A 144,179-nucleotide genomic window follows, 5' to 3' on the forward strand; every position below is an offset into this window, starting at 1 on the left:
CCAAAGGAACGTAGTTATTAGAATAAACACATTAAAAAATAGCTCAATATACTTCAATTTGAACTCAAAGACTCTTGGTTCATTTAACTCTTGGTAGGGTTTAGTGACTGTCCTTCACTGGCGGTCCTGGTTCCCAAGAGCATCAGAAACCTACACTGGATCGCTGTCTTTAAGGGAGAAGAGGAGCCCAGGGAGCCTGGTCCCGGGCGGCTCGCGGCGCCCGGGCGAGCCCGGGACTGAGTCAGCGCCGGGGCCGAGTAGAAGTTCGGCGGGAGGCGCAGGGCGGGGCTTCCTCCCGCCGACTCCGAACCCGGCTCTACTTTCCCGAGTCCACGTCTCTTCCTTTGGACAGGCGTGTTTCTTCAGGTCGGGACCAGTCGACGTGACAGCCACACAGCTTTCAGAAGGGAGCTTCGGCCTCGCCGCGAGGATCTCCCCGGGCCGGGGCAGTCCGGCCCAGCTCGGAGAAGCCCCTCGCGGGCGGAAGCGCGCGGCTCCTCGGCGCCGAGGCCCCCGAACGCCTCGCTTCTGGGCGCCCACCGCGCGGCGCCGAGCGCAGCATCCCCGACATGGAGACCGGCTCGGACTCAGGTCAGAGGCCCGCGCGTCCGCTCCGCGCCGGGGCCCTGCAGGCTGCGCCGGCGCGGCGGGGCGGCTAGGCCAGGCCGCCCGTGCAGGCCGCCGCGTGCCGGGTCCGCGCGGGGAGCGCTCACGGGCCGGCTCCGGCGCGCGGGGCGGGCGGCGGCAGGTGGGCAGGACGAGCCGCGAGCGAGCGAGCGAGGGCGGGCGGGCGCGCGACGGGCCCGGCGGGGGGGCCGCTGGGAGGATGGCTCAGCTCTTTCTAAATATAAAACCGGCGTGAGTCGGGCGAGCGCGGGGCGAGCCGCAGAGCCGCCGCGCGGGCCGGGCGCACCCGGACTCGGCGGGCTGACGGCGGCGGCTCCGCAGCGGCGCGAGGGTGCGAGAGCGCCTGGGACGCGACCTCGCGGGGGACGGCGAGAGCGACGCGTGCCGCGGAGAGGACGCAGGCAGCGGCGGCGGGCGGGCCTCGTGGGCGCCGCGCGGCCCACGCCGAACGCCCCGAGCCGGCTCCGGGCTCCTGCCGCTCCGCGAGCAGCGAGCCCCCCGCGCCGCCCGTCCGCGCCCTCCCCCTCCAGCCCCTCCCTCCCGCCGCGGCGCAACATGGCTGCGGCCGCCGCCTCCGCCTCCCAGGACGAGCTGAGTAAGTGCCATGGCGAGCCTGCGGCCGCGAGCGGGGCCGGCGCTGCGCGGGGCCGGAGGGCGCGGGCCGGGAGGGCTGGGGCGCGCTGCCGCCCGCGGGGCGCCGGGTCGGGTGGGCGGGCGGCGGCGGCCCTGGCGTGCGGTGGGCTGGGGCGCTCGGGCCTGGCGGGCGGGGTGCCGGACGCCGCCGCCGGCGTTTGTAGGCCTCAGGTTTGCACCGTCACGTTGCGAAATTGAAACCGGAGCCTCAGGCGGAACCACCTCTGTCCGCGAGCGCCCCGGCTCAGGGGTGGGGGCAGCCCAGCCCCCTGCCCCGGTGCCTGGGCTGGCGGAGCGGCCCGAGCCCCAGGGTGGCGGGTCGTGTCAGCCCGTCCCGTCTGACCCCGCGGTGCCCCCCCCCCATTCCTACTGTTGGGCGAGTTTTGGAAATAGAGCTTTCAGGGAGGGGGAGAAAGGTGCCTTTCTGTGACACCCCAGAAATCGGCGGAGAGGCCGAGAACAGGCGGTGACCCTCAGGTGGAGCAGGAAGGCAGAGCAGAGCGCGTCGCGGCGCTAGCCGCAGGAGAAACCACGGGGTGACAGCGCTTTCAGAAAGGAGAGCCAGTGCACACTCGACCTTAAACGTTGCAGTTCTCCAGGGGACGGCGATCCACGTTTGGGGACAGCGGTGGTCACCCTGAATTTCAGGCCGCCACGCCCGCCGCCCGGGTTCGCCTCGATGCTTTATGGGAAGTGTAGTCCCAGGGCGTCGCAGGCCCACGCTGGGGTAAAAAAAAAAAAAAAAAAAGAAAAAGAATTTTCCTAGGACGTGTAAGATAATTTCTGATTGCGTTTGGGATGGTTAGATATATGCTTTGGGTTTAGTTTTTCTGTTTGTTTCCTTATTGCCGCCCTTTAGTGTACAACAAACAAGAGAGGTGTAATTTAGGGATGCATGTGAGTTTTACATGGAATGAAGCATGGGTGAGGTGTCCCAAGCTTTGTGAAGTTTCTGTTGTCATAGCCCCCCCTGGATTTTCCATATGAAAGTAGTTATAACTATAACTTCTGGTCCTTTGGTGCTTGGCAGTTTAAAGGTACTTTTATGTGCATGATCTCACTTTTGCCCTCATAACAACCTTATGAAGCATGTGGGTAGGAATTATCCTTGTTTTAAAGAAGAGGTTTAGAGAGATTAAGTTCCTTGCTGTTTTAACATGAAACTGGTGTAGCAGGAGTAATGTTTGCTCATTTTGAAGCTGAAATAAGCAGTTGGTGTGACCCTGGGCAGGATGGAGGGTCTGAGAAGACAAGATCTCATGATTAGACATAGATCATGGGCTGATAGCCTCTGAGTCAATTGCTTGTCTGTTAGTTCTAAGCTGGAGTACTACCAGGCCTTCTCTGGAGTTTAGTTCCCTGAGTTTTTCTTCCTTTTTTTTTTTGTTGTTGTTGTGGTCAAATACACGTAACATAAAATTGACCATCATAACCTTTTTTTTTTAGTATACAGTTCAGTAATATTAAATACATTCATGTTGCTTGTGCAGTCATCACCACCATCCAGAACTCTTTTTATCTTGCAAAACTGAAACTCCATATACATTAAAGCCCGAGTCCCTTATTTCCACCTCTTCTCATCCTGTGGCAACCAACATTCTACTTTTTGTCTCTCTGCCTTTGACTACCCTATGTATCTCAGGTAAGTGGAGTCATATAGGATTTGTCTTTTTGTGACTGGCTAATTTTACTTAGCATAAAATCCTCAAGGTTCACCCATGTTGTAGCATGTGACAGGATTTTCTTCCATTTTAAGGCTGAATGATATTCCATTGTGTGTGTGTATGTGTGTGTGTGTGTGTGTATCTATCTATCTATCTATCTATCAATCACATTTTCTCATTCATTTCATCCGTCAATGGAAAAACTTGGATTGCTTGTGTGTTTTAGCTATTGTGAATAATGTTCCTGTGAATATAGGTATACAGATATCTCTTTGAGATCCTGCTTTCAATTCTTTTGGGTATTTATCCAAAAGTGGGATTGTTGGGTCATATGGTAATTCTATTTTTAATTTTTTGAGGCTCCATCATACTGTTTACCATAGTGGCTGTACCATTTTATGTTCCCACCATCAGTACACAAGGGTTCCAGTTTTTCCATGACCTTACAACATGTTATTTTTTGTATTATTATTATTTTTTAATCTTCATTCGAGGATATTTTTCCATTTACCTTCAGATAGAGTGTGAGGGAGGGGTAGAGAGAGAGAGAGAGAGAAAGAGAGAGAAACACCTATATGAGAGAGGCACATCAATTGGTTGCCTTCCCCATGACCCTGGCCAGTGTGGGGGACTGAACCACAACTGAGGTGCGTGCTTTTCACCGAAATCAAACCTCTGACTCTCTGGTCCGAGGGCTGATGCTCTAACTGCTAAGCCAAACCGGCAAGGGCTCTGTGTTTTAAAAAATCCTCACCCGAGAATATATCTTTTCATTAATTTTTTTAGAGCAAGAGAGAAACACCAATGTGTGAGAGAAATGATCAGTTGCCTCCGGTACGTGCCCTGATTGGGAATGGAACCCACCACCTAGGTATGTGCCCTGATTAGGAATTGAACCTGAGACATTCCAGCGCACAGGACAATGCTCCAACCAACTGAGCCACATTGTCCAGGGCAGGTCTTCTGTCTGTGTGTATTTTTTTTTTTAATATGTTTTTATTGATTTTTTTAGAGAGAGAAGAAGGGAGAGAGAGAGAGAAACATCCATGTGAAAGAGATATATTGACTGGCTGCCTCCTGCATACTCCCCACCAGGGATGGATACTACAGCCTGGGCATGTGTCTTGACTGGGCATCGAACCAGGACCTCTCAGTCTATGGGACTGATGTTCAATCCCCTGAGCCACAGTAGCCGGGCAGGTCTCTGTATTTTTTATAGTAGCCACCCCAGTGGGTATGAGGTGGTCTGACATTAAAATTTGTTATATTGCATGATATCTGAGTTCCTGTTGTACCACTAAACACATTAAAGACTAAACTACCAGTTGGAATGGGGAACAAAACTAGAGGAAGAAATGGATATCACTTATTTGTACTGTATTTGTACTTTAGATACCTGTTAAAGTGCTGATAGTACTTCTGGTTAAGGAATTTTTTGGCTTTAGCAGCTATTGGAAAAGCTAGGAACAAATAGTTTCAAACCTTGCTTTTCCAGTGTTTTGTTAGGCCAATTATCAATCATTGAACACAGGTATCTGTTGACTTGATTTCTGTATTCAGGAAAGATTAAACATTTGGCATTTGGCACCTTAGAATAATTTAACTTGAAGTTACATACATATGTATTGTCTAAGAAGTTTCAAATAAACCACTTTTAGTTTAAGAAGGGCTATAATAAAAGGGTAGATGGCTGGCACAAAGGTGCTTTTTAAAAATTCTGCCATAAAAAAGGAGCTAAGTATTTGAATATTTACTGGCTATTATTTCTTCTGACTAGTAGATGATAATATTTACTTACTTATTTTTAATTCTCACCAGAGGATTTTTTCCATTGATTTTTTTTTTTTTTTTTTAAGATACAGTGGGAGGGAGGGAAGGAGAGAGAAGGAGAGAGAGAGAGTGACAGACAGACATCTATTGGTTGCCCCCACTTCACAAGACCCTAACCAGGGCTGGGGATCGAACCACACCAGAGGTATGTGCCCTTGACTGGAATCGAACCTGCGACTCTTTGGTCCGAGGGCTGATGGTCTAACTGCTGAGCCAAACTGGCCAGGTCCATCTTAACCATTTTTTTTTTTAATCCTTATCCGAGGACATTTTTGCGTTTATCTTCAGATAGAGCAGGAGGAAGAGAGGGGAGAAGAGAGAGAGAGAGAGAGAGAAACGTTGATGTGAGAGAGACACATCGACAGGTCACCACGCACATGACCCGAACCGGGGACAAACTGCAACCAAGGTACATGCCCTTAGTGGGAACTGAACCTGGGACTCTGGTCTGCGGGCCGATGTTCTAACCACTGAGCAAAACTGGCCAGGGCCATCTTAACCATTTTTAATTGTACAGTTCAGTGGCATTATGTGTTGAATCTACTTTTTTTTGGTGCATTTCGATGTAAATTGGAGGCATCAGTATACTTCTCCCTAAATATTTCAGCACTAACATTGTTTTAAGTGCTTTGTATATATTCTTTCATTTGTCAAAATAATCCTAAGAGGTAGGTAAAATTATCGCTGTTTTATGGAATGGAGAACAGGGTTTTCGGGTTCCCAAGCTCCCACAGCTAGTAAGTGACAGAGTTGGATTCCAGGTGTCCCAGACTCTAATGTGTACTCATAACCAGCATTTAGGCCGAATTACCTCTGTGCCACAGTTAGAGTGTTCATGCTGATAAAAAGATCAAGTCAGATGCTTTGCTAAATTCTCTGCAAAGTGTTACTTTGATTCAGCTATTTCACCACTGTTTAACATTGCTCTGGGGTAGAAAAGAAACATCAAAGAATTACACTGTTGAAAAGAAAGAGGAGGAATACATGTAAATAGATACAAGTATCAAAATGTATGATTATATGATATAGATCATTCTAAAGTAGTATTATCATCTGTAGTTCCCAGGTCTGTTGTTTAGAGATGTACACCTGGTAACAAACACTGTTTCCATAGATTCAAATCAATATTTTTAACCTTTACATTTGAAGTGATATACATGTCATAAGTTTAAATTAATTCTGTCCCTGCTTTCAAATATATTTGCCACCACACTTTGTAGGAGCTCCTGAGAAGCAGAATTGACTGTTAGGATTGTCTTATTTTATTTCATTTTATTTTTTGGAGTAGTGTCATTGATGTATGAGGGCAAAAGGTAAGCAGGATAACCCTGAGTTGGGATTTGTTAGAATTTGTTTTCACAAATACTTTGTAATTGTCACTTTGAGTCAGGTATTGTAATAGAGTAATAGTAAAGCTGATGTTTTTTGACGGCTTAACCATGTGTTCCAATCACTTTGTGCATAAGAACTGATTGAACCCTCACATCAGTGTTCCCTGTGCATTTGGTACGGTTCTTGTCTCAGTGGTGGAGCGTCCCCTTACGACAGAGTGCCGCTTGAACTCAGATTCTCTGATTCCAACGTTTGTTAGTTCGCCTCTCCCACTGTACTTACTCTCTCTGAAAGGGAAAACATACAGTTTATAACAAGATCAACATGGCTCTTCCCCGCTCCCATATCTTGCTAGTTTCTGGAAGAAATCTCCTGGAGTATATAAAGTGTGGCAATATTCTGATGTATAGTGAATAGAAGAACATATTAGATTTTGATACCAAAATAAACAGAACAATTAGTTCTGACTGTTAAAGGCAGTTCTGAAATCTAGTTTGTGAATTACTTAAGGTCAGTTTGTAGTTGTCTTTTTTTTTTTTTTAACCCTCACCCGAGGACATTTCTCCATTTTTTGTTCAGATAGAGTGGGAGGGAGGGAGAGAAAGAGAGAGAGAGAGAGAAACATTGATGTGAAAGGGACACATTGAGTGGCGGCCTCCCACAGGACCCAACCAGGGCCGGGGACAAACTGCAACTGAGGTATGTGCCCTTAGCGAGAACTGAACTCGGGTCTCTTTGGATCGCAGGCCGACGCTCTAACCACTGAGCCAAACTTGCCAGGGCTGTAGTTTTTATATAACTGTTTGGAATGAAATGAAATTCAGTGCAAGGCATGTGGGCTAGTTTTTAATACTATCCTCTGTCAGTTAATGGAAAAGTTAACACTGTAGTTATATTTTAGCACTGGGTAGGGAGATTTCTGACAGAGAAGAAAGCATTTGAGACTTTTCACCTGGTCAGTTGTTTAGTGGTTTCATATTCTGCGCTTTATAATTATAAGGCATCCCTGGTATCTGATCTTCACTGGAATAAAGACAACCCATGGAGAGTAGCAACCTGTAATCTTAAAGCACACTGATATTATTTAATTTGACCATTTGACATAGCCATGGGAAACTTCAATTGCAAAAGTTTATCAGATAATCAACATGTCAGATACTTTCTCAGAGAGTCTCTGCTTAGTGCCAGGAATCCTAGTGGCTTTTAGAGGATGAGATGTGGAAAGCTGTGTAGGTGAATGGGATTCTGTGGGCATACTGAGATGGTTGCTTTAATGACAACCATTCTTGCAACTGAACTGATATTTGGCAAAAGCTAAAGCAAGCCTGTATAATTTAAATTTTGGTTACTTAACCAAAGAGGAATGTTAAAATGGAAAATAAAATGTCTTTTTTTTCCTTTTAAACCAACTTCATTCTAATTTTTCACTTCCATCCTGTTCTGTAAAGGCCATTGTCTATGAGAATAGTTGGCATTGGGGCATTTGACCTTGTTCAGAAGATAGATGTTAAAATTGTAGGCACTGCCAGTGTGCTCAGATGGTCTGATACAAGCTGCCCATCTCTAGTTTCAGGCCTGGCTAGTCTCTGCCTTGATACTTGCCATCTTATATGGCTTGTCTTCCCCTCACATTGATCATTTGAATAAGCTGACTTTAAAATTGAGTGTTGAACTTATGATCCTGTCCTCAGGGCTGAGAATTCAATATAGAGACAGATTTATATGTAAATATAAAGAACTATGCCCAGCTGGTGTGGCTCAGTGGATTGAGCATCCTCCCATGGACTGAGAGGTTCCAGTTTGATTCCTGGTCAGGGCACGTGCCTGGGTTGCAGGCTTGATCCCCAGTGGGGGGTGTGCAGGAGGCAGCCGATCAATGTTTCTCACATTGATGTTTCTTCCTTTTTTTTTTTAAATCGTCACCTGAGGACATTTTTGCATTTTATCTTCAGATAGAGCAGGAGGGAGAGAGGAAGGAAGAGAGAGAGAGAAACATCGATGTGAGAGCAACACATCGAGTGGTTGCCACCCACAGAACCCCAACCGGGCCGGGGACAAACTGCAACTGAGGTACGTACCCTTAGTGGGAACCGAATCTGGGACTCTCTGGTCTGCAGGCCGACGCTCTAACCGCTGAGCCAAACTGGCCAGGGCTCACATTGATGTTTCTCTCTCTCTCTCCCTTCTCTTTCTAAAAAATAATAAAAGTATTATAAATAACTAATATGAAGTATGACATGAAAAATGCCTAACAGTTTTTTGAAAAACGTCAAAACATGAGACTAGCATTCCAGCCTAAGGGAACAGTAGCTTGAGCTAAGACAGAGGTTGGAAAATAATGTGTATTTTCGGAGGAAGTTTGAGTAAATCTGATATGCTGGACTGGGGGTGCTATGGCTACATGAAGTAATGGGGAAGGAGATAAGATTTGGAGTTTGAGACTTGGCCCTTTCTGTCTTTTACAATTTGGGAGCTTGGGCAAATTACCTTACCTTTGTAAATCTCAGTTTCTTTATCGTAAAACTGGGATAATAAGAAATACTCATAGGTGTTAGGATTAATGTATGTGAAAATGTACTGTATAAACAATTAAACTCTGTATAAATTATTATTTTTTTTGGTTGGGGGCAGTAGGAGATGAACCAGGGAAGATAGATTGAGACCAGCCTGTATAGGAATGCCAACACAACTAGTTGGACTTTGTTCTGTAGACAGTGGAGAACCATCAAAGGCTTTTCAGCAGGGGAGTAACATGAGTAGATTTGTTTTATGAGGATAACAGGTGGCAGTGGTGTAACATTGATTACAATGGTCCAGAGACTGAGAGCAGCAAGGCTAATTAGGAGTGGCCAGGGAAAAGAAGTTTAGGGTCTGAATTGGCAATGAGGTATATAATCCAAAATCTCTAAAATAGACAGAAATTGCCCAGCCTGTGTGGCTCAGTGGTTGAGCATTGACCCATGCACCAAGAGGTCGCCCATTCGATTCCCAGTTAGGACACATGCCCAGGTTGTGGGCCAAATCCCCAGTGGGGGGCATGCAGGAGGCGGCCAATCGATGTTCTCTCATCGATGTTTCTATCTCTCTCTCTCTTCCTCTGTCTCTCTCTAAAATCAATAAAGAAAAAAATTGTTAATATTGGCAGAAATTATTGACTAAATAGATGAGGTTATTCAGGAGAGGAAGGAGTTAGAGATAATTCCAAGAATTTACCTGACAGATGAAAAGGATGGAGAGTGTGGTCTCTAGACAGAATCCTGACTCTGCCATTGTTTAGTTAATGTCCTAAACAAGGGACCTAACCCCTGGATCTTCGTTTTCTCATCTGTCAAAAAGGATAACAACAAAACCTATTTTATAGAGGGTTGTTATAAGAATGGGAAGAGATAACGCATGCTAAGAACCTGGCACAGGGCTAGGCACATGAATTGTAGGTGTGTGAGAACTTTAGTTCTGAAACTTGTTGGGGGCGGGGGGAGTGAGGATGATGGTGGAATCACAGGAATGGATAGATTGTCCAGAGGACAGCTGTCGGGGTCATGCATTCGTAGGGGTGAGAAGAAGACAGAAGAACCAGGCATGGGGATTAGGAATGCTGAGAGAGGGCCAAGGTTCCCAGGGTTATGACTGTTAACCATTTACATTCTCAGTTAAAATGTGCTAAGAACAGGTGTGCCTACCTACTGATATTCTTCTTATAAAACTTGTATATTTCAGATACTTTCTTTTAATTTTAATGCAAGGTTTTATTTGTTTAAAATCCATATGATAAAATATGTTGTATTAGTATTAGAGTTTTTTAGTCTTCAGTGAATAATTAACAGTGCTTTTTTTTTTAATCCTCACCCGAAGATATTTTTCCATTTATCTTCAGATAGAGTGGGAAGTGGGAGTGGGGAGGGGGATGGGGAGAGAGGGGGGGGTAGAGAGAGAGAGAGAGAGAAAGAAACATCGATGTGAGAGACACATCGATTAGTTACCTCCCGCACGACCCAACCAGGACCAAGGACCAAACCGCAACCCAGGTACGTGCCCTTGACTGGAATCAGATCTGTAACTCTGGTCTGCAGGCTGATGCTCTAACCACTGAGCAAAACCGGCCAGGGCACCAGTGTTTTTTTTTGAAATATTAGCATATTCTATACAGTAAATATTATTTATGAGCATATTTCTTCTTTTCCCAATTTGGTAATCAGTATAACATCCCCCCCCACCCCATTCTGAATGCGTGAAGTAGGGCATCAATTAGGATATCTTAGCATAGAAATGAAAAGTGCTTTTTAAAAAAGTGGTATCACCTGGGGTGTGGCTCAGTGGATTGAGTGTTGTCTCATGGACTGTGAAGTCCTGGTTCGATTCCCGATCAGGGCTCATGCCCAAGTTATGGATTAGATCCCCAATAGGGGGTGTGCAGGAGGCAGGTGATCGATGTTTCTTTCTCATATCGATGTTTCTCTCTCTCCCTTCCTCTCTCTCTCTCTCAAAAAAAAAAAAAATCAATAAAACATACTAAAATTTTCTTTTTTCTAAAAACAATTGTATCTATGGTTCTGGCCGAGTAGCTCAGTTGGTTAGAGCATCGTCCCGATATGCCCAGGTTGTGGGTTCAGTCCCCAGTCAGGGCATGCACAAGAATCAACAAATGGATTCATAAATAAGTGGAACAACAAATCAATGTTTCTCTCTTTCTCCCTTCCTCTCTCTCTAAAATCAATAAATAAAATCAAAATAATAAAATAAAAGGTAGCTGTGGGTATATATCTTTTAATTGTCCACTGTCCCCCTCCCCTGTGTTCTAAATACTAGATTCTTTATACAATTGCATATGTACGAGTGGGTGAACATACCATTGGTGATCCAGAGGATTTTTGCCAAGACTGGATAAACCATGTATCATATTGATTGTAGAGGTTAGTAGGTTTAGTTCCTTAGGATGTATGTGTTTTTTTTGTAGTAGCATTTAAAAATGCATTGGTTACCAAGCACCAGATTCCCCTCTAGATTTTCATGGGCTCTTCTAGCAATCCTGAGAGAATGAGTTCAGTTCATGATGGTATGTATAGACCTGAAGCCTCTGTTCTCTGTCATCACAAACATAAATTCAGAAAGTTAGCAAGAAAAAGAAAAAGATAAAACTTCAAATGTTACTTAGCAGTGTGCACAAGGAAGAGACTATGAGTGTTAAGTTTACAAATAGTATTGTCTGCCACAAGCACAAAAAATGGTTTTACTTGCTCCAGGAATGTCATCGTGAAGTTAATTGTTTTGTTTGTGAAAAGAGGTTTGGAGAGAGGCATCATTCTGGTAATTGGATAGTCCTAATTCTGCCATTTTGACTTGCACTGGGATGGAAAAACCACTTGATTCTACGTTCTGAGACTGAACAAGAATATGGTGTCAGTTTCACTCTTGGATGATATTCGATGGTCCTTTGATTGAAACTCTGTAAGTTCAGATTGTAATTCTCAGATATCACGAGATCAATATCCTATGAGTACCTGGGATATTATAGCTTCAATCCAAAGGTGCATTTTGTTGCTATCTTCTAATTTAACTATTGGGTTCCTCCTTCCCAAGTGCATTCTGTTTTCAGTATGTATATTGCCTATGGGGATGTATGATGCCTTAGTTCATTTAGGTGGAATTTTGAGGGATGGATTGAATGGAATATTTTATAAACCAAAGTTCAGCTTTGGAACAACTTTTGCTGTTTTACATATCTTCATTTCATTGCAGAGAATGGAAAATTGGGAGAAATTGTTTAGAACTGTTTAGAAGATAAATGAGGATATTGTTTATTCACTGTTAGATTCTTTCTTAAAGCTATTAGGTCTATAATAGATGTATTAATGTGTCATTATGATATGGTGAAGGCAAACAGGTCAAACCACAAATGTTGGAATTTAAAGGGTATCTAAAATAAAGAACACTCTACAGCAGCAGTTCTCAACCTGTTGGTTGCGACCCCTTTGGGGGTTGAATGACCCTTTCACAGGGGTCCCCTAAGACATAACAGTAGCAAAATTACAGTTATGAAGTAGCAACGAAAATAATTTTATGGTTGGGGGTCACTACAACATGAGGAACTGTGTTAAAGGGTTGCGGCATTAGGAAGGTTGACAACCACTGCTCTACAGTTGACACATCAAAATGAGCATTGTTTTAAGTAATTAGCTACTTTGGGTGGGTGGATCTTAACTATCATATACTTGACTTTTATGCAGTCTGAATTCTTGCATGGTGTATGTTATCTCCTCTAAGCCAGCTTTCATAAGCTAGTCTCTCTGCTTATCAGTTTACTAACACTGATTTCTAACTGGGAATTTGCCAGCTACTGTCTCTGGGGGGAAAGGGCCTCCTTGGGTTGTGTTTGTGGACCTCATTACATTTAGGGTACAGATGCGGGCTGATGTCTCCTCACTTGGCTCAACCCTGCCAAGCTAGCTCTAATGTTAAAGGATAGTAAGAGGTTAGGAAAATTCCAAGACAAGCTGAATAGGGGAACTAAGACAGATAGTTAAACAGCCACCTAGTAAATCCTATCTTCCCTAAACCAAGGACACAAGAGTAAATGGGCCCTGGCCAGTTTGGCTCAGCAGTTAGAGCATTAGCTTGTGATCAAGGGCACGGACCTGGATTGCAGAGTAGATCCCCAGCCCCAGTCAGGTCATGCAGGAGGCAATCAATCGATGTGTCTCTCTCTGTCTCCCCCCTCCCTCCCATTCTCTCTTAAAAAAAAAAAAAAAAAAAAAAATCAATGAAAAAATATCCTCAGGTAAGGATTAACCAAAAAAATCTGTATCTATATCTATAGATAGATATAAAATAATTATAATGCACAATAATATATAGAAAATTGTTTAAAAAAAAAGAGTAAATGGTTTGCACTTCTCCCCAACCAGAGAGTAAATAGCTTAAATCACCCTACTCAGGGAAGATAGGATTTGCCAGCTAGAGCTTCCTTATTCTTCATAGTTTTAGCCTCAAATCATAATTACAGAGTATTGTCAAAGTTCAGAGGTATTTATGCTTTCCTTATCACATCTAATTTTTGTGCATTTTCTATAATTTAGTGTGCTTATGCTTTTCTTACCTCTAGGCTCTAATTTCTGGAAATGGTGTTTTGGTTCCACCCAGGTCAGCCTGGACATAAAACCCCCTGTTTCACTGGTATGCACACACACAATCTCCTTTTCCAAGCATTTCAGGAATCTAGTTAACTCTTGACGATGTGGTGAGTCATGGGGCAAGGCCTTACTGTGGAGCCTTGATTTTCCTCCCTTTCACCGGGCCTGTCCTCCCTGCATCTCCTTTTTCTTTCTTCTCTCCTCTTCTCTGCAATAACTGCTGCACCCTCCTGATTTGGAGCAGAACAGTTCTGCGACACAGTTGGCCCTTTTGGAATTTCTCTCCTCCTACTCTTTTTCCTCATCTCTTCTTTCTCTAAAAAATAAAATAAAATCCCAAGCACTTGACATAGTAATAAAAAACATACAGTCCCTTTTCAAAGCATTTCTGATGTCAGGTGTTATAAATTGTGTCAACAGAAGAAACTTTCAAACCAGTAGAGAATTTTTGTGAGTTAATTTGAGTCAAACTGACAACAACTGCCTGGAAGCAAAATCTCCAGGGATTGAGAAATAAGAAACAAAGATCATTGGCCAGAATGAGCATGGCCTCTGTAAGCCTGCAAAAATTTAGGAGTATGTAATCCCCTAAACAAATAAATTCTCTCTCTTGGCTTGTGGGGTTCTCTCATTTCTTCTTCCTTGCATTTGCTGGTGTTTCCTCCATCGCCATATGGCCCTGCAAACTCCATGTCCAGTGGCCTGATGGACTGCAGCAGGGAACACACACTAAAAGCTAGCTCGATGCTATGTTGGACTATGCAGACATGGAACAGAACTCTGGACACTGGCTCTGATTCTAGCCCTATTGAAGCCATAGCTACACTTCTTCCTTGGTGGGACAAGGGGTAATGGGACGTTGCAAATTCAGGGGTTTAATTCCACGAAATAAAAATTACTTGTTTTCGCCCTGGCCGGTTTGGCTCAGCGGTTAGAGCGTCCACCTGCGGTCCGGAGAGACCCGGGTTCGGTTCCCGCTAAGGGCATGTACTTCGGTTGCAGTTTGTCCCCGGCCCTGGTTGGTTGTGCGGGTGGCAGCCACTCGATATGTCCCTTTCACATTGATGTTTCCCTCTCTCTTCCTCTCTCTCCCTCCCACTCTATCTGTACAAAAAATGGAAAAATGTCCTTGGGCGAGGATAAAAAAAAAAAAAATTACTTGTTTTCCCATGCTAGTCTCAGAACATTATTTTCCTTGGGATATTGTAAAAATTCCATTCTAATGAGCAGTAGAGGGGGACAAGGACCTCTCCCCACCGGTTGCACACTGACACATCACAGTCACCCAAAGTTCATAGTTTATATTATGGTTCACTCTGGGTGTTGTATATTCTATTTGTTTGGACAAACGTATCGTGACATACATCTAACATTATATCTTATGGATTGTTTTCACTGCCCTAAAAATCCTCTGTGCTCCTGCTAGTCATACCTCCCTCCTCCCAAACCCTTGCAACAACCGGTCTTTTAACTGTCTCCATAGTTACGCCTTTTCCAGAATGTCAGAGTTGGAAGCATACAGTATGTATAGCCTTTACAGGTTGGCTTCTTTCACTTAATATGCCTTTAAGGTTCTTCCATTTTTAAAAAAAACATGTTTTATTGATTTTTTAGGGAAAGAGGGAGAGACAGAAACATCGATCTCCTGCACGCCCCCTACTGGGGATCGAGCCCGAAACCTGGGCATGTGCCCTGACGGAATCCAACCAAGCAGAACCTCTCAGTTCATGGGATGATGCTCAGTCTACTGAGCCACACCGGTCAAGCAGTAGTGTGATCTTTTTTCACCTATTATATTCAGCTAATATTGATTACTTACAGTCTTTGTAAGATTGATTACACAGTGTAGGAGTGGGTACAGGGAAATCGGTAGTTACATATTCAGTCTTCCCTCGCCACTTCGTGCTTCGACTTTCACGAGGGATGACTATATAAATAAAGAATCCTACTTCGTGGAAATTCATTTATTGCAGTAGAGTCTGGAACTGATTAACTGCGATAAATGAAGGCCAACTGTACTGCTGACTGGTGGTATAAATTAGCACAACCTTTTTGGGGAGAATTTTCCCAAAATTTACTGAACTTGATGATATGCCTGCCCTTTGACTCAGCAGTTCCATTTTAGGGTTTTAGCTTATAGAAACATGCAAGCGCATAGACACATGAATAAAGGTGCTCTTTGAAGCAGTTTTACTATAAAACTGGTGGTAACACAAGTAGGTTAGTTAAATAAATTATATTACTTTCTAGACAAAGTTACCATATAGCCATGATCAATTAGATCTTTATGAAGTGCTGTGGAAAAATATTTAAGATTTACTATGTATCCAAACATTGTTTTAGTGTAATTCATTTGGTATTAAAACCTAACCCAAATGGATATCAACTTCTTTATAATCTTTGATGATCCCACTTAATTTGAGCATCTTTATGTTTTATTGCAAAAATATGAATGTATTTGATTACAGGTACTGCCCTGTAAAAAAATCTGAAATGATCTAAGACACATATTGCTCCAAGGGTTTTCGATAAAGGTTTCGTGTTAACTAAAAACAAAACAAAACTGTAAAACAGTATGTGTAATATTCTAGTTTTAAGGTGACAGTAATGTTTGTGTATGAATAGGAAAAATAATAGTTCAGAACATAGTCCCCACGTTTAACAGTGATTATCTGAGGATATGGCAATGCCTTTAATGTTCTCAGAAGTGAAATTAATTTGGTACAAGTTTGATTAAGATAACATAATTGTGGAGAGGATGGAACTTGCTCCTGACTCTAAAGCACTATTTGTGATGACCCAGACAATCTCAGTTCCGACAAGTAAAAACTGAGCTTTTGTGAACTTGAGTTGTAGGTTCCTTTTGTGTTTTCAGAAGTTTTGGTTTCTGAGTAGGCACTTTTGGGGATCTAGGTCTAATTTCGATTGCCATTTTGAAGAGGCTGTGTTTCCAGGCTCGAGGGTGAAGGCATAGGCTACAAATTCTTCCTATTGCCTCTAATAACAGGATTTAGGGACCATACTGTTGCTAAATGTCTGCTCTTTATTTTGCTAACCTTTGACAGGCTGAAAAGTTTAGCAGTTGATTATATCTGCATTTATTTACATTTTTTTAATCATAAAGTTTGAACATCATTGATTATCTTTTATTTCAAGTATCGAACCCTGGGCAGTTTGGCTCAGCGGTTAGAGTGTCAGCCTGGGGACCAAAGAGTCGCAGGTTCATTTCTGGTCAAGGGCACGTAACTCAGTTGTGATTCAGTCCTGGCCTTGGAAGGGGTCGTACGGGAGGCAACCAGTCTATGTGTCTCTTTCGAATCAATGTTCCCACCCCCCTTCCCATTCTGTCTGAAAATGAACGGGAAAATATCCTGGGGTGATGATTAAAAAATAAAAAAATAAATATAGATATGTTTCCAAAAATGAAACAACCGAGACATTGATCCTCCTCAAAGGGTGTAGAGGGCTTTGACTCTTCCTCAGGTGCTCTCAGGTCTGTTTTAGATGGACCCCGCGTGGTGTGGTGCCCTTTCTGGCATTCCCACATTCCTGTCATATATTGCATTTAGAATGTTACGTTTTTCTTTCTTTTGAGGGAGAGTAGAAAATGTTAGGGACTGCACTGGGGCTACATAGGAAGTACCCAAAGGATTTTATGAAAAATGAAAGGGATTAGGTATCACTGGGATTTTTAAGCCTTCGGCCCAGATTCTCTAGATCAGTTTGTTACGAAGAATTTAACTTTCTGCCTTCTTCCACAGAACAGTTTCTCTCCAGTTTCTGTAGGTAAAATCTGAAGACAGTCCTTGCTGCCTACGATCCATAAGGCACTATGGCGGAGCCTCCTTACCTGTACCTTTTACAAATATTATGGATTGAATTCACTGTTCCATTTGGTCTGGCAATCTCACAGAGTTAGCCTGCCTGCCTTTCCTCCCTTTCTTCCTTTATTATTAATTCTAAAAGCTAAATTTGAGATTGTATTTGGATTTTACCATTTCCCCCCCATAACTGTTCTCTTCCTGTTCTAGGATACAGTCCAGGGCATTTAACTGTCATGTCTCCACAATCTTCTCTGGTCTGTGACAGTTCCTTAGTTTTTCATTATTTTTTATGATCTTGAAAGTGTTAAGCAGTACTGACCGGTACTTGTAGAATATCTCCCAGTTTAGGTTTTTCTGTTGTTTTACTCATGATTAGGTGGGGCTTAATGGGTTTTGGAAAGAGTGCCACAGAAGTGAAATACACTTCTTGTCATATCATATCAGGAATCACAATATCCACATGACATCACTGACCATAGCTTTCATCACTTGTTTAAGAGAGTACTTCTCAGGTTTCTCCACTGTAAAGTTAGTGTTTTCCTCTTTCCCTATTCTGTTCTTTGAAAGCAAGTCACTAAATCTAGGCTACCCCAAAGGAACAGGTAGAGGCAGGAATTCTATCTGCTATAGAGGGAAGTATCTACATATATTACTTGGAATTCTATAATAAGGATTTGTCTCTTTTCCACAATGTATTTAATCATTTACTTTTCTATCAGTATGGACTCAGATTGTATTTAATACTTTGGGTTATAACCCAACACTGTGTTATTTGTTTTGTTCTTCAAATTGTTCCAGTTTTGGCCATAATGGAGCACTTTCAGGGTGACTCCTGTATCCCTTTGATGTATTATTCCAGGCCCCACTTTCTTTCTGGCACTACAAGATGCTTCAGAATCACTATGTTTTTTGTATTTTTACCTCTCTGTCTCAGGCCTTGAATCAGCCATTTTTTCTTTTCTTTTCTTTTTTTTTTAATCCTCACCCAAGGACATTTTTGCATTCATCTTCAGATAGAGCGGGAGGGAGAAAGGGAGGAAGAGAGAGAGAAACATCTCTCTGGACCATGGGCTGACGCTCAACCACCGGCCAGGGTGAATCAGCTGTTTTTTCAAGGAACCAGGTTCCTTTACTTGGGGAATGATATTTATTTATTTATTTATTTATTTATTTATTTATTTATTTATTTATTTGTTAATCCTCACCCAAGGATATTTTTCCATTAATTTTTAGATAGAGTAGAAGGGAGGGACTGGGGAGAGAGAGACAGAAACATATTGATGTGAGAGAGACACATTGATTGGCTGCCTCCCGCATGACCTCAACTGGGGCTTGGGATCGAACCTGCAACCCAAGTTATGTGCCCTTGACTGGGAATCAAACCTGTGACCCCTTGGTCCAAGGGCCGACTCTAACCACTGAGCCAAACCATCCAGGGCTGGAGAATGGTATTTAAAAACCAAGATTTGGGTGTTAGATGTGCTCATTGCTACTGGGGTATCATTGCTTCAGGAGGTATATGTACTTTAAAAAAAATTACAATGGAAAATTCAAGGATACACAAAGTACAGATGCTTACTATCAACACAGCTTGAACAGTTATTAATTAATGACCAATCTTGGTTTTGGTTATATGGTCCCACTCCATTTCTCATCCCAGCAGCCCTGATTATTATTTTTTATGAGGACCTGAATGGGGCATGACTTTATTTATGTTTAAAAAAATAAAACTTGCATATATTTAAGGTCTACAACATGATGTTATTGCTATAGATATACATAGTGAAATGATTACTGTGGTCAAGCTAATTAACATATCTTCTTACATAACCTATTTTTTATTTTATTTTTTTATTTTTTATTTATTTTTTATCCTCACCCGAGGATATTTTTCCATTTTTTGTACAGATAGAGTGGGAGGGAGAGAGAGGAAGTGAGAGAGAGAGAGAAACATCGACGTGAAGGGACACATCGAGTGACTGCCACCCGCACGACCAACCAGGGCCAGGGACAAACTGCAACCGAAGTACGTGCTCTTAGTGGGAACCGAACCCGGGTCTCTCCGGACCGCAGGCCGACGCTCTAACCGCTGAGCCAAACTGGCCAGGGCTTAACCTATTTTTTTTAATAATGAGAACATCTGAAATTTCTCTTAGCAAATTCCCAATACATCCCTGATTATTTGATGTAACCCCAGTAATTGTGTGACTTCACCTGTAGATATTTCAGCCTTCATCTCTGAGAAATAAGGACTCTTTTATTTATTTATTTTTTATCCTCACCCGAGGACATTTTTCCATTTTTTGGTTCAGGTTGAGTGGGAGGGAGAGAGAGGAACAGAGAGAGAGAGAAACATCGATGTGAAAGGAACACATCGAGTGGCTGCCACCCACACAACCGACCAGGGCCGGGGACAAACTGCAACCGAGGTACGCGCCCTTAGCGGGAACCGAACCTGGGTCTCTCCAGACCACAGACCGACGCTCTAACCGCTGAGCCAAACCGGCCAGGGCTAAGGACTCTTTTAAATAAAGTTTTAAAGTATAATAGATATAGTAGAATGTGTGAAAATGTAGAGATTGATGGGTTTTTACAAATGTAGAGAACTGTGAAAACCATCTAGATCCAGATATAGGACAATTTCCTGCCTCCTAGAACACTCCTTAATCACCACTGATATTTTTTTCTAAACCTTTAAAAAAACTAACACAACCACAATACCATATAGCACCTAAAAATGAACAATAATTTTAAAATCAAATATCCAGTCATTTGCAATAGGTCGGCTCCCCTCCCATCTTTCCCTTCCTCCCCTCCCCTGCAATGTATTGGTTGATGGTAGTTTATCACAGTCTGGGGTTTTGCTGAGACATCCCCATGGTGTTGCTTAACATGTTTTTCTCATGGAGGCTTTCTTGGTGGAAATGATCTCTCACATTCTGGTTATGCAGCCCGATACAGTAATGGGCAGTGATTCTGTCTTTGAAGAAACTTCATCAATAAGATGTTATCACTGGTCAGCAGGTGCAGTGCTGGGCAGCCAACTAATATAGATGGCCCTCTGCCCATGTCTGGGGGTGGGGGTGGTGAGACCAGCCAGGGCATGGGAGGACGAAGAAAAAGTGTCTCAAAAGCAGATTAAGGAAGTTTTTGTCAGTAACCACAATGGAACCAGCATTCTGGAAGTTACCCTGGGCTTGTGCTTGCCTGTACTCTGTATCCTGTGCAGAGGACACCTGCTCATTCTCACGGCACTTGTGTTCTTCACATACCCGGAGAACTGGATTGTCCATTAACATTTTTTTTGATAGGTCGCCGGTCTTCATTTATCTTCCTTGAGCACCTTACTGTAATTATCTCTGGGGCAGGGCTATTCTATCATATATACTGCCAGAGAACTTGCTATGCCAGAACGCCTGTCCAAAAAATCCTGGAAAAATTAAAAAAAAAGTCTAGAATCCGAATACATTCCAACCATCTCTTTTTTCTGTGTAATTAACAGTGCATTTACTGCTGTTGCTGTTTTGGCTATGGACTTCCCACTTTTTCCCAGATTTGCCAAAACAGCTCTGTGGAACAGGAGCAATAGATTTTGGAGTAGGAGGCTTTGTTTTTGGGACTGCAATGGTTTGTCTAGAGATAGAAGAAAATGTATGGAAGGGTTCAGATTTGATTATTTTATGAAATGATTGTACTCTGGCCATTAGTTTTCTTAGGAATAGGACAACTAATCATTATAAAATCTATAGGCTATCAGGAACATTTAACTGAGTATAGAGTTAGTTCACTGGAACTTTTTTTTAACCTGAATCGTTGTGAAATTGATTAACATCACTGCTTTCTATTTTCTCCCCAAATAAATCCTGGATTCTGATTGTCAACATTACTACTATATTATACCAGCTAGCCCTGACTTTACCCCATTGGAAAGATTAATTTTGTATGATGCTGATGGCAGTGGCACAAGGTTGGTTTATTGAATGCCACCCGAGAAGGAATAATGTCTACCTTAGGATGTGGCATTACACATGGCTGGTATGCAAACAGGGTCATAGGTGCTTAAAAAAAGATCACATGTCAAAGACTAGATAAAAGTAGCATGTTGTATTCTACCCACAGCTGTTAGCCTTTTTATATCTCTTTACAAAGTTCAGGTATAAATGTAAAAGTAGCCAGTTTAGCCTTTTGTATTTGGGTAGTTGCTTCCAGCCTAATTCTTAGTAGCTTATTACTGGGTGATACAATTTTTTTTTTTTAATCCTCACCTGAAGACATTTTTTTTTTAGTTCAGATAGAGTGGGAGGGAGAGAGAGAAACATCAATGTGAAAGGGACACATCGAGTGGTTGCCACCCACACGACCCAACCAGGTCCAGAGACAAACTGCAACTGAGGTACATGCCCTTAGCGGGAACCGAACCTGGGTCTCTCTGGACCACAGGCCAACGCTCTAACCGCTGTGCCAAACCGGCCAGGGCTGGGTGATATAATTTTGACAAATTTTAATTCAAGGGGTTCTAGTACTGTGTTCTTGGAAACTTACCCAGTTTCCTGCTACAAATAAAAAACATTCAGAATCTTTAGTCTCTGAAGCTGAAAGAAAGAAACCCAGTCTTTGTTTAATCACAGCTGTCAACAGAAATTTGTTGATTTTTTTTCTTGCTGTCAAATATAACAACTGGCCTAATCAACCTGTTGATAGATACATTGCACAGCAGTACCTTCCAGGCCTTATTTGTGCTCAATCTCTGTATTTTTACCAACTGTTTAATTATATATATGCTACACTTGCAAGATAAGACTAAAATTTTGGAGATCAGTATGGGTTGGATGTGTGTGTTTGAGCTATTAATGAGGACAAATACATATTAAATGTGAAGAAAATGGGCTTTTGGCTGTCCAGTGTTAATATAACTATATTTTATTATACAATTAAGATTTTCACTCCTTCTCTATAACAGTAGTGAGGCTTAATATTTCAAAGTGTATCTGCACTATATAAAACAAAGCAATGCAAAAGAAATAAAACCTTGAGACTTGTTAGAATATTCAATTTCAGGATTTTATTTATTAAAAGTTTTTTCTTTATTAAATTTTAGAAAGAGAGGAAGGGAGTGGGAGAGAGAGGTAGAAACATCGATGAGAGAGAACATCGATTGGCCGCCTCCTGCATGCCCTCTACTGGGGATTTGGCCCACAACCTGGGCATGTGCCCTGACCGGGAGTTGAACTGTTGACCTCTTGGTACACGGTTGATGCTCAACCACTGAGCCACACCTGCCGGGCTATATTTCAGGATTTTAAAGAAACTGTTGTGTTTATAGCTGTGATACTGGAAGATAGGAGGGTGGGGAGGACGGTTTTTACTTTCTTATATCATTTTATAACACTCTTTATTTTTTATTGTATGTATTTTATAATATTCACATTAAAACATAGTGTGAATTGTGAGAAAAAAATGGTGTTATCATTCAATATATATTGTCCCTATATCTGATTAAAGTTCTGCCTTCCTCTGCTAGATAGGTCAAGAAGATTTCTTTAAAAATTTTGTAATTTTTTATTTATTAAATTTTGTAATTTTTAACTGCCCTGGCCAGTTTGGCTCAGAGGTTAGAGCATTGGCCTGTGGTCCAGAGAGACCTAGGTTCGGTTTCTGCTAAGGGCATGTACCTCGGTTGCAGTTTGTCCCCGGCCCTGGTTGGGTCGTGAGGGTGGCAGCCACTCGATGTGTCCCTTTTACGTTGATGATTCTCTCTCTCTCTTTCTCCCACTCTGTCTGAACAGAAAATGGAAAAATCCCCTGGGGTGAGGATAAAAAAAAAAAAAAAATTTGTATCCTGCCCAGTCAGTGTGGCTCAGTGGTTGAGCGTTGACCCATGCACCAAGAAGTTACCTGTTTGGTTCCCGGTCAGGGCACGCGCCTACGTGTGAGCCCGATTCCCAGTGAGGGGACATGCAGGAGGCAGCCAGTCGATGTTCTCTCTCATCGATGTTTCTATTTCTCTCTAACATCAATAAAGAAAAATTATTAAAAAAAAATTGTATCCTTTCTAGTATCAAAATCCTTTAGGAAAATAGGATAACTTTGTATGTAGGAAAGAATTTTGTTATTCGTGGCTCCCCCCCCCCAGATGTTAAGTGACTGGGACAGTTGTAAGACAGTATGATTAGTTAGTAACCCTTTCTAGTGTTGTTCCACAGCTGTGTCAAAATCATCTGCATATAAAGCTAGCAATGGTTAAAGTTCTGACCAAAGTATCTGCAGTCCAATAAGAGGATTAAGCCATGAAAACAATTGGTCTTGGTTGTGTTTGATTTGCTTAATTCTCCTTTTTTTTTTCTTTTTATATTATAGATCAGCTTGAACGGGTCTTTTTGCGACTTGGCCATGCTGAAACAGATGAACAATTACAGAATATTATATCTAAATTTCTTCCTCCTGTTTTGCTCAAGCTGTCTAGCACTCAAGAAGGAGTACGCAAGAAGGTAAGCATGTTGGGACAGTTGGCAACGGAATTAAATGGTGAATAAATGGATATATATTATGAAGTCAATTTTCTGTTCCCATTATTGAAATCTAGGTTCCTGATTCTAATTATGGCCTTTCAAAATGGAGAAAAAGTCTAGGACCAGCTTACATGATTTAAAAGTAGCTTTTGTATATTTAGCATCATAGCATAGTGTGTTGCATTCATTGTTCACAGGTTCTGGGGGACTTTGATTAACCAAAGGACATTGTAAAAATAAATTCACTAGTAAAATTCTGGCTCATGGAGCCCTGGTTGATGTGGCTCACTTGGTGGTTGGAGCATCATCCTGTATACCAAAAGATTGCAGATTCAATTCCCTGTCAGGGCACGTACCCAGGTTGCGGGTTCGAGCCCCGGTTGGGTGCATGCGGGATGTGGCTGGTCAGTGTTTCTCTCTCACATCAATGTTTCTCTGTCTCTCTTTCTCTCTTGCCCTCCCTCCTTCCTCTCTCTCCTTCTCTGTCCCTCCTTCCCCCCCTTTCTCTTTCTCAAATCAATAAAAAGAAAAAAATAATAAAGCTAATAAAACTGCTATTGTAAAAAATTCTGGTGCATGGATTCTTGGCGGAAATTGTATACTCTCTTTCAGGGATGTGAGGTTTACACTTTTACTTTTTTTTTTATATCTTCACCCGAGGACATTTTTGCATTTATCTTCAGATGGGGGGGGGGGCATTGATGTGAGAGAGACACATCAACTGGCTGCCACCCACACAGGGCTGGGGACAAACTGCAACCAAGGTATGTGCCCTTAGCGGAAACTGAACCCGGGGCTCTGGTCTGCGGGCTGATGCTCTAACTGTTGAGCCATACTGGCCAGGGCTTTACTCTACTTTTAATTAATTAATTTTTTTTACTCCTTACATGAGAATATTTCTCCTTTTTTTTTTTTTTTGAGAGAGAGTGGAAGAGAAGGTGGTAGAGAAAGAGACATCAGTGTGAGAGAGACACATTGATTGGTTGCCGCCTGTATGACCCCTACTGGGGCTAGGGATTGACTGGTACATGCCCTCGACCAGAGTCGAACTCACGATGCTTCGGTCCTTGGGCCGACGCTCTAACCGCTGAGCCAAACCAGCCAGGGCAAAATTTACTTTCTTAAAGAGAACAAAGTAGCCACTGTTTATAACAATAAGTACTATCTGAGAAATGAATTTGTTTTGTATTTCTCAGATAAGTAATGACTGAAAAATGAATTGTGATCAGTAATTTTAGTTCAAATCTCTTTGTATTTTAGGTAATGGAACTGTTGGTCCATTTGAATAAGCGTATAAAAAGCCGCCCCAAAATACAACTCCCAATAGAGACACTGTTGGTTCAATACCAGGACCCTGCTGCAGTTTCCTTTGTCACAGTGAGTGTTATTTTGGAATATTTTCTGACTTACTGTAGTTTTCTTTCATAACATGTATTAGATGTCATCAATATATTGGCAATTTAGAATTTTATAGTAGACTATTTCTAAATGAAGCACGAGGTGTTTTTGTTTTTTAAATGGCACACTGTTTTACCACTGAGTACTGATCCAGTCTATTACCATTAAGGAAGTGGCAGGAATGTGGTCATGCATGGGCATTTACATTGGGCAAAGGAACTTTGGTGAAATGTACTTGCCAGATATTTTGATCTATAAAAGAATGATTTGATTTTTAGTAAAGGATTATGTGAGAGCAGTCTGAATAGACAGAAGAGAAGGGTTATGTAGCATAGGCATGAATAAAGGATAGATAATAGAAGAAGAAAAAAGGGTAAAATGGCAAGAAGGGGTAGGAAGGCTGAGTTTTAAAATCATTTGTGTTTCTGATATGTATATATATATATATATATATAATATTTTCAGAGAGGTACCCTTTAAAAATTGGATTAAATTGAGACTGGTAAGAAATATTTCTCTTGTTTTCTTCATGAAAATTAAATATAAAAAATATATGTTGTGTGGTGACAGGTAATTTTTTCCCCCTGGTCCTTATAGTTTCAAGCATTGAGGCAGAATCAGTTAGGTCTAATCTAACATCTGAATTTCAGATCTTTGGAGCCTCCTACTGGTCCAGACATCTTATCTGTGTCTGCTCTGCACATACAGGTGCTCCTTTCTTTAAGCACATAGGAACATTGTATGCCAGTAACTTCACCAAATAGATTGGCTTTAAAGGAAAGGGATGAAGGGATTAAGAAGTACAAATCAGCAGTTACAAAATAGTCACAGAGATGTAAAGTACAGCATAGAGAATATAGTCCATAATATTGCAATAACTATGTATGGTGCTAGGTGAGTACTTGAAATATTAGGGGGACCACTTTGTAAGGTATATGATTGTCTAACCACTGTGCTGTACACCTGAAACTAACACAAAATTATCTTGTTTTTTTCGATGTTAAATCAACTTTGTGTTTTTTATTGATGGGTGGCAACTTTATACTCTTAGGTATCACTAAACTGTGTACAATTAGAGATGCAACATTATAGAAGAGCAGGCAGCAGAATTAAACAGAGCAGACTTAAGATCAATCTTCATTATTTTGCCCATAAAATAATCTTGACTATAACCTATAATTGAAAAATAACATTAAAAAGGAAAGAAAGGGATAACCTTATGAAGTTGGTTCTAAAGTGAATAATACTTCAAAAAAAGCAGACCAGCTGGGAAAGAGCAGCCCACGATTTAACATGTGGTTTCCTCTTAGCTTGAAAGGATTAATGTAACAAACCGGGAGATCTGATGCTAATGTGTAGTATGTAGGTTTAGATAGGTCAAATGATTACTTAGTTTTTTTCAGTGAAAGTAATTGCATGCATGAGTACTCTCCCCCCAGCTTTATTGAGGTATAATTAACAAATAAAATTGTATATATTTAAAATATACAACGTGATGATTTGATATATGTATTCAAGTGTGCTTTGGGTTAGGTGTTGCTCCCTCACATGAAGCCCATCTTAAAGCAAGCATTTTGAATAAGTGGGGCTGGAATTCATCCTGAAATATAATAGTTGAGCTATAATACACATATGATAGCATATGGAAGGAGGATACAATTTCTTTGTTATAACTCCTTAAGTTATCAGTCATATGTTTATGTTGAAATCCTAGAGTGTTTCCTTCACATTCACTTGCTCTTCTCTCATTGCCTTAGAATTTCACTATAATTTATGTTAAGATGGGCTATCCTCGCCTACCAGTGGAAAAACAGTGCGAACTGGCCCCTACTCTTCTTACCGCCATGGAAGGGAAGCCTCAGCCACAGCAGGACAGGTAAGTCTTCCTTAAGTACATGATTTCCCACCTGCAGGTCGACAGTTGCCATTCAAAAATAGGTCCACACCTTGGTTTCACTTGAGTTCTTTCAGCTGACATCTAATTGAATTTTCTGTGGTACTTCAGCTCACCATTATTGTTTTGTTAATAGTTATAAAATTTCATAATGTGAGGATATTGAAAAATATGCAGAACTAATAATATTTTTCTCAATAGAAATGCATTTTTTTTCAATGATTTTTGAAGCAACTAATTTTCTGTGATTGCAAAAACGAGTTATAAAATGCTTGTCATCAAAACATGAAAATGCTTTTCATGTCTATGTTGGAAGATACAAAATTTGAGAGCAGTTTTCTTAAGAAACAGATCACTTGTTTATATTAATATGGGAATTGGAGAGGTGAAAAGGTTTAGACAAACGGTTTGTTTCTAGGCTTAGCCCAGAGTTCTATATTGTGGCCGTGTATATTGAGATCATCACAGAGAAGTTGTGGAGGAAAGATAGAGTTAAATAATGTTTTCAGCTCACCTTTTTAGAATATATACATTTGTATAAAGAGTCGTAATACAGTTATTTACATGTAAAATGAGTAAACATTAGCAAGCACTGTTTGAAATGGTTTTCATGGTTTTTTTTGTTTTTGTTTTTATAATGTTTTTTGCTTTATTGATTTTAGAGAGAGGGGAAGGGAGAAGGAGAGAGAGATAGAAACATTGATGAGAGAGAACATCGATTGGCCACCTCCTACATGCCCCTCACTGGGGATCAGGCCCACAACCTGGGCATGTGCCCTGACTGGGAATCGAACCGGCGACCTCTTGGTGCATGGGTCTACGCTCAGCCACTGAACCACACCAGCCAGGCTGTTTTCATGTATTTTAAGAATAACAATAGCAGAAAGTTTTGTGAAAGAAGGAATTATTGAAGCTGTGTTACTTAAATTCACACAGTGGAAATTTTAATATATTTCAAATATTGACCTGATTGATTTTTAATTTCTTTAGCTTTAGAATAACTTTATTTTAATTAACTATGGAAAGGAAAAAAAAATTATTGAAAGGACATGAACTTTACCTAAGGTTTAATATAAAATCTCTTGTGCTGACAGATATATTAACACTGAGCTTATATTATGTACATTTCTTTCTGGTGCTTCTGGTGATGAGCCAGATGGGCTAAATGCAATTATCACTCAGTAGACTGAAGTTTCAATAAGAAGGAAATCTAGGCCAGTCCTTACATTAGGACTTTGTATGTTAATGGTATTGAAAATGAGTGGCCCTTGCTACATTTGTCACTTTTTGTTATGTGATTTTTGTTTTGTCTATTGTTTCATGTATAAAAACCATGTTTTTTAAGTAGTTGCAATAAATGTAATTGTTTTTTCAGCTTAATGCATCTTTTAATACCAACCCTTTTTCACATGAAATACCCTGTTGAATCATCAAAATCAGCTTCTCCGTTTAATCTTGCTGAGAAACCAAAGACTGTGCAGCTGCTTTTGGACTTCATGCTAGATGTCCTTCTGATGCCTTATGGGTAAGTTAAAGAAATGAAAACAGAACAAATCAACCTTGTTCGCGACTGGAATTAAATACTGTTTTAAATGATTCACCTTTCACTTGAAAATGGATGAGTCTGAACTCTAGCCCTACTGCTTGTTGACCTTATAGGTGTGGAGTTGCTGTTGTGATTTCAGCCTCAACCTGTCCGAGCTGAAATCAGTCTTTTTCCATAAAAATAGTTCCTTTTCTTTACTTCCTATGATGATTCTGTGATGCTTCGTTAGCCATATAGGCATACAATTATAAATTGTCACCAGCTTTACTCTTCCTGTTGCTACAGTGTCAGTTCCACATACCTCCTCCCCCTCCTTGATGTCTCCTGGAATCATTCCCACTTGCAGCCATCTCGCATTGGCTCTTTTCAACTGTTGTCACCACTTTCTCACCAGGTACTCTTCTTTAAAACTCTCTACACTGCCATAGAGTTTCCTGATTTTTAATAATTTATTTTAATTTTTTCTTTATTGATTTTAGAGAGAGAGGAAGGGAGAGAGAAATAGAAACATCTATGAGAGAGAATATCAGTTGGTTGCCTCCTGCGTGCCCCCCACTGGGGATTTGGCCCACAACCTGGGCATGTGCCCTGATTAGGAATTGAACCAACAACCTCTTGGCGCATGGGTCGATGCTCAAATACCAAGCCACACCAGCCGGGCAGTTTCCTGATTTTTAAAACACATATCTCATCAGGTCACACCTTAAAATCTTTGGGCTATTGTTTTTCAGTCATACATGAACTCATGTATTTATGCACTCTCTCTTTTTTTTAATCCTTATCCAAGGATATGTTTTTATTGATTTTAGAGGTAGAAGAAGGGAGAGGGAGAGAGAAACATTATGTGAGAAACATTGATCAATTAATTGCCTCGTGTACATGCCCCCATGGGAAATCAAACCTGCAACCTTTTGGTGTATGGGACAATCCTCCAACCAACTATACAACCTGGCCAAGGCCTTATGCTTTCTGATGTGTCTTTGACATTCTGTGTTCTAAGAGAATACAGTTCTTTGCTTAGAATGCTCCTCCATCAAAAAATGAAGAAAGGAAGAAAGAAATGCTGAAAGAAACAGCAGTATCTCAAAGTAGCTTAGATGTCAACTATGTATTACTAATCACCCATCTTTAGTTATTGCTACTTTGTGTTTTTATTGCATTGTTGACATGTCCATTTTCCCTAAGAGATTAGGAGCTCCTTGAAGTCAAGAGTGCTTTTTATTTAGCTCTGGTTCCTGGCCTAGTGACCTGATTGTGATCTGCTCCCAGCCTACTTATTTTCTAAGTTATCCTGCTGCCAGATAGTCTCAAATACTGGTTTTATTATGTTTCTTTCCTGATCAAAACTACAATATACACTATAAGCTTTGCATGTGGGGCTCCATATCCTCTGTTCCTCAATTTAGACACAAGAGTTAATGTTGTACCACTTCTTTTCTTTCCAGTTTGCTTTCCTCCTACTCCTCTAGTTTGGTGGCTTTATTTTCTGGACCTTCAGACACTGCCTCTAACCTGTACCTGTCACTTACACTACCTCTGTCATCTCATTTCTTATGTCATCTGATAACGTCATATTGTGACGTATGTTGTGTTATTTTCTCAACTTGCTCCAGACAGCAGAGGCTCAATTTTATCCCTCTTGGTGTTCCTCTGTCTTGTAGTTAGGGTGATGTTTTATACAGTGTTAACTGTTCAGTAATTAATTAGTGATTGATTTATTTACTGCCACCAGTCTTACTATAATGTAGAAATAAATGAAAACTTCCTATTATACTTGTTAAGTCAGGAGCCAGCCAGATTTGGCAGGTGATGATGGCTTTGGAAAATATACTTTGAAATCCAAATTTAACTTAGTCACATAATGTACCGAAGCCAGTGATTCCTCACATTTTTCCTACCAGTGAAAGTTTGCCTCGTTTGTATAAAAATAAACTGATTCCTTAAAAGGTTTTTTTTTTTTTTTTTTTTTAAATGAATTTAGGAATTGAATGAATATGGTATATGAGTAGTGTGGTATAATTTACTATGCCATGAGGATCTGAGTGTTTTCTTTAGCTTTTATTATAATGGTTATTTTATTTTAATATCCAGTCTTATGATTTGTCAGGATATACTTTTAGAGTTTGAAGGAACTTGAATTAATATTAATTATATATATATATATTTTTCCCCATAAGTACAGTTTTCCTAGATCTTAAATCTTTTTATTTATTTTTTTATTTCTTTATTGCTTTTTAGAGAGAGAGGAAGGGAGAGGGAGAGAGAGATAGAAACATTGATGAGAGAGAACATTGGCCGCTTCCTGCATGCCCGCCACTGGGGATCGGGCCCACAATCTGGGCATGTGCCCTGACTGGGAATTGAACCTGCGATCTCTTGGTGCATGGGTTGATGCTCAACCACTGAGTCACTATGGCCGGGCTGACTTAATATTTATGTAGAAATTTTCATTTTGTACATGAGGCATACCAATTTGACTGGATCAAAATGAATTTATCAGAAATCTTATTTTTAATCTATTTAAGCTAAACATGAAATAGGATGAGAAATTAAATAATAGTTGTGAAGGGTTTTGAACATACAATGGGAAAAGCTAATTCTTTTTTTCTCTTTGAACTTTTCGATTTTTTTCATTTTGGGAACATGTGCTTGTGTGTAAGTGGTTGTATTAAGTTTTGTAATGCAGGGATATAAGGAGTTCATGGAGAATTGAAGGTGAATTGCAACTTAACAGAAATAGAAATGACTGTGAAAATATTCTCTGTTTTGAGTATAGAACAATAGTATTATTTTTTTTTTTCCATCCTCACCTGAGGACATTTTTGCATTTATCTTCAGATAGAGCGGGAGGGAGAGAGGGAGGAAGAGAGAGAGAGAAACATCGACGTAAGAGAGACACATCCAGTGGTTGCCAGCCCACATGATCCCAACCAGGGCGAGGGATAAACTGCAACCGAGGTTGTGCCCTTAGCGGGAACCGAACCCGGGACTCTCGGTCTGCAGGCCGACGCTCTAACCGCTGAACCAAGCTGGCCAGGGCTAGAACAATAGTATTTTTACACCCCCCTCCCCCCGCCCCAGTCAACAAACATTTCTCTGTATCTATCAACTAAAAACTCAAAATGCTGCGGGTCTGTAGTGGCTCTTAGAACAACAGTTTATGGATTCAAAGTGAACAAAACATTTATACTTAATGTTGGTGACTATTATAGTTCATTTGTAACAAAGTTGCACAGATGTACTTTTATGGTTAACTTGCTGAAGATGTAGCATGTTTTTAAATACCTTTAAATTTTTTCTTTATGACGAAATTTTACTTTTAAATGTTTATTCTTCTAGAAAAATTCTGTGTGAGGAAAGTATATAATTGAATGTGTTATATATGCATGTTTATATATGTGTTTTAATAGAGAGGGGTTTAATTTCTATTTCCTTTCCAGATATGTGTTAAATGAATCCCAGAGTCGCCAAAATTCATCTTCAGCACAGGGTTCTTCTTCAAATAGTGGGGGAAGTTCTGGAATACCACAGCCTCCCCCAGGAATGAGTTTTTATGCAGCTAAACGAGTTATTGGTGATAACCCGTGGACACCCGAACAGTTGGAACAGGTATCACCCACTGCTTATTCATAACCCAACTTAACCCTATACGTGTGCCCCTGTGAAGTCCATGAAAGCATGTGTACCGTAATTCTAGTGTAATCAGGCTCTCTAATGAAACATATTGGAAAGGAGCGTTGATGTAATGTGTTCTCGTTGTCATGTCAGTGGTTACAGCCCCCGGGAAAGGGAGGAGTGGGAATGTGCTTCAGTGTTTCTAATGTTGCTCACATAGTTCGCGTGTGGAATACAGCCCACTTACAAGTAGAGTATACTTAACTTATTTTAGTTCTTAATTATGGGTTTAATAATTATTTAGCTGCTTTGGTGCAGTTAGAATACAATTTATCTCACATTATTCAGTATTGTTAGGGCTGTATATTTTGTGTAAAGTGAGGAACCTGTAACTCACAAGTGACAATATGGGGGAAAGCATGACTCCCTTTTATATTTCTTCCTGGGAATTTAAAAAATGGCATTAAGAATTTTATTCTGGATTTAAACAGGACACAGATGTTCTCTGAGCAGCTTTTTAAAAAGACTGGTGCTCTACAGAGAAGGTGCCTCACTGTGTCTGTGTCATCAGGCACCTCAGGGAAGAACAGATGAGATCAGTATGTAATTATTTTGGAATTCAAGCAACCTGGGTTCGTCTTCCAATCCTTCCTTTATCTCTCCATGACAGTCTAAGTGATTTGATCCTTTTCTTTTTTTGGGATGTGAGTGACCACTGGTCAAAACAGTGTTCCAAAGAGAGGGGAAAAGACAAGCGGGACATTCTTGCCACTCACAAATGTATGGAATGATTTGTTCAGTGAGGGCTATATTCAATTAGATTTACTTCTTCCTGTTTTATAGATTTTTTCTTTTTGTTCTCTTTAAGCCATGATGTAAGAAAGAAAGGTAAATAGTAACAGAAGCTACTCTTTATTGAGTGTGAGCTATGTGACGGGTACTATACTGATGAGTACTTCGAATTCATCATCTCATTTAATCCTCACAGCAACCCATTGAGGTATAGAAATTGTTACTTCCATTTAGTGAAAGGTTGTGAGATTCACCGTGGTCTCACTTCTAGTTCTAGGCTTTGAATCTAGGTCTGTCTGAGGGCCAAAGCTGTAAGTGCTGGAGAACAGTTGTTAACATTAAATTGTAGTCTGATGTTGGTCGTTATTTGTCATTTCTAAGGGTCTCTATGCCTTTTGTCATTTTCATAATCTAGTGCTGAAAGGAACAGTTTAGCTTCAAGTATGAAAGCTGTTTTCAATATTTAAATGTCTTGTTTTACATTTTTCCTTCAAGATAAACAGTTTTTATTTTGATAAAGTTAATGATAATGTAAATATTCAATTATTCCAGAACATTATAAAGAGAAATTAAAAATTACCTGGATTCCTGCCACCCTACTTTCTCATTCACCTATAGCCTGCTCTGTATGTGTGTATAAACAAATACAGTTTTACACAATACATTTTTACATATCATGTAATACATTACTTGTAGTTCACTTTTTTCTTTAACTATATATCAAGTTTTTAAAAAATGTCACTCCTTTTAATGTCTGTATACAATTTAATTATATGTAAACTACATAGTCTCCTATCGATAGACATTAGTATTGTTTTCAGTTTTCTTTGAACATATTTTTGTGTATTTGCCTTTTATAATTGTCCTTTAAAAAAATTTTTTTTTCTTTATTGATTTTTAGAGAGAGATGAAGGAAAGAGGGAGAGAGAGATAGAAACATCGATGAGAGAGAACATCGGTCGGCCGCCTCCTGCATGCCCCCCACTGGGGATTTGGCCCATAACCTGGGCATCTGCCCTGACTGGGAATTGAACCAGCGACCTCCTGGTGCATAGGTCAAAGCTCAACCACTGAGCCATACCGGCTGGGCTGTTCTTTTTTTTCAAAATTGGTCACCTTAATTCAAACTCTTTTATTTTACTTAATTAATTTATTTTTGTTACAACTATTTCTCCTTTTCTCCTCATTGAATATAATTGTCCTTTTTAATGGCTTAAATAAAAGTTTGAGTCTTCTTTATTGTAGCTCTTGTTACAAGTAAGTTGTGTTGAACAGGAGGAGGGAAAGCAGGCATTTTTATGATGTTTGTATACTTTTTTTTTTTAGTTAATCTTCACCTGAGGATATTATTTTCATTGCTTTTTAGAGACAGTGAAAGGGAGGGAGGGAGAGAGAGAAAGAGAGAAACATTGATGTGAGAGAGTCGCATCAATTGGTTGGTTGCTTCTTGCACGACCCTGACCAGGGCTGGGGATCAAATCTACAACCCAAGTACATGCCCTTGACCATGGGCCAATGCTCCACACACTGAGCCAAACCAGCCAGGGCTGTATACCTTTTTTAAAAAAATGTTTTCATTGATTTTTTTAGAGAGAGAGGAAGGGAGAGAGAGATAGAAGCATCGATGTGAGAGAGAGACATTGATTGACTGCCTCCTGCATGCCCCCTACTGGGGATGGACCTCTCAGTCCATGGGACAATGCTCAATCCACTGAGCCATACCAGCTGGGCTGTATACATTTTTTTAATTGCACCCTTTGTCATCTAATAATTTTAAATTCTATCAATTCTATTTCATATGCGTAAGAATTATTATGTAATTGATTTGTTAAGGTAAAGTTTTACTTTCCAGGAATATTTATTTTATTTTATTTATTTATTTTTTTTATCCTCACCCGAGGACATTTTTTTATATTTTGTTCAGATAGAGTGGGGGGGAGAGAGAGAGAAACATCGATGTGAAAGGGACACATCGAGTGGTTGCCACCCGCACGACCCAACCAGGGCCGGGACAAACTGCAACTGAGGTACATGCCCTTAGTGGGAACCGAACTCGGGTCTCTCTGGATCGCAGGCCGACCCTCTAACTGCTGAGCCGAACTGGCCAGGGTGAGGAATATTTATTTTAAATAGAGTTATTTTTAGTGCAACTCACAGCTACTTTACATTGCATGAAGTTCTAAGCAGAATCTCTCTTTAGTTTAGGTTTCATTTTAGCCAGTTATTTACATTGAATACTGGTTGATTAGAAATTCACTTGCATTGACTAGAGTATATTTCAAATCAGACTGTTTTCAGTATATAAGTATATTGAGGACAAGAATTAGTATTTTAACAATACAGTGGAACTCCAAGGAATGTGAGTTTAGTTCCTTTTGAACTGTCATAATCATGAAGCATGTTTCTAATATACCACCATTTTTACCTGGAGGCTCCAGATTTGGACTTCAGTTCAAGGTTTCGTCATTCTAGAGAGGCTGTGTATCCTAAGTAGGAAGGTTGTGTATCACAATTGTCTTCAGTGTTTTGTCATTCTAGAGAGTCTGTGTATCCTAGTAGGAAGGCTGTGTATCAATTGTCTTGCAGTCTAAGAGACTTGGGTTTGAATCCTGCCTTCATCACCTGCTAACTATGTGTCTTAATCTCTTAAGTCTTGCCTTGCTTTCCTCATCTGAAAAAGGGGTATAATTATACTCTGTAGATTGTGAGGATTAAATGAAATCATGACTATATATGGTTTAGTATAGTCCCTGGCACATTGTAAGCCTAAATAGGAGCTGCTACTATTGTTACTATTAATCCTTGGTTTATGGCCATACTAATATGTTAAATAGTATTTTTGGTTGGTGTTCTTTGTTTCTCTGATCACTGTTCCTCCTTCCCTTCATTTGTCCACAGTGCAAATTGGGTATAGTGAAATTCATAGAAGCTGAACAGGTGCCTGAACTCGAAGCTGTTCTCCACCTGGTGATTGCTTCTAGTGACACACGCCACAGTGTGGCAACAGCAGCAGACCTAGAATTGAAAAGCAAGCAAAGGTAAACTATATCTCTTTTAAACTCAAAATTGGAAAGAGGCTAGATTTCTAAAAGCTTATTCAGCACATATTTGTTCTTTTAGGATTTTATGTAATGAAACATTTAGTTTATGAGATTATGAAATATACCTAATTTGTAATAGAGACAGTTTGCTGAAGAGCAAAATTCTGTATAAGACAAAGAAGAAAAACTGTTTGGAGAAGCAGTTTAGAACTGGAACAGGTTAGGAATATAACCATAGGAAGTGAGATTTTTGACTAGGTAAATGAATTTGAAGAACTGATATTAAGAAAAATATCAAAATCCACAGTTATTCATTTTTTATTTTCCTCTATCTCACACCATTTGACATTGCTTTTCATAAAGGATATGTGGGTATTATGGTTAATACAGTGAAACTCAGATCCCATGAAAAGAGGTGCTGAATAGGTGTTAATTCACACAGGAGGAAATTAAAATAGTAAAAAGGTTCATAGAAAATATTCTAAGAAATCAAATTGATGCAAAATAAAACAATGGTATACCAGTTTGTACCCATTGGTAAGTAAAATTGTGTAACAGTTGATAACTCCATTTAAGTTTCTGTTGAAAGTACTAGTCTTATACTTTGTTGATCTGCATTATAAATTGACATAATTTTGGAAAGCAGTTTGCAGTAAGTAATGAATCATAAAAATATTTATAATCTTTTATTTAAATCTGGGAATTTATCTTAAGAGCATCATTTAAAAGAAGAAAATGATTATATTTAGGAAAATGTTATAGATTTGCTCATTATGTTATTTCCTGTATTTGGGGGGAAAAAAAGGAAAAGTATCAAATTTCCAAAGTAGGGAAATAGTTAAGTAAATTAGGTGTGTGTATCTATATGAATTTTATATATCTTTCAAAATAATTATAAAAATAATAAAGCAACATGTAAATTGCCTCCAAGTAATGGCAAATTAATAAAGCAGTATACAAAATGTTGTGTGTAATGATTTAAAAAATAATTGAAGCCCCGCTGGTGTGGCTCAGTGAAGTGAGTGTCGCCCCATGGATTGAGAGTTCCTGGTTCAATGCCCGGTCAGAGCACATGCCTGGATTGCAGGCTTGAATCCCCAGTAGGGGAGGCAGTTGATTGATGTTTCACTCTCACATTGATGTTTCTCTCTCCAGAAAAAAATAAATAAATAAAATCAATAAAAACATATTTAAAAAATGATTGAAGAATAACATGAAAATTGAAGATGACTGAAAAATATCAAATTATGGAATAGTTTTTCTCTAAATTTATTTTAATGTTCAATATAATAACGTGCTAAAAGACAGTTAAATGTGGATAAGGTAGTAAAGCTCTATAATGGTTCCATGCATTGTAGTTTTCTCTTTCCTAAGAAACCAATACAAGTAGGTGTAACAGAATAAGGAAATTAACTTCACTGTGTCTATAGTTTGCTTGTTGAAATATAAACTATGTGTGTGTGTGTGGTGGTTGGGCATGGCTTACACCGAGGGGCACGTGAAGTAGCATACAGGAGGAGTGTGTTTGTTATGAAGTTAATTCTGGACATGCCTCATGCTGATTCTCTGACTTGGAAGACTCACTTGACCTTGCCAGGCCTTAGACTCTGAAAGTAAGAAAGTTGGACTAAAATGTACTTAATATTCCCCCCAAGTCTAAGATTCCTTCACGTTCCTTTTAACTGCATCTTCCTGGTATCTCTTTTGAGAAATTTATTTGGTTTTGAAGTATCAGAATACTTTCTTTAAAACTTCTCATTGTGCTTCAGCTGGCTCCATTCTTACACCATATGGTGGACTGAATTGTTGGAAATTCAAATGTGGTGCTTAAGTATTAGTTCTAGTGTTGTCTATTAAGTGTATGCATTTTTCCATAAAATAATACAACAGTGTTAAGAGGTAAAATGTAAGTTGAGAACAATATGTAAATATTCCATTTTGTTAAAGAAACATTTCAAAGAATCTCTCTTTTAAAAAAAATTCTCACCCAAGGGCACCCTTAGAGGGAAAGAGAGAGAGACATCCCTGTGAGAGAAACATCAATCAGTTGCCTTCCGTATAGGCCTCAACCCGGGATCAAGCCTGCAACCCAGGTATGTGCCCTGACTGGAATCAAACCTGGCAGTCTTTTGGTGCACAGGTTGGCGCTCAACCGACTGAGCCACTTCGGCCGGGCCTAGAGTATCTCTTCAAGTGTTGCATATATTGATCTGTTTTTAAAAATCTATCTGTGTGCCATGTCCACCCACCTATTTACATGCATAGGAAAGCAGTCTAGAAAAAGATATATAGCAAAGTTAGTGGTTACCAAAAGGAATAGAGAGGGATATGGTGCAGATTATAAGGGATTTTATTTTCTATGTTTCTGAATTTTCACAACAAACATGTAATAAATAAACTAAAGCTAGAAAGATGGCAAGAGGAAAAGTAGAAGAAACAGTGAAAATTATCCCTAATGGTTAACCATTGTTAAGATTTTACTTTGTTTTACTGAAGTGTTTTGTCAAAAATCTCTAAACCTGCAGTTTTTTTGGAAGGGAAACAGTGGTGGAGCTTCAGGACTAGTTAGTAGCAATCAGTTGAGGAACGAAGTAGGTGAATAATAACTAAGCTGTAATTGTAGAATGACTTTGAGGATAGTGGACTTGTGGATATCCAAATAAGAGACAAGCTGTGTAAGAAGAGATGGATTAGAAAGACATGCAAAGCAGCGGGGTTATTTGTGTTTGCACAAATAAAGCATATCTTTAAAACAGAACCAATGTCAAAAGACAGAGAGAAGATAGTGTGGTCAAACCTCGTTAATCAGGTGATATGCAGGAATGCATTATTGGCTAGGTTTACAAAATGACAGGTGGGGACTGCTGCAGAGGGTGGGTGCCAGTTGCCAACCAGTGATATCCTAATTCACCTTATTCTGGGGCCCAAGTAGGAATCTGTCTTAGTGACTAGTGGCAGCATGACTGCTCTGTAGAATTAGATGCTAAAACTGCAAGTGTGTGCTGGTAGATAAGGAAGAGTGATGCTGGGAATTACAGTGACACAATATTTGAGAAATGCAATGGCTGTGGGCTTCCTAGGGTTGTGTAAAATTTTTTTCATCACCCTCTTTATTACACTTGAATTTCCAAGTGAGTGAATTTCCAGGTGGTTAAACATAAGATTCATGCTCCAGGGCTCTTTAAGTGTAGTGTAGCTGTGCTCTGTTGGAACTGCTCCATGCTATTGGCCCTGAGAGTGAATTAGTTCAGTATGTTTCTGTGGTACCAAATTGGGCATTGGATACAGTGATCTACTGAATCAAGGTGGGATAAATGACCTTTTTTTTTTTCTCTTTAAAAACTAACTTAGATGAAGTTAATCCCTTTCCTTTCCTTCTCTTTTGTAATGTCAGTTGCCCATTTCATTTGAGTGTTTTTAACCTTTTTTTTTTTTTTTTTTTGCTAACAAATATTGGAGCTATGATTTTTTTGAAATCATTCAAGTGGGAGGAAAAAAATAATTTTAACAAGTTGTGTTGAAACTTTCTGTAGCTTGATTGACTGGAATAATCCTGCCATCATTAATAAGATGTACAAGGTATACCTTGGAGATATACCACTAAAGACAAAAGAGGTAGGTTGTTTTTGTTTATCATCATAATAAGTACTTTGTTACATGAGCTCTATACATTTGAACATTTTTTTCTTATTTATTTTGATTTAAGCTGAACCTCTGCTGTAGGAAATAATAGTTTTAAACCATGCTAGTCTAGGTAGATTAAAATCTGGTAACTTCGTTTACTTGATCTGGTGTTTTCAATTCAGGTGCTTAAATAATGATGATTGTCTGGATTAGGGATCAACATACTTTTTTCTGTAAATATGTTAGATTTTGCTGGCCATGTGTTGTGAGGCTGCCACTGCTTAACTCTGACATAACATGAAAGCAGTCATAGGACACACATAATTTAGGGAGCATGGCTGTGTACCAGTGAAACTTCAGGGACACTGAAATTTGGATTTCATGTATTTTATTTTAAAAAATATTTTTATCAAATTTTAGAGAGAGGAAGGGAGAGAGAGAGAGAGAGAGAGATCAGTGTGAGAGCAGAACATTGATCAGCTGCCTCCTGCATGCCCCCTACTGGGGATTGAGCTCATAACCCAGGCATGTGACTGGGAATCTAACCAGCCACCTCTTGGTGCATGGGTCAATGCTCAACCACTGAGCCACACTGGCCAGGTTATTATTTTGATTTTTTTTTTCTTTATTGATTTTAGAGAGAGAGGGAGAGGAGAGAGCGAGAGAAACATCGACGAGAGAGAACATTGACTGGCTGCCTCCTGCATGCCCCCCACTGGGGATTGGGCCCACAACCTGGGCATGACTGGGAATCAAACTGGCGACCTCTTGGTACATGGGTCAATGCTCATCCACTGAGCCACACTGGTTGGGCTATTATTTTGATTTTTAAAACATCATTTGAAAATGTAAAAATTATTCTTAACTCACAGGTCTTATTAAGACAGATGGTGGTCCAGATTTGGCCCATGGGCTGCACTTTGTTGACCCCTGGTCTAGATAGAGCAGTAGTTGTAGGTTCTTCTGAAGCCTTGAAGTAAAATGTTTGCTTAATAACATGTTATGTTTAGTTCACTGTGTTTGAAAGTGTTTCAAGTAAAAACCCAGACATATAAGGATTATTTGTTTGCTTGTTTTTAAATCATAAAGAGTTGTTTAAAAAATCATATTAGCTCTAGTTAGATTAAGTTGAATGAGATGTAGCAGAAAGAACATGGCACTGGGAATTGGAATGTGTGCCCCCCCTACTGCCGCCATGGCTGCTTAGAATAAATGTACTGTGGAGGAGAGATTTGGCTATTCACAGAGCCTCTCTGAGCCTCATGTTCTTTGTGTAAAAAATGAAGGAGGTGGGTTAGATCCGTGGTTCTCAGAGTATAGTCCTTAGACCCTTATTGGATCATAGACTTTTAGGGGTCCATGAAGGCAAGCAGTTACTGCTTTTAAAAAAAAATTGTGTTGCTATTTGAACTGATGGTGCAAAAGCAGTGGTAGGTGCAACTGCGAGGGTCCTAGCATGAATCAGAGCTGTGTCACTAAATAATATAGCAGTCATTCTATTCTTCACTGTCAACATGCATGGTAAAAAAAGAAATAAAGAGTAAAACTCAGCTTTACTTAAGAATATCCTTGATGAAGCAGTAAATATTTTTTTGAAGAGTAGATGGGAAAACTGGGTATTGAGACACATGCTTGGCAGAGAGTTCTCTAAAATGAAAAAAAAAAAGGCTTCAAGAAAAACATCATTTATTTGCATTGATAAAAGTTGAGCTTTCAAGCGAAAACTGGAATTTTGGAAAATATGATGCATTAGAATGAGCTTGATAGCTTGTCAATACTTCCTGACTTTTCTGATTAAGATTGGTGGTGGTTTTTTCCTTTTTGGAAGTTTCATAATGCAACATATGCTTAAACTCAGTGAGCCAGTATTTTCCAAATGACTGGTAGTATTACAGAAGCATACACGGGTGCTTAGATAGACCAGAGGGATTTAGTATAACAGAGTATGTAAAAGTTCAAGGATTTCAAGTCCAAATGGCAGTTCTGCTTTAACAAATGATTGTTCATCAGGTTTTGGTATAGTACCAAGGAGTGTCCACAATTACCTGAAAAGGCTAAAATTATCCCCACTTTTCTATCCACATATCTGTGTGAAGCTGGTTTTTAAAAAAAAATTTTTTTTATATTACTATTTTTTTGTTAATCCTCACCCAAGGATACATTCCATTGATCTTTTAGAGAGAGTGGAAGGAAGAGAGGGAGAGAGACAGAGGAACGTAGATGCCAGAGACACACATCTATTGTTTACCTCCCACAGTACCCCGACTGGGGCCGGGGATTGAACCTGCAATCCACAATTGAACCCGAGACCCTTCAGTCTCAGGGCCGATGCTCTAACCACTGAGCAAAATGGCCAGGGCTAAAAATATATTTTAACCAAAACAACATATCACAACAGATTGAATGCAGAAGATAAAAGAATTCAGTCCTCTTCTGTTAAGGTGGACGGTGAAGAGATTTACAGAAAATGTTAAATAATGCCACTCTCTCAGTACAGTTTTTGTTTTGGAAAATATATATTTTTTCAAAATATTATTAATGAAAATATGTAATAGGTTTTTTTTTTTTTTTTTTTATCCTCACCCGAGGACATTTTTCCATTTTTTATTCAGGTAGAGTGGGAGGGAGAGAGAGGAACAGAGAGAGAGAGAGAAACATCGACGTGAAAGGGACACATCGAGTGGCTGCCACCTGCACAACCGACCAGGGCCGGGGACAAACTGCAACCGAGGTACGTGCCCTTAGCGGAAACCGAACCCGGGTCTCTGGACCGCAGGCCGACGCTCTAACCGCTGAGCCAAACCGGCCAGGGCTGTAATAGGTTTTTTAAATATTATTTTTAAGTGAATAAGTATTTAAATATTTCTCAGTTTTAACTTTAATTTAGTAAATATTGGTAAGTATTCCAATGTAAACAAAAGCTCTTTGGAGTCGTCAGTAATTTTTAAGTGTAAAGGGATTTTGAAACAAGTTTGAGAGACCACTGATTTAGATGCTCTCATGACTTTTTCACTTTGCAATAATTTTGAAATGCTGAGTTATAATCCAAAATATTTTTGACAGGGAGCAGTTCTGAAGCCAGAGCTGAAAAGGGACCCTGTCAGTACAAGAGTCAAGTTAAAGATTGTCCCCCATCTTCTTCGTTCCAGACAAGCTGCGGAAACGTTCCCAGCTAACATTCAGGTAATTCGTTCTTTCCAGAGAAAAATGGCATTTTTACAACTTTTGTGTCTATTGACTTAGAGAAAGAATTGCATTAATGAATATTCAGGAGGTCGGTTGATGTACATAACAAGATTAATGAGATTTCATATTTTTTTCTCTCAAGTTTATATGCAGAAATGATTAAAATTTTTTTTAGCGGATATATTATATAAAGTTATCCTTCACTCTAAATGCATGGTAATAATCTCTTTCAAACTAGTGTTTTTCTGAGTCTTTTCTCCAAAAATGGTTTCACCAGAAACTTGGTTACTTAAGTGGAAAAATGAGTCATCCTTAACCGAAACCCCACATTGAAGGTAGTAGCCAAATCCTCTTGATTCTGGCTTCTGAATGTCTTCATCTCTCTACATCGAATGCTGCTATTAATTGAGACCGTCACTTCTTGTTTCGGTTACTGCAGGAATCTTCTGCCTTGTTTCTCTGCCTCTAGTCTTGCCCTCATCCATTCTGTTTTCTGTGTTACCTACCGAATTATTTAAGCAGTTAGAAATCCTCGTACTCTTGTGGTGTGGGATACAAGCCCCTCCACAAAAGCCCTAGCCTTTATCAAGTGATGATCAGCTCAGCTCTGGAGGTAGACAGACTTGAGTATGCAGTTGACCCTTGAACAAAACAGGTTTAAACTGCACGGGGTTCACTTATACATAGATTTTTTTTTTCAATAAAAACTGTAAATGCATTTTCTCTCCCTTAGGAGTTTCTTCTTTCCAGCTTACTTCATTGTAAGAAGACAGTATATAATACATACAACACAAAGAATATGTTAATTGACTCTTCATGTTATCTGTAAGGCTTCTAGTCAACAGTAGGTTATTAAGTTTTTGAGGAATCAGAAGTTAGCATGGATTTTTAACTGTCCAGAGTGGGGTGGTGGCCAGTGCCCCATTCCCCTTGTTGTTTAAGGATCAGCTATAATTTGCCATGAGTATTTGCTTTTTATTTTATTTTACTTTTTAAAGATTTTTTAAATTGATTTTTAGAGAGAGAGGAAGGGAGAGGGGAGAGAGAGAAACATCAATCACCTGCCTCCTCTACACCCCCTACTGGGGATCAAGTGTGCAACCCATGCATTTGCACTGACCTGGAATCGAACACCAACGACCTTTCAGTGCCTGGGATGACGCCCACTAACTGAGCCACACCGGCCAGGGCTGCTTTGATTTTAAATAAGCCTTAGGATTTTTTCTGCTTTTCTTTAAAGCTTTAAAAATCTGTAATGGTTATAGTAATAGCAACTACCTCATAGCAATAGTTTAAAGACTGAAAGGCACAATAGAAAGCTTAGAGCACAGTGGCTAGTACTCAGTTACGAAGTTCTTTGGTAAATGGTGAAAAGTTAGCAGTTATTTCCCTTCTGGTCTCATATCTCACCACCCCCTTGTCCCATCCTTATGCTTCAACCAAAGATTGTTGCTCTTTACACATGCTTTTTTAATGGCTGTTTGTCTCCACTCATGATGTGCCTAACACAACTCCCCTCCCCCCTTTAGCTTCCTAAACATCTACTCATTTTTCAGGATTTGCTCGCATGTGCAACCTTCTATCTGAAGTGTTCCCGTTTCCTGCCCCTCTTCTCTTTCATTCCCAAAGTAAGAACACTTCTTTGTGTTCACTGAAGGGTAGACATAGACTTCTGTCTCAGCATCTCTCCTTCAGAAGGCTTGTTTAAGTGGCGACTTCTTCCTTTTAGATGATAAAACTTTTGTTCCCAGTATCTGGTACTCTAATATTTGACTAATTTCAAGTACTCTGTTGAATGTCTCCAGAGAAACATAAAATTATCGGAGCTTCTTCCATTTCACTTTCCAAGCACTGTTTCCCAGACAGTGTCTTGATAACTTTGATTGAGAAAATTTGGTTGTGCTAACACTATATTATATAATCAGCTGCTAGAATTTTATGATAAAATATTCATAAACATCCTCCATAAACATTCTTCCTTTTTTATATTCCCATTTCTAGTGATGGCATTATAGTTCTCCTGCATAAATTGCCCTCTTTCTTTTTCACCTGTCAATCACAGAATCCTTTAAAGGTAGCTGCTTCTTACCAGACAGCAGTAGCTTTAACTAGACATGTTACCTCACCTGGATTTTGAACAGGAAAGAAAAAGTCTTCCAAAAAATGTAGCGCTTAATTATATGTTGTTCTGTTGTTTAAAGTGTATGTACTTGACTCCTTAACAAGGTTGAATGCTTCGACATCAATGCTTGTCTTTTTTTATATCTCACAGTACCTTGCGTAGTGTTGATTATACAGCAGATGCTTAGTACTATGTCCATTACATGTTATTGTTAAGGAAGATCAGAATACTGTTAGTTTTAGGAAATAGTATGGAGGGTTGATTTTTTTTTTAGGTGTAAGACTGTATCTTTCCTGTAATAAGTAGGAATTTCAGGAGTTTAGATTTCTTTGATGTTGATGTTTAATATCTGAACCCTCTGGATGCTCCACAAGCCTTATCCACTACGTGATATTTTTGCCATCTAGACACGACTACATAATACATGGAGCGCCTGCACCCTGACTGTATACTTCAGAATGCTTTAATTTCGATATTTTCCATGAACCTTTTTGTATAACTTGTTCTGAATGACGATATGTAATGAAGAAACCTAATTCCCCCTAAAATATTTATCTGCTAGTGTCCTCTGTGCAGCTTGGAGTGACAGGGTGGTAGCCCACTGCAGTGAGAACTCTGTATGACTTCCGAGTGGTAGACTCCCTAGTTTTGCAGACTTGTTAGTTCAGCCATTGTGTTTGTCATTTCACAGACTTTTTTTTTTTTAATAAGTTTTTATTGATTTTTTTTTAGAGAGAGAGGAAGGAAGAGAGAGAGATAGAAACTTCGATGTGAGAGAGAAACACTGATCGGCTGCCTCCTGCACACCCCCAACTAGGGATCGAACTTGCAACCCAGGCATGTGCCCTGACTGGGAATTGAACCAGGACCTCTCAGTCCATGGGTCAATGCTCAGTCCACTGAGCCACACCAGCTGGGCGCTCCACAGACTATTAATTGGAGCTGATTGGCTTCCTACATTTATCGGCTAAAATGTGTATGTATTAAAAAGAACTGCATTAATTTTGAAGAACAAGGTATAGTGCAAATGATGTGCTTTTGAGTCTTAGTATTTGAGAATAGTCAATTACTATTCTTATTAATTGGTGTTCTTGACCACTAGTTTCTTTTTCATAGGTGGTGTATGATGGACTTTTTGGTACAAATACAAATTCAAAATTAAGAACATTATCCCTGCAGTTTGTGCATCACATCTGTATAACGTAAGTTTTTCCATCTATTCAACTATAAAGTTTTCAAGCTGTTGGAGTGATCAAATGATTAAAGTATATCTTATCTAGAAAAAAAATAATTTAAAAATATCAGATTTTAATAGATCAGTTCAGTTATCTCTGCTTATTTTAAGAAATTATCTGAAAAGATATGTAATTATGAGATTCTTATCTTGCTTTGTGTATGTGTGCTATTTTTTTTAAGTTGTCCAGAAATCAAGATTAAGCCATTAGGTCCAATGCTTTTGAATGGCCTCACCAAGCTAATCAATGAATATAAAGAAGTAAGTGACTTGTCTCAAATTTTGTTAACATTTTATATTTTAAAATATTTTTTGTTATAAACTTTTGTGGTCTACTTGTGGGTTTAGTTAGTTACAATTTGATATTATTCCATCATTTCTTAACATTTTTAACTTGAAGTGGTGCTAACTGCAGAAATTACTTGCAGCTTTTGCTTCTTTTTCTTTTGGAAATAAGTGTTAAAAACCAATGTGAATCTTGAGGGGTCATAACACTTTAAATAACATTTAAAAAAAACGTACATTCTATTTTTAGGCACTATAAAAATGGAATGAAGATAATTTAATTTTATTTTATGATTTATTTCTATATGGATCTATTTGAATTTGCTTGTTTTGGGAAACTGTCAATTCTTAGGGTCTGAGATTTTACTGATTCAGAATTGTGTCAAAACATGCATTCAGTAAATTTTTGATTCCTTAAGTTGGATGGAGATTCTTGGATTGTAGCATTTCGACCTGTTGTTTTTCCATGCTGTATCACTCTTACCATCTCCTGTATGTTTCAGGGAAATTTGCTTAAAAAAGTAAAGATTCAAGAACTGTAGTTAGCATTATTTTCCTAAGTCTTAGCTAAACATGAATGCATGTTTGCAATAGTATAGTGATTACAATTTTGCCACTTGGTGTTAGAATTGAATTAGAATCCTAGTTTTGTTTTTTGATGAGTTACTTAATTCTTTGGACATTTGTTCTTCATTAGAAAAATGAAAATAATACCATTTAATTGGGTTATTGTTGACATTTGGTGAGATATACATGTAAATTATTCAGCACAATGAAGGCACATTAGTAGGTGTTATTATTAGTGAAAAACTATTTGTTGTGCAGTTGTGCTTTGGGGCAGTGTTATGCCTGGCTCTCCTATCTTCTTCTGTTGAATAGTGTTTGCGTGGTTCTTAAGGCCTAGGAACCAGATTATTTTTATAGCATACCTAGTCAGATGCTTTGGATGGTTGGTAGAAATAAAAATGCTTTGGGGCTTTTCGGGAAAATTTGTATATTTAAAACTAGGTTAGAGAGGCCAGAGAAACCACAGGGCCCTAATCAGGTAACACTTGCATGTCTTCCCAGTGATAAGGCCATAAGAGTGGTCATCAAGGTGTGGGAGAGGGAATCCCGTGTTAAATGTACGATCTTCAACTCACAGAAAGGTTATTTTGTTCTTAGTAATCAGACAGTTGGTTACATAAAACCATGTAAAATTTGTTTGTGGAGGCAACCTCACTAACTCACTTGATGACTATGAGCCCTTCAATTTTTATAGTGGAAGACATGAGAAGTGTAGATTTAAGAATAACCACTCACTGCAATTTTGGGTGAAAAAGGAAAGATTGGATGAGTGGTGAATTTTCTGATCAGTTAATAAGCTGTTTTCCTAGTGTGTTGAAGATGAATGTTGGTGTTTGCAGATTACATAGTGTTGAAAAGATCCCGAACTTAGAACCAGCTAAGAAACCTTTTCATGTATGACCACAGAATTTTCTTTTGGGAGTGAGTTGGGGATAAAAGGTTTTGTTTGTTTTTCCTTTTAGAAGTGTGATGAATTCTGGGTTTTGACTTTTTCTGTTTGTTTTGTTCAGATGCTAATAGCATGCAATTAGGCAGAGTGAAATTAGGTTTGCCGAGGAGTAAAATAATGCATATAATTGCAGCAAAAGGTTTTGCCGTTTACTGTGTTTTTTTGTTTTGTCTGTTTTTTGTTCTTTTTTTTTCTTCTTAATTTCAAGGACCCTAAGCTACTGTCAATGGCATATTCAGCTGTTGGAAAACTCTCCAGGTGAGTAAACTCTTTCTCAGTGAGAGATATCCTGTTGGTAAACTAAGAAAAATGTGTGGCATTTGATAATGGATGGAGAATGAGTTTGTTGTGATTCTGAAAGGAAATGTATTTAATGGCCATAGGTTTTTAGAAATGCCTTGTAGTAGGAAAATGATATGAGAAATTTTAATTTACATTTGAAGATATGTTACCATATTAAATGGTAGTTTTGAAATGAGATTTTGAACTGAATTGTGTCATAATGGGTTACATTTTCTTGTATCCTAGAGACATTTGATTGACTGTTAGTGTTCTTGTTGCTTCTAACTACTAGTGTTTATAATCCCCATAATCAAGGTTTTGCTAGTGATTCTCTTCTGATAGTTAACATTATGATTCTGAGTGGCCATTTCCAAAGATGGATTTTTTTCTTCTGCTTAGTATAATTTCCTCCTTCCAGTTCCTGCTGGTTTCTTCCTTCACTATATTTCAAAGCGGGGAGGGAGAGGTGCAGCATCCTCGGTGGCACCAGGTGCTGCTTTTTAGCCCTGGCGCAGGTGCCGCTTTGGCCTGTGTAGACTAGGTCTGCTTTCCATGCAGGGAAAGGAGCTTTGGGCTCAGAACAAAGCCACCTGAGATCAGCTGATACAGTGCAGGGTTGTCAGCAAACCTTGTCCCTTGTCTGTTGTCAGGAAGTAACAAAGTCCCTGATCCATATTAGCTTTTAGTTTAAATAGCAATTTGGTCTTAATTATCTATTTTCTTTACATTAAAATCAGAAATGTTAACTGAATGCATGGAATATAATGAAGAAAATATCTAGATAATATATATATTAATCAAGGGTTACTTGGATTAGCCCTGGCTGGTTTGGCTCAGTGGTTAGAGCATTAGCCTGTGAACCAAAGAGTCCTGGCTTCAATTCTGATCAAGGGCATGTACCTTGGTTGTAGTTCGATCCCTGGCCCTGGTTGGTGTCGTGCAGGAGGCAACCAATTGATGTATCTCTCTCACATCGATGTTTCTCTCTCTCTCTCTCTCTCTCTCTCTCTCTCTCTCTTTCCCTCCCTCCCTCTTACTCTGTCTTAAGATAAATGGAAAAATATCCTCAGGTGAGGATTAAAAAAGGTCACTTGGATTAGATAGCTAAAGGATTAAATATTTACTTAGAAAAATATTTGGCACTTTGGGTAGGTAACCTAATGATGCTGACACGTGTTCAAAGATGAAATGGCAAGTTCAGGAAAATTTGTGTTTAATTTTGTTTTCTTCCATCTCATGGAAATGTATGATAGTAACAATGGTCTTGTCTTCTCTTACAGCCGAATGCCCCATTTATTCACGAAGGACATAGCTCTCGTGCAGCAGCTCTTCGAAGCCCTGTGTAAGGTAGGGAAGCACCTGGCAAGTATACGCTTTCTGTTTGGATGCTCACCTGGAAACCCAACAGGGAGGGAAACACTTTTTACTGTCTTTATAGGAAGAGCCCGAGACTCGACTTGCTATTCAAGAAGCATTATCTATGATGGTTGGAGCTTATAGCACTTTGGAAGGAGCACAGCGAACTCTCATGGAGGCACTTGTGGCTTCGTACTTGATAAAGGTAGGTCCAACTATGTGAGCTCTAATGACTGGTAGTATATGCATCTTACATTTTTAAGAATAACGTTTGACTTGCTGTTCTCCTTAATTATCTTGGAATATTTGCTTTCACTTGGACTGTGATTTATGATCTACATAGTTTTAATTTTTTTTTAATTGAAATCTGATTTTAGGGGAGAAAGAGTAGTGATATTCACAGAAGCTTTAGGTTTAAAGCTTCCCATGTTGGAAAACTGTTCTTAATGTCATGTTCTCCAGGTGGGCAGTATTTTATCTTAACCAGTAGCTGTGTACTACAGTCCATTGCTGTGGAGCTCTCTAGGTAACATTGGGGGAGAAAACTAGAGGGAAAGAAAGACAAAGTTTATCTATATCAAAGTAAGTAGGTAGGAAGTAAGCCAGTGTCATCGTCACATGTGCTCTTCTTCTGGTCCTCTTTAACTGGTTTTCATGGACATTTAGAGGAGAGTTCTGAGTATCTGTAGTTATATACACATATGTATACATACTATACAATATACATCAATATATATTTTCTTTAGTCAGTTCTTTGTCCTGCATTTCTGGGAGTAGAAAGTGAGGGAGATTAGAGGAGGAAATGATGTCAAAAGTATTGGTAAGCCTGACCAGAATGGCTCAGGTGGTTGAGTGTCATCCTGTGCACCAAAAGGTTGCCGGTTCGATCCCCTGTTGGGGCACAAATAGAAGGCAACTAACTGATGTTTCTCTCTCACATCAATGTTTTTCTCTCCCTTTCTCTAAGCATGTCCTCAGGTAAGGATTTAAAAAAAAAGCTTAAGCCCTGGCCGGTTTTGCTCAGTGGTTAGAGCGTCGGCCTGCGGACCGGAGAGTCCTGGGTTCAGTTCCTCCTAAAGGCACGTACCTCGGTTGCAGTTTGTCCCCAGCCCTGGTTGGGGTCGTGTGAGTGGCAACCAATCCATGTGTCTCTCTCACGTCGATGTTTCTCTCTCTTTCTCTCCCCCCCCCCCCTTTCCCTTCTGCTGAAGATAAATGTAAAAAAATGACCTCAGGTGAGGATAAAAAAAAATTTAATTAAAAAAAAAGCTTATAAAAAAAAGTATTGGTGAGATTAATATAAATTGAATTTTATGAGATTTAGCTGGCATATTTATTATAATATATTGAGGGAATTATTAAAGCTTCAGAAAGGTATCTGGTTTCTGTTGAAATGTGACAGGATAATTATGTACACTCAGAAAGCTCATTATATAAAAAGTCCCATTGTGTCACATGCTCTTGGTGTACATGATTCATGGTCATATATCATGGACTCAGAAGTGTAGGCTTATTTGGAAGATCAGAATACTTAAAAGTTTTTCTGGACAACTCAACAAGAAGTGTGATGCTTGTATAATGCATGTGGGTGCTATTTATATCTGTGCAGATCAAATCATGGAACAGTGTTACCAAGCCAAAGGTAGTTTATTTTCTCAGTGTACATTTAAGGTAACCAGACCCTAGGCTAAATTATGTAGACTAGTCCTTAATATCATTGCTCTTACAGGTAGCTCATGGAATACTAAAGAGCAAGAATAAGAATGAGTAGGAAGGTATATATTTCTTAATGTCTCTCATCTCACTTATGTTGTGACTGGAAGAATGTCTGAGGGGGAAAGTTCATGAAAATAAAGCTTTCGGCATCAGCAGATTCTGCTTTTCTGGTTGAATTTTGTATTCATAGATTATTAGTCTATTTAAATTAATTGAATACATTTATATAGTTGAAACTTGCTTTGGAGTCAGTTTTAACTTTAGAGCTGATCTGAAAAAGCAGGAGACGTTTTGTTTCAAATTTGTAGAGCTGTCAAGTAAACTTTGTATTCCCTGCAAAATACCTGAATTTCACTCATGTGACTCATTGTTTGAGAGTTGGGGAAGCAAAGGTGGTGGCCAGAAACTGGCACAGTGACCTTGGTCCCAAGATTGGGCTGAGGGTGTGCATGTACAGAGAGATTCTCTGGCTATGGTCTTTGTGGGTTTTCCTGCTTTACTTGGAAGGTCCTCTTAGATCATAAAAGTGCTGTTTAAGTAATATCACTGTCCAAAGACTTTTAAACAATGATTAAAAATCTTGGACAAAATGCTTTATCTTTTTTGTTATTGTTAATCCTTTCCTGAGGATATTTTTCCGTTGATTTTTAGATAGAGTGGAAGGGAGGAAGGAAGGGAGGGAGGGAGGGAGAGAGAGAGAGAGAAACATTGATATGAGAGAGACACATTGGTTGGTTGCCTCCCACATGATCCTGACTGGATCGAATCTGCAACCCAGGCCCTTGACTGAGAATCGAACCCAAGACCCTTTGGACAGAGGGCCGACGTTATAACTACTGATCCAAACCAGCGAGGGCACAAATGCTTTGTTTAGATTTTATTTATTTAGACATATTTATCAAAATAACAGCTTAACTTTTTATTGTTTACAGTTAAGATGAGTTGCTGGTAATTACTGTGTGTGTTTTTGTGTGTGTTTATGTGTCACATAGCCTGAAGTTCAAGTTCGACAAGTGGCTGTGAAATTTGCTAGTACGGTGTTTCCCTCAGATCATATACCTTCCAGATATTTGCTGTTACTAGCTGCAGGAGACCCGTAAGTTTTCAAAGGTGTTAATTTGAATTTGGGTTCATTTTAAATTTATTCAAAAATTACTAAAATTATGTAGTTTGCAATGTTGGTCTACGGAATTTAAAAGCAATTTATTACAGAGTTAAAAATATGACCCGTGTTAGTATATAAACCTGTAGTCATAGCCTGTCTTGTTTTTTTTTTACTTGTGGGCGCATGACTCTTCAAATCTCATGAAATTGCCAGAAAGAAGTAATCCCCCCCCCCCCACTTTAATAGTTACATATTTATTTTGGACAGTATGCTGATAATGTGTTTCCTCTTTAAATACATTTATAAAAGAAAAAAGTTGGTTTAAACAACACTAAGTTAATTAACTGTAGATGACACGGCAGTATGGCAGACACTGTGAAGGTTTTTACCTTCAGGTTGCTCCAGTGAGTGGAGTGGGGAAACATTGCTGTGATCAAGTCCCCTCCCGCTTAACAGTTTTCAGGGAGCCCTCATATTTTCCAGGATAAGGTTTAATTTAACATGGCATACAAACCTCTGTCTCTAGTACATTTTGTTTTAATATTTGTTGAAATTAATTTTATTTTTCCATTCCCATTTATCCCCTCTGTGCCCTCTTGACTCTGCTTAGATAACTAAGAATACATTAAAGATGTTTTCTTGAAACCCCAGCTGCCAAATAAAATGGCTGTTCTTTGTTTTCAAATGATCATTCTGCTGTTGGTGAAATTTATTTTTTATTCTTATTTGTCTGAAAGACGCGAAGAAGTTCATGGAGAAGCACAACGAGTATTAAGGTGTCTTCCTGGTAAAAACAGAAAAGACAGTGCTTCTAAGCAGATGCCTTCTTTCCCAGAAATGGTATATTATATCCAAGAAAAGGTATGGCATTTAACTTCAGATAATGAATTTGAGTTATAGAATGGATGATGGAAATAAACATACATATTTTAGGTGACACATTTAAAATGTCATCACTAAGTGTCGAAAAATAGTAAAGACAATGTCAATATTTACAATAAGAGGAAGGAACAAAATGAGGAGAAAAATATAATTCTCAAATATAATTGATCTGTTTTGCCAAAATCTGAATTGCTTACAATTCTTATGTTCTTCAATACTTTAGCTGTATGTGAAATTTTTTTGCTTGGTATGATATGCTTAAAAATACATCTCCTTTTTATTTTTAATGACATTAAGGCACCATAAGTTTGAGAATGATGCAGGGAGCAGTTCAGATTTTTTCCACTGTTATCGTAAGAGAACATCACATCAGCTTTTGCAAGTCTCCTGTTTTTGCAGTGTACTCTGCTGTTAGATCAGAGAGTATTGACTGTTCTGACCCCCCAGCCCTGATCCTATTCCACATTTTACCTCCGTGTTTCTCTGCGTATGCTGGGAGTGGGTACTTCTCCATACTCTGCCTTTACTGGTGTTCCTAGCTTTTTGCTCATAGACATCTTAAGGAGTTGGAGGTTTAGTACTAAGCAGCATGATTCTCTTCTCCAGCCCACAGTCATATCTGTGGTCAGAAGATGCTCTTTTCTCCCTGCCTCCAATGTTAAGAAGAAGAACTGGCATGCAGTGGCCTGGGGTAGCTGTGTCAGTAGATACCTGGAGTAGGTTTATTTCAAAACAAGTCAGTAAAAACATGAGGAAGAAAACAACACGCCTGTCCTTTAGGGTTTGAGGGACATGAATAATCAGCATGATTAATGGAAAAATATTTTGACTAGAAAAAACAGTAGCAAACAGCAGTGTAGGTAGAAGTACAGTTATTTTCAAATTGAGGAAGGACACATGCTCTTTCTTCAGTAATTGTGTTTGTTTTGGGCTTATTTTGTTAGGCTTCCCATCGAATGAAAACTCCAGCCAAGTACATGACCGGGACCACTGTCCTTCCATTTAACCCAGCAGCCTTTGGAGAGGTAGGATTGGCATATATTTCTATTTTGTTTTCTCTAAAGATTCTAAAAGATAATGTCACACTCAAAGAGATGTCTGAATTTTTTGTGTTCTAGATAAACTCATATTGTGGTGTCATTGTTCTTTACAGTTGTTCATTAGAAAAATAGTATTGGTAATCATTATTTTAATTCATAGTGGAGCCTATAAATATATTTATATCAGTGAGATTCTCTTTGTGAAAGAACTGGATGCCCCACATTGATTACTGTTGAGATTTTACAGCAAATTAGATTAGAATTTTAAAGCCAACAATATGCTGAGGTTGTTTGGGTCATCTAGTTTTGAAGGTGGGAGAGTGAGATTCATTTATCACATTCACTAACGGAGACTCTGTTTAGGTCACTGACTTGCATTAATTAAATGACAAGAGCACGACTTCTGACAATGAAATTGCTGCCTGTTCTGTCTTAGCTATCAAGGAAAGAGCTTTCAGAGGACTCCATAATAGCCAGTGTGTATCAGAGGTTTTTATGGTGTCATATTTGCTCTTCTGCAGATGATTGGAACCCATTTTTTCAAATTCTTGTGTTAGCAGAGATTAAATACAACTGAAGTTACAAGAATAGATTATTTACTTCGGGTTTCTGCTTAGTATCTTGCTCCCTCTCCCTCCCTTCCTTGCACGCGCACACACCCCCCCACACACCCCTTTTAAAATATAAATTTTATTGTAATTTTTTAGACTTTAAGAATTGAGTTTGCATTTTAATTCCGTTAAGTGCCACTAAAGAACATGTTTGGATTTATAAAAGGTCGTCGGGTAAATTTTGCTCCATTAGGTAATTTCAGTTACCACATTGAGTCGTGTTTTTCAGCTTCTGTGAGGATTGTTGAATAGCTTTATGAAGGAGGGAGAGGAATCAGAACTGGAAGCTGTCATTTGTAGGAATACTCTCCACATTGATTTTTGAGACACTTACTGGGTATTCGTCTTCCTTCTGTTTTAGATAGTTCTTTACTTACGAATGTGCCTAGCTCACAGTGCAGGAGTGGTGCCTACCTCCCAGAGTTTGGCGGATATGCAAGATCATGCCCCGGCCATTGGACGCTATATACGGACTTTAATGTCAGGCAACCAGGTGACATCCTCCTCGTCTTCTTCCAAGAGTGGAGAAACTAACCCTGTTCAGATCTACATCGGCCTGCTTCAGCAGCTGTTAGCAGGTGTTGGAGGTAGGAGGTTGTGATCCTGAGGACAGATATTAATTACAACACTTAAGAAAAAATATTAATTCTAAACTCTAAGGATTTATAGCAAAATTACTTTCTCCCTTCAATACTGTGATTGAACATTAGTCTTTGTTTCTTTTTTAAACCTGTCTGATTCATCCTTGATGAACTGTTTCTCTTTTCAGAAGTAAATGATAATAATAGGTAATACATTATTACTTTGAAAGTGCATGTGAAGAATAGGGAATTTTTGTATAGTTAACTAGTCTGCAAATTTGCTGTCTTATATCACATACTGGATTTAGGTTAATTTTTGTTATATAGAACTGGGGAATGCCTCCAAGAGCAGTAGCCTTACCCTTTAAAGGAGTTTGATGATCCTTGAATGTTTATCACTTCTCTTGAAATGAACATGGTTCTGAATTCTTTCTTTTTTAGGTTTGCCAGTCATGTATTGTCTCTTGGAAGCTGTCTCAGTGTATCCGGAGAAGCTGGCTACCAAATTTGTAGACAAAACAGAATGGATAAAGGTGTGTTCTATGCATGGGTATTTCTCTTTGGTTCTGTATATTTTAAACATTAGTCTCATTTTGTCTTTGTACCAGTGTCCCTTTGACCTATTCTACCTTTAGGTCATTTTGAAAACTCTATCATCATCAAACACTTATTGAGATATGCATGTAGGTCATTGTATCTCAGTGATGCAGCTAGTGAGAGTGGGAGATGAATTGAAAGTCATATGAGTAAAAAATAATTATTTTTCTGTTTTTTAAAGTTTAATAAATTTGTATAGTTTAAGTAAAAGATATGTAAAATGTGTCTTTTCCGTAAATGTCTCCCACCTACCCAAATCCCCCAACTTCCTGTCCCCATTCCTCTCTTACTGACAAATATACACAGGTTGTCACTTATTTATAGGTGGTGTACCTTCTAGAGTTTACTTATGCATATACACACACACAAATAAAAATAAGCGTTTTTTAATTTTTCTCTAACACAATTGTCATTTGGTTTTATACCCAACTCTGTACGTGGAAGTATTCCCGTGTGCTACAGAAAGAGTTCTCTTTAACAGCTTCATTGTTCCCTTGCATGAAGGTGCCATGATTTATCCTAATTCCTTACTGATGGTCATGTTGGGTACTTCCAGTCGGCTGCCATGAACAGTCCGTGATTTTGAATATGAGGAAGTATATTTTTTAGATGGGTTCCCCAGCAGTGGAGTTGAATACATGTGTTTTAGCAGTTTTGATGGTGCACTCACCAGCTGAGTGGTACCAGTTTACACTCACCAGCTGTGGACGAGAAGCATGTCCTTGTCCCATGGTCACTCCAAAAGAATCGCCAGGTTTAGAAATAGAAATACAAGATGCTCAGTTAAATTTGAATTTCAGTTAAACAATGAATAATTTTCTTAGTATGGGTATGGCCCATATAGTTTTATTTTTAATTTTTATTTTTTTTCATATAGTTTTATATACTTCTTGTGCTACATAATGCAGTTAATTTTGGAAATTGCAGCTTGAATTATGGTAAAAATGTATGGATTATCTTTTCTGTGTGAAAGCATGAATGGAACTTACCAAGCAGTGTGAGTTTTCCACTTCTGGAAAATCTACTCTTAAGAAATTTCTTTTAGTTCAACATGGTTTTTATTTTTTGTGAATATTTCTGATTTTAATGTTAGAGTTTTTGACTTTTGATCTTGTAGATCAAGGGTCATCAAACCACAGCCCATGTGCCAAATCTGGCCTGTGTGTTTTTTTTTCCAATCCTCACCTGAGGATATTTTTCCATTTATCATCAGATAGAATGGGAGGGAGAGAGAGAGAGAGAAACATCGATGTGAGAGAGACACATCGACTGGTTTCCTCCTGCATGACCTGACCAAGGCCGGGATGTACCTCAACCAAGGTATGTGCCTTTGACCAGAATTGAACCTGTGACTCATTGATCCGCAGGCCGATGCTCTAACTGCTGAGTCATACTGGCCAGGACTAGACTGTATTTATACGGCCTGCAGGCTAAGAGTGTTTCTTTATTTATTTTTTAAAAATAGGTTTTTATTAATTTTTTTAGAGAGAGAGGAAGGGATAGAGAGAGAAATATTGATGTGGGAGAGATCCATCAATCGGCTGCGTCCTGCACACCCCCTACTGGGAATCAAGCCCACAAGCCTGGGCATGTGCCCTGACTGGGAATCGAACTGAGACCTCTCAGTCCATGGGACGACGCTCAATCCACTGAGCCACACCTGCTGGGCTTTTATTTTATTTTGAAATAATAGCTTGTGTTTTTAATCTCATGGATGCCAGTAGATTGAACGATATAATGTATCATTTATTCTTTTAATCTTAAATGTTGGATGGTATCAGCAGGAAGATGAATTTATATAATGTATATATTTCTTTTTTTTACACCACTCAGAGTCTGATGAATAGCAGTAAAGAAGAGATGCGTGAACTGGCAGCGTTGTTTTATTCTGTGGTGGTATCCACAGTGTCGGGAAATGAATTGAAGTTGATGATAGAACAGCTTATAAAGACTACAAAAGATAATCATGTATGTTACCAGCATGGTTCTCATTGTTTTTTGTGGGAGATAGTAGAATTTTCAAAAAGCATCTAGTATATTTTTAGTTCTTGCATTGTTATTTATAAAATGAACTTTTATGATTGTAAAGATTAGATGAGATACATAATTGAGTCAATTCATTCAATAAATTTGAGTGCCTTGTGTCTGATAGGCACTGTTTTAGGTGCTAGGAACATAATGGGGAGTAAATACAAATGCTGCTGCCTATCACTGTGCCTGTTCTATCAGAAAACACTGTCAGAGCCATGTGCTTTAAAATGTTTTATTCCTACTTTGTGTGTTTGGAGGTTTTGGCAATTAGAAGTAGGATAAGTTTATTGTATTTGGCTGGCAATAGGGAGAAGTTATGCTTGAACATTTTGATAGTGTAGTTGCATGAGTTACATAAGTGCTATCAGCTAGAGGAGAGTTTGGGTGCTATAGGAACATGCAAGAGAGTCACCTCACCCAGTGTTGGAGTGGGATTAGGGAAACTAAATCTTGAAGTGAACCGACACTCAGCTTAACTTCTCGGAATTATCTGTGTTAGAAACTCAAAGTTTCTCATGTTCCCTAAACCTGACTTGTTAGCATCCAGTAGCACCTCAATGATCACTTTATTCTTTGGCCTTATGTTTTGTTGGAGAGATGACTAGTAAACACGCAGTTATTTCAGTGCATTCTTGCACATGTGAGAGACAGACATATGCTCATGTGTTATTGAATTCAGAGCCCAGAGATACAGCATGGATCCGTGCTTGCACTGGGATTCACAGTAGGAAGATACTTGGCTAAAAAGAAAATGAGAATGGCAGAGCAGCAGGACCTGGACACAAACGCTGGTTTCCTACCTGAACAAGAGGAACTTATTCAGAGTGCCACAGAAACAATAGGTAATTCATGTGTTCATACTGACCTGTGTGTCACAATTTTTGAATTAGGCTAAAATTAATTATAGCATTTTAATTTCTTCTTACAGCAGTCAACTTTAAAGGCATAAGCCTTTGCGAACACTTACCAATGCTAAGTAAATTCTGTGTTTTTAATAACAATAAAAGTACTCTTTTCTGTATGTTCTTTTCTCTGTGTTTTTATATAACAGATGATTCTGTTAAGGGAAAAACTTTAAAGGACACTACTGTGCTCTGTTTTCATGTTTTTTTTAAAATTTATTTTTTCCTTTATTGACTTTCAGAGAGAGAGGAAGGGAAAGGTAGAGACAGAAACATCAATAAGAGAGAACATCGATTGGCCGCCTCCTGCATGCCCCCCACTGGGGATTGGGCCCACAATCTGGGAATGTGCCTTGACCAGGAATCCAACTGGTGACCTCTTGGTGCATGGGTTGATGCTCAACCACTGAGCCACACCGACGGAACTGTTTCCATGGTTTTTATTACTGAGTAACAAATTATCAACTAGAAGATACTGAAACTTTAATTTTGTTTTACTGTCTTAAAAATATATCTTGAGTACATTTCTTTGGCTCACGAGGATAATAGTATTTTATTCTCAGTTTTGTCTAAATGTGCTTACAGGATCATTTTTGGACAGTACATCGCCCCTCCTGGCAATTGCTGCTTGTACAGCCCTGGGTGAAATTGGCAGAAATGGTCCTCTCCCCATCCCCAGTGAGGGATCCGGATTTACCAAGTTACATCTTGTAGAAAGCTTACTAAACAGAATACCCTCCAGTAAAGAAACAAATAAGGCAAGTCTCTTTTTTTTCCTTCCTGTCTGAAATTTTTATTCACATATATATGCAAAAACACAGTTGCAATTAGGATGGCATTGCAGAGGAATGATAGAGGAAAGTCTAGGTGGTCATTTAATTTTGAGTTAGGGATGGTTTGTGTATGCACCATTTTAACTATTAAGATTTGGGTATTCTTTTGTCATGCAAAAGGTGGATAATAAAGTGTTAAATAATTTGATGAGTTTTATTATTTCAGACCCAATCTAAGTCTTAACTTCCTGTAGCCAGTCTGATTTTAAGAAGCTTGGGTGTGAGTAATCTATGAGGGAAAGTCCATTTATAGTTTTTTAGTTTTAGATAAAAATTTTCATGGACTTTACAAAACATTTCCTTTGTGGTTAAAGCACCTCCGTGTTGAAGTATAAGATGATTTAATGGGCAGAAAAATTAATTTACTAATAAATATGTAATCTTATTCTTGGTGTAGCTATTGTTTAAATCTCTGAGAAGATCACACAATGTAGTTTTTATTTGTCATTATTTACTAATTACCAACCGTTATTGGGCACTTGTAGTGTGCCAGGCATGTGCTACGTGCTTCACGCACGTGAATTAATCGAGTCCTCCAAAAGGTCTAGTGAAGAAGGTACAGTTGTCATCTGTGTTTTCCAGATGAAGAAATAGAGTCACAGAGAGTTGAAGGAACTTGCTGAAGGTCACATACCTGTAAAGGCTACAAAAATGGTCAGGCTGTGTAATTTGATCTGAGGTCCTTTGAGCCAGAACCTACATTTATAACTATTACAATTAGAAGGATAATAATCTTAGTTAAAAGCTTTCTTTTTTCTTCTTTTGTACCTGTGGACCCTTAATGGACTCAGTTTTATGTCTTTCTCCCTCCAAAGTCTTACAGACCCAATTCTGTAAGATTGGGTACTATAAAAAAGCAGTGTAAGCACCGTTGCATTATTAGTTGAACACACTGTCCCCTTCCTGCCCTCTCATTTTGGAAGCATTCTTCTGGGATAAAGCTGTTAGGTACTTTGTTTAAAAATAATTCTCTCTTATTTTAGATGAAAGAACGAGCAATCCAAACACTGGGATATTTTCCAGTTGGGGATGGAGATTTTCCTCACCAGAAACTCCTCTTGCAAGGTCTGATGGATTCTGTGGAGGTATTTATATTGCTATCTGGTTATTAGTCATTCAAACAAAAGGCACTTTTTTGTTGTTGTTGGAATGTTGTATGCTGTGAGATTTTAAATTAAACTTTTATTTATTTATTTACCTAATATTTCTCAGGCTCATCACTGTGGTTGGCATATCGTTGACTAGGTCACTTATGTGCGAAAGCCCTTTTTTCATAATTTTTGAGTAAAGTATGGTGCAGTGTGGATCGGAGGGGAAACCTACACAGGGCTTAGATGTGGGGAGTGGGTGCTGATATTCCAGTCACTCTTGTGTCTGATGACTTAGCTCTGTCCTCCAGTGTAGTGAAGACCTGCCATTTGACAGCTGCCGGCCCAGTGTGATAAGTGTCTTAGCACAGCCTGATCTGGCCCCTGATCCAGCCTTGATTCTTGTCACTTACTCGCTCGCTCACTCACTCACTCACTCACTCACATTTTTGTATGCCAGCCTCTGCGTCCTTTGCTCTGAGCTTTTGAGAGACCCATACTCCTTTCTTGAGTTGTTGTTGTGCCCCTTGAAAAGCCTGCCTGACCCTTCAAACTAGAGTATGTAGATTCTTTAGTTATCTGTGCGGTCGTGACCCTCCATTTTCCACATTTATCTCAGTGTCTAATTGCCCACTAGACTGAAGGCAAAGTCTGTTTTGCTCCTCATTATAAAACAACACAAAAGTAAGGGGATAATATAATGAATCCCCATGTGCCTATTTTTATTTCTTTTCTTTATTTCTGGACTATTTAAAGCAGTATAGATAGTGTATCATTCATAAATGGAGTTAAGAGTTTTGTTTTTGTTTGTAATGCCAACTTTGTTATTAACAATAGGAAACGTAAAAAACAGGCACATTAAACGAACCCCTAATATAGGATTCTCTGTGTTGAAATCTCTTTTTCTCAGTTTAGAGTTGCCAGGAGAAGCTTTTGACCAGGGGAGCTGGGATTGAAGCCCTTAAATCTTCTTTTCTCAGAATAGGAAGCATGTGATATCAGCATTTGACACCTCATCAAGACTAGAGCGTTTGGCTGCTGGAGCGTAGGAACAGCTAGACTGTTGTCTGGATGCCTTGTAGAGTTCTCCCCAAAGGTCATTATTGCCATATCCCTCATGTTTTATGTTCTTTAAAAATGCCAAAGGGAGCTAGATCCGTTTCCTGTTGAGTCAGTGATTTGTAATTGTGAAGTGTGTCCAAATTTCGAAATCAAATTTTTAAAAATTTAACAATTCCTGTATAGAATTTTTCTAACATTCGATTTTTGAAACAGTTTCAAATTTACAGTGTAATTGTAACATTTTATCACATATGCCTTATTTTTTTTGAGCCATTTAGAATAACCTGTAGAAAGCATGTAATTTAAGATTAACAAGAGGAGTTAGTTATAATGGCTGCTGTTTACTGTGCATTTACTACAAATCAGGTGTTTTGTAGTTACTATAAATCACTACAAGTTTCTGTACATTCGCCTCATTTGACCCTTCCAGCCTGATGAGATGGATGGTGGTATGCTCATATTACATATGAGGAAGTTGAGGCTCGGAGTTTATTTTATTTTATTTTTATTCTCACCCGAGGACATTTTTGTATTTATCTTCAGATAGAGTGGGAGGGAGAGAGGGAGGACGAGAGAGAGAGAAACATCGATATGAGACACATCGACTGGTTGCCAACTACATGACCCCAACCGGGGCCGACAAACTGCAAATGAGGTACATGCCCCTAGTGGGAACTGAACCCGGATCTCTCTGGTCCGTGAGCTGACACTCTAACTGCTGAGCCAAATTGGCCAGGGTGAGGCTCGGAGTTTAAATAAGGATATGCAGGGACAGAGCTAGAATTTGCACTGAGATCTGTGTGGCTTCAAGATCCATGCCCTTTCCCCCAGGTAAAGGGTGTTGTGCTCCCGAAGCTTAAAAATCACTGTGTCATGAGGGTGAGGAGCGCAACATGGACTTAAGCAGCCTTTCCATAAAATGGAGGCTGTTGGTAAATGTTCTCTCCGATTCATGGTATTTGTTTCCTTCGTTGCAGGCCAAGCAGATAGAACTTCAGTTCACCATTGGCGAGGCCATTACCAGTGCTGCAATAGGAACTAGGTCCGTGGCTGCCCGCGATGCCTGGCTGGTGACTGAGGAAGAATACACTCCTCCTGCTGGTATCAAATATTCAGCTAATCGATCTGTAGTTGCCAAGGAACCCTTTTCTGTTCTCTTTCTCAACATTTGAAGCAAAAGAAAAATTTATACATTCCATTTTAACTCTTTTTTTAGATACTTACATCTGTCTTAGTTTGGTTCAGTCAAGAAAAATAGTTGGTTAAAGGAGAGTGAGCAGGGCATGAAAGAGAACTTTTTCTAGTCCTTTGGCAAGCAAGCAGGGCAGTTAGCTATGGTTTACCTTGAAATCTGTGCTCTTTTCATGAGGATTGGTGTATTTAGCCAATTTTGTAAGTGTAGGCATAGTGTTTCCAGATGACATGTCTCCCAAGCCTTTATCACATAATGAGGCTTCAGTGTCTTCTGCTCCCCCTCCAGGTGCCTCTGTGCTAAAGGTACACCTGCTTCTAGTGACAACACAGTCGAGGAGCATGTCATTTTTGATTACATGTTACAGATACTACGGGTTTTCATGGGCCTTGTGGTTTGATTTGAATTTGGAATTGAAGATATACTTTAGTATTTAAACCAGAATTTGTTTTCTGTCTTTAAAATAAAAGGAAAATCACCAAGTTTATATGTTTTCTTCGCAGCTGAGAAATTTAAAGAGTGTTCTTGTGGTAATGATTCCATTATGAATTGTGTTCCATCATGAATATATTAATTTTATTTTACTTAGTGTTTTAGTTAACGTTTAACACTGCTGTGATTTACCTACTTCCTTGTTCACCTGTTATTGCAGTAGATGCCATAAAGAGGTTTACAGGGAGTAGAAAGCACACTTCCTCACTCTCTAATTAGGGCAACTGTGGCTTGATGGAAGCCGAGTAGAGTCATTTCTCTGAGGCTTCTCTTTGAAAGCATATAAAGTAAGGGCAGGAGGAATTTGTATAGAAGGAAGAAGATACTCCAGGAAGGGAAGTGACATTGTTTATAAGTAGGTGGTGACCAAATTGGAAGTAGAAATTCTCAGTTTGCATGTAAGAGGGGATGCCAGAGGCTTGACAGAAGCCAGAGCTCACACTGGGGAGTGGATTTGCTGGAAGAGACATGTCTCTGAGTCCATGGATTTCTACATAGTGACTTGAGCAAATGAAGGTTTATAGTAATGTACCTAGGCCGGGCTTCAGACTTCTGAACTTCCTCTGCCTTCCCTCAACTAGTCTTGGAAGATTGGATGCCCCTGGGCTTTTTGCTCATCCAAAAGAGTCTCAAACTGTCCATCAGTGTTGAGGTTTTTCTGTCTTTAAATGTTTAGGGGAAGGAAAAAAAAAATACTGTAGAGAAGTGGATGATGTGACCTGAATGGTGATCATTCATGTTCTGTTTGTCATTCTCAACAGAATGCTACTTAATTGCACTAATCTTGCTTTGAATAGAAGGAAGAGAATTTGAGAAGCCAGTTAGGTCCTCGTTCTTAGTCATCTTAGTGTCTCAAGCATGTAACACAGTATCTGGCACATTGTGAGAATCTAATAAGGGCTCATTAATTTGGTCATTGTCATTGCCCAGCTGGGAGAACTGGAGGTGGCTATGATTGTGGTGTGGGAAAGTAAAACAAGGGTCCTTGTCTGACTCAGAACTAGATTAATGTGGCTGGTGAGGAGCTAATAACACCTAATACTCTTTCTGACTTTGTGAGTTCAGTTTTCGCTCTTTTTTCTCTTAGGGTCCTCTCTTACCCATTTCATTCTTTCTGAAATCTTATTTTACCTGGCCTCTATTTTTTTTTTTTTTTTTTTAGTTTAGTTATTGGGTTACATTTCTCCCCAGGCCTTTAGCATATCCCACTCTTTCTTGGAACATTTTTTTCTTAGTTTTTGCCAGGCTGTTTTCCTGGGTTTTCTTCTTACTCTTCTCCTTCTCCTTCACTGGCTTTTTCCCTCCACACCTTCTGTTGGTGCTGGGGTATCCCAGTTCACCCATACCCATAACTTCAATACATGTCGATGACCCTACTTTTTTTTTTTTTAATCGTCATTTATTTTCAGATAGAATGGGAGGAAGAGAGAGAGAGAGAGAGAAAGAAAGAGAGAAAACATTGATATGAGAGAGACACATCGATTAGCTGCCTCCTGCATGACCCCGACCACAACCGAGGTATGTGCCCTTGACTGGAATCAAATCCGAGACTCTCTGGTCCACAGGCCGATGCTTTAGCCACTGAGCTAAACCGGCCAGGGCAATGACCCCAAATGTTTCTCTCTGTCTTAGAACCGTTGTCTTGTACTCCAGAGCTGTATCACCAACAATTCATTATTTTCACGGAGGTCCCACAGGCATCAGTGTTTCTGTATGTCTCAACCTGAAATTATCTTTTCTTCCTCCTCTTACTGTCTGTAATGGTTTGCCTTCTTTATTCCAAAACTATTCTCTTTATTCCCTATCTTGAAGAGTGGTAACACTGTTTCTCCCGGTTTCCTAAAAAGACAGACAAGGGAAAAGGTCCTAGACTGAGGCTAGGGAGAAGCTCAGTGGATGAAAACTGAAAGAAGAGGAGCTCAGGAAGGAAGGTTGGGCAGTGTTTGCAGGAGGGCTCAGCTCAGGTTTGGATGTGAAGGTGTAGTTAATTAGGAGGATGAGCCAGTAAGTAGTTAGTTTTCAAGGAAGTAGTTATTTTTATTTTCATTTTGCAAATATTCAAAATGTGTTTTGTCTCACCTTTTCCATTTTAGATAGTGATAAATTTTGTTTTCTTTTAAATAGTGATTTTCTAAGACCCCTTTGAAGCTGAATATTTCCTCTGGAAACAAAGTAGTCTGTCTACATGTGAATTTTTTTCATAGCCACAGGCGTTAAGTAGCAAATTAGTTCAGTAAATAGTTATTGAGAGCTTAGTATGAGGGTTGGCAGTGCAGGAATGATTTAAAACAGTCAAATTCTGCTCCCATGGAGCTTACATTCTAATGGGGGGTTTGGCAAGAAGCAGAATAAGTTAAGGGAAAACATGTAGCATGTTAAATAGTGGTAAGTGCTATGAAGGAAAGTAAAGCAGAAAAAGTAGATAAAATACGGATGGTCCTTTAAAGTGCACTGGACACCTCTTCTCAGGAAGGAGTCTTTAGGTGAAGCCCTGAAGAGGGTGAGGGAGCGAGCTGTGGAGATTTTTTGGGAAGAGCATTCAGCACAGAAGCAGTAGCAATTGCAAAGGCTCTGAAGACGAGTGTGTTTGAGGTCAGTGGGGCTGGAAACGGTGTGTCTGAGAGACCGGGAGTAAGAAACGAGGTCGGAGGGGCAGCGCAAAGCCAGGTCACTGGGGGCCTTTGATAGGAAGCCATTGCAGGCTTGTGAGCTGAGGAGACTCACGATTAATTTATCCTTTAAAAGGGTCATTGTAGAGCTGTGTTGAAAGTAGACCGAGATGGGCAAGGACAGAGCAAGGAGAACAGATGGGAGGTGTTTGCAGAATTCCAGGTGAGAGGGAATGTTAGTGAGAAATGGATGCTTACAGAAATCTGCACGTAGTGCCAGTAGGATTTCCTACTGGATTGGATGTGGGGTGTCAGAGGAGTGAGGGATGACTTCAGTGTCTGATGTGAGCAGCTGGAAGAGGGGATCATTACTGACGTAGGAGATAAACTTTCGTAGAGTGGTGGTGGGGGAGAGAGCAGGGAGAACTGCCTCACTGCCTTTTCTTCTTCCACACGCCTCCCGTCTGTGTTGGGGTGTCCGAACTCACCCACAGGCGAGCTGGGGCTGAGATCCTCATGGAAAAATCCAGAAGTCGGTTGGAAGTATGAGTGCGGGATGTTGAGGAGTTCCAGGTTGGAGAGTGTTTGGGAGGATCATGTAAAGATAGTATTTAAAGCCGCGAACCTAGATGTAACCCCCAAGGGAGCGCGTAGAAAAGAGAAGCTCAAAAAATAAGACCTGGGGTTTCCCAGAGTTCCAAGTGTTGGTAGTTTGGAATGAACAAGGGAAGGACACTTGAAGAGGTGCACTCTGAAATAGGGGTCCTGGCAGAGCAGTGAAGAAAAATCTGTGAAGAGTTGTATCGGGGTGGGATGGGGGTCAGCTGGGTCATATATACAGCTAATAGATCAATTAAGATGAGAAGCAAGAAGTAATCATTGGCGTTTACCATAGGACGGCTGACTTTTATGAGTAATAGCTGTGGAGTGGAGAAGGTAAAAGCCTGATTTTTGAGTGGGTTCAGGAAAATATGAGAGAAAAATGTAGACTATGAGTATAGATAACTATTTTGAAAATCAGTGCTTCTCGATTAGAAGAGGGAACTTTTGCGTCACAGGAGACATTTGGTAAAGTCTGGCCACTGGAGAGGGTCAGTGCAACCGGTCTCCAGGGGGTGGAGGCCCCAATGCTGGTAAATCTTACAGTGCACAGGACGTTCCCCACAACAAACTACCCAGCCCACAATGGCAGTAATGTTGAGGTTGGGGAACTCTGAAGAAACAGGAAAGGAGAAAGATGGCTTAGTAGCTGGAGAGGAGCATGAAGTCAAAAGAGGTTGGTTTGCATGTTGGTTTTTAGGTGGGGGATGGGAAAGATACAGTAGAGAAAGAAAAAGTGCTGAGACTAGAGAGAGTGCGCATAATTTTTTTCTAAATACTTACTTTTTAAAGAGAGGTTTTTGGTTCATAGCAAAATTGGTAGGAAGGTACAGAGATTTCCCATATACCCTCTGCTCCTACACAAGTGTAACTTCTCCCACCATGGGATAATTTTTCATTCTAGGGAACTAAAGTTACCTGAGTACCTCTGAAAGGTTATTTAGCATATACTAGGTTCTGACATGAATGATTATCAGTTCCTTTGCAATTTATTTGAACACCTTAGTCATTTAGATTTTGATGTTATAGGATTGTTATGTTGAATAAATGTTGATTAATATTTAATTTTTTCAGGAAACTCTATTCAGTTATTTTAATTTTTCAAAATTGTTTGCTTTTCCCTAGGAGCCAAAATGAACGATGTGGTCCCTTGGGTGTTGGATGTGATTTTAAATAAACAAATCATCAGTCCCAATCCACATGTGCGACAGGCAGCTTGCATCTGGCTCCTTTCCCTTGTGAGGAAGCTGAGTACCCATAAAGAAGTGAAGGTAAGCCATGCTGTATACGTGATCGGCTCTGTTGGAGAAACCACTTATGGAATATTAATAATTGAAGGGCAGTAGGAAGGAAAGTGTATGAAGGTGAGGGCAATCTGAGGTTGGGGCCATTAACCAATGACAGATACTTTGAAATAAGCTGTACATGAAAGAAGGAAGGAATGAAGGATGGCAGCCTGATACATACTAGCTGGGAGATGATTCTGAACTTGAAGGCATACAACCAGAATGGTGATGATGCGGAGGCTCAAACCGTGTGCATTAGACTGCTTGTAGGCGGTCCAGCCTTCGGAGTCTGGCCGCCCTAGACGAGAGCACTACAGGGTTGGTGACTGCCTTGGGTCCTGAGATTTTATAGGTGGTGTGAATCCTGCGAGCAAGATTCTCATTCTCCCAAAGAGGAGGAGTTTCCATTTTCTCAGTGCCTTTTTTCTTCTTTCAGTCTCATCTTAAAGAAATTCAGAGCGCATTTGTGTCCGTTTTGTCAGAAAACGATGGTAGGTTATTGGTAAATATTTGATTTCCAAACTTCATTTAATTTATATTTCAAATTTTGAAAAAAACAGATTAATGAACATGAAAGTAGGGTACAAGAAACTTGGTTCTTATTTATTTTCTAATTGAATCATGTTCTTTAGTTTTGCATTTGAGAATGGAGCTGAGGACTTCTTTAACTTTAGTCCTTCTGCTAACTCAGCTTTCTCCTACTTCTGATGCCTTTCCTCTGGGTGATCTGGGCCAGGAGACAGCGAATGTATGCGTGGTAGGCTTTAAAGAGTCGCTTTGCTTTATGAGTTGTTTTAACCACGTGCTCATGTGTTGACTTTCCATTTAAAAAATTTGGGTATGGCCGTATTGAAATTCTGCGGCGCTCTGCCTCTGATGTGTGCGACTTGGGTCCACGGGTCCTCTGTCAGTCCGCGCTGCCCGTGGAGCCCGGCAGTGTCGCGTGGTGCTTCTGTGAATGTAGTCCTCATTCACAGGGACTTTCTGGGACCACGTCCACTGAGAAGGTTTAGTATATGTTTAATAAGACAGGCAGGTTGATTCTCTTTTGATATCTTTGATATCATTTTGGGTTAATGTTACAAGTTTTTAAAATTTTTAACTTGGTGTGGCCAATAGACACATTTTTCTTAAAATAATGTTAATTTGTCTGATTCTTGTGTAGAACTTAGCCAAGATGTTGCTTCTAAAGGCCTTGGGTTGGTGTATGAACTGGGCAACGAACAAGATCAACAGGAGTTGGTTTCTACGCTTGTAGAAACACTTATGACTGGCAAAAGGTATGGTGAACTTGAAAATGTCGGATTTGAACACCTCGGGCACGTTTTGCACATACTGAGACTGTGCAGTGGGAGAGGGAAAATCCCAACTTTTTATATCCTGTTTATTAAGTCTTTTCTAAATTGAAAGACGATTGTTATGCTGTGGACAGCAGTTTAATTGTCCAGTACGTACTGTCTACAAGCATCCCAGTAGGTCAGATTTTGAAAATTGAATGATCTCAGCACAATTAAAGCATTGAATTACAAAAATACTGTCATTACTGTTGGCTAAATGAAAGTGAAGACATGGGGAATATGAGAGGATATCATTATTGTAATTTAATTGGTTACTGTTTCATGTTGCCTTCCTTGTAGGAAGTGTAGTTTTTAATGTGAGACCGCATTTAACTCAGTGTAACTTCATATGGGATGTTTTCTATACTGGGGTCTATTAATTTGTTTAGTCTAGACTTTATTTTATAAAATTCTCAGGCTGATGGAAAGGAATAGTTGACTTTTACATCTTGTACTTGATAGCTACTTGACGGGGAATTTGATTTTATCAGTTTGCAAATGAAATGTATCATTTAGTTGAATGCTGGTATAAAAAATGTTAGTCTAATTTAAATTTTTAATGTTGTTTTGGTTTAGAATTAAACATGAAGTTTCTGGAGAGACAGTGGTATTTCAAGGGGGAGGTCTTGGCAAAACACCCGATGGGTAAGTGTCCAATCCATTGACCAGTCACGTAGACATGTTTAGTCTGGTAAATAGAACACTCACGAAACTGATTCCACCCTCCTAGAAAATGTTGTATTACTGGAAGAAGAACACTTCTGTGGAAAAGGCCTAGTGTTGTGCATTGGGTTTCCTGGGAAACCAGCTCTGAGGTGGAGATCTGTATGCTGGAGGTTTACTGAAGAGTGTCCCGGGTCATCACCGGGGTGGGGCGGGAGGGTGAGGGGGCAGAATAGGGCCAGTGGCCCAAGGAGGAGCTGACCTGCTGTCAGCACTGAAGCAGATGCTGACCTTGTGAGGAGCTCTGGAGCCGGCCCTGAGGGCCCTTCAGAGTTTTCCTGCTTTGAGGGGCAGGTCTTTATGTCCTTCATTGGGCTTAGCCATTGGTGGTAGGCTGCTGTGTGGGAGGACCTGACCTCGGACTGAAGGGAGTTCTGTCAGCTCCCAGCCGGTGCCTCCTGGAGGAGGAGGAGGGGAATCGGGCAGCACAGCTGGGCATCCACTGCACCTAGTTGTGGGGTGGGGGCAGGACTGGGGAGGACGCGGCTTGGTGTCTCGGAGTCTAGCTAGGAAAGTCTTAGAGAAGACAGAGTTACCTTCAAGTCAGTCATGTCCGTGAGAGAGATTCGCGCACAACCATGAAGGATTACTGCGCTGCCCCCGAGGTGTGCGGGCTCTGCCGCCAGGGGCGTTGCAGGTGTGTTTAGGTATTGCTGATTGTTGAATCAGGGGCCTCTCTCTTCTTTTCAGTCTGGTTCTCTGCCTTTTGTGGCGATGAGGTACAGGAATATTGGAAATTTAGTGAAAACATAATTTTAAGATGTCCTAGTAATATTGGTGATAACATTTTTATAAGACAAGCCCAGTCAGTGTGGCTCAGTGGATTGAGCATCGTCCCATGGACTGAGAGTCCCAGTTAGATTCCCGGTCAGGGCACGTGCCCGGGTTGCATGCTTGATCCCCACTGAGGGGTGTGCAGGAGGCAGCTGATAGATGTTTCTCTCTCATGGATGTTTGTATCTCTTTCTTTCTCTAAAATAATCAAAGAAAACATTAAAAAAATTTTTTTATAAGACAAGAGATAGAGAAATACATTATTACATACTTTTTATTTGTTTGTTTCCAAGCCAGGGCCTCTCTACTTACAAGGAGCTTTGTTCTTTGGCCAGTGATCTTAGTCAGCCAGATCTGGTATATAAATTTATGAATTTAGCCAACCATCATGCAATGTGGAACTCTAGGAAGGTAAGTTACTATCACTGGACAGTTTTTATTTTTTACTTTCCTCCAAAACCAAATCTGTTACATTGGTGGGCAGTGGTGATTGATACACAGTTGTGTTTTGTAAAAGTCTGTGTTTAGAGAGGCCAGACCACCACATGGCTGCTGTTATTGATCGGTAAAGCTGGGGCATCCAATAAATCAGGCTCAATTCAGGGACAAGCTTGGGAGGGAGAATTTAATGATCATCATATATTGAATATGTTAATATTTTACTATAACATGCCCTGGCCGGTTTGGCTCAGCAGTTAGAGCATCCACCTGTGGACCGAAGACTTGAGGGTTTGATTTCAGTCAAGGGCATGTACCTTGGTTGCGGTTCAGTTCCTGGCCCTTTTGAGGTCGTGCAGGAGGCAACCAGTCGATGTGTCTCTCTCACATGGATGTTTCTCTCTCTCCCTCCCACTCTATCTGAAGATAAATGGAAAAATATCCTCGGGTGAGGATCAAGAAAAGAAAAATTAAAAAAAAAATTTACTACAACAGATGTATCTGACCTGCTTCATCTTATTTTTCTAGGGTGCTGCTTTTGGTTTTAATGTAATTGCCACCAGAGCTGGAGAACAGCTGGCTCCTTTTCTGCCTCAGCTAGTTCCTCGTCTCTATCGTTACCAATTTGATCCCAACCTTGGCATCAGACAGGCCATGACAAGTATTTGGAATGCATTGGTCACTGACAAATCAACGGCAAGTATCTGTAAACCCTTGTCTAAGATTACTTACAGGATTTAAACCCAGTATCCATCTTCCTTTCTTAGTTTGTATACTTACTAGTTTAAACAAATAAAAATTATTTTATTTCGTGCTTGCTTCTTTCAAAGTATCAAAAATGCTCATGGCAACATTTATTGAAATCTCAAAAATGGAAACAATCTAAATGTCCATTGGGTGGCTGGGTAAGGAAATGGCAGTATGTTCACGCAAGTGCAATACTTTCTGTTGATAGGTTCTATTGATGCCACGGAGAATGGGTCATGGTTCCCGCCTTCCAGGAGTTGACTTAGTTGAGGAGATAGACAAGGAACCATCAGTTAACCTTTTGTGGTTTTTCTCTCTTGATTTCCTATCATCTGTCTGCTTCTCAGATTTTATTCCACGCTTAGAACTTCTCCACTCCGGGCTTGCCTCTGGGTATCTTTTACTCTGAATTTTATTGCTCTAGATGAGTTCATCAGTTCAAGGGCATTTATTGTGATGGTTCCCATTCTTCTATTTTTGGCTCAGACAAGACTTGTGTTCCCAACTTGCATATCTAACTGCTGCTTTACATCTTAACTGGGATGTTATTTCAAGATACCTTAGACATAGCATGTCTAGAAGAAGACTTGAAAAAACAACCTACCACCCTGACCAGTGTGACTCAGTTGGTTGGGTGTTGTCCTATGCACCAAAAGATTGCTGGTTTGATTCCTGGTCAGGGCACATACCCAGGTTTTGGGTTTGATCCCAGGTCAGGGTGCAGGTCAGGCAATGTTTTTCTCTCACATCGATGTCTTTCTCTCTCTCTAAAAATTAATAAAAACATATTTAAAACAAACAAACAAAAACAACCTTCTCTTTCTATTCTCAGCTGAGAGAATAGTTCCTCCATTTACCCAAGCCAGGAAATTTGGTATCATCTTAATTTGGTCTGTCTTACCCCCATCCTCAAGTGAATCCAGTGGCATATTCTGTTGATTCTGCTTCCAAAGTGTTCCTTGAATTCATTCTCTTCTTTTCTTTATTTTTCCTGATGAACAGGTTGTCATCTTTCTTTTCTCTTTGCCTACCTTCATTTCATTATCAGCAGTAAAAGGGATTAAAAATGCAAACTGGATTGTGCACTTGGGGTTAAAATCCTTTAGAGGCTTCATAGTTCACTTGAAATAAATTACTTGATCCTTGTTACAGTCCCTGCACATGCTGTGGCCCTTCCTCTCTCTTCAGTCTGATAATAGGTTGAGTGTGTTCCTGTTTATGGTGGTAGGTACTTGAGGTTCAGCTCGAAGGGGTGTTGAGTTTTGTTTGCTCTAGGAGATTGTTTGGTACCACTGGGTCAGTCAAGATGTAATAGGCCAGTTGGCTTAATAGATCTGAGTTCAAGGCATGAGGTCTAAGCTCCTGAGTATCATTTTTGTGTGAGTGAAAGGTGAAGCCACAAGTGTGGATGAGATCCCTGTGGAGAATGTTTAGAGAAGTGGATGTAGAAAAGACATCATTTTATTAAATGGGTGAGTTATTTACTTCTCTGTCTTGGTTTTCTTTTTTTTTATCCTCACCCAAGGACATTTTTCCATATTTTGTTCAGACAGAGTGGGAGGGGGAGAGAGAGAGAGAAACATCGATGTGAAAGGGACACATCGAGTGGCTGCCACCAGCACGACCAACCAGGGCCAGGGACAAAATGCAACCAAGGTACGCGCCCTTAGCAGGAACCGAACCCGGGTCTCTCTGGACCACAGGCCAATGCTCTAACCGCTGAGCCAAACTGGCCAGGGCTGGCTTGGTTTTCTTACATATAAGGGAGGATAACAAAACCGCTCCTACAGGAGTAGAGGTGGAAAAGCTGTACATTTTGCGGTTCTCTGGATCAACATAGAAACTGAGTCTGCCTTCAGTTTGTTATTACCAAATTGATAAGTATATATCAGAATAAAACAGGTTTAGGAGGTTAAATTCATCTTTGATTCTGAACATTTATAATATTTCTTTATGCGTTAGACCAGTGGTTCTTAACCTTCCTAATGCCACAACCCTTTAATACAGTTCCTCCTGTTGTGTGTGGGCGGATCTGCCTGTGGGCGGACCACCTGGAGACGGATAGAGGAGCTGTCTCGATTCCTCAGACCATTGGAAAAATGTGTTTTCCAAAGGTCTTAGGCGACCCCCTGTGAAAGGGGTCGAACGAACCACAGGTTGAGAACCGCTGCATTAGACACCGTGCACAGTACCAGAGATGCAAAGACAAGTGAGACACTGTCCCTGCCCTTGAAGTCTCAGTGTGATGGAGCAGTAGTTGCTGTGAGGACTGGTGTGTGCGTAGACGGTACTGTGGGAGCACTGCGGAGAGTAGGCCAGTCTTTTCTGTGAAGGTGATGTCTGGTTTGAGTCCTGGAGGACAAGTGCGAGTTATTTAAGCAAGTAGGAGATGGAAGGTAGAGTAGCATGTGCCAAGAAATGGAGGAGATACAGAACCTTCGAGGTCTTCAGAGCTAGGTGGGTCACAGAGGGCATCGTATTCACATCCAGGTGATTGGACTCTGTTCTCGTGCACTGAGGAAATAAGAGGATCAAGTTTGCATTTTAGAAGGATCAGTCTGATAGCTTTTAGTAACTGAAGGGGAAGAGAATTGTGGGCTGAGAGGCCTACAGACATACTCAGTCTGTTACCTACAGAAACATGGTCAGACAGTTTAGAGATGAATAATTTGATTATTGATAGGTTTCACATTTTTAATTTTATCCTTTTGCTTTCCTTAGGTGGATAAGTATTTGAAGGAAATTCTTCAAGATTTGGTAAAGAACCTTACCAGCAGTATGTGGCGAGTTCGAGAATCCAGGTACCATTTATGGAAATAACAAGACTAGTTAAATGCAACTGAATTTCTTTTCTTCAAGTTTCCAGATTTTATGCTTTGTGCCAAAGGAGTAAATTAAAGCTACTAAAAATGATATTTCTGGTTGGGTTAGGCAGTTACTGTTGTTTAACTTTTTAAATTCTAGTGGTGGTTTTCTTAAGATGTCTTAGTTTTTATAAGTATGAAATTAAAGAAGTAGTAGATCACTTGTTAAATTGGTAGACATCAGGATATATTTATACACTCTCATGACTCTTCTAAGGGAGGGTTTATGTACACAAATATAACTTATATTTATTCAGTGCCTGCCATGGGCTTGACAGAGTTCTAAGCCCGGGGGACTCACTGGGAAGTAAGAAATGATGTGTCATCGCAGAGGGGTTATATTATAGTGGTGGGAACAGATATGTGATCACTGTAAATGCTATACGTCTGTGGTATATTTGAGTCACCAAGGAGAGACTAGTCATTGTCGTCTTGGGGTGGGATGGGGTTAGGACTAGAATATAGGCATAATCCATATTCTTGTTTGGTGTGAATGTTTCAGAGTAAAATATTGATCTTTCTTGGTCATATATTTGAAACCGTATTGTTTATTTTCAGCTGTTTAGCTCTGAATGATTTATTGAGAGGAAGACCCCTAGATGACATCATTGATAAACTTCCAGAGATTTGGGAAACTCTTTTTAGAGTACAAGATGATATAAAGGTAAAATCTACATTTATTTATAGAATAGCTTAAATGAAATTGTTAAAATATGTGTGGTTATATATTTTAAATTTCAGTATTCAGACAGTTTTTAAAGACTCAAGTTCTCCCCAAAATTTTAGTCTCAATGTATCTGTATTACAGGTGGTTACTGTCTGACTTTCTTTCAATGGAGATCTCATGATGTTATTGACTAGGGACAAATAACAGTCTAGAAATAATCCAGAATAATTCTGATAAGTTTCATAAATTGGATCAACCATTCCCAAATAACATGACCAATTCCTCTGCATTTCCCCTGGATAATCTAAATTTTAGATATTTTACCATTAAAATTATGCATTTCAATTTTGCCTTTCTTTTTGTTTATTCATTAGAGATTTTTTATTTTATTTATATTTTTACCCTCACCCGAGAATATTTTTTAATTTTTTGTTCAGATAGAGTGGGAGGGAGGGAGAGGAAGGGAGAAAGAGAAACATTGACGTGAAAGGGACACATCGAGTGGTTGCTACCCGCACAACCCAACTGGGGCCGGGGACAAACTGCAATGGAGGTATGTGACCTTAGCGGGAGGGAACCGAACCTGGGTCTCTCTGAACCACAGGCTGACACTCTAACCGCTAAGCCAAACCAGCCAGTGCTCATTAGAGATTTTTTAAAAAGTCTCTCAGAATCCTCATAAAGATTTACATTTATTGCCCTGGCCAGTTTGGCTCAGCGATTAGAGCATCGGCCTGTAGACTGGAGAGTGCCGGGTTCGGTTCCTGCTAGGGGCACGTACCTCCATTGCAGTTTGTCCCTGGCCCTGGTTGGGGTCATGTGAGTGGCAGTCACTCGATGTGTCTCTCTCATGTCGATGTTTCTCTCTCTCTCTCTCTTCCTCCGTCTCTCCCTCTCCACTCTATCTGAATATAAATGCAAAAATGTCCTCGGGTGAGGATAAAAAAGAAGATATACATTTACTGTCTTTATTGTTGAAAGTATTACAGATGTCTCCCCTTCCCCCCCATACATTTATTTTATAATCCATTTAATTTCTAAACTGTTACACTTAATAGCCATACTTTTCTAAGGTCAAAATAGGTCATATCTAATTAAATATATATATATATATATATATATATATATATATATATATATATGGCATAGAAATATGTTCCTTGTTGGGTAGAGAGCCTAATGAAGCACTTTTTTTTAACCTGGTATTGAAATAGGACCTTTCTCTAATCTCCGTGGACTTGGAGGCAATTATTATGCATTGTGGAAGGAACTTTTAATGATGCGTAACTTTTCTCATTTTTAGGAATCTGTTCGAAAAGCAGCAGAACTATCTCTGAAAACTCTGAGCAAGGTGAAAACTCTTATTTTACATCAGGGTGGGGCAGGGTTCTAAATGACCATGAAAATTACTTATTTTTTAATCATATAAAATGACATTTAGTTATAATGTAATTGACATCATATTCACTGTTCTTAAAATGAATGAGAATCTGGGCGCTATTACACTAGAATACCTATTAGTATTTTTCACAAAGTACATTTTCGGTCTTTTTAAATGGTGAACTTCTTTTGAGTCTTTATATAAGGTTTGACTTTTATTTGACCCTGAAGAGCATATTACTCATTTAGATTAAGCAACATCTATTTTTTCTCTTTATTACTGCTGTGTTTATGTGTTAATCTTTCATATTTATGAGGTTGGCAAGCTTTTTGAGATTAGTTTCCCACTTGAACTTGATTTTGTGATACATCAGGGATTAATGCATTCTAGGTCATTGCTGTTAAATACTTTCCTCTAAATTTTCTCATTTCTTCTTTAGTGGTTTCTATTTCATAAGTTAGAAGACCAAAGCTTAGAAAATAAAGTGTATTACCAAATTTTCCATTTAGTTATTGCAGACATAGGACTCAATCCCAGATCTCATTCTTCTGTTTCTTTCTGTAGTGTCATAGAAAGTGGATTCACTCCTTTTCTATGGATGTGGGAAGTAGGAAGTGTTGGGTGAGAGGTCAGTTTCACTAATTTTCATACTCTTTGTGTGTGAGGTTTGTGTGAAAATGTGTGACCCTGCCAAAGGAGCAGCTGGCCAGAGAACCATCGCTGCCCTTCTGCCTTGCCTTCTGGACAAAGGAATGATGAGTCCTGTGACAGAAGTTCGAGCCCTCAGGTGTGAATTGCTGATGAAATGAATATACTGGATTTACTCAGTTCCTAGGCATTTAGTAGAATTGGGTTTCTTTGAATGTAGATTTGAAAGTGTGGGAAATGAATTGAGGAGAACCCAAGGTAAGCCAAGAAAGAGCATTTGTTTATTTTAAAATACTTTTTTTATTGATTTTTTTAGAGAGAGGAAGGGAGAGAGAGATAGAAACATCAATGTGAGAGAGAAACATCGCTTGGCTGCCACCTGCACACCCCCTACTGGGGATCGAGCCCACAACCCGGGCATGTGCCCTGACTGGGAATCGAACCGGTACCTCTCAGTCCATGGGCCGATGGAAAGCACACTTATTAAAAGGCCTACAACATTTCCGAAAAAAACATTCTCATGGCAACCTTGCCTTCGACCAGCATTTTGCCATTTGGTCTCCACCTTCAGTAGAGTGGTTTTTAAAATTTCATTGGCCACTGTGCCCAGCAAGCACATCCTCCTCTTATGCCACAGGCCCTGGGGCTTGCTTGTTGGTTGTACCATTTAGTAATATTGCAGAGCTTATTTGGTTTAAAATAAACTTGACCACCTGCAGTTATTAAATATTAGAAGAATATACTCACATTTAAATATAGATGGCCATTTTAGGTTAAAATCAACAGAAGGATTCTAGTTTGTACTTTTTATTTTGTTTTTTAAACTAGAATACTATCTAGTAGATAGAACATTATCTACATTTTTATTTCACTCTTAAAATTAGATCAAATTGATAGTACCAGCAGTATTTCATAGTAGACGAGGCAAAGTTCTTTTTAGAAGGATTCACCTAACAAACACAAAGGAATGATAAAATTAGGATGCCATCATTTTGCTATCCTCAGTAAAATAATCTAGATAATGATCACTAGTGGCTCCTAAATCCACCGGTAAAGGGCTACTGGGGGACTTCATAATGGACGGTTCAGGCTGTGCAGACTTGAATCCCCCCATCACTCTTAGCAGTGCAGGAAGAGGCACAGGTGTCCTGTGCATCCTGCTGTGCCGCGGGAGGGCGTGTACAGCGCCACCTGTGAAACATGAGTCTTGTTTTTAAAAAACTTGAACCTGAACTTGATTGAGCCTGCAGATCTATACAAGAGACAGGGACATGTTAAGTGACGCCATCAGAAACAATCAGGAGAAATTATAAGAAAAAGAGGAGGGAGGGAGGGTGCTGTTAGAAAAGATTCAAGAAATGTAGTAAATTGCCACAGGTGGGTGGACCCTGTGTTCCATGTCAGCAAACACTTAATCACAATGGTGAAACAGGGAAGTTTGGATATTAGGTGATATGGAAAAAAAATTAGTATTTTTGGGGTGTTTATTGCTATTTTGAATATGATGAAGTGTCCTTGCCTCTTAGTGATACATACTGAAGTTTAGGTAGAGGATATGCTTCAAAAGAATACAGTGGCAGGGGAGAGAGTATGTCTGTGTATTCTGGTAAAGGCGTAAATGAAGTAAAACGGGCCAAAGGTTGCTAATTGTTGAACTGGTGCAGAATACATAGAATTTCACTTATGAATTTCTCTACTTTTGTAACATGTGTGAAAATTTCTATAATACAAAGTAAAAAAAAAAAAATAGTGCTAAGACCAGGCTCTAAAACCAACTGAGTATATTCCTGAATGTAATAAACTGCAAAACATCCTCATGATTAGGTTTGTAGAGCTTCTTACTGTTGTTGAAAGGACTGTTTTCTGTGCGTCTGTAGCATTAATACCCTTGTGAAGATCAGCAAAAGTGCAGGAGCCATGTTGAAACCACATGCACCAAAACTCATCCCGGCCCTGCTCGAGTCCTTAAGCGTATTGGAACCCCAGGTTCTCAATTATTTGAGTCTCCGGGCTACAGACCAAGAAAAGGTGAGTTGACAAAACAGCACAGGCATTTTGGTAAGTATGACGAAGGAAGAGCCCTGTTAAGGTCCTCAGGTCCATCTGAACAGCCCTTCCATTGTCCCTGGATGAACTGCGTGCCTTGGACGGTACTTTTCTCAGCCCGTTACTAGAGCCACAGGGAGAGAGTAGGGAGAAGGCTGACCCGTTGTTCTGTGAATTCGATGAATATGACATGTCCATCCAAAAAATGCATTAACAGTTATTTAACACAGTTGTTTTGTACATGTTTGTTCATTTTTTAAGAGTCCCTTTATGGACCACTCCAACCCTACAAGTAAAGATGATTTGTATCTAGACTTTGGCATAGTCTTAAATTATTCTGCTTTTTAGATATATTGAGGTTTTTTTTTTCTTCCTATTTATCTTCAGATAGAGGGAGGGAGAGAGAGAGAAACATCGACGTGAGAGAGACACATCGACTGGTTGCTCCCCGCAGGGCCCTGACCAGGGCCGGGGATGAACTGCAACGGAGGTACATGCCCTCGACTGGAATTGAACCTGCAACTCATTGGTCTGTCAGGGCTGTACTGAGTTTTAAAAAATTACAGATGAAACATTTATTATGAAAAATTAAAACAACACAAAGAGTAGAAGGTAATTTGCTAGGAGGCCCCTCTCCTACCAGCACAGTATCTTTTCCTGAGGAGTACTCACTCTCAACAGTTTCCTGTGTTCTTTTCAAATTCTTTTGTAGTCATCGGCTATAAACCCGAACAAACATACGAATCTTAAAATAGAATCAGACTAAATGTTCTGCAACTTAACCTTTTGTCATTAACAACATATCACGTCTGTATACATGTATCTTTTTCATTCCTTTTAATACATGCCCAGTATTCCACAATGAGGTGATTTTGAATTTTTGTAGGAGAGATTTTTGTGGCATCAAATATTATGAGTGTTCTACTTTCTCCATATCTTAAAGCAAACATTGAATAATATCAGTATGATAAGCAAGAATCACTGTTCTAATTTACGCTTTCCTGTTACTAGTGTTCTCCATTGTCTTTTCATACTGTATTAGCTATTTTTATTTATTTTAAAATTTTGATTAATTTTTTAATTACAGGTGTCCTTCCCTTTTTCCCTCATTGACACCCTCCTCCCGCCTTCACTGAACTATTGTGTGTTCATTGTAGCCATTTTTATTTCTTCTGTGACTGAATTGTGTGTTACTATTCCATGCCATTTTTGTACTTATTTATGTCTTTACATCTGTCTTTGTTTATTAGGACTATCAAACTCCTGTCATGTAGATTGCAAATGTTTTTTCTCAGTTGACTATTTGATTTTTAACTTGCCAACACTATTCTGATAATGTACTATGTTTTCCCTCTGCCTCTAATAATTGCTATTTCCTCTCCATTTATTTAGCAGTAATCTTGCCTCTTCCTAGGTTCCCCACCAACCTTGTAGGTGTTGAGAATTAGGAAACATAAATTCCAGTCCAGGCTTTGCAGCCCTGGGCAAGTCACTTCTATATGCCTTATTTTTCTTACTTATTATGTCTGGATAGTGTGAACTTCTTTTATAGGATAGCTATTAGACTGAAGTACCATTGTAAATGTGAAGGCCTTTTACAAAGTTCAAGCACTAAACGTATGAATTTTTTTGTTACTTAGACACATTTTTTAAAAACTTTAGATAGTAATTTACTTAGTCTGTTCCTTTATTTATTGGATGGAGAACCTGAGGCTCAAGAAGGCTGGATGACTTGCTCAGAGCCATACTATGTTAATTTCTGATGGCAGTTCATTTCCAAGTATTGTCTTAATTTCTCACCTGTAGTGCGATACTGCCTCTACAGGTAAATGGTTGAGTGCAGGTCAAAAGAAATATTTGACTTTGTTATATACATTATTTTAAAAAAGATTCTTTAATTTGGCATAAAGCCCTTTTATGGGAGGGTGTAGAGGTTCTTCTCAGTTAATTGAATGTGCTGATTGGCTTAAATTTGTGTTTACAGGCTGCGATGGACAGTGCTCGACTCAGTGCTGCCAAATCCTCTCCCATGATGGAAACAATCAACATGGTCAGTGCCTGATGTAATGAAAAATGTGTGTGTTTGCTTACGTTAGAGCAGTGGTTCTCAACCTTCCTAATGCTGTGACCCTTGAAACAGTTCCTCATGTTGTGGAGACGCCCACCCATATAATTGTTTTCGTTGCTACTTCATAACTGTAATTTTGCTACTGTTATGAATCACCATTTGAAATATGTGTTTTCCAATGGTCTTAGACCAGCCCTGTGAAAGGGGTCCCAAAGGGGTCGCGACCCACAGGTTGAGAACCGCTGCCTTAGAGTGTAATTGTTCCATCTTCATGTTACTTTAAATGTGTTTTTATTGATTTTTTTAGAGAGGAAGGGAGAGATAGAAACATCTATGTGAGGGAGAAACATGAATCTGCTGTCTCCTGCACGCCCCCTCCTGGGGATCAAGCCCACAATCCAGGCATGTGCCCTGACCAGGAATCGAACTGGTACCTCTCAGTCCAGGGGATGATGGATGCTCAGTCCACTGAGCCACACCGGCTGGGCATAAATGAAATAGAAATTTAAGGGATGATTCAAGCAGCTACTGTGACTTGTGTTTTTCTTAGTATTGTTCTTTCTTCTTCTGTATTACCAAGTGGAATAAATAATTTTCCAAATACTAGAATCCATTAGTCCAGAGTTGTGTTATAGGAGAACAATATATTAAAAGATTTCTGTATAGATTTAAGTATTTTTTAGACTATTTAGCAAATTCAGATTTTTGTCTCTGCCTGAGCCTTCTCTTTGGGAGAACCTAGGAAGGCATAGGCCAGAAGTATTCAGTGAAGCAGGTGCTTAAAGGTAGGGGACGAAAACTGAGCTTTACTGATGTGTGTTTTCAGTCATTGGAAGGGATGTGCAGAAAGGAGTGGAATGGCACCGAGGTGCTAAGCTCCTGCACTCTTGGATTAGGAGTCGCTGAAGTCACTAAGGTTGGCTGTGCTTAGTGTACCCTGCAGTGGTTAACCCAGAGCTTGTGAGCTACTGGAAATAGTTCTGCTAAGCAGATCACAGACTGAATAAAAGAAGTAGTTATTTTTTACTGCTTACTCGCAGACTATTACCAAAGTTTGGTTAAAGGATGTTGTGTCTTAGTTGGATTATTGGAGGAAGAAGAAAGCTTAAAGAAATAGGAATAGTTAGCAAACACCTTGTAGATATGCTCATTAATAATATATTTCCTTGCTTTTTCAAAAATATAGTATAGCAAATCTGCTAAGGAAAAAACTTTAATAAGATGGTTTGGTAGAGCAGGCCACTGAAGGTCAGGCCTTTTTTTTAATTCTCACCTGAGGACATTTTTCCATTTTTTGTTCAGATAGAGTGGGAGGGAGAGAGAGGAAGAGAGAGAGAGAGAGAAACATTGATGTGAAAGGTACACATTGAGTGGCTGCCACCCGCACGACCCAACCAGGACTGGGGACAAACTGCAACCGAGATATGTGCTCCTAGTGGGAACTGAACCTGGGTCTCCCTGGACTGCAGGCTGACGTTCTAACCGCTGAGCCAAACCGGCCAGGGCAGGGTCAGGTCTTTTACACTAAACATGGATTGGTAGAGGAAGTAGGTCCAGAGAAATCCATTTTTAATTGAATAATCATTATTTATTTTCTCCTTTAAAAAGTCAGTGTTTTTCATTATTTTTGTCTTGTTTTTAATGTTAAACTGCTGATGAATGGTCTTTGTAGTACAATGGTGGTTTTAACATTGAAATCCGCAAAATTAAGCCAGTGATTTTTCAACTTCATGTCAAATCCAGTGGGTGCATATTTGACATGGGCAATTTTTTTTATTTCCCTTTATTGATTTTAGAGAGCGAGGAAGTGAGGAGAGAGAGAGAGAAACATTGATGAGAGAGAACATCGATTGGCTGCCTCCTGCATGCCCCCCACTGGGGATTTGGCCCACAACCTGGGCATGTGCCCTGACCAGGAATCAAACCGGCGACCTCTTGGTGTATGGGTTGATGCTCAACCATTGAGCCACACTGGTCATACTGACATGGGGAATTTTTAATTGAGGATGTGGTCTGGACCTAATTATTTGCTAAGGTTAACTTTATATTTATTCTTTTCCAAAAGTGCCTGCAATATCTTGATGTGTCGGTGCTGGGTGAGCTAGTTCCTAGATTATGTGAGCTGATCAGAAGTGGTGTAGGTCTTGGAACTAAGGTAAGTAAGTGTATTTTTCACAAGAGTAATTTTCTTTTGTTTAGGCTGCAAAAATATAATAGCCATCAAGTTTAAAAATCAATTATTTTATAAAACCTAACATTTTAGGTTAATCTGTTTTTATGGTTGCATAAAAAATTAAAACATGTAACTCATTCAGGAAATGAAACATGTGACTTAATAAAGATTGTCTTTTTTAGAGTCACTTCTGTCCTCTGGTTGGTGTGTACGTGCCCTCTGGGTTCTCATTATTATCAGTTATTAATGGAAATGTTCCTCCAGTTATCAGGGCATGGTTGTGTTTAGGTGGTGATTAGCATTTTTCACAGAGGGCTCAGCAGGTGTTTGGATAGGAAAATGTCTTTCCAAGATTTTTCAAGGATCAGATCCTCCCCTCTCACTCTAAAAACAAACAACTCACATTTTTTTCTTCCTGACAAAATTAACACATGCTTGTATTTAAAAATTTTAGCATTTATAGATCAGGGGAAAGTTAAAAATTGTCCTAAGTTAACCAACCACCCAGAGCTAATTGCTGTAAATGTTTCCAAGTGTTTCTTCCCAGCATCTTTTTTGTGCTTGTGTCTTCTACATGGTCTCTAATGGCTGTCACATCATTTGTTTTAATCTATCAAAGAACATCTGATATATTTTCAGCTTTTTTGATATTAAACAAAGCACTGTGATGAATGTCTTGGGACACATGTGAAGCTTTTTCTTTTGGTTAATTTCTGGAGCTGGAAATGTTAGAACAAGGATGGACAAGATGACATATGTTGCCCTCCCAAAAGACTGAATCAGTTTTCTTTCTTTAAAAAAAATTTTTTTTTTCTTTATTGATTTTAGAGAGAGAGAGGAAGGGAGAGGGAGAGAGAAATAGAAACATCGATGAGAGAGAACATTGATCAGCTGCCTCCTGCATGCCCCCCACTGGGGATTTGGCCCACAACCTGGGCATGTGCCCTGACCAGGAATCAAACCGACAACCTCTTGGTGCATGAGTCGATGCTCAACCACTGTCCCACACCGGCCGGGCCCAGTTTTCTTTTTTAATTGTATTGTATGAGAGCACCCATCTTCCTGCCGGTTTTGAAAAAATATCTCTGCGTGCATCATTTAAAATAAGAGTTTTTCTCTTTCTAGATTAATTCATGGAGGGACTGTTAGGCTTTGTGTACATTTTATTTTTAAATCTTTGACATCCCCCTAAAACAAAGGGGTCGAGAACACTGTGACCATCCAATTTAGACCTTTGCCTTTGTAACCCTGTAGGGAGGCTGTGCCAGCGTCATTGTGTCATTAACTACTCAGTGTCCCCAGGACCTCACACCTTACTCAGGTGAGCTTGTCCAAACTGTGTGTGGTTGATATTTTTGTATGCCCATGTCTTGTGTGACAAGGTTTTAAAGAGGAAAATAATTATCATTGCAACATGCTTGTGATACTGTATGTATACTTTTGCTCCCTCAACCTTTATTTCTTTGTTTGCAGAAGGTAAAGGATGATTAAGTTTAGCAAGTTCTTACTGGTATAAGTGTTAGATTATTTCTTAGTGGTACAGGAGAGTGAAAAGTCTGCTCTCCTGCAGGATTTGTTTACTGTATAGCTAATTTTACATCAGCATTTTTCTCTTCTTAGATTAGCTCCCGGATGGACCTAATGAACTTTATGTACCTAGCTTTCATTTTTTTCAACTTTCTTCACACTGTTCTAGACACAGATTAAGTTTTAATTTTACATCAGGCAAATGGAAGCAAATAGACAGTACAAATATAACATACAAGGGTTCTAAACTACCACGGAATAAATCAGGTGTTAATTACAGGGTTAAGTTTGTTTTGGTTTTGGGAACAGAGCAAAACATTTGGTCAACCAAGTATCAGATTTATCTCCTTCATTTCTGGTAGGTAAACTTATGAGTGCTTTGCTTAGTGGCCTGACAGATCGGAACAGTGTAATTCAGAAGTCCTGTGCGTTTGCCATGGGCCATTTAGTTCGGGTGAGTTGAATTTCTTACTTAGTTAAGTAATTATACTTTGATAACTATAAAGAAATCACAGGGTTGTTTCTTTTTTTTTCAGACCTCACGGGATAGCAGCACTGAGAAACTCTTACAGAAGCTCAATAGCTGGTATATGGAGAAAGACGGTACCTTTTTTATAGTTGTGTTCTTTTAAATTTAGATGTTAACAACCTAATCAAACAGTGCAAACCAGGTCTTACTCTCTATGATTTTATCTGCTTTGCTAGGAACCTTTCTAATTGATTTTACTGACTGTGGTGCAGATTGAGCAATAGTCTGTTTAGATTAGTTACCCTTATAAACAGTAAGTATCATAAAGATGGTGGTTTTTTTCTCTCTCTCTTCAGAGCCCATCTACAAGACCTCTTGTGCTTTGACTATTCATGCTATTGGACGCTACAGCCCTGACGTATTGAAGAACCATGCCAAAGAGGTTCTGCCTTTGGCATTTCTAGGCATGCATGAGATTGCCGATGAGGAGAAATCAGAAAAAGAAGAATGTAACTTATGGACTGAAGTGTGGCAGGAGAATGTACCTGGTTAGTCAAGAGTAGCTATGAATTAAACCTGTTTCTTAAGAACCACAGCTGGAATTTTTTACACATATTTTTATTTGCTCTTGAAGAACTCTAACAGCATATGTCCTGTATTAAACCTGTTTCTTAAGAACCACAGCTGGAGTTTTTTACACATGTTTTTATTCTTAAACTCCAGTGGTTGCTCTTGAAGAACTGTGACAGCATGTGTCCCGTTCGGTTGGGAGCCTGTATGCAGGTTGCTGGGTTCTCAGGGTTGCCGTTCAGAGCTCTTCTCTCCCCCCCTCTGCTGCCCACGTGTGAGAGTAGAAACTGCCCCAGCAGAGTCGAGTTTTACTTACCTGAGAGTGAACAGTGATTTCATGTTGCCTTTGAGTATCATTTAGAGTAGTGCTTCTCACCTCTGTTTTGTACCTTGACACATATCAGTGGATGAGGGCCGCAGCATGATGCCCTCATGGGCATATCCAAGTTCATCAAGTCCTGCTGTGGTAAAGATCCATCACACCACCACCCGCTTTCTCTCCCTTTTAGAGAGTGGCGTAGTGTAACCATTGAGAATCACTGCTTTAGACTGATGGTCACTAACTTTTTTTTTCAGATTTAGAAAAGAAAAATCAGTTAAGCTTTTTTTGGTGGGGGGGGGGTCTCTTAAAAGTTGCCTTAATTTTACTTTTTATAACCTAGGTTCCTTTGGTGGCATTCGGTTATACCTGCAGGAGTTGATTGCTATTACCCAGAAGGCTTTACAGTCTCAGTCCTGGAAAATGAAAGCCCAGGGTGCGGTTGCCATGGCATCGATTGCTAAACAAACCAGCTCCCTGGTACCTCCGTATCTGGGAATGATACTGAGTGCGTTACTGCAAGGCCTCGCTGGAAGAACATGGGCAGGAAAGGTAAAGGAACCATTCATGCCCAGTTAAATTTAAGGTATTCTTAAAGGATGATGACTTCATCTTTCATTTCCTGTAAAAATTAAGAGTCTGCTTTTGTGGGACATCAGATGGATTGTTTTTGTGAATCAGATTTTTTAGCCATTGGGAAACTTTGGGTGAACTCTGTCTGATTTAAGTATGATATTTCATTAAAGTGCAACCCATGTGTCCTGAATACCGCACAGCAATGCTGGAGATGGAATTTTACTTACCATGTTCAACTTTTTAAAATAAGTCTCAAACCAGTGGTAACTCTTTTGTACCTGATGAAACCTCATGCAGAGATCAGGATTGGGCACATGTGACATTGAGGAGTAAGGCGAGCTGTGTGAACCTGGACCTGAGGGGCTTATCTCCGGGTCTGTGAATTAGTAACAGTCAGTTTTTACACAAGGGTGATAGCAGAATACTTCCAGCGAACTGTCAGCAGGGAAGATGAGATATGGCAGCATGTGACGACCTGCTGGATGCTGTAAGAGTTAGTGGTCACCCGTGCAGTACTGTAGAAGTGCTGGGCGAAGAGTCAGATGTAGTAGTTTTGGTTCCATGGTGCACACTTCTGCCTGTGTGGCCTTGGGCAAGTCAGTTCTTGATTTTATGAAATGGAGATAAAGGCAGTTATTCTGCTTCTGCGGATGTGCTTACTAAACAGTAAAGAGCTTAAAGATAAGATGACTCTAGTTAACTTTTGTGCCATAGTTATTATATTGTAGGTAATAGTAGTCATAGAAGAGAGAATGTAAATGACACATATGTGCTTACTAGCATTCTCTTATTTTCAACCCTTTAGGAAGAACTATTGAAAGCCATTGCCTGTGTGGTGACAGCTTGCAGGTAAATGTTTTTTCAGTGAAGATACCATTTCTTAACCAACCTGAAAGCTGTGGCCTTTATTAACGTTCTGCTGCTTTTGTGTGGATCCTGTAGTGCAGAGCTGGAAAAGCCTGTGCCCAATCAACCCAGCACAAATGAAATTCTCCAAGCTGTTCTGAAGGAGTGTTGCAAAGAGAATCCCAAATACAAGATTGTAGCAATCAGCTGTGCAGGGGATGTCTTGAAGGCCACCAAAGAAGATAGATTCCAGGAGTTTTCTGACATTGTCATACCTCTCATCAAGAAGGTAATGACCACCTGTATCCTATCTGGTCTGGTTTATACTTTAAAAATTGAAAAGAAAAGATTTTTCTGTGTTCTGTTTGCATATTTTATTTTAGGATTAGTGTAGCTGCAGGTTGCGGAAAATCATTGTCCTCAGGGCCCACGGTGTATCGACATTCCAGGCAGGTGGAGGCAGAGGAGATGAAGAGAGGATGAAGGATCAAAGTAGGCATGCCAGTTCTTTCTTAAGGAGAGTCCCTGGCAACGGCCACGTGGCACGTTCACTTCCATCCCATCAGCCAGGACTTAGCCAGACCCTGGGTGTCTATCGGCCCTCCCTGGGAGAGTGGAGAGTGGGTTAGTTTTATTTTTAAAACAAAGCAGAAAGATGAGTTTAAGGCAGAAAACTCTAGGCTCTGGGAACAGTGAGTTCCCAGGAGTGGATATTGGAATGAATGAATATTCTCTGTCTTACAAGGTGGGCAAAAGTTTGTTTACAGTTGTTCATATGGAAAACAATACAGTAATTAATAAACACTACTAAAAGAATAAACTCTGTGTTTTGTGTACTCACAAATGTAACCCGCTTTTGCCCCACCCTAGAATTTTAATAAGCTTTGACTTAGGAGAGTGTGCAGAAGTCCCTGTCATCCTAGAGCAGTGGTTCTCAACCTGTGGGTTGTGACCCCTTTGGGGGTTGAATGACCCCTTCACAGGGGTTGCCTAAGACATAACAGTAGCAAAATTACAGTAATAAAGTAGCAACGAAAATAATTTTATGGCTGGGGGTCACCACAACATGAGGAACTGTATTAAAGGGTCTTGGCATTAGGAAGGTTTGAGCTCTGGGTGTCAGTGTTAATTGCCTCTGCCGTATATTGGGAAGTGTGATCCAAAAAAGACTTAAGGGTATAGTTTACCTGTTTATTTTTTGTGAAACATGAAATAGTTTAAATAGCATTCTTATTTCTTGTGTTGCTGATAATATGGAGTTGTTTTCGTTGAGTAAAATGCTGTTTAAAAAATTTAAACAAGTTACCTACATAATGGGTTTGGGAGACTTATATTTTGGATTGATGATGTCATCGGCTAGCTGGATGAGTCACTTCCCAAACTGTTTTTCTCTGATTATAGGAGTTTGGGTTTAGGTCATTACCAGGTTCCTTTAATTCCATGATTCTAATGCAAGTCATTTTATGTTTTGCTCAAAATACTATATATACAGTATTTTTTTCATCCTTGCTTACAGATTTCCTTGAAAGGATTTTCCATATTTATTAGAGAGTTGTAGTATACTGTTACAGATTCTTGTTAGAAGTAGGAAGACTCATGCTAGAGAATTTAGCATTTAATTCTTGATTAACATTTACTTTGGCGTCCTGATTGTTTTAATAGTACACCTGTAACTTTGGGGAAAAAAAAAATTTTGCTTTCCTTTTTTTTGGTCCCAGAACTCACCTGAAATCACTGGAATCCGAACCACCAAAAATGAAGATGAGAATGAGAAGGAAAAGGAGCTCCAGCTGGAGTCCCTGCTGGGCGCCTTCCAGAGCCTGGGCAAAGCCTGGCCCCGAAACGCAGAGACTCAGCGTAAGCACCAGCACCTGCCCTGGAAGGAGTGCTGTAACCGGAGGTCACTTAACGAGAGCAAAGATGTTCTGTGTGCCAGATTAGTTCTTGTACAGCTTGACCGATTAATAGTGACAATTATCCAACAGAAATTTTACTCCTACATCGGCAGATAATTCCATTGACTATTGTATTAGTTTGCTAGGGTTGCTGGAACCAAGTACCACAGACTGGGTGGCTTAACCAACAGAAATCTGTTTTCTCACCATTCTATTTGAGGTCAAGGTGTTGACAGTGTTGGTTTCTTCTGAGACCTCTCTCCTTGGCTTGTAAATAGCCATCTGTGTCTGTGTATCCTAATCTCTCTTATAAGGACACCAGCCATATTGGATTAGGGCCCACCCTAATGACCTCTTTAAAGATGCTGTGTCCCAGTACAGTCACATTCAGATGTTCTTGGGGTTAGGACTTTAGTTATGAATTTGGGGGACACAATTCAGCCTTTAACAACCATGATACACTAGATAGTTTGTGAAAAGAATTCTGTTACTCTTCTTTGTGATGCTGTTTCCTGAGGAATCCATAGAATTTATTTAGTGGGGTCTCTTCATTTTGAAATTAATGGCCTTGTAAGTAAACAAATCTTCAATAAGGGAGTGAAATCTCTGTTTCACCGAGAACCTTGAAATAGAGATTTTTCGAATTGGATGCGTATTTCCAAAGGATTAAATAAATAAACAGTAAACCTTTATTGTTGGATTAGGTTGCAGTTAGTTAGGAGTCCTTTGGCAGGGCCTTGAACTTGGGACCATGCTCCTCTGAAGTTTGCCTCGTGTTAGTTTCTGCAGTGTGTCCCACCAGACATCTTAATATGCTTGAATGTTATAAAAAGTATGTTGATTAGTTGTGATTGGATGTGTCTAAAATCAGACTTAAGATTGATTGTCTTTGCGCCTTGCTATTTTTTTGTGAACTTTCAAGAAGTATGTTTGCTCTGTATAAGAAGGATTTTCCAAAAGATACCTATTTGTAAATAGTCTTATATCTTGGTATTATGTTATGGACTGCAGTGGAAGTCTACTTTTTTGATGCCATTAGGACTACTGCTGACTTTTTCTTGAATGGAGTAGAAAAAGTAGGGAATTATATAAAAATGATACATACACAAAGCACTTTATTTTAGTGTAGGGCATAGATATGTATATTAATTTGCCAGTTATTGAGGGGAAGGCCAAGGCCTTTAGAATTCAACTGTTACACACTGGCTTCTCATATACACCTTACTTATAAGGTATCATTTATAATTTCTGATTTTTGTTACTTTGTAGAAAAAGAAGCCAATAATCTTTTATGAAGCAATTCCAGTGCAGAATTCTTGTAGATTTTTACCCCCATCTGTCTTTACATATGTGAGCTGAACTAAATTTTAAAGTACTTAAAAAATAATGAGTTTGTTGAGTTTTATGCCCCTGTTTCATAGAGTACGATTAGTTAGATAATTGTAATTACAAGTGCAGCTGACATGACAGGTTTGGGATAGAGCACTGTTGTCTGTTGGTAAGCCTACAGCGTGCAGAAGCTCCTGAGTGTCCCCAGGAGCTCCCAGCCTCCAGAGTTCTGCTCATTTTTGGCTGTCATTTTGGCTGTTTTACAGGGAATGGGAGTGGGGTTAAGGTTCTGTGTCAGTTCCTTGGGGAAGGATATTGCTTTGAAAATCAACATTGAACAGTTATATAGGACCTTCATGGGAAAGTTCCGATCAGGGAAATTTGTTTGGGAATTGGACACACAGTCACCCAGAAGTTTTTTTATTTTATTTTTTTAATTTCATGGCTTTAACTAAAGGCATTTGTTGTTTTATTTTTGTCCTCCTTCCTCCTCCTGTCTGTGTCCCTCTATCCCTGTCTGTTCCTGTCTCTGTCCTTCTGTTTGTCCCTCACTCGCTCTGTCTTTGGCTCTTTCACACTCCCTGTCCCGCTCTGCCCCATTCTGTCTGTTTCCCAGGTTGCTATCGGCAGGAGCTATGCCAGCTGATGTGTGAGCGGCTGAAACTCAGCACCTGGAAAGTGCAGCTCGGAGTCCTGCAGTCAATGAATGCCTTTTTTCAGGGGTAATTCGCTTCATAGTTCAGGCATTTATTTTGTCTCTCCCTTCTCAGTATTTTATACATGATCAGTGAAATTCTTTAAAATTGTAAAACTAAAATGCTAGAGTGACATCATAAAGTGATACATGTAGACAGATGATTTGTACCAGAAAGGTTTTGGGATGGTTCTTAAAACTGGCATTTGTGCCCTGGCCGGTTTGGCTCAGCGGTTGGAGCGTCCGCCTGCGGTCTGGAGAGACCCGGGTTCGGTTCCCGCTAAGGGCGTGTACCTCGGTTGCAGTTTCTCCCCGGCCCTGGTTGGTCGTGCGGGTGGCAGCCACTCGATGTGTCCCTTTCACATCGATGTTTCCCTCTCTCTCTCCCTCCCACTCTATCTGTACAAAAAATGGAAAAATGTCCTTGGGTGAGGATAAAAAAAATAAATAAATAAATAAAATAAACTGTGACAACTAGTATTTAAAAAAAACAACAACAAAAAAAACAACTGGCATTTGTATCTTGCTTTCTGATTTTTATAGATTAATGCTTTTGGAAGAAGAACATGCGGATCCAGAGGCTTTGGCTGAAATTCTCCTTGAAACTTGTAAATCAATCACATATTCTTTAGGTGAGTGTGGTAAACTGGCATTGATAAGGAGTCCTAATTTTAAAGGTCAAGGAGCTAAGCTTTAAATACTTCCTACCTTATGCTAGGAACTAAGTTTATGGAACTGAACTATCCTATTTGATGTACTCAGTAGTATGTATGCCCAAACAAATATATTAACCTGGAACTACAATTTAGGATTTTAACACCTAGATTAGAAAAACCTTTGTGATAAGTATTAAAAAAAAAAATGTTTACTTGAGAAATAATTTCAAACTTATAGAACAGTTGCAATAATAGTACATATGTTTCACATATGAGGGAAAATATATGGTTCTTGACTTTTTCCCTATGACTTATTTTGCTAAGCATGATATTCTCAAGCTCCAGCCATGTTGTCACAAATGGCAGTATTCATCTTTCTTGTGGCTGAGTGGTATGCTGCTGTATACGTGTACCACATCCTCTTTATCCAGTCGTCTGAGGGACATCGCGGTTGTCTCCAGGTCTTGGGCACCGTGAACAAAGCTGCAGTGAACACGGGTACACATGTCTTTGTGAATAAATGTTCTCAAAATTTTCAGGTAGATACCTAGAAGAGGGGTTGCTGGGTCATATGGTAGCTCTTCTGAATTTTTTGAGGAACCACCATAGTAGCTGTAGTAGTTTTTATTCCCACCAGCAGTGAATGAGGGTTTCTTTTCTCCACAACCTTTCCAACATTTGTTAATACTTGTCTTCTTGATAACAGCCATTCTAACAGGTGTGACATGCTATCTCATTGTGGTTTTGATGTGCACTTCTCTAATAGCTAATGAAGTTAAGCATGTTTCCATGTATCTGTCGGCCATTTGTGATGGTGGTCAGCAGAAGGAAGGGAGCATGGCAGAGAGAGGATAAAGGGTAAAGGGGGTCAAATATATGGTGACTGGAGAGTTGACTTTGGGTGGTAAATAGAACGCACTATACAGATGATGTATTATAGAATCGTATACTTGAACAATCTGTATAGTTTTATTAACCAATATCACTCCAATAAATTTAATTTAAAAAAGCCACTAAAGCCCTTGCCAGTGTGGTTCAGTGGTTAGAGCGTTGGCCCTTGGACCAAAGGGTCACAGGTTCAATTATTGGTCAAGGGCATGTACCTGGGTTGTGGGTTTGATCCCTGGCCCTGGTTGGGGCACGTGCAGGAGGCAACCAATTGATGTGTCTCTCTTACATCGTTTCTCTCCCTTCCCTTCCCTCTCTTCCACTGTCTCTGAAGATCAGTGGAAAAATATCCTTGGGTGAAGATTAATAACAAAAAAAGGCAGCAAAAATAATCAATCAAAAACCTGAGCCTGATGAGTTGCCAGGCTGAGCTCTTAGACATGGACAACACTGTCCCACAGGGCGGGAAGGTTGGGGTGCCATGGAGAGGGGTGACTTACCCATTAACCCGTGCCTTGGTTTTCCTTCTGTCCCATGCTGAGGGCCCAATTAAGGCATTAAAAAAATAGTACATATAATACCTGTATATCTTTTAACCAAAGTTGCCTGTTAACATTTTGCCCCATTTCCTTTATCGTTTGTGCTTCTGTATACATATTTTTCCTGAACCACTTGAAAGTATATTGTTTACACCACGCCCGTTGACTCCTGGATTCTTCAGTGCATTCTCACATCAGCACAGCACAGTTGCCAACTTTAGGCAGTATAACATTGATGCAATTTTTTATTTAAAAAAATTTTTTTTAATGATTAAAAAATATTTTTAAAATGAGAGAGAGAGGAAGGGAGAAGGAGAGAGAAAGAGAAATATCCAGACTGCCTCCTGCGTGCCCCTGCTGGGGATTGAACCTGAAACCGGGCATGTGCTCTGACCAGGAATCAAACCAGCAACCTCTCTGTGCATGGGACAACGCCCAACCAACTGAGCCACATCAGCCAGGGCAGTTGTCATATCTTTTTATTTTCTGTTAATCTGGAATGTTTCCTCAGCTTTCCTTTATCTTCTGTGACACTGACGATTTTGAAGAAAAGTCTCCCCCATCTTTTTTTAACCAGAGTGTTTCTCATTTGGTGTTTGTCTGATGTTTTCTCATGATTAGACCCAGGTCATGATTTCCCAGCTGGGATACTCCCTCTGAAAGTGACGTGCCTCACGTCCAGAGGCACACAGTGTCCATCTGCCCTCACTGGTGATGTTAATTTTGATACCTGGTCAAGGCACTATTCAGTTATTCCTACTGTACAGTTATTATGTCCCTCCCCCCCACCTCCCCTTGTGTCTAATGAACAGCCTGTGGGAACATACTCTAAGACCATTCAAATAACTTGCTCTTCTTCAAAACTGCATCTAAAAAGGCAGTCTGGGAGAAGACACGTTCAGACCGTGCAGATGGGCTGCTCCTCCGCAGATACCTCTGGACCTAGCGTGCACTGGTGCCTTTTCCTGACCAGTCTTTACTGCGACGACCTCTGACGCCAGCACTTCCTCACACTCACCATTGACAGCTGGCCTCCTCTCTAAGCAGGATCCCTCCCTCTCCCTGTCTCCTTATAATCGATACTGATTCATGGATTCCTTTTTCCCCAATTGGTTTATAAATAATTATTTTTCTTTCATTTTTGTTAATCCTCACCTGAGGATATTTTTCCATTGATTTTTTCTTTTTTAAAGGTAGAGTGGCAGGGAGGGAGAGAGAGAAACATTGATGTGAGAGAGACACATCTAATGGTTGCCTTCTGCATGACCCTGACCGGGGCTGGAGAATCCAACTTCCAACCCAGGTGTGTACCCTTGACTGGGCGTGGGCTGATGCTCTAGCCACTGAGCCAAACTGGCCACGGCTAATTATTTTTCTTAATTAATTTGTTGCTCAAATTGGCCCAGATTTGGCCAGTGGAAACTCCTTCTAGCTGACTCCTGTGTCCTGTTGACAGGTCACGGTTATTCTTGTAAACCCTTCTGTGCTTTGTAGCATAACAGGCTGTTATAAGCTCATCTTGTGCATTCCTTGCTGTGGGTTTAGTTGTGTTGATTTTGTTCGGTAGACAGTTTCACCGTGAACTAGATGCTGTATCTAGAGTAGACATCAAGGAAGCATGTTTCGGTTGTAATTCTTGGAGGTAGTGTTCTTTTGGATAGAGAACTGGCAGTTAAGAAACTAGTCTTTACAGGGTCTCAGGTGTCCCTGATTTGGCCTTGACCCTGGGTTGTATAACGTTCTTTGTTAAAACGAGGTCATGCAAACCTAAAGACCTGTCTTAGGTATTATGAGAAGATGACTATGTGTTTGAGATAGTGTCTTTTGAATTCCCACTTTTAAAATGGGTCCTTTAAATATTGCCATTTGTTGTGGTGATTGCTATTCGGCTGACATTTTTCTTATTTAAAGTAAGTAATGTGGACATGTAGCACATTTCAGGTATTTAATGGTAGGTAACAGAAAGGGAAGCTTATTTACAAAAAGATTTGTCTTTCCCTGACTTTGTAATTTCTGAACAGCTTTCAGTAACACTAACTTAATCTTGGAGCTTTTGTTTCTAAGGTGTATAAAACAAGTAATGTACATTGTGATTTTCCTCTTAGAAAATAAGACCTACTCGTCTGTGAGAACAGAAGCTTTATCTGTGGTAGAATTACTGCTTAAAAAGCTTGAAGGTGAGTTCCTGATAGGTCTGATTGCAGGGATATTCTATGGCATATGTTTTAGAAATTGTTTTATTTTGTTTTTGTTTTTAATATGTATAGACTCTAAAACACAAATTAATATATATGCACATCCAAGTGGGACAAAGCTAAAACCTTTACATTGTACAAGTGTTTAAATTTTATTTTGCATACTTTGTGTGTATTACGAAGCTGTAGCTGTCTCAGAGCGGGAGCCCTGATTTAACCTGGTTCCTGGGGCTTGCGGTTGATAGTGACAGGAGCTCGCTGCACGAGACAGGCAGCACGACACCCTGGAAAGTGGAGTTGGAAAGCATTTAACAGTCTCCGCCCAGTCATCTAGTTTGATGGCAGTTTTCTTAGTCTTTTTTTTAACCTTATAAAGAAGATTTCTTCTAATGGCCTGTTGTATCAGTGGTAAAAGAAAACAGTTTCTCCAGTGGTGTATCTGTTACTGATTTAAAAAGGAGGCCTCTTTTCTTTTTACTGTTTTAACCCCATGGACTGAGGAGGGTGAAGAAGGAGCAGATTTCTCCAGGTCCTGTATATTTGCCATTTCTACTTCTCTGTCTTTTTCTTAGCAATTAAAGCACCTCTCCTAGGTCTTCATAAAACAGGCTTTTTAAACCCAGTAACACTACAAACCTTGTAATCCCCTTTTTCCTTGTTGAAATGAAAGAGCTAGGCACCTAGTTAGAGCACCGAATTTGCCCTGTTTGCCAAATGTGCACGAATACGTTCAGATGAGTGAAACGAGACTAAAGGGTAAATAACTTGTTTGGAACCACATCACTAGGAACTGGCAGAACCTCGTAGATAAGGTTTAGGATCTTAGTTTTTGTGCTTCCCTTAAAGTAGTAATAAAATATCATCTGTTGAAATTGACTTTGGAATTATGAAATTTATTCAGGATTTTTTAACTGAGCGTATCTTATAGTTTTTCAGTGTTGTGGACGGCTTTTTGTCACTGTGCTTTGCCTTGATGCTTCCTGCGTCCCATAGGCTCCAGCATCCCTAGGTTCTCTTCCTCCCGCCCGCCCGTGTGGGGCCGAGGATGCGCCCTTGTGTGCTCTCGGGTTATTGTCAGTGATTCGGGTTTGAGATGACTGTCGAACCTGTGATCATTATGTACTGCATTGTTATCAAGGAGTTGCTTAGATTTATTTTGGGGATATGATATATGGAGGAAAAGCAGGAAGACTGGTTTGTATTTTTTGCTTGTTTGTTCTCTGAGGAATCTTTTTTTCTTCTTTTTCTTTCCATTCAGAATCTAAACAGTGGGAAAGTTTGACATCTGAATGCAGAGCACTCCTGATTGAGTCCTTGGCAACTATGGAGACAGACAACAGACCTGAGCTGCAGGAGAAAGCATCGTTACTGAAGAAAACACTTGAAAATCTGGAATAATTTAGAAGGGAAAGAAACAAACAAGTGCCATGTTCATTGGGGATGAAACGGTGGTATTCTTTGAAAAACCAAGTGGGAAAAGTAAAGATTAATCTGTAGCATGCATCATTCCTTGGCTGAAATAAAAAAAAAAAAAATGCCTTAAATTTTGTTTATTAGCTTTATTTTATTTGATGTTTTAAAAGTATATGGGCTGAGTGGGCTTAATGGAACATGGATGTTTGAGAGGTAGGTGGTTGTAGGTAAAGCTGATGGAAATAGTTATTAGAAGATTAAAGCTGTTATTAAAGGAACAGACGAAGTTGTAGAGCAAGCTGGATAAAAATCTTAGAACTGTATCCAAATTAAATGAAGTTATTTCAGGAAGGAACTCTCTAAATCATTGTTTAACCCCCTTGCTTTGCACCTGAAGAAATAGGCTATGCGATGGCATAACTTCCTTTCTGTGGCCTGTGCGAAGGCCGGAACCCAGGTGTCTGACGTCCTGCCCAGGACATTTTCTTCTACAACCTGCTGCCAATCAGTACTCACCCTGGCCTCCCCGAGAAGCTCCCGAGGTGAGGTGCACACAGCAGTCCTTGAACCAGAACTGAACTGACATCATTGGATTCTTGAAATTCAGAAGCCAAATGTTGTCTTGTCATTTGTTAAGATGATTGGTTTTTAGAAAGTAATTGTTTAGCATCTTCTTTACAGGTTGAGAGGGAGAATTTGGTCTCCATGTGACAGTTCTGATTAGCCTCCCTTTTTTTTTAAATCCTCATCGAGGATATCTATATCTATATATCTATATCTGTATCTATCATATAATCCTCACTCAAGGATCTCTATCTCTATCTCTATCTCTATCTCTATCTCTATCTCTATCTCTATCTCTATCTCTATCTCTATCTCTCTATCCTCTATATTACCTATCATATATCTGCCTTTTATAGGCAGGTGCACGTAGGTTAGGACAAGATTGCTCCTTCTGTCTGTGGTTGCTTATTTTGCAAAACCCAAACCAACATCGAAATTGTGACTGTTTTGATTTGGACCATTTATAATTTCAAAACCATACAGCAACTTAAAATTTTATACCCACTTTTATTTTAACAGTATGACTTCAGTATAGAAAGGAAAGCATTTTATTTTTTACTTTGTTTTTATTCCTCACCTGAGGATATTTTTCTATTTATTATCAGATAGAGTGGGAGGGAGGGAGAGAGAGAGACAGAGAGAAACATTGATGTGATAGAGCCACATCGACTGGTTGCCTCCCGCTCAACCCGACCAGGGCTGGGGACTAACCGCATCCGAGGTATGTACCCTTGACTGGAATTGAACCCGAAACTCATTGGTCCGCGGGCCAACGCTCTAACTGCTGAGCCAAACCAGCCAGGGCAGGAAAGCATTTAAATCGCCATCCGGGAGTAACTTGATACCACTCAAATAATTAGTTAGGGTTTCTTCTTTTCCTTATAGTGCTCAAGCACCTGCCTAAGAATGTAGGGTAGGGGGAAAAACAAGTTTAACATAAGTGTTTAAGTTAAACTGAGAACACTGTAGCTTACCTTGGATTCTAAGCATAAAATTTGTTTATACCCAAAATTGACCCCTTACTGACATTAACATCAGGGTTAAAACTTCATGTTTATTATTTTTGGTGTTTTCTATTGAACAATGTCAATTGAACAAAGTCAAACTTTCTTGACTGTGACCCATAGTAAGAAGAACTTTTCACATTTGACCCAGAACGTGTGTGCGCGCATGTGCGCACACGAGACAGAGTACAAATATAAAATCTTTAACTGAAATAAACATTTTATGAAATAATTCAGACTCTTACTATGTGTAATATACTTTGATCCCTCCTGCACCTCTACTATTTTATTTTTAAAATTTTTTAATCCTCACCCGAGGACATTCTTACATTTATTTTCAGATAGAGCAGGAGGGAGAGAGGGAGGAAGAAGAGAGAAACATCGTGAGAGAGAGACATCGAGTGGTTGCCACCCACATGACCCCAACTGGGGCTGGGGACAAATTGCAACCAAGGTACATGCCCTTAGCGGGAACCAAACCTGGGACTCTCTGGTCCACAGGCTGAGGGTCTAACCGCTGAGCCAAACTGGCCAGGGCTCCTCTACTATTTTATTTTATTTTTAAATTTTAATTTATTTTTATCCTCACCCAAGGACATTTTTGCATTTATCTTCAGGGCGGGAGGGGGAGAGGAAGGTAGAGAGAGAGAGAGAGAGAGAGAAACATCAATGTGAGAGAGATACATTGATTGGTTGCCACCTGCACATCCCAATCTGGGCTGGGGACAAACTGCAACTGAAGTACTTGCCCTTAGTGGGAACCGAACCCAGGACTCTCCTGTCTGTGGGCCGATGCTGTAACCACTGTGCCAAACCAGCCAGGGCTCCTCTACTATTTTAAATACTCACTGAATTTATTTCCTGACTCACAAATGGGTTTATAGTCTTGATAAACAGTGCCATTACTACCTAACCTTGGCTGTATATGCCATGTTCTGGGGCTGCTTCTGATTGAGGAAGGGGTTCACAAATGAAAATTGAAGTGTTTATTACCAAGACATCCTCTTACCTGATATGAAAAATAATTGAGTTTTAGTAGCATCATGAGTTTTAAGGAACTTGTCATGGACTCCCACTTGAGAATGGCTTTTGTTTGATTAAAAATCAACTTTGGATGTTTCTCAGAAAGCCTGTGGCCTCACAGTGTTTTCCTGATCAATCTCCCCCGCCCCCCCCCCCCCCGACCCCATCCTCCCCACAAGTGCCCTCTGACTTCATTCAGTACCTGGGATGCTCTTCCTAGGCTGGAACGCAGGCTGGGTCGGGTGGTGTCAGGAACTCAGAGTGTTCAGGCAACAAGTGTGCTCTTGGCCCATATGAAATGTTAAAGCCTCGTCAAATTTTATGCTTTTTAAACTTTGTTATTTAATATTGGGAATTTTCCTTGGTGCTGAGAGAGGTGCTAAGATACTTGAACCTTGGTGCTTAGTGCTAGTGAATCGATTTCTTTGAGCTTTCTAAGCACATTTCTAATTTACGTACTTCATGCCTTCGTCTTGACCAGCCAACGAGCAGTGCCAAGTCATGGCCTCCCAAGGCAGCTGTGAGCGTGAGCACGGACTTGTTTAAGAGGGATAAAGGCAGACTGTGATTGTAGAATGTGGATCCTGGTGAACAAACGGAAGAAGGACCCGTGCATGTTTATATCTCCTACCTTCATTTTCCAAAGCTATCTGGAAAGGTTTTTATACCCCCCCCCCCCCGAGGAATATTCAGAGCAACTTGTCACACAAGCGACGGACTGAGATAGTTGAATCACTGAATTCCTTATTCCTGGAATAAGTACACTGGCTATATCTTCACAATTTTATTGCTGCGTGGAAAGGAGGTGCCTGAAGTTTGGCAGTTGGTCGAGACAACGGAAGCAGTATAAAATTGTCGTTCTGGTGATGAAGAGCAGCAGCGTCTTTAATGTTTGTGTCCAATCTCTAATTGCTAGTGTGTTTGCCTGTAATACAGTTACCTGCACCGTAGCACTGACTGCCACCAAGTCTCCGTCGCGTCCCCCTGCCATCTTTTACTTCTGTATGTGCTGACGAGAAAAAGAAGAGAGAAAATGTGTGACTTGATCTGTGCTCTAGTAGCAATTGCACTGTGTGAACACTGCCATCGTGGGGGTGTTCCTACGGTGCTGCTTGTTAAGTACAGGGAGTTATTTTGACATCGGCACTCATTGTAATGCACAAACTGTTGTTAATGGATGTATATGTAAGAGTTTTGTGTGTGATATGCAAATTCTTTATAGAATCCTCTGCAACATGTACTCGGCTAGCTAAACATGTGACAGTCTTATTTGAAAGGAAAATCCTACTCGGGCCCAAGAAGATATGAAGTGGTAAATAAAAGCTGCATGACCAGTAGTGCATTAATTTTTACTGCATCTCTGGGAAAAGAGTTTAGCTTTCAAGGCATTGACTAGTTAGTTACTCTTTGGAAACCAGAAAAGACCCAACAGCCTGTCTCTACTTGGCTACCTCTGCTTGTTCACTATTAATTCCAGAGAGTGCCTGAATCTTTATTGAGTCATCTGGGGAGAAGACTGTAAATTCCCTGTTAACTTTCTCTTTGAATCCCGAGAGAATATTTAGTCACAGAATATATCCTGCCTTTTAGTTTTACTGAGCCTTTTAATTCTGAGGACCCGCCCATTCATTCTCACCCCAGCTCAAACCAAGTCCTGCCTAAAAGATAAAGAGTCTCTAATCCAGAAATTCTTGCCAAGCTCATACTACACATTCTTTCACAAATTTACCCTTAAATAGTCTGAATTCCTGAACCAGACATCCATGGGATATAAGAAAATGGCTATTGTTTTATGCCACTAAGTTTTGGTTACTTTGTTAGGCAGCAATAGGAAACCGATGTTCCTTTTAGTAGCTAAATCATCACACTATGTTGGAAAATTTTGTAGCACTTTCTACTTAGGGTGACTTTTAAACATGGTCTATCACTTAAGCTTTCACTCCTAAGTATGTACCCAAGAGTAATGTGCACTTAACACGTGCCAAAAAACATACACAGGCAGGCTGATAACAGTTGCATAGCCACAAAGTGGAGACAGTTCAAATGTCTAACAACAGAACAGTGGATAAATAAAGTATGTTATAAAGTAGACAATCATACAGTAATAAAAAATGGACAAACTGCAGTCATATGCATCAATAGGGATCTTGCAAGCAAGCTGTGGAGGGAAAGAATTCAAACACTATAAGGCATATTTTATGATGTCACAAAAATCAGGTAATGTTTTATGTGTACTTAAGAATGCATGCACAGCCCTGGCGGGTTTGGCTCAGCAGTTGGAGCGTCGGCCTGCAGGCCAGAAAGTCCCGGGATCAGTTCCCGCTAGGGGCACGTACAAAAAAAAAAAAAAAAAGAATGCATGCACATGTGTGTTCCAAAAATGATTAAGTCTAGTTGATTTATGGTGCTGTTTCTAGATCCTTGTTAATACTCTGTTTAGTTCTATCAATTATTGAGACTTAACATCTTGAACTATTGTTGAATTATCTGTTTCTCAAGTTCTATCAGTTTCTATTTCAAGTATTTTGTGGCTCTGTGTTTTAGGTCATATATACTTATTGTTGTTTTGTTTTCCGATGGATTGACCCTTCTGTCATTAAATATGGGCCATACTTTTCTGTTTCTTTGCACGGGGACACAATATTTGGCAACGCTGGAAATCATATTCTCCTCCTTTTCTAGAGTTTGTTGTTGCTGTTTCTTTAGTGACTTCTTGAATTAATTCTGTAAAGTCTCAATTCTTTATTTTATGTGTCCACTGAAGCCTCTGCTCAGTTAGCTTAGTGGTCAGCTAATGATTTGACAGATTTCCTTAAATGCCTTGTACCCATAAGTCCTCCATTCTGGTAGCCACTCCTGTTCCTTTAAAATACAAATCTCCATCACCCCAAATTGTTGTGTTTATATGATTTTAAGTGTATTTTGGGGTAATGGAGTAGAGAACAGCTAAGACCAGTCAACAACCTAAAATTCAACATGAGGTATCACTATTTTTGTATCTCCTTAGCCTTCCCTGCTACTAGATATTTCTCATTGGCTCGTTTCTCTCTTCTTTTTAGTCCTCAAGATTTCTGGGCTTTCTCCTGTCTTCCTAATACCCTTGTCACTCTCCTCTCTCCCAGTGTTCCAAACCCTTCTAATGAAGCCAGGATTGAACTTTAGAGTTTTATAACTTCATTAGTAAGTAGAATAACTGAATTCTTTTTATTATAATTCTTTTTCATTTGAATGAGCCCAGGCCCTGCTTTCATAATGGAACAGATCCCTTGAGGTGTTTTCTAAGTAAAAGCCAGGTAACCAGGAGATGACATAATTATACCACTCTTCTGAAAGACCAAGCGGCTGATTAGGTTATTTTGCTTGGTTTTGTGAGAAACAATTCTGCAAGCCTCCTTCATCTCTACCATCTTCTATGGAAACATCTCTTGCATCAGTTTTGAAGGTTTCATTTAATATAGCAAACTTTTGTTTAACAAGAATTATAATGTTTTGTTTATTGATCAAAATAATACATGTTTAGAGGTGCACTCAAAATTTTACATTAGGATTCATTTAGTTTATTGGTTATAATATTGCTTTTACTAAAATTTTATTGTTCCCTTCATATTCTGCATGGCTCTTGTAAGAGTCATTCTACTACCTCAAAATTTTAATATAACGGATAATACAATCTTCTGGTCACTATTTTTCAACTGACTTGAAGAAAATTACTGAATTTTAGCCCTGGCTGGTTTGGCTCAGCGGTTAGAGTGTTGACCTGCGGTCCAGATGAGACTTGGGTTCAGTTCCCGCTAAGGGCGTGTACCTCAGTTGCAGTTTGTCCCCAGCCCTGGTTGGTCGTGCGGGTGGCAGCCACTCGTGTCCCTTTCACATCGATGTTTTTCCTCTCTCTCTCTTCCTCCTACTCTATCTGAACAAAAAATGGAAAAATGTCCTCAGGTGAGGATAAAAAAAAAATTATTGAATTTTATCTTTTATTAGGCAATTTTACTAAACTCTATTGCTAGGGAACAGTTTTAATTCTCTTTGGATATAAAATCATATAGTTTGCAAGTGATAATTTTATTTCCTTTTTTTTACATCACTGCCTATTATTTCTATTTAATGTCTTAATGTCAATCTTCTACCAAAATTCTTGTTGCTTAGTGAAGGAAGAGATTTATTGTGAGCATTGAGCTTGAGGAAAATAAAGTTTCAAGATTAATATCAAAACTGTGATGTCATTAACTCTGATGTTCCCTGTCTTTTACAATAAAGCCCATTCTGTATACAGCAGGTTTAACTATTTCTTTTTTATTTTTATTTTTATTGTTGAATGTATTACAGGTGTTCCTCATTTTTCCCCCATTGACCCCCTCCTCCCCACTCCCACCCCCCTCCCGCCTTTTCCCACACTGTTGTCTGTGTCCATTGGTTATGCACATAAATTCTTTGGTTTATTTCTTCCCACCCCCCAATCCCCTTCTCTTTGAGGTTTGTCAGTCTAGCAACCAATTTGTTCTTAATCCCTTCACCTCTTTCACCCATTCCCCCAGCCTCCCTCCCTTCTGGCAACCAGCAAAATGTTCTCTGTATCTATGAGAATGTTTCTGTTCTGCCTGTTCATTTTGTTTATAGGTTCCATTGTCGATAGATATGTATTCATTGCCATTTTGTTTGTTCATGTATTTTATCTTTTTCTTCAAAGAGACGCTTCAACATTTCATATGATAATGGTTTGGGGGTGATGAACTACTTTAACATTTTCTTGTCTGGGAAACTCTTTATATGGCCATCGATTCTAAATGACCGTTTTGCAGGATAGAGTAATCTTGGTTGTAGGTTCCTGCTTTTCATCCCTCTGAATATTTCTTGCCACTCCCTCTGGCTTGCAAAGTTTCTTTTGTGAAATCAGCTGACAGCCTTATGGGAACTCCCTTGCAGGTAACTAACTGCTTTTCTCTTGCTGCTTTTAAGATTCTCTCTTTGTCTTGAACCTTTTGCATTTTGATGATGATGTGTCTTGGTGTGGGCCTCTTGGCGTTCATCTTATTTGGGACTCTGTGCTTCCTGGACTTGTATGTCTGTTTCCTTCACCAAGTTAGGGAAGTTTTCTGCCATTATTATTTCAAATAGGTTTTCGATTTTTTGTTCTCTCTCTCCTCCTTCTGGCACCCCCAAGATGCGAATGTTGGCACGCTTGAAGTTGTCCCAGAGGCTCCTTACACTATTCTCATTATTTTGGATTCTTTTTTCTTTTTGCTGTTCTGATTGGGTGCTTTTTGCTTCCTTATATTCCAATTCGATGGTTTGCGTCTTGACTTTACCTACTGTATTATTGAATCTGTGTAAATTCTTCTTTATTGCAGTTAGTGCCTCCTTCATTTCTGTGCATCCTTCATTTCTGACTGGTCCTTTTTTTATGCTCTTGAAGCCCTTATTAAGTTCATTGAGCATCCTTATAAGCAGTATTTTGAACTCAGCATGTTAGGTTGCTTATCTCCATGTTGCTTAGTTCTTTTCCTGGAGATTTGTTCTGCTCTTTCACTTGGGACCTGTTTCTTTGTCTCCTCATTTTGGCTGCCTCCCTGTGTTTGTTTCAGTGTATTACTTAACAAGAGGTATGGGGCTAGCTGAGACCAGATGCTGCTCGTTTGAAAGAATTTAAGAACATCTGAAGCAGGATCCAAGACCGGCCAATCCTATGGTTAAGCAAGTGGCAACAGCTTGGGTGGGCTTGAAAGTTGGGTGGGGTGGGGCCTCAGGGAGTCACCAGGGCGGGGCTACCAGTGTGAGCCAGGTTGCTGGAGTCCCAGATAAGGCTTCTGTCTGCCGCCCCCGGGAAGGGCTCACCAAAGGAACAAAGGCCTCTTACAGCACGTTTGTCCTTGAGGAAGCCCCCTCTCCAGCCCTCGCTCCAGTGCCAAACAGCTCAGTTCTTCCCTGTATGTCTCTGGTGCCCCTCGAGCTGCCTCCCCTCCGAGCTTAGAGGGAGAGAGTCCGGTAAGTCCGTGCGCGGGCCCTTTAAGGAGCTGCCTGGGGCTCCAGCTGCTTCAGCCTCCCTGAGCCTCAGTTCCCGCTGGTTTTTCCAGCCAGAAGTTATGGGGACTCTCTTCCTGGCACTGGAACCCTGAGCGGGGCACCTGGTGTGGGACGGGGACCCCTCAGTCCTCAGGAAGGACCTTCCCAGCCGAGGTGTCCTCCTGATTTTTATCCGCCACATGTGGGTGTGGGACCAGCCCGTCCCCTCCGCCCCTCCTACCAGTCTGATGTGGCTGCTGCTTTAATTCCGTAGTTGTAGGACTTCCATTCAGCTGGATTTCAGGAGGTTCTGAATGATGGTTGCTCTGTAGTTTAGTTGTAACTTTGATGTGGTTGTGGGAGGACGCGATACCGCGTTTACCTACCCGCCATCTTGACCGGAAGTCAGGTTTAACTATTTCAAGCTCATCATGCATGGGCTACTTTAGCACATTATCCCCAAAATATGTTCTAGGACTTAATTAGCTCTATTTTTAATTCTTATATTATTCAATCTAGTTGTTACTTCTTTTCCTAAGGAGGAAAAGAAATCTGCCTTTTCAGGCGGTAGGACCAAGTTCTCCTGACGGTTCTCTATCTGGAGCTAGCTTCCGTTCACGCCTGGTGATCAGAGTAAGTGAACCGTCCTGAGGACACAGGAATGATGCCAACTGCATGCCTTGCAAAAAAAAAAAAAAAAAAAAAATGTGGCAATAAATATACCTGCTCTCTGCACACCACTGGACTGAGCTTTTCTGGGACCGGATCTAGTTTATTCTGTCTCAGGAACACTGCGATGTTGAGAAGAGGGTGCCTGGGGCCACCTGTCTTCCTTAGGTTGCTGACCAGCTTCCCCACCTCCTCACAGATGAGGCACATGATGGCCACGCCCAGGCGGATCCAGCCAGGCTGGGGAAAGGGCCCGAGCAGAAGGCCTGGAGGCCCCCATTCCTCAGGTGGGCCAGCAGCGCAGGCCCTGCAGCCGGTCTGGACCACGTGGGGAGCTGCGGTCTGCACCTGCGCCCATGATAGCTCCCGACACTGGCGATCAGTGTCTTCAGCGGCGTGTTGGGCGGGTCCCATTGGTACCACTACACATGGAGGTCATGCATGAGGCCCTGGTAGGTACACCCCCTTCAGCCCAGTCCCATACTGTCTCCCTGACCCGGTGGAAGAAACCAATGTACTTTGAGTCGGGGGAGGTCTGGTGCAGGAATTTAGCTTTGATAATCTCCATGGGGCGCAGGACCACCGCAGCATCCTGCACTTTGCGGTTGAGAAACCTGCCGGCCTGGGGATGGAGCGCTGGAGCGGGATGCTGAGGCCTTGGTGCAGGCCAGGACCCCGAGGAACGGTGGTGCCAGCACTGATCTGGGGCAGCTGCATCCTCACGTGCTTGGTGGGGAGGGTGATGCACTTTGCGAAGCCACCTGCTAGGACTCCCGGGGTACAGGGACCCGGGTCCCCATGCTTTGCTCCCCCTTGCCCTGGTGAGGTGTGAGGGGTGACACACAGGGCAAGTCCCCACGTGAACTTTTAAAAAACATGTTTTTTAAATGAACTATTTAAGGGTAAGTTGGAAACATTTTTGCCCTGTTAACACTAAATACTTCGGTTTTTAAGAACAAGGACGTTCAGATTCACTAAAATCCCCATCAAAATACCAACGGCATACTTCACAGAACTCGAACAAACACTCCAAAAGTTCAAAAAATACCTCGAATAGCCACAGCAATCTTGCAAAAGAAGAACAAAGTAGGAGAGATCACATTACCAGATTTCAGGTTATACTACAAAGCCACTGCAATCAAAACAGCGTGGTACTGGCGCAAGAACAGGCAGGTAGATCAATGGAACAGAATAGAGAACCTAGAAATGGACCCAAGACAATATGCTCAATTAATATTTGACAGAGGTGGCAAGAGCATACAGCAGATTCAAGACAGTCTCTTCAATAAATGGTGTTGGGAAAATTGGACAGCTACCTGCAAAAAAATGAAGCTAGAACACCAACTTACACCATACACAAGAATAAACTCAAAATGGATAAAAGACTTAAATGTATATCGTGAATCCATAAAAATTCTAGAAGAAAATGCAGGCAAAAAAATCTCAGACATCATATGCAGCAGAATTTTCACTGATACAACACCTAAGGCAAGAGAAACAAAGGGAAAAATGAACACCTGGGATTACATCAAACTAAAAAGCTTCTGCACAGAAAAAGAACCATCAAAACAGAAAGGCGCCCTGGCCAGTTTGGCTCAGCGGTTAGAGCGTCGGCCTGCGGTCCGGAGAGACCCGGGTTCGGTTCCCGCTAAGGGCACGTACCTCGGTTGCAGTTTGTCCCTGGCCCTGGTTGGTCGTGCGGGTGGCAGCCACTCGATGTGTCCCTTCATGTCGATGTTTCTCTCTCTCTCTCCCTTCCTCTCTCTCCCTCCCACTCTATCTGTACAATAAATGGAAAAATATCCTCGGGTGAGGATAAAAAAAAAATAAATAAATAAAAGAAAAAAAAAGAAAAAAAAGAAAGGGATCCCACTATATGGGAGACCATAATCGCCAATGATGCGTCAGATAAGGGGTTAATTTCCAAAATATATAGAATACTCATACAACTCAACAAAAGGAAGACAAAGAACCCAATTAAAAAATGGGCAGAGGACCTAAATAGACACCTCTCCAAAAGGACATACAAATGGCCAAGAGACAACGTAACTAATCATCAGAGAGATGCAAATTAAAACAACAATGAGGTATCACCTCACACCTATCAGAATGGCCATCATCAACAAATCATCAAACAACAAGTGTTGGCGAGGGTGTGGAGAAATGGACTCTAGTACACTACTGGTGGGAATGCAGACTGGTGCAGCCACTGTGGAAAACACTATGGTGTTACCTCAAAACGTTAAAAATTAAATTGCCATTTGATCCCACTTCTAGGAATATACCCTAAGAAAACTGAAACACCAATCAGAAAGAATATATGTACCCCCATGTTCATAGCAGCACAATAGCTAAGATCTGGAAACAACCCAAGTGTCCATCAGTAGATGAATGGATAAAAAAGCAGTGGTACATATACACAATGGAGTACTATGCAGCTGTAAGAAAGAAAGATCTCTAATTTTTTGAGATAGCATGGAAGGACCTGGAGAGTATTATGCTAAGTGAAACAAGCCAAGCAGAGAAAGACAAATATCACATGATCTCACTTATTTCTGGAATATAATGAACTAAACAACTGCTGAACAAAATTAACCCAGAGACATAGAGGTGGGGTACAGACTGACAAGCCTCAGAAGAGGGGGTTTGGGGGGAAAAGATAAACCACAGAACTTACATGCATGTATGCGTGACCAATGAACATAGACAACAAAGCTGGGGATGGGGTGGGGGTGAAGGGTGCGGGGAAAGGGAGGAGGGTGTCAGTGGGGGAAAAATGAGAAACATCTGTAACAAAAACAAATTTTAAAAAAAAAGAAAAAAAAGAACAAGGATGTTCTTTTACATAACCACAGTACAATTATGAAGCTCAGGAAATTTAACTGAGACAGTATTATCGTCTAATCCACAGTCCCTATTCAGGTTTTGTCTGTTTTCCTAATAATATCCCATATCCGATTTTTGTCTCTTATCTTAATAATGTCCCCTAGACCTAACCTTTTTCTGGTTTAATGATACGCAATGTGGGGTCATATGTTGCATGTAGCTGTCACATCTCCTTAATCTCCTGGAACATTTCCTTGGCCTTTTTGTTTCTTTGTTTCCTGATTTTGACTTTTTGTTGTTGTTGAAAATATAGGTTGGTTATATTGCACACAATTCTCACTTTAATTTTGTCTGGTTTTCCCTCATGGTCAGATTCAGGTAATGCAGTTTTGATAGGAATACTGCAGAAGTGGTCTTGTGTCTCAGGGCCTCCTCTCAGCGGGCAGTGGAGTCAGTTTGTGCCATTGTTGGTGATGTCAAGGTGGTTATCCTCCAGGTCTCCCTGCTGAAAGCTGTTATTATCTTGCTTTGGAAATTAATAAGTAGTTTGTGGTGAGATACTTTGACACCATGTTAATATCTTTCCTGTTTCTCATTCAGCTTTTATCTATGACACCTATGATACTTAAATTTATCTACTGTAACATTTTACCTATGATAATCCATTACAACAACAACCTTTAGCCTTCACTGATGATTTTCTAACTACATCATTCTTCTATATTTATTATTTAGGCATCCTACTATAAGGAAGACCCTCCCTCCCTCCCTCCCTCCCTGCCTCCCTCCCTCCCTCCCTCCTTCCCTCCCTTCCTTTCTTCCTGGAATTCATGCATTCTTATTATAATAGATTTTTAGCACTATTTATTTTGATGCTCATAATAATCAGTCCCAGATTTGGCCAATGGGAGCCTCATCAAGGCGGCACCTATGGCCTTTTGGAATTCCCCTGCCATTCTTTGCATACTTCTTACATTCTAGTGTGGTAAGGTACTCCAAGTTAGTCTTGTCCTTTTCCTGCTCCAGCCATTTCGCAAAGGAGCTGGGTTTTCTTGTAGTTGAGAACTGTATTAGAAACCAGTCTCTGGGTGCCAGGCATGTCTGTTGCTCCTGAGGGTCATTGCTTTAAGGTCATCTCCATATGTGCATATTAAAGAAAGTTTCTGATGACTTGTTGGGACAAGTGGTTTAAAGACTGAGTTTTCTTCCCATGATCTCTGAAAACTAGGGAGTAGTTTCACAAGTGAAACAATATGTATGTGTGTGTGTATATATATATATATACACACACACACACTAATATATATATATATATATTAGAATTCTAGGGATGTCTTTTCTCTATATACTGTTAAATATTCTACATTGCAATTATTCAAGGAAAACATCTTGATATAGCTAGGATGAACAGGGAGGAATAGAAGACTTTGTTTTGATGAGTCCTTTGAAATTAGTTTGGGGTAACTGTGGTTCACTCTCTGTCTCAACTTTTAAAAGTTTGATATAATTGGATCTTTGGGACATTATCCCTGAAGGATCTGAAGTTTCAAGCTGCTGAACTTTTAAATTGTTCAGGGACAGTAGGTATTCCCCAAAACAACAGAGGATTTAAATTTACATAGTATTTTAGTTCCTATCCTTTGATATTTTTACTTATGGAGGTAACAGTCAGTACTTTTGCAAGAAATGAATTGCACTGTTGATTTTTATGTAATATGTTTAACATTTTCAATGTGGATGCATTTATTCTTTCTTGAACTTAGCTAACTTTATGAAGTACATCATAAAACAACATTTGGAGTTGGTGACAGGGAATTCAGGTCAGAGGACCAATTTTTTTGTCTACTATTTTTTTTTATCCTCACCCAAGGACATTTTTGCATTTATCTTCAGATAGAGCGGGAGGGAGAGATGAGGGGAAGAGAGAAAGAAAGAAACATCAATGTGAGAGAGACACATTGACTGGTTGATACCCACACAACCCCATCCCGGGCCAGGGACAAACTGCAACCAAGGTACGTGCCCTTAGCGGGAACCGAACCCGGGACTCTCCAGTCCGCGGGCCGATGCTCTAACCACTGAGCAAAACTGGCCAGGGCTGTTGTTTACTATTTTTAAACAATATAAAATATCAAGTCCCAGGCAACGGGGCTGATTTTTCATTCTAAAAAAAAATGTTCTTTTTGTTAAGTCCTCACCTGAGGATATGTTTTAATTGATTTTAGAGAGAGGAAGGGAGAGAGAGAGAGAGAGAAAGAAAGAAACACCAATCGCTTGTCTCCCATACACACCCGGACTGGGGATCAAACCTGCAACCTTCTGATATATGGGACGATGCTCCAACTACCTGAGCCAGTAGCCAGGGCAAATTGTGTTTTCTTTGCTAGCCTTAAGAGGAGCACAACAAATTGTAAATTTTTAAAAAATAATCTCATACAATAATACAAAAAGATTATTGTAGAGAACTTGTTAAATATAAAATTTGGCAGAGAAACCCCTAAGAAATAATCTACCCAATGCATAAGTAACTACTGTGATGTGGGAAAATGAAGCTCTCAGGAAGAAGAGCAAACACTCTGCTGCCAGGTACCACAGAGGGAGGTGACAATTCAGTGTTACTGACACTGTTCGGACCCACAGTGTAAGTCGCCTGGGGACTACTGCCTAATATGGACAGACAGGCCGACAAACGAAAGGACTCGCTAATAGGCCAGATAGGAGATACAGTAGAAGAGAAGTCAAAGATCATGTATGTCAAAGAATAACGAAATGTAATGCAAACTATCGAAAAATATGAAGCCCCTGTTAGAGGGGCATGATGTACAATACTGCCCACAATTTCATTATTTCTGCCATTCCTATCTGTGTTACTTTTAGAACTGGGAGACAAATGGTAACACTGGAACTGAGAGGCTGGGAAGACACGTCAGTGGTGGGAAAGTGAAGACTGAAATATTAAGATCCACCACGGAATCGAGGAATTTGGGAAAGAAAGAACAAAAGTAGGATGGCAGTTTGCATGTGTAGCATGGCCACGAAGGGAGATTTTAAGAACAAGTGTATTTGACCACAGAATGAACTCGTGGGGAAGGAAACGGATGGGAAGTGGTAAAAAGCAATGTCCTTGCAGAAGCGAGGTGAGTGTTAGCAATTTCTTTAGTTAATTATGCGGAATGTGAAAAAAGTAAAACTGCAAGAGTCTTGTTTGGAATTTGGTGATCTGTAATCTTTGCAAAGAGATTTTAAGATCGTTTAAAGAGGGAGTTTAATTTCTGCATTTCCTGGGTCTTCATGAGTTTTTAGGTATAATAAGAGTATCACCTGGGTGTAATTTTTAGAACTATTTACATACAAAGGGATGGGTGTTGATAATGAATGAAACGATACAGTGGCTGTATCAGTATTTAAACGAGGAGAGTTATTTTGTGTGACTTGTAAACTGGTTCTTGAATATAATCAAAATAGGTATCTACAATACTTCAAACAGTGTCATCATTTTGAAACAAATATATAGACCTCCAAGCTGTTAGTAGGAAGGTCAAAGTAATTCTAGATCCAGAACTTCCCAGATATTAGTTTAAAATATACTTGTTTCTTTCAACATTCCTCCTCTTCTTCCAGTGAAGATCATTTATTGTACAAATGTGCTTTCTTTCCCTCACGTATCTGGTTTACTTTTCTAACTTGTGCTCAATAATTTATTCAGGGTTCATTCATATGTTTCATCATTCAGTACTTTCAAATCTTCACTGAAAACCTTTGTGTGTCAAGCATAGGCTTATGAGCTGAGATTAAATATTAAATAGGTTTAGTCTTGTTTTCAAATTCACTCTTTTCTGAAATTTGTTAGAATAATCAACTTTTTATGTAGCCCATAGTGTTCTTCCCTTAGAACAATAGCTACACTATTCTGTGTTTTTTTGTATGTGTGGTAAGATAGTGTTTGTAACAGTGAAAATAAGTTTGCCGGTGTTTTCCTAACTACATGAACATTATACTCTATACATCTCTTTGTGTTCTCAGATGAAATGAAGAGAGTAATTCTAGAATAATGACAGGTGAAAAAAAAATAAAAGGAAATGCAAGGAGAAAACCTCACCATTTGGAGCTTTTTTTTCCTGGAGGGTTTTTCTAGATACCCCAAGTTAGAGATTGTTCTCTTCGTCTTCAGCCTTGTAATGTATCTGATATCCCTCGTGGGAAACAGCACTCTCATTTTAATCACCATCCTAGATCCACGCCTTCAGACCCCCATGTACATTTTCCTTGGAAACCTCTCGTTCATGGATATTTGTTTCACATCTGCTTCTATTCCCACTTTGCTGGTGAACTTACTGTCATCCCAGAAAACCATCATCTTTTCAGGGTGCGCTGTACAGATGTATCTGTCCCTTGCCATGGGCTCCACGGAATGTGTGCTCCTGGCTGTGATGGCGTATGACCGTTATGTGGCCATCTGTAACCCGCTGAGGTACCCCATGGTCATGAACAGGCAGGTCTGTGTGCAGATGGCCACCGTCTCCTGGGTGACCGGCTGTCTGACCGCCCTGCTGGAAACCAGCTTTGCTCTGCGGGTGCCCCTCTGTGGGAATCTCATCGATCACTTCACGTGTGAAATTCTGGCGGTGCTGAAGTTGGCCTGTACAAGTTCGCTGCTCGTGGACACGATCATGCTGGTGGTCGGTGTGCTCCTGCTGCCCATTCCGATGCTCTTAATCTGCATCTCTTACGTCTTCATCCTGTCCACTGTTCTGCAAATCAGTTCAGCCGAGGGGAGAAACAAAGCCTTTTCTACCTGTGGCGCCCACTTGACGGTGGTGATCTTGTATTACGGGGCTGCTCTCTCCATGTACCTGAAGCCTTCTTCATCGGGTTCACATGAAATAGATAAAATCATCTCTTTGTTTTATGGCATGCTTGCCCCTATGTTGAATCCCATAATTTACAGTTTAAGAAACAAAGAAGTCAAAGACGCTATGAAAAAACTGCAGGGCAAAATGTAATTGCAGCAAACATATGAAAGTTTCTGACGGGGTGGGTGCCTGTGATTTTCCCAGGGGTTTGGCCCCCCGGCAGTGGTCACTAGGGAAATTCTAGACAAGATCCTCCCCCTGAGAGCCCTGCCTTGATCGTGAGCTCTGTAATCTTGCAGGTGTGAGATCTGTGCACACAGAGTGATTGCCCGGGGCCGATAGGAGATTCCAGTTTGCATTTAGTAATATTTTCTGTAGTTATGTTTGGGGCTATAGGGTCATCACCATTTGTTCCAGAAGGACACTTAGAATCAGTGAATGTTCGTGTCAGGAGAAACTTGGACGCCTTCATGGCCTTGAATCCTTTCTCAGATGAGGTGGGAGGGATCAGGAAACAGAGAAGTCACAGGTTCTGTAAGCGAGAAAACAGAAGCAAAGAAAGTGAAGAGACTTGCTCAAGATCCCACGTTTGCCGGACTGGAAGGGCCCCCCTCATCCTTTCTCTTGTGCCCCGGACCTTGCCTGCTGCACCATGGTGGCCCCCGCATCACCCTTCCTTCTTCCAAACTCCTGATGCAAATCCTCGACCCCCTGAGGAAGGCATCCGATACCTGCCCGGTGTCCTCGCCACCAGCTTGGCTGTTCTAAGAACCTAGATTCTGTGCAGTCTGCACCCGGACGCCAGTGAAGACTTCTTTGTGCCTGTTTGTGTGCTTTTCTTCATTGGATGACTGACTTCACAAGGGCAAGCGTTCCTACAATCTTGTACCTTTTAGGTTCATAGCAGTGATTCAGTAAACAAATAAATCTATTGTCTTTAAACTAGTCACTTTGTTTGAGAAGTCCCACTTGTGAAATGTATGCAGAAGAGACAACATGAGCAACGAGGTACATTGCTTTGCAAATATCTAACAGTTACAGAGACAATTTACATGAGCTGTTTTCAGCCTTTTGCTTGTATAAAAATACTGCTCGTTTAAACGCAGTGTGGGGCCTCCGTTCCCTCGTACTCTGACTCAGTAGCTGTGGGGCGAGGTCCTGATAATCGCATTTACAGCCGATCCCCAAGGAATTCTGAAAACGGCTGTGGGGTGACCATACTTTGGCAGACATTTTCAGCGAACATCTAATCCCAAAAGAAACATAGGATTTGTTCTTATTTCTTTTTGTTTCCTTTCCCTTTTATTTTTGTCTCCCAGTCTTCCTGTCCCCGAGCACATCTTCTCTCTTGCCTCTCTCCGCAGGGAAGAGAGAGGGTTTTGAGTGGAGGGAGGGAACCCACTTGACACATTTCAAAATATGAAAGCCCTAAGAAGGTTTAGTATTGGCTATCAACTTCTGGGTTATTTAATTGAGACCAGTCCCTTAGATCTTGGGCTCCCATGGCGTGTTCCTGGATGTGTGACCTACATTTTCAGAGACTTGCAGTAACCACACAGCAACATTCTGGTGACGGAGTAAGGGGACAAATCTGATGCCAGACATTGCCACCAAGAGATATTTGACAGTGGGGAGTGGAAGTGAGCCCTGAGTTTTGGGGCAGTAGGGGAGAGCTGACCGGGAAGCTCTCAGAGCAGCTAGAATTAGTTTTCTGATTAGATACCTCAACCTTCACAACCCTAACACCACATCCATTTCCTGGTAATTTCAGAGTTGTTTTGAAGTGACATTTTATAGTAGGCTTTTATTAGGGCAGAGCTGGATTTTGTGTGAGAGTAGAACAAATTATCTGCCTCCTGGACTTAGCTATTATATGGGTGGTACCAAATAGAAGCAGGAATAACCAGAGTTATGGAAATAGCAGAAGTCTTCCCTTCAGAGAGTGAACTATGAGAACTTGCAGGGTCTGAACACACTCTGTAATGAGTATACCAGCTTTGACACGTGGAACTGGGCAAATGTTTCAGGATGGGATATGGACCAGCATGGGACACTGCCAAAGAAGAGAAATGACCCGGATGTCAGAAAAAGGCCCAAGATGGAACACCGCAGCAGAATAGGAATTGCAGTCATTATAGCGATGTGTTACATGAAGTCACTGAAAACAGTGAACAAATATAAATATAAATGTGTTTTATATAGTGTAGACAATAGTGAAGTTAGTTATTTGAAAATGGTATATTTCTCCATTTGAATTAGCTTCCATCTCAGCAGTACTAATTACAATGATTACTTTTGCACCGAGGACACTTTTCCATTTATCTTCAGATAGAGGGAGGGAGAGAGAGAGAGAAACATCAATGTGAGAGAGACACATCGACTGGTTGCCTCCTGCATGACCCCAACGGGCCAGGGACTGAACCACAACCGAGGTACATGCCCTTGACTGGAAGCAAACCTGTAATTCTTTGGTCCATGGGCCAATGGTCCAACTGCTGAGCCAAACTGGCCAGGGCACAATTCTTACTTTTAAAAAAATGTTTTAATTGATTTTTTAGAGCAAGAGGAAGGGAGAGAGAGAGAGAGAGAGAGAGAGAAAACCATTAATGTGAAATAGAAACATCAATCAGCTGCCTCCTGCACGCCCCCTACTGGGGATTGAGCCCACAAACTGGGCATGTGCCCTGACTGGGAATCGTACTGGGACTTCTCAGTCCATGGGATGGCACTCAATCCACTGAGCCACACTAGCAGGGCCCAGTCATTCCTTTTATAGTCTCAGGTAAGGGATCCTTTCCCAGTATCATTAAAAAGAGGAATATATTTGAAAGAGAAGGTAGAACCACCTGTGACAGAGCCAATTCCTGGTGAATGAAAACATGGCTGGATTTGTACTTTAGGAAAATCTGATCATGTTATTTTCCTGCTTAAAATCCCTTAGTGGCTTTTTATTATTCTGAAGCCCAAGTCCTTAATACAACATTCAAGGTCTTTCATAACCTCATTGCTCACTATTTACATTTTTTACTCTAGGAACACAAGATTTCTTTTAGTTCTATAAAAATGTTGTGCTCTGTCTTGCTTGTTCTTTTATTAAGAACATATATCACAATTTGTAATTTGATAGTAATTTGTGGGTTTACTTATTTAATGTCTCTCTCTCATCTGTGGGTTCATTGAGGCAAGGGCTGTGTCAGTTTCATTTACCACTGTCTGCCCACAGCTCAGTCCACGCTCTGACACAGAAGACATTCAGAGCCTACTTTTATGAAGGAACATGTGTTCACTGAGCATCTGTTGAATAAAAATATGCATGGAATAAACTTTTGATGGCTATTCAGATAGCCTGTGGTGAGAGAAATGATATCAAAGGTGACTTCTAGGTGCCAAAGAAGGCTGATGGTGTCATTAATGGACACAGGGAAAACTTGAAAAAGATCCCGTTTGGGGATTGAAGGGTAGATCGTGAGTTGTATTTTAGAATGTTAAAATAATCATGGTTTTGAGATATATAAGTAGAGATATCAAGGAGTCAGTTGAATAGGCTGGTTTGGAATTAATGAGAAAAATCAGCCTAGAGATAGAAACTTGTGACTCATTTGCATAAATCTAATAATTTAAGTAATGAACATGGTTGACATTAATAGGAAGAGAGTATAGGGTGAGAAAATTACCTAAGAAGAAACTAGAGGAACACTAATATTTAAAGTCCATCAAGCAGGAAAAGCCAACAAAGGGGTATTGAATAAGAGCAACCCCTAAAGTAGGGAGAGAGCAAAAATCAGGAGACAGATTCCAGTTGTGGTCAAGAAGAAGTAATATCACTGAATCCTGTTTCTCCTAGTGTGTCCAATAAAACACTCTAGATGGGATGTGAGGAGCATCTGAGGATTCTGAAAAATAAATAAAAGCAGGTAGACCCAGGGAGAAAACTATAATGCAAGAGACCAACAAACTCTTGGTGAATTTTCTGGGTTTCTTGTTTCTTTCCCCCCTCCAATAGCTCTTGGCTCAGGCTCAAGGGCAACCTGATACCCAAACCTACACACTAGGTTTAGACAGAAAGACAGACAAAAAGAGCTCCAACTATTAGAGCTAATACACAGGTTCAGCAGAGTTTCAGGATACAAGATCAATACACAAAAGCCAGTGATATTTCTATATAAGAGGAGTCCATCCAAATTAAGAAACAAAGAAAACAATTCCATGTACATCAAAAAGAATAAAACACTTAGAAATAAATCTGCTTAAGAGTTTTAAGACTTGTATTCTAAACACTACAAAATTGTTGAAAGAAAAGAAAGAAGATCTAAATAAATGGGAAGATATCCATGTTCATGGATTGGAAGACTTAATATTATTATTACATTTTAATTAAATGAAAAAATTTATTGTAGTTGAAAACACATAAGATTTATCACCTTGCCCATTTTTTTTTTTTTTTCTAATCCTCACCCGAGGATATTTTTCCATTTTTTGTACAGATAGAGTGGGAGGGAGAGAGAGGGAGAGAGAGAGAGAAACATCGACGTGAAGGGACACATCGAGTGGCTGCCACCCGCACGACCAACCAGGGCCGGGGACAAACTGCAACCGAGGTACGTGCCCTTAGCGGGAACCGAACCTGGGTCTCTCCGGACCGCAGGCCGACGCTCTAACCGCTGAGCCAAACTGGCCAAGGCTCACCTTGCCCATTTTTAAATGCACCGTACCATAGTGTTACGTATATTCACGTTGTGTAACACTGAAACTACTGACATTGAACAACGTCTTTCCATTTCTCCTCCCCTTAGCTCCTGGCCACCATCATTCTACTTTCTTTCTTTCTTTTTTTTTATCCTCACCCAAGGACATTTTTCTTTTATTAATTAATTAATTTATTTTTGTTACAGATGTTTCTCCTTTCCCCCCACTGATTCCCCCTTTCCCCTCCCTCCCCACCCTGTCTCCAGCTTTGTTGTCCATGTCCATTGTTTATGCACACATGCATGTAAGTTCTGTGGTTTATCTCTCCCCCACCACCCCCTCTTCTGAGGGTTGTTAGTCTGTACCCCACTTCCACGTCTCTGGGACTACCCCATTCCTCAGACTGTTATGTTCATTATATTCCACAAATAAGTGAGATCATATGATACTTGTCTTTCTCTATTTGGCTTGTTTTGCTTAGGATAATACTTTCCAGGTCCCTCCATGTTGTCTCAAAGGATAAGAGATCTTTCTTTCTTACAGCTGCATAGTACTCCATTGTGTATATGGACCACAGCTTTTTTATCCATTGGTCTACTGATGGACATTTGGGCTGTTTCCAGATCTTAGCTATTGTAAATAGTGCTGCTACGAACATGGGGTACATATATTCTTTCTGATTGGTGTTTCAGGCTTCTTAGGGTATATTCCTAGAAGTGGGATCACTGGGTCAAATGGCAGTTCAATTTTTAATTTTCTGCAGTAACACCATATTGTTTTCCATAGTGGCTGCACCAGTCTGCATTCCCACCAGCAGTGTACTAGAGTCCCCTTTTCTCCACACCCTCACCAACACTTGTTGTTTGATGATTTGTTGATGGCGGCCATTCTGACAGGTGTGAAGTGATATCTCATTGTTGCTTTAATTTGCATCTCTCTGATGATTAGTGAAGTTGAGCATTTCTTCATATGTCTCTTAGCCATTTGTATGTCCTGTTTGGAGAGGTGTCTATTTAGTTCCTCTGCCCATTTTTTAATTGGGTTCTTTGTCTTCCTTTTGTTGAGTTGTATGAGCACTCTATATATATTGGAAATTAACCCCTTAACTGATATATCATTGGCAATGATGCTCTCCCATACAGTGGGTTGCCTTTTTATTTTGATTATTGTATCTTTTGCTGTGCAGAAGCTTTTGAGTTTGATGTAGTCTCATGTGTTCATTTTCTCCTTTGTTTCTGTTGCCTTAAGTGATGTATCAGTGAAAATTCTGCTGCATATGATGTCTGAGATTTTGTTGCCTACAGTTTCTTTTAGAATTTTTATGGATTCATGAGTCACATTTAAGTCTTTTATCCATTTTGAGTTTATTCTTGTGTATGGTGTAAATTGGTGATCTAGTTTCATTTTTTTACATGTAGCTTTCCGAGGACATTTTTTGGTATTTTGTTCAGATTGAGTGGGAGAAAGAGAGAGAGAAACATCGATGTGAAAGGGACACATTGAGTGGTTGCTACCCACACGACCCAACCAGGGCCGGGGACAAACTGCAACCGAGGTACGTGCCCTTAGCGGGAACCGAACCTGGGTCTTTCCAGACTGCAGGCCGACGCTCTAACCGCTGAGCCAAACCACCAGGGCCATTCTACTTTCTATTTTTATGAGTTTTGACCACTTTATTTATTTATTTTTTTAAATATGTTTTTCTTGATATTTGAGAGAAAGGAAGGGAGAGAGAGAGAGAGAGAGAAACATTGATGGGAAAGGAAAACATCCATTGGCTGCCTCCTGCACACCTCCTACTGAGGATCCAGTCCACAACCCGAGTATGTGCCCTGACCGGGAATGGAATCGAGACCTCTCATTCCAGAGGACAGTGCTCAGTCTGCTGAGCCACACTGGCTGGATGAGTTTTGACCACTTTAGATGCCTCATATATGTGGAGTCAGACAGTATTTATCTTTTTGGGACTGGCTTATTTCACAAAGCAGAATGTCCTCAATGTCCATCCATGTTGTAGCATGTGACAGAATTTTTTTTATAAAGCAGAATAATATTTCACTGTATGCAGAGACCACATTTTCTCTATCCATTCATCCATCAGTGGGCGTTTGGGTTGCTTCCACCTCTTGGTTTTGTGAATAGTGTTGCAATGAACATGGGTGTGTAGCTATCTGTTTGAGATCCTGTTTTCAATTCTTTTGCATATATAACCACAAGTGAGATTGATGGATCATATGATAGTTCTGTCTGTAATTTTTTGCGGAGCCTCCATTCTATTTTCCATAGGGGCTATATCATTTTATACATCCCCACCAACAGTGCATGAGGGTTCTAATTTCTCTACACCCTCTCTAACACTTAGTTTCTGTTTTTATCTTTTTAATACTAACCATTCTAATGTGTGTGAGGTGGACTCATTGTGGTTTTGACATGCATTTCTCTAATGATTAGTGATGTTGAACATTTTTTTTTTTTGATACGCTTTTGGGACATTTGTATATCATATTTACGGAAATGTCTATCCAATTTTTGGCCCATTTTTATTTTATTTTATGGTCCCTATTAAGTCCTTGATTAAATAGTAAATTCTTAATATGTGTATTGTGGCTCTCAATTTTTTTCTCATTGAGACTTTTTTAAAGGGTAGTTTTAGGCTCACAGCAAAATTGAGGGGAAGGTAGAGATTTCCCATGTACTTCCTGCTCCTGTCGCCACCACTTCCACCATTATCAACATCCCCACCAGAGTGGTGTATCTGTTACAGCTGATGAACCTACATCGACACATCGTAATACCCCAGATTCCTAGTTTACATCAGGGTCCACTCTTGCTGTTGTGTATTCTGTGGATTTGAACAAGTGTATAATGGCCTGTATCCATCACTGTAGCATCATACAGTGTATGAAACTTCACTGTATTTGCAGTGCATAAAGTAGAGGAAGTTTCTTAGACTTGAGAGTAATACTATTCCTTGCATCCCCCCTCTTTATTTATTTATTTAAAAAAACTTTTTAAAAATTGATTTTAGAGAGAGAGGAAGGGAGAAGGAGAGAGATATAGAAACGATGAGAGAGAACACTGATTGGCCGCCTCCTGCATGCCCGTTACTGGGGATCGGGCCCACAACCTGGGCATGTGCCCTGACCGGGAATCAAACCGGCAACTTCTTGGTGCATGGGTCGACGCTCAGCCACTGAGCTACACCGGCTGGGCTCCTTATATCCTTTAAAGAGTATTTTGAACCACTCCCACCTCTCAGTATTTCACTGTTACTCATAAATAGAGATCATTTCTGTTTGAGGGCACTGTGAATTCCCCTCAGGAAACTTTCTGAGAAAAAAGTTCTCTTCCTAATAAATCTCGGTTGGATTTCCCCAAGCTTGTTTCTAACGATTGCTTACCCGTGGGGCCGAGTCCCACGGTGTCTTATTTAACCTGTGTGTGTTCCAGGGCAGCAACCTGGGGTCTAAGCTACCGTGCAGCCCAGGGAAAGCAGCTCCCTCCAGGACAGGGAGAACTAGTCTGTGTCTTGTACTTTTGTAGTGTGATTAGTGTCATAATGAAGAACTGAAGGGCTGCAGAGGATGATATGCATTATGGCTGCCTTGGTTAGGTAGACTTTGTCAACGAAGGCACGTTCTGGTGCTATTTGGACCTGGGTGGTGTGCATGTATTTTACTGCTTCCTGAGCAGAGAGGTACCTTCCCAGTACTTTCCTCATCTTCCATTTTCCTGTCTCAGATGGGCCTGCAGATTAACCAGTGCATTTCCCTATATCTTTATCCTCTTCACCTATCTCAAGGGCAGAAAGCATCCTTAATTATAATAATAGCAGCAGAGTACCCGGAACAAATCAAGGGCTAGTCCCATTCTACTCCCCAGGGCTCAGAGCTGTGTCTGCAATGTCTCATTGCAGATGGAACACACCACTTACTTTAGCAATTGTTCTGAGCATTCCTGGGCCCTAGGAGGCTACTTCCGTGATCAGACCGCCTACCAGCCAGCTGTGCTTTAAGGAGAAGAACTGAAGTAGCGCATCAAAATCATGTTTAATTTCCATCTAGCATGTGTTGTCTTTCAGCCCAGGCGAAAGTTAGCGCCGGATGGAATTTACATCTGGAGGAAACATTTCCGTTTAAGAGAGACTTTGCTACATAGGGACTGTGTCATATTTTATGCAAGTATTTCCCAACTAGATTATTCTTGAAAGAATTATTTTACCTTCTGTTGTATTTTCACATTGCCCGTTGGATAAATATATTCTTGTAAAAACCATTAAAGCAAAATGCTTTAGCAGAATTCTCCTTCGGAAACAGTCACACCCTATTCCAGTTCCGCCCCCAGTCAATTTCTCTAATCATAGCCATATATATATATATATATATATATATATATATATATATATATATATGCTACAGACTGTTTGTGTCTCCCCAAGCTTACGGGGTAAAACCCCTTGTGAAGGTATGAGGAAGTGGAGCCTTTGGTAGGTAATTAGGTCATAGGCTTTGTGAATAGGATGAGTGGCCTTGTCAGCGACTGAAAAGATCAGAGTCCTTCCCTTCCGACTTGTCCAACGCATTGAGAAGACGGCTGTCTACGAACTAGAAAGAGGTCTCTTGCTAGAGACCAAAACTCTCAATGCTTTGACTTTGTACATCCAGCCTCTAAACTGTGAGAGAGAAATTTTTGTTGTCTATAAGCCGCCCAGTCTATGATGTTTTGTTATCGCAGCCTGAATGGGCTAAGATAATATCCAATTTGTTATAGTTATATAGATTAGATATGGATAGATAGCTTGTTAATTATCTTATACAAATTATTTCCATCCCTACAAATATTTTATGTACTTGTCTGTTTATTTCTGGAAGAGAAGTGAGAAAGTCTCCTACTATGATTGCATATTTAACAGTTCTATTAGATTTTGATTTATAGATTTCAAAGCTACTCAGTTAAGTCTGTACAAATTGATGACGTTTGTGTTTCCTTTTTTTATTGTATCTTTTTTTGATGCATCAAAATGTGCTTGCATAGTTATTAGTATGTTTAATTCTCTTGGCTCCCCCTAATAGTTTTTATCTTATATTTAATTTGATATTAATATCACTAGTTTGTTTTCCTTTAATAATTTTTTTTTTATCCTCACCTGAGGACATTTTTGCATTTATCTTCAGATAGAACAGGAGGGAGAGAGGGAGGAAGAGAGAGAGAGAAACATCGATGTGAGAGAGACATATCGAGTGGTTGCCACCCACATGACCCCAACTGGGGCCAGGGACAAACTGCAACTGAGGTATGTGCCCTTAGGGGGAACCGAACCCAGGACTCTCTGGTCCACAGGCCAATGCTCTAACTGCTGAGCCAAACTGGCCGGGGCTTCTTGATATGCCTTTTCTCATCCTCTTATTTCAACATTGTCTTGTTATTTTTAGCCTGTCTCTTTTAAATAGCTTAACGTTTAATTTTACCCCTCAGTCTGTGAGTTGTCTTCTAATATGAATTTTACTTGTTTATATTTATTGTTATTTATGTTTTACTTAGGCTTGTTTATACCCTTTATTTATTTGCTCATTTTTGCTAACCATGTTTTTACTCCCCATTCTTTTCTTTATTGAATTATTTCTCCTTTTTTTTTTTTGCTAATATAGTACAAGAAATAATACCGCATACATATTTAAGCTTATATTTTCTAACAGTGTCTATCAATTACTATCTACATCTGTATCAGCTGGCTATTGCTATGATGATTTTTTAAAATAACAAACTATCCCCAAACTAAATTCAAACTCAATAACAATCTTTTTACATTTTTTCTGTTGTTGTTAATCCTCACCCAAGGATATTTTTCCATTGATTTTTAGGTAGAATGGAAGGGATGGAGGGAGAGAGACATCAATGTGAGAGAGATACATCAATTGGTTGCCTCCCACACGACCCTGACTGGTGCTAGTGATTGAACCTGCAACCCAGGTACATGTCCTTGATTAGGAATCAAACCCTCGCCCCTTTGGTCTGTGGACCAACGCTCTAACCACTGAACAAAACCGGCCAGGGCTCAATAGCAATCTTTCACCATCATGCATCTGTGGAATGGCTGAGGTTCAGCTGGTGTAGGCTGGGCTTGGCAACACAGTTGTGCTACTCATTGTGGCTCTGTGGGTTGACCAAAGTAGCTCTGCTTTGGGCTGTAGCGGTTGGGTGGCTGTGTTCCATGTATCTTTCATCCTCTCCTGGGAACAGCAAGCTAGCTGGGACATGTTCTTTTTATAGAGATGCTGGTGCCACAAGAGAGTAAGTTTAACTGTGAAAATCCATTTCAAGTCTCTGGCTGATTTGTAGCCACTCACAAGTTACATATGCCAGCACAGAGTCAAGGGGTGAGAAAATATACTCTAAGATATTAAGAGGGCATTGCAAAATTCCATAACGAAGAGTGTGGATGAATAATCTGATTGCTAAAGAGAGACAGAACACTTAGAATAATGATCCAGAATACCAGGACCTTCTTCGCTTTAACAAGACAATTTTTAAAAAAACTTATCCAGCCCTGTCCTGTTTGGCTCAGCGGTTAGAGCGCCGGCTTGCTGACCGAAGGGTCGCGGGTTCAATTCTCGGTCAAGGGTATGTACTTGGGTTGCAGGTTTGATCCCCAGTCCTGGTTGGGGTCATGCGGGAGGCAAGCAATCGATGTTTCTCTCTCACATTGATACTTCTCCCCACCCCCTCTCTCTTCATCTCCTCCCCTCCCCCCCTTTCTCCCTCCTTTCTTTCCACTCTAAGAAGCAATGGAAAAATATCCTTGGGTGAGGAAAAAAACAAACAAAACAAAAGCTTATTCAGTCCCTCTTTGTCTTCTTCTCTATTGTTTCTCACATTGATATTTAAGTTTTTTTTTGTTTCAGATTGCTATTTTTAGTGTAAGAATGTTTGCTCATTGAGATGTGGAGCTCCATTTTTGTGGTGGATGCTGTGATGTGCTCATCAGAACCCCCAGCGGGAAAGGACTCTCAGGTGCAGAGAATGTTGCCACCGGCCAGGTCTCAGCTCTCAGGTGCCATCTGGGCTTGCCTTACTGAATGCAGCTGCCTTGCCAAGTCATGCCCTCTTCCCAGGTGGTCTCGGCCAGTGACTGTTCCATATAAGGGCATAAAAGCCCGGCCCTCTCGGCCCAATTTAAGGTGTTCTAATCCAACTTTTGGCACTCCTAAGAGAATCAGCTAAGGCTTCTGTTGATATTGTATCACTGCTCAGTTTATGCCAAATCGAGCTCCTTACCCTTCCTTCTCTTCGTCTTGATCCCTCCCTTCTCTTCATCTTGATCTTCAGAACATTTCTGAGTAAACATTTTTACATGCTAACCTCCATCTCAGAGGTGACTTGCCAGGGAACCCATCCATGAAAGTTAATGTGGGTGGTCCAAAAAAACCCACACCAAAACAAAAAGCACATGCTGGGATAGGATTATGGAACTGAATCACCCATCACCTGGCTGGCAGAGAGGACTGTTATTGTTGGTAGATGGAGCGCAGACAGCCCCTGGCAAATATGAGCAGTACGATTGTTGAAACAGCCACTGCCGGGTGTGTGGGAAGGTTGGTCAGTGGACGGGAGTGCATTAGCGGGAGCAGCGTGTCAAGCATTTAATGAAAATAAGAGAAAAACAACTATTATAAGAATAATAAAATTGAATGTCTGTTGCTAAACTCAATTAGCACTTGGGAAAAAGTAATGAAAAGAAAGAGTAACAGGACATTACAAGCTGAATGTGAAAGCCAGAGGACCTCCGTGGCATCATGTATGAAGTTTCTCACCTAAAGCTCAAAGGGAGAGGAAGCAAAGGACCAGAGTCACCGACTAACTGTAAGAGAAGCTGAGCTCTAAACCAAGACAGGTCTGCAGTGCCAAGGTTGGGAGGAAATGGGACCCTGACACCTTGGCTGGAGACAACGATATTGATGCCCCTTAAAAATCTTGACTGCTCAGATTTGCATGAGTCCTCTGAGTTTGCAGAAGCTCAGAGGGCCAACCCTAACCCTAACCCTAACCCTAACCCCAAGAACAACATGTTTACTGTGAGGCTAGGATTCCTTTTTTTTTTTTTTTTGTCCTCACCCAAGGACATTTTTGCATTTATCTTCAGATAGAGTGGGAAGGAGAGAGGGAGGAAGAGAGAGAGAGAGAAACGTCGATGTGAGAAAGAAACGTCGATGTGAGAGAGACACATCGAGTGGCTGCCACCCTCATGACCCCAACCAGGGCCAGGGACAAACTGCAACCGAGGTACGTGCCCTTAGCGGGAACCGAACCTGGGACTCTCTGGTCTGTGGGCTGACGCTCTAACAGCTGAGCCAGACCGGCCAGGGCTAAAGTAAAATACTTTATCCTTTATAGATGTGCTGGGCTTGAAAGGCAGGAAAGGAACACGACCTCAAGGGAGCTGTGGGATTTCACTGTCACGGTCCAGCAAAAGCTGTGAGGGACACTGGATTGGGTCCGAGGGTGCCTGATCAGGACAGGAGGAGCAGGACTTAAGGTTGGGGAAAGGAGAATTTATCAGTTTGAGAGCGCTCTTTCAGGAACAGAATATTTAAAATTAATATAAATGTTATATATATAGATTTTTTTGCCCTTTCACGTAACATAACGTTCCTCCAGTTGAGTAAGTATAGACCTCCATGTGTAGTTCCGACAAGGGATTCCGCTCTGTGGCTACTCATCATTTCCATCTTTCTTTGTGTGTCTCGGAATGTGCGCTCTGTCCTCTCCGGAGTGATTGCGCTGCGTGCACCGGTCAGGGAGTGAGCAGTGCCCTCCTGTCCTGTTCCTGCCTTGCCCTCTCGTTTACCCTGTGATATGGATGACATTCACTATCTTTTATCGGCTGCCATTTCTGTCTGGAAATGCCACACATCTGTTTGCTTTAGTGGAACAAAAAGAAAGGGTTACTTCTCAGTGGTGTTGCTTTTACTATTGACAGTCCTGAAACAGCAGCTATTTTCAAAAAATATTTTTCTTTATTGATTTCAGAGAAAGAGGAAGGGAGAGGGAGAGAGGGATAGAAACATCGAAGAGAAAGAACATTGATTGGCCGCCTCCTGCATGCCCCCCACTGGGGCTCGGGCCTACAACCTGGGCATGTGTCCTGACCAGGAATCAAACTGGCGACCTCCTGGTGCATGGGTCGATGCTCAACCACTGAGCCACACCGGCTGGGCCTGAAACAGCAGCTTTTAATAAGTCTATTTATTCAAAACATGCAGACTCTTTTAATAAGAATTTTGTGTTGGTTTGAGCACTGCTAAAGGTCTTTCAGCATGGTGCCTTGGGGTTCCATGATACCGAGTATATACTTACAAATAATAATTCTATTATGACAGGTAGGTCCCCTTACTGTCCTCCCCACCCCCTACCATTTTGCAAAATGAAATGTCGAATGTCATAGTAAAATGTGATTGACCTCATCAAAATATATTTCCAAATCAGTTTACTTTGAACTCTTTGAAAATACCAACATGGGAAAAGAAGTATGCATAATCTGCTAAATTCAGGAGAATTATATACATTGTACATATATATATATATACACACAGTGGGGTTCTGATGTAATTGACAACTGGTTTGTAACTATGAGAGCTCTCCTTACTGTCAGGCCTAGGTTTCTCAAGTCATTTAAGTTCTGTTGATGTTGCTCCATAGAGTAGTCATCATAAAACTTAATTTGCATAACATTTTGAAGACCTTGAGAGAGAGCACCCGCCAAGGTACTCTTCACTCCCCAAGTCAGGGAATGCTGAGGCCAGCAGGATTTGAACAAGTAGGAGATAAGGACTGTAAACACATTCTTGGTGAAAGCATGAGAGAATGAAGATAGAATAGAAATGCATGATGGATGCTCCAGCTCGGGAACGTGACATTCTAGGGCTGTTGGCCAAATGCCTTAGGCCGAGCCGAGTGCCCTTTTTGCTGGATTTCATAGCATTACTTTTTTTTTTTTTTTTTATCTTCACCCGAGGACACATTTTTTCATTTTTTGTTCAGGTAGAGTGGGAGGGAGAGAGAAGAACAGAGGGAGAGAGAGAGAAACATCGATGCGAAAGGAACACATTGAGTGGCTGCCACCCGCACGACCAACCAGGGCCGGAGACCAACTGCAACCGAGGTACGTGCCCTTAGCGCGAACCGAACCCGGGTCTCTCTGGACCACAGGCCAACACTCTAACCACTGAGCCAAACCGGCCAGGGCACTTTTTTTTTTTTTTTAATGATCAAAAACTGTTATAAACCCTCAGAGAGCAGACACTTCTGAAAAGAGCTGTATTCATTTAAGCAGAGAAAACCAATTTCCAAGTTCAGGAAACAGCACCAGTAATTGCATAGAAGTGTGAAGAAGACTGGTGGCCAGAGGTCACCGACACCAGCAGGTGGGCAAGAAGGACATTGATAATACGAGTTCTCTAATGAGGAGTCGAACAAAGCTGGGTATTGGCTCAGAACAAAGTGCCATATTTATCATCACCCACATTTTCGATATTTCTTATAGCTGGTTTTCTCTGTGGGCAGTAAAAGCCTATTTGTCCTTCTGCCCCACCTCCTCTTTCTCCATACTTTCCCTCTTTTTACCTTTCTTTCAAGTGACATATTTTATTTTGCTTTCTCTTTCCACATGCCTTGAACCATTCCCTACCCGAGTCTGATCTTTCTTAATGTTTTATTATTAATTGAAAGTGATATATGTATATTGATAAAGTAAACAGGTTCACCCCCAAAGACAAGTTTCTTAATAATAGTTTAAAAGGATAAATGCATTAATGTTTTCTAATTTACTTTTCCCAACCTGATTTATTGTGAATCTTGGGCTCATGCTAAATTTTATAGTTGCACTAGGGGGCACTGTTGAGTGATAAACGTCCCAATAGTGTTTGCCTGGTTTATATTAATGCTGAACTTGCAATTCCTTTCATTTATGTCAGTATTTCACTTTCTGTGCTAACAGTAGGATATGAAAAAGATGTGTAGATTTGCTTCCAGTGCAGAAAAAATAATGTTACTTAAAACAGTGTTTGTTGAAAGCTGGAAAAAAAAATGCATATTTGTGAAAGAGTACTGATTTTTTTTTTTGCCTTTTTGGGTTATAAATTCACATTAGTGATACAGCCAATATACAAACCACAGTTGTAGCAACCAGAGAAAGAAACAGGATATGAGCCCCTTTGTAAGATGCTCATAATATTCCCAAGGAGGCAGGGGAAAACTCCATTCATTTGCAGTTTATTCAGAATGTTCTTTTCTTTTGCTTGTCATTTTAGAATAAATTTAACTGTTGCTAAAAAGTTACAGGAACAAACAGTCTCCTAGCTAGAAATCATCTGTTTCTCTGCAAAACAAGTTCACCCCCGATCAGCCGTATGACCTGCCCCAGCAGTGCCCAGGCCTCTGACCTGTCTTGCTGGAACGGCCTCTCTTTGGGGACTGAGAAAGAATTCATGTTCCAAGTCCTTCCTGCTACGTCTCTCAAGTTCTGTGCCTGCTGGAACGCCGAGTCCCTTTTCTTTTTAAACCAGATACTGAAAAGTAAACGTAAAAACCCAAATCTATTCAACAGAGAATGCAATGTGCAGATTCGGGGTAAAATAAGCCACAAATGTCTTACTAGTACCATGGTATTCCATTGCACAATTAAAACATTTTTTATGTGGTTGATTTGAGTTTTCTCATTGGTGAAGCGAAGGTAGTCGTGTGAGCATTTAAACTGCTTTCAATATTATTCAAGCCAAACCCCAAAAGATTCTTTTTTATTTTAGTATTTTCCATCACTATTTATCCTCTCTGCCATCTTCCACAGCCCCCCCCCGCCTCCTGAAATCACCAACAAAAAATTCTTAAATTTGTTTCTTTTGTGTGTGTATTAACAGAGTCAGATCTAAGTCTTGTTTTTCTTCCATCAACACTTAATACAGTTACAAATCAGTTACACTAATTCAGTTAAAATATCAGTTTACAGATATTTTAGGAATGATATGCCCTCAATTTGCATTAAAAAGTATTTATTAAAACACACACATTTGTTTATGTAGTTACTGTGCACAACTAGTTGTGTGCGAGTCTTGTTCATCTGATGTCCACCCTCCACTCAGGAACCAGATATACCTGGATTTGCATCCTGGCCCAGCAGGTTGCTAGTCCTGGGCCTTTCTTGGGTAACTTATTTGACTTTCTGAGTCTCTGATTGCTGAAGATAATAATACTTTCCTCATAATGACTCTGTAAGGATTAAATAATGCTCTAATGTGAAGTTGTTAAATGGGCAAAGTATTCAGTGGAATCTGGTGTGCTCCTTTTGTATCCACTTAAGAGCAGAAGTGATGTAACAGAAACAGTGAAAATCCAAACTGGGCAGCACTGTTGTGTGCTCCCACACCACCCAGGAAAAAGCCTCACAAAGGCAAAGGAGAAACTGCAAAGGGCGATGCACATTTCTTGCACTGTGGTGTCCAAGGAAAAGCATATCTACTGTTCGAAACCTAGAATAAGTTACGCTGCACTTCAGAGTATTTTATTCAGTCTTTAGAATAACTTTGGATCAACGAAATGAATCTGATAATCAACAGAAATAGAGTCTAGGTTTCATCAGTGTCTCATATGCATGTTTAGAATATGGTGCTTTAAAATTTATATTCAAAACATGTTTTGAAAAGATGATAGGGTTAAAGTCCAATAAGTGCAAATGAGTATAAATGAAATAGTCTCCCTTATGATCCACTATTCATCACACTTCCTGATGCCAGCCTCTGCTATGTTCCTGAGGATCTTTTTACTGAGAGTAGATAGACAGATAGATGGTTACACATCTAGATACAGATGTAGAGATAATCTTTTCACACATGTGGGATGTATTTTTAGGATTACGAAAAGGATCAATGGATCAAAGGCCTTTATAATTTTTATATTGCCAGATTGCCCTCTGTAGAGGATGTATATGTATCCTCTCTCTCTACATATTTTCTCTCTGTATATATATCCTCTTTATATATGTCTATATAATATTATCATATATATATATATTTTCATTCTTTAGAAGTACCATTCATTGCTTTTTATCACGATTTAATGGATACAATATTTCAGCCCAGCTGGTGTGGCTCAATGGTTGAGCATCAACCCATGCACCAAGAGGTCGCCAGTTTGATTCCCAGTCAGGACACATGCCCAGGTTGTGGGCCTGATCCCCGGGGGGGAGGGGGGCATGCAGGAGGCAGCCAATCGATGTTCTCTCTCATTGATGTTTCTCTCTCTCTCTCTCTCTCTCTCTCCCCCCCTTCCTCTCTCTCTCATATCAATAAAGAAAACTAAAAAAAAAATTTCTGTGTTATTTCAATGAGTACTTTTATTCTGAGTGATATTAGTCACTTTTTAGGATCCATTTACATTTCTTTCTGTGAACTGTCTTCATATTTTTTACTCATTTTTAATTGGACTCATTTTTTATTAAAATATTTAAAAATTTTTTATCAGGAAAATAAGAACTTTGTAATCTGAGTTGTGAATTTTCTTCTAGTTTTCTATTTATCTTTCAGCTTTTCTTATGTGACTTTTAATGTGTAGGCATTTAACATTTTATTTTTGTAACCAAATCACTCCCAGATTTTAGAAGCATAGAATTTGCTATATATATTGAGTTACTATGTGTATTTTGATGTGTTTAGTGTTCAGAACATTGCATTTCAAAAGACTTTTTATTTTTTCTCTAAAAAAATATAATAAAATATTTCTGAAAGAGTTGGAGGAAATATAGAAATGAACTGTGTTAAAGACCACACAGTATCTAAGACCAGAGCAAGGCATTCCAACGTATTTGATACCCTTAGAGAGCTTGCTTGGTGAATAGAGATGAATGATTTTAATTAACACATTAATTGTTTGCCTGTAGATGGATGTTTCTGAATAGACTAAAACTAGTCTTTTTTCTTAATTGGTTCTTTTTTTGAATCCTCATCTGAGGATATTTTTCTATTTATCATCAGATAGAGTGGGAGGGAGGGAGAGACAGAGAGGGAGAGAGAGAAACATCAATGAAAGAGGGACACATGGACTGGTTGCCTCCTGCACAATCCAATCAGGGCCAGGGATGAACCGCAACCAAGGTATGTGCCTTTGACTGGAATCGAACCCTCAACTTATTGGTCCATGAGCTGACGCTCTAATACTGAGCCAAATCAGCCAGGGTTTAATTGGTTCTTTTAAGACAACTTTATTTATTTATTTATTTTCCTTTATTGATTTGAGAGAGAAAGGAAGGGAGAGGGAGAGAGAGAAAAGAGAGATAGAAACATGGATGACAGAGACCATCGACTGGCCACCTCCTGCATGCCCCCCACTGGGGATCAGACCCACAACCTGGGCATGTGCCCTGACCGGTAATCGAACCAGTGACCTCTTGGTGCATGAGACAATGCTCAACCACTGAGCCACACTGGCTGGTTCTCAGCATACAATTTTCTAAAATATTTCTCATAAACCAGTAGAACCCAATCTGGTGAAGGCTTTATATTACTTGACAAACTTCAGACCATATGTATTATATTTGTAAATATTTAAACAATAGCACTGACATAAATTTAGGTTTATAAAAAGTTATTGTAGAAATGTGCTTGAAAACTGTTTACATAATAGTAACAAATGCTCAGTGATTAAAATGGTTCAAGGAAGTCAAGGGGCTGTTCTCCTAACTGGTTTCTTTTCAGCCCCCCTCAGAAGTCTCTAGCTTGTTTTACTAAAGTGGCTACCTATGGCTTGATTCAACAGTTGTAACTTAAGACTGTCGGGGCTGGGTTCTTTGAGTGAAGGCTGCTGGATTGCTCTTTCCCCAACAAATATAGAGTCTCATTTTTTTTTTTTTCATGTTAGGCAGACAAAGATTCCCTTTGAAACATAGTAGTCTGAGGGCCAAACACTGGACCCGTTGTCTCAGAAACAATAAGCACCACATTCAGGCTTCAGAAATGGTGAGCGATTTGCTTGTATTCCAGAACCAAAGACGTTTTACACATCCAGAAAAGCCATGCACAGCTGGGGTTTGAATAATGCTAATAGTGTGTGCATAAGTGTGACTTAACACTGTGACGTGTTCAGTGCTGTACCCTGGCTAGTATATGCCACCAATGGGTCAGCTTTGGGCTGCTCACGATGAATTATTCACTGTGTATACTTCTCCAACCCAATCACTTGAAATGAAAGTGGAAAAGATTCCTGTTCCTGTTTCGTTTTGCATGCGTGTACAGAATGAGAACCAGTTGTCATACATATCTGGATGTATTGTGGCATTCAAAATTAGGCATTGCCTTGTGTTAGGATCTCCAGAAGACAAATCCAAGTAAAGGGTTTATATGTGAACCATTTATTAGGGAATTGCTCCCAGGAGAAACAGGTAAGGGAGTAGGAGAGAGAGATCAGGGAAATCCAAGCAAGGGTATGATTTCTGGCAAAGTCCTAGCCTCTGGGAGAGTGTACAGGAGAGCTTTGGAGAGCCAATTATAGCCAAGAATGTGTCCCAACCTGTGGCAAGGGAGCTGGGCTTTCGGAAGGCACTCATTGGCTGAGAGCTACCCCCACACTGCGCAGGCACAGCGGCATCTGAGGCGGAGGACAGTCTCCTGAAGACAGTCACAGAGGTGGCTCCACAGACCCCCCCGTGTGGAAAGAGGGGCTTGAGGCCGGTGGGTGCAAAGAAATGGTAGAAGAGCTTCCGGGGGACCTGGGTCAAATACCCACAGGTGTCTGGTGCAGGGATTACTTATTAATTTTTTTATTAAAATCATTAAAAAACTGATCTAGTGACTCAGATACATTTCTAAAAAGAATTGTTAATTGCTAAACGATTCTGATCCGATATTAGCTTAGTCAAGGGCTACATAACAGAAAATCTTACTCTTTACTATTTGTCAAACACACCAGACACACTTCTGTCTCCAGGACTTTGTTCGTGTTCCTTCTGCCAAGGTCTTGCCCCACAGATTGATTTTTGGTAAAAAAAAAAAAAAGTCAGGAAAATATGTCTTTGTTTTAGAGAGACTTAGCTATTTTACCTTGATCCAGCCTTGCCATTGTTAACGAGATGTTGTGTTCCTCTGAACGTGATGGAGTGTGAAATACACAAACACCCTCATGAAGTATGCTTGCCCAAAAGGAGTCGGACAGAATCCGATCTAACCTTTCGCTAACTTCTGGCTTACAACATAAACGTTATTGTTTTATACAATCAGCGTTCCTTTGGAATATTGGTTTTACCCATATACTTACCACTTGCTTTGCTCATCATCCCTTATTGAATCATAGCCCTTCACCTGCAATCATTTTTCTTCTACCTGAAGTATATCTTTTTTGTTTGTTTGTTAATCCTCTCCCGAGGATATTTTCCACTGAATTTTAGAGAGAGTGGAAGGGAGGGAGAAAGAGAAAGAGAGAAACAGCGATGTGAGAGAGGCACGTCGATTGGTTGCCTCCTGCATGATCCCAACTGGAGCCAGAGATGCAACCAGCAACCCATATGTGCCCTTGACCAGGAATTGAACCTGTGACCCTTTGGTCCTTGGGCCAAGACTCTAACCACTGAGCAAAACTGGCCAGGGCCTGAAGTACATCTTTTAGCACTATAAGCAAGACGGCAACCACTACTCATGTGGCTACTGAGCACTTGAATTGCTACTCGTCTGAGCTGAGATTTGCTGTTTGTGTAACATGCATACTGTATTTCAAAGCCTTAGTACAAAAAATGTAAACTATCTCATGTTGAAATGATAATTTTTGGATATATTGGATTAAAGAAACTTATTGAAATTGGTTTTACTTTGTTTTGCTTTTCAGATTGTGGTTATGAGAATATTTAAATTTAAATATCACTCATTGAATTTCTTTTGGACAACTCTTTTAGAAGTTTCTTTAATGATGGTCTAATTAATGGTGGCAAGTTCTCCATGCTTTGTTTTGTTTGAAAATGTTTCTTTTACACTTGCTCTTAAAATCTTTTCCCCCTGGATATACTAGGCTAGATTGAGTTATTTTCTCATCATGTTGAGGATATTATTTCACTGTTTCTGGCTTCCATTTGTGCTGTTAGGACATCAGTTAACATTGTTACTCCTTTGGCACTAATCTGTCTTTTCTCTCTGGCTGCTGCTTGAAAAAGTCTCCTGGTTTTTAGTGTTCTAACATTTCACTATGATGAATCTATGTATGGGTTTCTTATTATTTATCTTGGTTGGGGTTCACTGGATTTCCTGCATCTGTGTATTGGTCTTTTCTGCTTTTTCTGGGGAACCATTAGTAATGATCTCTTCAGATAGTGCCCCTTCCCCATTCTGTTTCTCCAATTAGACTTACGTTAACTTTCACTTTATCTTCTTTCTTAAATCTACCTTTTAAGTTTTCCATATTTTATCTCTATCAGGTATATATTGAATTAATTTTTCATAACTACCTAATATTTTGCTAATACCTTCCTCTGAGTCTAACCTTCTGGTTCAACTCCTCCATGTAATTTGTTTAATTTCAGTGATTTTATTATTATTATTTTGTTTCTAGAAGCACAGTTTAGTTCTTTTCAAAGCTGTTGATTTTTGTCTTAGTCTATTTGGGCGGCTGTAACAAACATCGGATGGGCCAGGTGGCTTCAACAGCACACATTTATTTCTCACAGTTCTGGAGGCTGGAAGGTCATGATCAAGGTGCCAGCAGATTCAGTGTCCGGTGAGTTCTTGCTTCCAGGTTCCTAGGTGGACATTTTCTTGCTGTGTCCTCATAAGACGCAAGGGAGCAATTTCGGGTCTCTTGTACGGGCACTTTCCAGGTCATGGGGGCTCCACTTTCATAAACGAATCATCTCCCAAAGGCCCCCCTTCCAAATACCATCCCACTGGGAATTACATTTCAACATACAGATGTGGGGAGAAAGATAAAGTCAGTCTATAGCATTTTTATAGTGGCTTATTACTTTAATCATATTTCAAACACTTTATTTCTTTAAATATTTTAATCCAACATACTTTTTTATATTTGTTGTCTAATAACCCTAATATCCGAACTCTTTGTGGGTATGATTTTGCTGTCTAGTATCACTGCAAGCTTTTTTTCATAATGCCTTCTTTCCCTGAATATTTTATGATTTACTTATTTTTGTCTGCAATCTTTCATATTTTTTGGAATTTGTGTGTGTGTGTATTTGTGTGTGAATTCTTTGAGGCCTGTGTTGGGGTTGGTTCATTTAAAAAGGACTTATATTTGCTTCTTCTAGGAGCCTAGGGGCATTAATAAACATTTGAATTATATTTGCAGTATCTTTTATAGTTATTTTCAATGTTAAATTGGTTTCTACACCAGCACCAGTGCCTTTATTTTGACTTTTGATTTCTTGATTCCCTTTCAACTTCTCTGACTGTAGAGTGTACTTCAGGGCATTTTATCAAGGGCATGTCTGTGACATTCTTACTGTGTCCTTGCATGAGAAGGCTATTCTGTTGCTTTTGTCTTTGAAAGAAAAGTCAACTACGTTTAGGAGTTTGGTTTACTTTTATTTTTTTCCCCCTCAAAATCTTACAGATGCACCTCCATTTTCTTCTGGAATTTGTAGATGTGATGAAGATAGGCAAGCTTGAATTTTTTCCTTTCTAGGTAAATTGTTCTTATTTTTACATCGTACAGTATTTTTCTTTATCCACATACTTAAAATAATTTTTCCTTTTGTGTCTAGGAATGGTTCCATTTCAATAATGTTTCCTGAAGTACGATGAACCCTGTTTTTTTGTTTGTTTGTTTTTTTATAGGCTGAGGACTCATTTTTTAATTTAAATTCAATTTAATTTTATTTTATTATTTTTATTGATTCTTCAGAGAGAGAGATAAAAACATTGATGTGAGAGAGAAATGTCCATCGGCTACCTCCTGCACACCCCCTTCTGGGGATCGAGACCGTAACCTGGGCACGTGCCCTGACCGGGAATTGAACCGGGACCGCTCAGTCCATGGGACGATGCTCAATCCACTGAGCCACACAGGGCCAGGCCAGCCCTGCCTGATACCTTTTGATGGGGAGTATCAGAACCTGGGGTCCTATCTAAGAGGGATGCTCACGGAACCCTCAAGAATGTTCCCTGTATACTTCAAGCTTCTGACTGGGCAAACCCAAGGAAACCTTGACTTACTTCATGGGGGAGGTTTCAGTCCGTTTTTGGATTTATGATTTTAGGCAGCTTTATGTTGCAGTGAGCTTGTAACACCCAGGCACAGACAATAGCTCCTATCGTAGCCTGTTTCTGTTCATTGCCTGACCCTTTACTCCTGTTCCCATTTCTCTGATTTTCATACGTTAGCTCTAGATATTTGCTTCTGGCCATCCCCTGTTTTGATGATCCAGTTGGACTCCCTTTTTCTGGTTGTCAGATCCCATTCTCCTGCTCACCGTGTGCCTGCTTGCTTGACTGTAGTTCTGAGTAAGGGACATGCTCAGCCCGTCTTTGCCCCTTAGCATCTCCGCCTCCCCATCAGCCAGTGGCTCTCATACACCGAAACTTCCTAGGGAAGTAATACATCTTCCTTATTCCTGGTTTTCATAAGGGAGATTCTTTTTCTAAATGCTCCTTCTAGATTATTTCCTTAGACCCTTTTCTTTCTTTTTTTTTAGCCTCACCTGAGGACATTTTTGCATTTATCTTCAGATAGAGTGGGAGGCAGAGAGGAAGGAAGAGAGAGAAATATCCATGTGAGAGAGACACATCGAGTGGCTGCCACCCACACGACCCCAACCGGGGCTGGGGACAAACTGCAACCGAGGTACATGCCCTTAGCGGGAACCGAACCTGGGACTCTCTGGTCCGCGGGCCGACGCTCTAACGGCTGAGCCAAACCGGCCAGGTCTCCTTAGACCCTTTTCACACAATGGAGTGAATTTACCTGATTTTGAGAAAGGCACGGGGCTTGCATAGCTGAGCTCCCCACTTCTTCCCTTTCCTTAGGAGCCAGCTGTCTGGAGGAAGACCGCATGCGGGTCGGCTCCTTTGTGCTGTACACTCTGCAGACCCAGGTCCCGAAGTGGAAGGTCTGAGATGGTCCATTGGGCCTGTGGGGGTAGACAAGTCTGCCTAATTCTATACTATATTAGGAAGCCCACCCGCTGATACACTGAAAGCCATGTCCCTCCATCTTTAGCCTTTATTAGAAATGAAGGAGATATTTTGACCTCATCGGCCATATATTTGTCTCTCTCAGTGGGTTCAGAATTCAGGCAGGAAAAGAGGGGTGGCATTTATTTGGGTTCCCTTTACTTTCTTTAAATTAATAACATATAAAGGAAGTTTTTAAAGGTAATTTAAAATTCTAATGAATTATGCAGATGAAGTGCAAATGCATATCTTCCTCATACACCTGCTGAGCTTTCTCTAATGCAAAAGAATAGGAGCCAAACAGAAGCCATAGATTGTGTACACGTTTGTTCTTTTTGGAACACGCAACTCATCTTGCTAACGAGTTGTTGTGGCAGAGTGAACAGGTGACTGTGGAACAGTGGCTTTATGGTATAATGAGAAGGGACAGGAGGCTACTAGTCGGAGAAATCAAGGTATAAATAAATCTTCATCGCTGAAGAGTTGAGTGACCTTAGACATTTTTCTTAAGCTCTAGAGCTTTACTTATTTCTTCTTAAAATGAGAATAATAATACCTAGCTTTTATTTAATTAATTTAATTTTTTATTTTTTATCCTCACCTGAGGACATTTTTCCACTTTTTGTTCAGATAGAGTGAGAGGGAGAGAGAGAGAGAGAAACATCAACGTGAAAGGAACACATCGAGTGGCTGCCACCCGCATGACCAACCAGGGCCGGGGACAAACTGCAACCGAGGTACGTACCCTTAGCGGGAACCGAACCCAGGTCTCTCTGGACTGCAGACCGATGCTCTAACCGCTGAGCATCTTTTAAGATTGTCATAATAAACTTAAATAGTCTACTTGAAAGACTTACCACATGGAAGGAACTCAGTAAGTATATTTCTATTTCCTGAGTGGATCCAAAGCAATAGATCTCTTTAATTTTGCTGTAACTACATCGTTTGTACTGAATTTGAATGCGTGCTAAGTACTATTCTACCATGTCTAGTAAGAAGTTTGGGATGTGGAAATCATTACTTCCAATGCGCTTTTAAAAAAGTGGTTTCCAAGACGAAGGAGTACAAGGTAATTCATCTGCCAAACAAATTAATTAAACACTATTGTTCTCCTTCGCGCGTGGCAAATTTTATGAGTGGATTTGGAAGATAAATGAAAATTATGAAGTGCAAAAATGCCCCTTATAAACTGATGAGCAAAATAGAAACAGAGGCATGAACACACGGAACAGACTAACAGTTGTCAGAGGGGAGACCGGAGGGGAAACTAGACAAAAGAAGGTGAAGGGATTAGTCAAAGAACATACAGGCGTAACCGTAGGCACAGACAGCAGTCCATCACTGACGGACACTTGGGCTGTTTCCAGATCTCAGTGACTGTAAATAGTGCTGCTATGAACAAGGGGGTACATATATTCCTTCTGATCGGTGTTTCAGGCTTCTTAGGCTATATTCCTAGAAGTGGGATCACTGGGTCAAATGGCAGTTCCATTTTTAACTTTTTGAGGAAACACCATATTGTTTTCCATAGTGGCCACACCAAGAAGTCCTCTTTCTTTCAAAAAACTTTTTTTAAATTTTTTTATTAGTGATGCCTCTTTTTAAAAAAATTTTATTTTTTAAATTACAGTTAACATTCAATATTACTTTGTATTAGTTTTAGGTGTACAGCATACTGTTTAGATAATCATATACCTTACAAAGTGTTTCCCCGATATTTCCAGTACTCGCCTGCAACCATACATAGTTATTTCAGTATTATTACTATATTCCCTAAGCTGCACTGTACCTCCCTGCTTAAAGTCCTTTTAAAGCATCTTTCTTCCTTGAAGTTTCATTCCATAGTGAATACGGTAGTGCCTTTATTTCTCCCCTTTCTCTTTCTCACCCTTTGACTGAAGTTCTTCATCTCTGTTTTTTTTTTAAATCCTCACCTGAGGATATTTTTCCACTTATCCTCAGACAGAGTGGGAGGGGGTGAGAGAGAGAGAGGGAGAGAGAAGGAGAGAGAGAGAAACACCGATGTGAGAGAGACACATCAACTGGTTGCCTCCTGCACAACCCTGACCAGGGCCAGGAACCGAACCATAACTGAGGTACATGCCCTTGACTAGAATCAAACCCATGACTCTTTGATCCATGGGCTGATGCTCCAACTGCTGAGTCAAACCAGCCAGGGTATTCTTCATCTCTTTTTTCATCCCTCCTTCGAATTCTACCACCGCTTCTTGTTCAGACGTTTGTCAAGTAAAAGGCCAGCTGATGTCAGTGAGACCGATGGAAGCCCAGTCCTGGTCATCCTTGTCCCCCATGCACGCCCAGTGGGAGCTGCCATTCATCTTACCTGTCTGTCGTGGATAACACAGTGCGAAGGAGAAAACACCAAACTGGGCCTCAGAAGACTTCTGCCACCAGCAAGTGAGATGGCTTCAGTGAACTTATTTAGTGCTGAGCCCATCTTCCCCATTTTAAAATGGGGCTAGGAATACTCACCTTCCCTACCTCATCGGGCTTTATGAAGACCACATTCAACGGTGCAGCTAGTGAAAGGGCTTTAAGATTGGAAACCACTTGGATGCTACTATGAGTTCTCTAGTTGGAGGGGGTCTTAGCGGTATCTAGTCCAATCCTTCACTTTAACCGTAAGGACATAAAACCAGACAGTGTCATACATCACTCAAGGCCATAAAGGCAGGTGGAAGCAGAATTGGGTTCGAGTCAGTATTCCCGGTTCTGTTAGAGGCTAGAGTTAGTTTTTCAGTGGTTCCGAAAGGAATCAACCACAGATCGATCAGCTGGCTGTCAGTACTGGCAGAGCCAGGATGTAAAGGGGTAACCGAGTCAGAGACGCTGCTGATGGTGGACAACAAGGGAGGACAATGTGAAACAGGACGTAGGACAGAGTGATGAGTTGTCACAAGAGGGTGGGTGGGGACTTGAAGAAGTTAATACCAGTTTTTTTTATTTTTAATATTTTTTTAATTGATTTTAGAGAGAGGAAGGGAGAGGGAGAGACAGATAGAAACATCGATGAGAGAGAACATCGACTGGCCGCCTCCTGCATGCCCCCCACTGGGGATGGGGCCCACAACCTGGGCATGTGCCCTGACCGGGAATCAAACCGGTGACCCCTTGGTGCATGGGTTGATGCTCAACCACTAAGCCATACCAGTTGGGCTAATACCAGTTTTTATTCTACCTATCCTGAAATGCTATACAAACATATGGTTTTTTTTTTTTTATTTATACTTTTGAATGATTAATGATATTATTTACTCAAATTGAACTGCCGAATTCCCAATCTTAATTATTGTTATACAGCTGTGTACATATGTCAGATGTTAATTTACGGGAATGAGAAAATTTCCCTTACCCCCGAGAATGAGAGTGTTGGGAATCTTTTTGCCACTGGAGTTTTATTTTGATGAATCCAGTGATGAAGCAATTGTCAAGTTATTTGGTTCATGGTGGCCAGATTCTCACAATCTGTCTACATGTGTTACTTATCTTTTAGTCTTGGGTTCTCTACCACTGTGGAGAATGAACCTCAGATGAGGCAGATGGCTAGCACGTTCTTCTCTTACAGAAGGTGATGTCACGAGAGGCCCGAAGACCAGATAGTTGGTAGGTAAGGGTCTGGCACTCTAGATGTATGTGTTGGGAATAAAGTTAGTATTTATTTTATTTTGTATGTTTTTAAAAATTGAAATGTCACATGCTGTGTATTCTGAAAGGGTTACCATTTTACTTAAGCAGTTTCTTCAAGGGAAGTTTCATTATCTCTTTCTTTGAAATGATGCTGTCCATGTGTTTTTGTTGGCAACACGAGGAACAGTTTCCAGTACCCAAGTAAAGTCATGCAGGCCGACTTTCATTACTATGTCACTGAGCATTTCTAACCATTGTGCATTATTTATTAGAGAATAAAAAATCAAGGTCCCTTGGTGGTCACTTTCTGAACGTCCCAGAATTTATGTGTTCTGAGGGCCCTGCTTAGAGGTACTAATGCTCTTTTCTTGTTTTGGACAGAGACCGTTCCTCGGTGAGCTCTGTGTTTAACACGTGAGAGTAATAAGCTCGTTCAGGTTCATGCCTAGTGGATATAAGAACATGGCCGTGGTTGAAGTGTGTAGCTTTAATACACATTCATGGTTTAGACTACCTTCCTGTACAACTTCGAAATTCTCATGTTTCGAAGAATGTTTTCTCATCACATCCCAAACCCTTGAGCCTCTGCTCAGGTTGGGCTGAAGTACAGTACGAATGTATCTGCTCGTTGCTAGACTCACAACCAGACATAATTTCTTTGGAAACAAATTGACTCTGAAAGGGACCTTGTAAATGATAACGTGGCTGGATTTTTTCCTGGAAAAAAATTCTTTCCACTTACAAAGGAGTTCTGTAGAAAAGGGGACAGATTTTGGAAGGATACATTATACTCTCAGGAAGGAGAGGTCTGAGGAAGAGAGAGGGGGAGGGGCAGAGGTAGTGAGAGAAGGGAGAAGGGAGGGGGAGAGAGAGAAAGAGGGGGAGAGAGAATAGAAATCTTAGAGAGCAG

The 144,179-nt window shown here is 40.2% G+C and overlaps 2 protein-coding genes and 1 pseudogene across 6 annotated transcripts; all 3 read left to right on the forward strand.

Annotated features, from left to right (window-relative positions):
• Positions 1-326: 326 nt before the first annotated feature.
• On the forward strand, positions 327-97,977 carry ECPAS (Ecm29 proteasome adaptor and scaffold). 5 transcript variants are annotated; one of them, XM_036260521.1, is made up of 49 exons: positions 327-591; positions 23,395-23,525; positions 24,807-24,923; positions 26,702-26,820; positions 28,214-28,363; positions 31,825-31,993; positions 35,690-35,829; positions 39,366-39,447; positions 42,520-42,639; positions 45,881-45,966; positions 46,181-46,259; positions 48,008-48,057; positions 49,362-49,428; positions 49,520-49,642; positions 52,146-52,249; positions 52,996-53,119; positions 54,085-54,165; positions 55,153-55,378; positions 55,814-55,905; positions 57,803-57,937; positions 58,680-58,842; positions 59,488-59,660; positions 60,719-60,820; positions 62,863-62,986; positions 67,904-68,049; positions 68,501-68,555; positions 69,230-69,344; positions 69,978-70,046; positions 71,192-71,309; positions 71,865-72,032; positions 74,805-74,884; positions 75,506-75,611; positions 76,918-76,965; positions 77,661-77,782; positions 79,521-79,671; positions 81,674-81,739; positions 83,823-83,912; positions 85,185-85,251; positions 85,820-85,911; positions 85,994-86,060; positions 86,283-86,474; positions 87,159-87,367; positions 88,197-88,240; positions 88,334-88,526; positions 89,956-90,094; positions 92,078-92,183; positions 92,699-92,787; positions 96,344-96,415; positions 97,692-97,977. In XM_036260521.1, the coding sequence occupies exons 1-49, from the start codon at positions 570-572 to the stop codon at positions 97,829-97,831; spliced, it is 5,523 nt and encodes a 1,840-aa protein (XP_036116414.1). In that variant the 5' UTR covers positions 327-569; the 3' UTR covers positions 97,832-97,977. The 5 variants fall into 5 exon arrangements, with proteins under 5 accessions (XP_036116414.1, XP_036116412.1, XP_036116413.1 ...); XM_036260519.1 differs by lacking the exon at positions 327-591 and adding an exon at positions 1,168-1,222; XM_036260520.1 differs by lacking the exon at positions 327-591 and adding an exon at positions 10,893-10,996.
• On the forward strand, positions 20,091-21,908 carry LOC118629933 (annotated as a pseudogene).
• A 16,034-nt stretch (positions 97,978-114,011) lies between the features above and the next one.
• On the forward strand, positions 114,012-114,935 carry LOC118630130 (olfactory receptor 2K2). The gene has a single exon (XM_036261848.1). It carries the CDS (start codon positions 114,012-114,014, stop codon positions 114,933-114,935), a length of 924 nt encoding a protein of 307 aa, XP_036117741.1.
• Positions 114,936-144,179: the final 29,244 nt, after the last annotated feature.

The sequence above is a fragment of the Molossus molossus genome, unplaced genomic scaffold (genome assembly GCF_014108415.1).
Source record: "Molossus molossus isolate mMolMol1 unplaced genomic scaffold, mMolMol1.p scaffold_m16_p_14, whole genome shotgun sequence".
NCBI classification, from domain to species: Eukaryota; Metazoa; Chordata; class Mammalia; order Chiroptera; family Molossidae; genus Molossus; species Molossus molossus.

Coding starts and splice junctions, on each gene's coding strand:
- ECPAS (XM_036260519.1), top strand. CDS start 1,183: ATGGCTGCGGCCGCCGCCTCCGCCTCCCAGGACGAGCTGA. Junction 55,906..57,802: donor ACAAAACAGAATGGATAAAG/GTGTGTTCTATG, acceptor TACACCACTCAG/AGTCTGATGAATAGCAGTAA. Junction 81,740..83,822: donor TGATGGAAACAATCAACATG/GTCAGTGCCTGA, acceptor CTTTTCCAAAAG/TGCCTGCAATATCTTGATGT.
- LOC118630130 (XM_036261848.1), top strand. CDS start 114,012: ATGCAAGGAGAAAACCTCACCATTTGGAGCTTTTTTTTCCTGGAGGGT.